Below are 144,179 nucleotides of genomic sequence, written 5' to 3'. Positions count from 1 at the left end.
GTATGCATCACAAACATAAAAAGCAACTTGCAATTACTATATTTAAGTAGTATTTCTAAATTTCTAGTTTCTGTAGAGTCTTGCAAACCCACACAGCAAAGCTGGTTACAACATTTCTCATATGCTATGGGTGATAGATATAATCCTATAATTTCCAATGCAATAATAAGAGGTTTAATTTTCCATTTCTTCCCTCTGTGAAATGGTGTCTGGCTTTGAATTCTCATTTATGTCTGCATGAGTACACAAACCTAATCTGCATCACTGTGAAGTCAATACTTGCTCCGACTTCTTTTTCATTGTTAAAAAGCAAAGCCTGACCTGTAATGCAGAAACATAAGTAAAAGTTTATTCCATCAGCAGTTTCTCTCTTCCCTACTTTAAATCTCCTCTCTTATGAGGACTCATCGTAGGAGGTGTTACGAGCTCTATCATTTTGTAAAACGTTGCCTTCCTTTCTTCTTTGGGACTTCCCATGAAAGGTTAACAGTAATTTTAAACTCTGTAAGCCAGCACATTTGCAAACTCACTCCAATTGCATGCATTTTTTTCTGAGAAACAGAGAATCCCTATTAAATCTGAGACTAATTCACAAGGGACTTAACACAGAGAGAAGTCAAAGTAATTCCTTCACACTGCCAGGGACTGCTGGGACATGAGAACTGGATAATTTTCATTACCAAGGGAGAAGAGGGGGTGGCAAGGCAAAGGGCCAGGAAAAGAGCCTTTGCTCTTCTCACGCAGAGAACATAGTATGGAGGGTTGCTATTCTCATGTCTCACAATGGAGCCTTTCCATTTTCCAGTTACTCAAAAAGAGAATTTCCTTCCCCTTTCTTCTTTCTTAGTGAGAATGTGAAGGTAGGGTTGAGAAGAGCAGAAAACAGAGATCAACAACTTGTTTTCAAGTATTTCCTGTCCAGAACAATCTGAAAACCTCAAAAGTTAAATGCAAAACATATTTAACAATAAATAAAACAAATAAGTTTTATTGTGATGAGAAATGGTGCATTAGGATGATGGAAAGACTAGACCAAAACAATTAGGATTTGCAACAAAAATGGTTGTACATGTGGGAAGAAGATTTCTCAAAATATCATTTTCCATCAGAAATGTCTTATTTCCATGTATATTTTGATTTCTTTGGCAGGGAAAGAAAGATCTCAAACATGAAAACAAAGAGGAAGAAAAACTAGTTTAACTAAAAGAGTTTTGCAGGAAAATACGAACAGACATCATTCAACTGAAGCAAAACATATCAGCAGTCTTATAAGCAAATGCTTCACTTCAGTTCAATATTCAATCTGATCCTTGCAAACTGTCATAATGCTCTGAAGAACTGTATTTTAGGATACACATACACACAACACATACATTTTCCCCAGGCAATCTACATCCTGTGAACTGCTTTCCAATGATTCCCATTTTGTACTGTGACAAGTTCCTGAAGCAAATTGTGCTGCAGTATAGGCAGGAAAGGCTGACCCATTGAGTACGGAATGGTATGAGTTATTTGCACTCCAAATGATGAGCAAATCACAATGGTACACCCAGTAAAGTACAGTTACAAAAAATAATTAAAACTACAGTTTTTAACATCAAATTGTCTCAAGATTAAACCTCTTGGTTTGGTTAGATAAACTGAGACATTCTAAATCACACTGGAGCAAATTGAAATAAATATTTTGTTTCTGTTTTCAGTCAAGGATTTTCATATTTTGAAAGGAAAAAACAGGCACATTTTGATAAACCCTACCATTTGTACTATGGGCTTGAATCCGTACACATTTACTCTGATACAAATTGGGACTAATCCCAGAATACAACCGTGAAATCAAATTCTGGGCCATTCAAGTGGCACTTTTTACATAGACCATAAAAAGTCCATCCTCAAATTCAGTAACGTGGCTTAAACTACCACTACTGGATGCCATGTGTCCAGGCATCACATAAGGTTCCAGGGACACTGCCATACAATTAAGGAAAGATCTTTCTCTTCGATTTCTTTACTATGCCCTTGCTCACATAGAATCTCCAGGATTTTCAGTTTACCAAGTGAAGGATTTTCAAGGAAGTCAAGAAAACTTTGATCTGTAGTTGAGAAAAACCAAACATCCCTTTAGGTATGCAAGTATGCCAACTGCAATAACAAAAACAAAGACTTATATTCTACTTCAGAATTTCCCAGGTGTAGATAAGCTTTATCTGAGTAGATTTCAGTGCTCATTACTTCAAAGTAGAAGAGTAAATATAGTTATGCCATTATATATATGGTATTTCTTCTTATTTGTTAAAGCCATAGAAGCCACAAAACAAAGTTTTGACTTCTTGTTTTCCTTTTCATCATAGGTCTAACGGCTCTTCCAATCCCATAGCTCTTTCTAAGGTAGTTTTGATATGCTTGGGTAAAATCAAGCACAAGTAAAGTAAAACACAGGTTTTCCTGATCAGTAATTGATACTTATTTATTCTGGAACAGCCCCATGCATTATCAAAACTATAATACTATCATAATTGGGGGAAGGAGAGGTGTAAAAAAAAAAAAAAAATCCACAGGTCCAGGATTGTAATTATGTTTATATTTATGTAATATCTTGTTATCAGTACAACCTGCTGCTCTGCCATGAACTTGTTCAGTCCCTGAAAATTTACCGACAGGCAACAGCGAGTGATATATGCACTGACAAAGTTACCCATCCACACACCAGCACAGACATCCTCCTTGGAGTTTTTCGTTATGTCTGTAACACTTTGTTTGCTACTAGGATTACACTATTTGTTCAGATTGGAAAGTCTCTTCTTGATGGGTTGCTGTGTTCAGTAAACAGCCCCCAACAACAAATAAGGATTTAAATAATCGCTGTGTAATCAGTAGGCGCCAGCACATCAGATCTCATCTTTTCAAATCCAGGTATCTGTCTGTCAAATTACAATCTGTAGCACACCAAACATTAAGTACATAGCTGCACCAGAATCTTCCCACCCACTTTTTAAAGAATTTCAGTCAATTTACCAGAAAAGTATAACAGACTTGCTGGTTTTGCATAGGTTTCCACTGCAACACTTCAGGTTTGTCTTGGAACTTAGTGTGAAAGTCCCCAGCAGCGCCAGGAGTAACCAGGCCAGAGCACAGAGCAGCATTGACTGGCTATCTCCCAGCCCATTTTGTATCTTGGAGGGAATATTAGACTAATCAAGTAATAACCCAACTATACTCAGCCTCAATTAAACACCTTTCCAACAGCTGCAGCTTGTATCATTTGGGTTTGGCAAGTATGTGCTTACTTGATACAAATACATCTGTGTGTAAAATAGCTAGTCCTAATTAAATTTTAACAGGAGGCAATAACTACTTCAAAATTAGGCAAAATAATCATATTGGGTAGATAATTCAGAAATCCAAAATAATGTCCTTTCATAATATTAAATCAGCTTCCAATTTCATTTTTATAGGCTCACTTATTTTCCACCACCTAATATATTATCTTAAACGCTTACAATTTTTAACCCCTAAAGCACAACCAAGCACTTGAGTTTGGGCAAATACTGATTAAATTTATTAAAATGATGGGAATTTTAACAGGGGTCTGGAGGTTGTATTATAACTTTGTTGCCACTGCGTCATCTGGCTGTAGGTGCTAGAACCTCTGGAGGAGCTCAAACCATAATGAGAGCAGCCTCTGAGCTACAAGGTTTTGTATGCATACATCAGCAAGCAAATCCAAACAATTAGTGGCAATGCAGGATTCTTAGGCACTATTTGCTAAGTTCTTTAATAAGAGAAGATTCAATGAAGAGGAGGTGTAGAGTAGGTAGAAAGAAAATGTTAGCAGAGATAAAGAAGAATTTGAGTATTGATAAAGAAAAAAATGGGCACCTACAAATCTACGAGGGCCTACATCTCTTCTCACGTAGATGTTGCAGGCGTGCATTGTGCCTTACAGATATATGCAAGTAGAACGAGTCAGGGAACTCAGCTTATTAAGATTTCAAGAGTTTACTGCTCAGTTTCTGTTTGTTTTCTCTGACAATCAAATGTTATGCAGGACAATTTTGCCAGCTGCAATCTGATTAGGTATCACTTTTTCCATAACTCTGCTAGACCAGTCAAACTGTGGCATACAGAGAGTTTAACCTTTTGTAGATCTCATAATGAACAATTCCAAGTTTCAGTAGAAAATCCCCAATAGAGAGAGCCTGACTACAGCTTGTAAATCAAAGCACTCAGATAAGATGTGAGAGCCAGACCTCTCAGAGCTGATCATGCTGACAGTTGAGCTTTAAATTCCTGCTTTATAAATCACTTCCTTACCAACTAGCTGCAAAATCAGGTTTTGTAAGCCAAGGTAAGGGAGAGGACACCGACAAAAAGATGAGGTTTTATTTTGGGTTTATTGGTATGAATTGAAAATCTGTTGTAAGGCTTACAGATCTGATTTAAGATTTGTTAATCTCACTTAGAATAAGGAAATCTTTTCTGTGACTTATCACACACTGAAATGCTTTAGTAAAAAAACCAAACTAAAAATCACTGTTTAAAAGGGTGGTGTATAAATCAAGAGCTTGCAGTTAAGATTTGCTGGCACGTTCTATAAATTGCACAGTACGTTTATAACTCAGCGTCTTACAAGGGCAGATTTATAAATCCAACTCACAAATTGTCAGACAACTATTATGGGCTCAATTCTAATCTGAGAAACAACAGATGTGCTGCGCTCTGCTTGAAAACCCTCTCCTTTTTCCTTTATTGCCCACCTCCCCTGCAGCCTTCTCAGTTCTACCAAGAAGGAGCGAGCGAGGCACCATCACCAGGGGAAGAAGAGAGGGAAAAGCCCTCAGGTATAACACTCATTCTGCAAACAAACAGCCAAGCAGGGAGGGAAGGATGTGGGCAAGGGAAAACAGGGGGTGAAGTGTCGGTTACAGTCAGTGCCCCTGTTACACAGCCTTCAGGAGGAGTCTGAGTTAAAGGCTACCTACTGCAATTTTAGCTGGTGCCTGGGGGCCACAAAGAGAGCAGGCAGTCCCAAGTAATTCCCAGGTTGCCAGGCCTCAGGCACAGTGAAAAATTAAACTTCACACACAAGGCAGTGGAAAGCCAGAACTAGCAGGAACAGAAAAAAAGAGCAAGTTGAGGAATTTTTTTCCACACTCAGTGATGCCTGCCTTCCTATCTCAGATTACACCGAGAAACTTGTGGGAGAAACCCTGCCCCTGTGATGGCAAATATCCCATTGATTTCACAAGGATAGGATTTCACCCTATAAAAAGGACATTGGCCAAATTCACAGGAATGCTCTGCCTACTCCACACCACCCTGGTCACAAAAAGCAGCTGTAAACTCACATCTATGCTATGGGCTGTGGCAGCCACATCTCACACAGGGTGGAGAACAAGGAGCGCGGAAGCAGGGGCTGTGGCAGCATCCTGCAGCTCCAAGACACTGCTGGCAGCTGTGGCTGCTCTCCCTCCAGCCCTTCTCATGAAGCAAGTGCAGAAAGCAATATCCCTCGGTAATTATAAGAAAATTTACACATGTACTGGGAGCTAGTGTGCTTCCTTTCAGGCAGTTTAACAGTCACCATCAAGGCTTACCCAGAAGCTGATGATTATAAGAGTGAAATAATAGCAGTATTTAATAGAACTACTTTTCTGCTAGAATTATTGTTTTTTATACAATGTGAAAACCATGTATGATAACTAATGGCTACTTGTAGACCCTGTGCAGGAGATACATAAACACATTAAGCTATTTGATTTTTTTTAAGTGTCAGGCTTCTTAGACTTTATAGCTTTTGAAGGAAAACGAAAAACTGATCTAAAATATTTTATTCTCTACCGTATTTGAAATTTGGATCTAAACCTCCATCATTAGCTTCCTGTTCTCTTTTACTGCAATGTCCTTTTTGTTTGAACTGCTTGTTGCCTTGGATTTCTCACAAAATAAAATAAACACAAGGATGCTAGCAAACATAAATTACGTAATTGCTTATTTTGTTCTTGCTGGCATTTTCAAGTCAACGATCTGATCCTTGCAAAACTCAGCAAATACTTGTTTCATACTATATGTGTGTGGAACTACATTTTCAGGGAGTTTATGTTAAACGTGCAGGATAAACTGCATGTTCAACTCAATCTAAATACTATTACAGGGGTAAGTGAAGCAAGCAGTGCAATTAGAAACAGGAAAATTTGCTTCCTTAGCTTTGCGCCTAACTGAATACTCAATTCTACATGTGAAATATAATCAGAAGTGGAGGATGGGGTCGAAGGAAAATAGTTAATATTCAATAACATGCTAAGTCAGCCCTTTACAGACTATATATTTAAGATGTATGAAAATCAATTGTATTGAAAACAGATGCCTTTTTTTCTTTTTCTTTGCATGTTCCAAATGATATAGCCCCACTGTCCATATTCTTGTGCATATGTCTGGAAGACAGATCTACAAAACTTGTCCTTTTTCCTTGTTTAGTCTAAAGGAAAAGGGGTAAGAAGAATACACTTAAAAGGAGAAAGAACCTGGGCGGGGGGGAGGCTCTGAAAGTCAATCTTCACATCAGTGTTGAGGAATTGTACCTACAGTTGGAGAAACACTATAAATAATTTCTTTAAAAAAGAGACAATTTAGTAGAAATTGAGTCTTTTTGCATCATTATGTTGCAGCTGATGAAGGAAACAGACCTCTCCTACAGTAGCCTGACTGATCTGTTACAATGCTGGTCTTCTTTAGGGAACACAAGAACAGTTCACCTATTACAATAAAACACAAATTTGGATTCAACCTAAAGAGACTGCTTCTGGATCGGAGGCAAAAGGCACTTCACAATGTGCCCTGCAGCCTCAGTCTCCTGATCATCCACATCAGGAGACTCGATAGAGCACAGATCATGTCCACCCTCTTGGGTTTATTTTGAACAGCAAGAGACAGAAGCAACAGGGTTGCCCCTAGAAGCAGGATGAGTACATGAGGCACAGCTGGAAACTATAAAACTCTGGCATCTAGACAATGACAGGACCAGTGAGAACTACCTAGGCAAACAACTGAAACTAAAGGGTTTTGGGGGGATATAAAGGATCAGTTGGAAAGATACCTTGGCAAAATCAGGGTAAATAAAAGAGGGTTTCTGTAGCTGCAGTAGAAAGACAGTATTGCAAAATCATAAAATCTGTATCATGAGAAAAGGAAGCACCTTATTGTGGCTGCAATTGTACAGATATATGAACCAATGAATTTCAGCTCTCCAGAGGACCCAAGACCTAACAGAGAACATCTTTTATTTAATGTTTAAGTTAAAAGATTTAAGTCTATAGTTAAACTGAACATCTTTTAAAATTCTAAGTGTCAAGAGCACCATCTGATCTAGTCCAGCATCGTCAGAGGAGAAGGTCAAGGGAGTAGAAATGACAGAGGAGGAAAGAAAAGGCAAGATATAAAAGCTCCCTGGAATGCCTCTGAACAAAGGACACATGCCTGCCAGACTACCAACAGAGAAGCAGACCACAAGCCTAAAGCCTTCCTTTTCCTGCTCTAACAATACCAGGTTGAACAAGGCAAACAATCTTCAATGAGTTGAACAGTTTCTTCATTTGTCCTGCTTAAGCTTTCACATTTATCAGTCCACTCATTTCTGATTTCAGAAATTCTTGGATCTGACATGGGAGTAAGACAGAAGTACCTCTATAGCATAATGGTGTATCTGAAGTAGCTGCTACCTCTTTCATGCAGGACTTGAATTCCTAGGAGCATCCACCTTATTCACATTCTTGTTTCTGCCTCTTCCTGCAGTTTCACTTGGATCATGTCTGGGCCACCAATTTGGAGGCCAGTCTTCTTTCTCTCCTGTGGCACACCGACCATATGAAGCATGTCTTACATTGTGTTCTTCAGTAAGAGATTGAAGAAGAGAACTGGAGATTAAAAACACAGCCAGTTGTGGCCTAGACTTATGGCTGTTTTAGGACAAGAGTCTTAAATGCAGTGAAGTGCCTGCTGCATCTGTACCCTGGGGATGCATGACATTGCTCAGACAAGGTAGGCATGGGATAGAAAATAATTCATCTTAAGGTGAGAAAACAGTGGGATTTTCTGTGCCTTGGATGTCAGCCTTACTCCAAAAGGGGTGGTTTTTCAGGGTTCATATTATTGGATTAGTTCACTTATTTGTTTTGCTTAAGATCTCCTATTGGACTTCTCTCCATAAAAATTTTACTAGCTAAGGAGGACCACACATGTTTCTTCTGCTTAAGACACTTTGAATGTTCTGTACTGACAATGCCCCATCAACTACATCGGGCCTGTCACAGGACTGCTAGGCAGAACTCACAAGTCAAGTTTATCCTCACCGAAACACAAGCAAACTCTGCTTCGATCACAGACACTAGTGACATGAGGCAGTTCGCCCAAGAAAGTTGTCTGAATTCTGGCATACCTATTAAAGACCGTAGTATCTAGTCTGTGTCATATTTTAAAGGAAATAGCCTGTCTTACACAAAACTGAGAGTGTGTCATCTAACTCAGCTGCTACTCGCATCGTGATAATGCTATTGCTTTCCTATTGCTAGTGCCTAAAAAGACCTTCAAAGCCAGGTGGGGTGAGCAGATGTGTCTCCACATTTAAATCATCATGCCTGGGACAAGGAGTTAAATGAAATTTTCCCCTGTTCTTCCCAGGACAACAGAGAAGAATGATGAACCTCTGGCACTTGATGAAGCATGAGCGACTTTCAGTGGTCTGATAAGCCAATATAGTCCATAATGTAATACTTTTAGTGCATTCCAGTTCAAACTGCTAACTTACTTCTCAGTGAAAAATATTGAACTTTGACAAGCTTAAGGGTTAGCCTTAAACTTTTAGCATTTTACAGTACACTGAGGTGGGCTACAAGCACAAAGGTAGTTGCAGAATTACTTCTCAAGTAATCTTGATTTAATTGTGACTGCTTACGCCCCAAAAAGTGAAGTGGCTTTTTCCTTAAACTTAAAAGCTTAAAAATATTTCAAAAGTTTAATTTTATTAAAAACGGGGGGGAAAGGCTTTAACCATCCCCAAGAGTGAAATGATAAATGGACCATTCTTTACTAGCAAACAGTAGTAATTGGGTCATACCTCATTTCTTTATTAGAGACAGGCTTTGGTGTTTAATCATCATTATATAATCACTTAGTCTTTTCCAATCTCTGTCTTTATAGATAATGCAGACTTGGGTCCTGTGCCTTCAAATGGTTCTGCACAGGAGGAACTCCATGATCAGCTTTGTGAATCAAATACAGGATCTCGGCTTTATACCATATTTTCTTTGTACAGTCTGTGCTTGTGTGATAACAAAGATAAAAATTCCTGAAGGATGATAAGGGGAAAGTAAAAAAAAAATAAACATCTCTATATTAAGACAATGCTACAGAGAGAGAGCCTTAAATCTCTAGTAAGACACAAGACAAAGCATAGCCTATGGGATAATACCATCTTGGAGACCATCCAATTGCCTGCTGTTGTCTGAGGACAGATGCACAATCCACGAGATAGACCATGTGTTTGGTTTAGCTTGGATCAGTGTTCAACTATTCATTTTTTGAAATAAGCCTCTGAAATCCAAAAAGAATGGAAAACATAATGAATGAGTACTAAGAGAAATAAACAACATCAAATCATCTGAACCTATGGTTTCACTCCATGATAGATATTTTCTTATGCCCACTTTCTCTTAAATGAATTAGGAATGTTCCTGTTGGCTGCTAAAATATCATTCATGAGATTAGCAATGATAAAATCAGTAAGACTTACCCTAATGGGAATTTTCCTTTCCCAAGACTTCAAAAATCATTTTGTCTTACAACAATCACTACAGAGAGGAAAATGAGATGTTGATTCTGTCAGTTTCCTTAGTGAGAGGAGACGAGTTCACACTTCACCACCCAAAAGCAAATAGGTGTCTATTAAATGCAGGTTCACCTTCTCTTCTGGGATGCTGGACCTTGCTACTTTTCATAAGGAAAAACAAGTTAAAAGCATTAAATGTTTCTGAAAACTCAAAGACATTTTAATTGGAATGAAAGCAGCTTCATGGTGAGGAAGTGGAGGAAGAATAATAACTTCTCCTCAGGCACTTTAGTGTATGTAAAAGAAGTTTTCTTAGTAATCACAGACATTAAGACCTAAGGTCAACTCCAGGAGCTAGTGCCAGCACAAAACTATACTTCAGAAGTGGAAATGCTTTACCTGCACTTCTGAGGGTCCCCACTGAGAAATCAGAAAATTAGCCAAAGGAAACACAGGGGGACTTGTTTCATAAAAACGTGAACATAACCTCTGAAACACCTCCATCTCCTCTTTCTTTTACACATTTAGCTTTTATGATAAACCAAAGGTAAAACATTAAGTTCAGCCTCTAAGCCTTCTCCTGCTCACTAAGGTAAAACTGCAAACCCACCCAAGGAGCCCTTCAAGCCCTGTAAGCCTCCAGAGTCCCCCGCGTCAGCACAGTGGGGCAAGCCCTACCTCAGGACTGTACACCATGAAATCCACCAGCCTGGGAGAGCTTCTGGGTAAATGTCAACATTCATAGGTTATTGTAGCTTCTCTTTTGTTTCTTCAGATATCTGGCTATAGTGATCACATTTATCTTGAGGTAAGACAGGGAGCAACATGCTGCTGCCAAAAGAAGTTGCCTTCCTCCTTTCTGCAGGCACAAACGATTCTGCCTCCTCAATTTCAGCACCTCTGATGCTCTATGACTTCTTCCCCTATCTTTTTTTTTTTTTTTATTCACTCTTTTGGTGAGCTGGCTTTCACCATTCAATGTCCTGAACCAAGTGAAAACTGAGAATTCGGTTGGAACAGGGAATGCAAAAGTTAAACTGCCCCATTTGGCAGCTGCAAGTTGCTGTAGCAACACAGTTATCTTGTCAAATAACACACTCTTTCAACTTCATTAGTTCTCAAGTCCCATTTCACAAGGTGTCTGACTGTTTGGTGGATAAAAAAATAAAAAGAAAGATGGTCTCACAAGCTTCTTAGAAAAGAAACACTAGAAAAAGATTGGCAATACTAAATAGGAAGTTGTCACCAGCCACTGAAAAGAATAACATAATATAATGGAATAAAACTCAAAAAATCCTCCTTCCGCAGGATGATTTTTCACAAAGTTCCTGGTTTTCTGTTCCCTTCACCACTGACTGCATAAACACAAACCTTTTGAACTTATTGTGATAGCTGAGCAGCCAAGAGAAAGAGAGAAGACAAACAAAGCCTTCACAACAGAGCACTGACAGCACTTATCACACATGACTGTATCATTATCCACGTAAGGATGGCTCTGTGCCTACACCAGTTGGACACAGAGGATATTTCTTGCAACACCACATCTGACAGAAAATGTCCATAACAGCACAATCTATTTCTCACGCACAAAATTAAAATAAAAACTAAACCAAAAACGGACTCAGAAAAGGACTCAACGGAGAGAATCAAGTACTTCTATGGCCCAATACATCACATCCTAAATATCTGTTTGGAACAGGTCTTGTCCTAAAACTGCCTATTTCTTTTCATTAGGATGAAGTGAGATTAGGCTGGCTATCTCAGGTATGGTGGTTTACATCACAAACACTTGAAGTAATTTAAACCTCACTTCCTGTGTCAGGTAAGGTGCAATATTTGTCTAGGTCTGTGACATTACCCTGTGGCAAACATCATATGCCTGTGGAGGTTAAACTTCCATGAGCATCCCCAAAAAACTGCCTTCTCCATCTCTTAGCTCTAGTTTTCACACACTTTCTCATTTGCACCTCTCATTCCTCTTCTCACCATTTCTCTTCTAGGGTTGCCTCCTCCTCCTTTCCTAGCAGCTTTCCCTGTATTAAAGAGTATTGGGAAGACTTTTGTGTGCCTGAATGCAAGGAGGTTTGTGAGGCGCAGAGACCTCTGAACTGAAAGTCAATAATCTGTTATAGCAGGGCACTGGGCTCAAAGACTCAGGCAGTGCCTTCTGTACAAAATGTTGTGTTCTGTGCGAAGAGTTGAGTTTTTTTGCATGCTGGTTTCCACCTTCTTTAACAGAGGTCCAATACATACTCTTAAAACCTTACAGCATTACCAGAAGCATTAAAAAAAAAAGAAGTATTTATATCTAATGTCTCCTGATTCCTTCATAAACTCTAAAAGTTAAAAAATGGCATTTAGCTGAATACCATGAATGAGTTTTGAACACCCACAAATGAGATGTAAATACAGTTTTCTTCTGAAAGGCTTTTCGTTGTTTGCTGTCCTTGTCTCAGCACTATTTCACCAGTAATAATATTCCGTATCATAAACTAAGTGGCCACTACAATCTACTCAATACAGGCATTAGTCTGTTCTCTCTAAATGCAGTATATAGAAAACCAGTGAAAGAAATATGGAGCAAATTACGTTTTTTTTTTTTTTTTTTTTTTATTTAATAGAGTGATGTTCTTTATAATCACTCTCTGGAGCCCATGCATTTTATCATGGCTTTAATTTATGTCAGGAGATAGTTGGAAGCCGTGCTGTTACCAAAGGAGATCTATGCTGGAGTCTTCCACCTTCACAATGCAGTGACATCCAATCCATTTTATAGGGCACCATGGGAGTGGAGACATGCTTCTCTACTCTGAGAGAGCCGGTTCTAATGACCAAACTTCAGGAATATTTGACATACAGCTCCGTGCCTAAGAGCAGGTGAATATATTAAATGCTGTTTATAAAAAGCAAAGCTGCGCTAAAATGCCTATTTGCCCCCTGCTGCTTAGCAATATTAAAGATTAGAAACAATTGGTTTGTATACCTAAGAAGCTATAATGGCTTCTAGAGATGAACATGTCAGCAAACTAGATAAGACTCCTATTAAATTTTTGTAGTGTGGACTGCTGACTTGGGGTCATTATACACTTAAATTGAGTTATTGTCATCATTACATAATGAAATCGAGCTTTTTGTCTCCAGTAATGTGGCATATCATTTAAAGAATAGGTTCTCCCGACTGATTTAATAAATAGTTCTGTTTGCATTACAGTACCAGGCTGTTGTGTGTTCCAAAGTGATTTAGATGAACTGTCCTAAGAGTTCATAGATATTTCAAAAGACCAAGAACAGAGTCTTATGTGAACCTGCTTTCAATAATCTTTGAAATTTACTGAGTGACAGTGAAAGACACAGCAAAATTACAACCCTCTTCTCTCCCATAATCTAAGAACATTTCATTCCAAAGAAAGTGTATTTAAGAACTTGTGGGGTTTTTCTCATTCCTGTTAATCAGGAATTCATTCAGGTTAAAAAAAAAGTAGGACCTGTCCTAGTTGTCTCATTAATCTTTTATAACCTCAGCTTTTTATTCTTTAAAAAACAGTTATGCTAACACTTTAAATTTGAACAAAAAATGTGAACAACAAAGAGATCAGATTACAGTAAAAATGAACTACTTCTCCTCAAGCTACTTTTTGTTCAAGCAAGATTTACTGTAGGGGGAAACCATAACCATTCAGTTTCACCATTGTCTTCACTGGAGCCAGGATTTCACTCCACACATTTTCCACAGTTTTTTCCCCTTAAATGCCTCTAATGGCAGTTTAAGACAGAATGAAAATGTCTAGGCATATGCTATTTTACTTAAATTCTTTTAATTCCCCATGCCTACTCTCTATATAGCTGTTGCATTTTAAGAGAAATTCCACAGTGAGTAGTAAGGAAACTGAAATCAGCAGATGTACAAATATCTGACTGGAAAAGCCTCATTTCCAGAAGCCTCAGACAACTACATGTTCAATAGACACAGGCCTACGCTAAATGCTTTCTCAGCCTTCAATTTGCTCAGCTAAAAAAAAGATAAGTTCTTGTTTTCCCTCTGCTCTCCCAGACATCTTCCTAGCCTTTCCCTGCAGCTTTTCTAGTTTCAGTTCTCTTTCTCAAACATGTTTCTGTGTCATCCAGTCTTGCCAACATCATATTATGATCCTCTTCTGCATCAATGAGACTTCCCCAGTTTATACCATCAACAAAATTCATTTGTGTTCTAAACACTGAGCAATTACACCAACATTCACAAAAAGATTGCGGGAGATTCTGACAGTTTCTCCACAGGAAGTCCAACAGCAAGCTCCCTCTACTCTGTATCGCAAATATGTCTGTGCCCCTTTTTAATCTCCTGAAATGTTGGATTGTGGGTTTTTACCATCTTCATTATCAAGTTTAACTAATAGGAATTTCATATACTATTTTATGGCAGTTGCGATTATTTAGGTTTACTGTATCTCATTTGTCTAGAAAATAATTCATCATATCAAAGAAGAATGTGAGAGGATAGGTTTGCAGGTTTCTATTTTGATAACATTTTGTGACATTTTATCTAGTTTCTCATTTATTTTGATGTTCTTAATTATTCTATCCTTAAAAATGCATTCAGTTAATAGATGAAGGTTTCTCGGGTTACTTTTCCTCATAAACAGATACTATAGCCAGTACAGAACCACTTCAAAATTAAGAAAATAATTTAAAATTTTGATAGTGGATCTGTGATTCTGTGGGTTGTTTTTTTCACAGCTCTGCAATAAAAATTATATGTATGTTGTTTTGCAATTATCAATTTCTTTCACTTTCAAAATTGAAAATTCACTTACATATCCAGTTCTTCTTAGTTACCTAGCTCTATAGTTATTCCAGGTTATCTAAACTGACTTTGGGGGCATAATGTTAAATTTTTGTTATTTTAATGTCCTCATTGTGCCTGGTGAGCTTTGATTATGAGCTTCTTTCTCATCTCCATACACAGTTAAATTAATAACCTCCAATTATTTTTTCCTAGTACACTTTGCAAGGTTTACTTCAGCCTGATGTTTTCAAATCTGTGGCTTATCCCTATGCTTTCTGAGCTCCAAGATCTCCTTCTTTGCAGACAATTTTTTTTTTAGTCATCTGTGTCAGATGATGTCAGAAAAGTGAAAGAGAACTGGGTCTGTTTAACCTTAAGAAGAGAAGGCTAAGGGACAGAATCTTATTGCTGAGAGGGTTTCCTGGGCTGGTTGTGGGATCTCTGTTCTTGAAGACATTCAGAGCTTAACTGCACCTGGTCCTGCATAACCTGTTCTAGCTGATCATGCTCTAAGAGGACTGGACTAGCTCGCCTCTAGAAGTCAAAGCACTATAAGTCCATGGTTCCTTACAGAACATTTGATATTCCTAAGGTATCCTTTACAGTGAATATTAACACAGGTGCGTTTCCAATGTATTTACTTCCTTTTCTCAGAACTGAAATTCTACACTCATTTTCCATGTTCAAATTATTTGCCAGTTTCCTCCAAAGACATGTCTATGAATATCTCACTCTACTGCTTTCCGTGACCAAATCCCTTTCATTGAAAAAGCATTTCCCACAGTCAGACTAAGAACTCTCCAGACTTTCCTTTGGCTATTCTTTCTTTCAGATTGAAAGGCAGGAGGACCCTCCAAATCAAAATAATTATCTATTAAACTCATTTCTCAATCATCTTTCCTTCATAAAAAATCAAGCTTAAAACAGCATCAGTATTTGCTGTTTCAGTGAATATTTGGTAAAAAATTATAAAGACTGTTCTTAGAATTAGGATGGTGATGCACTTTTTCACAGCTTTTATTCTCTAATTTATCTTGTAGAAGTTAAGGTCTAGTTAAATAAATACGTCTCCTGTGTTATTTATCTTTCTAAAATCAATACCAAATCCACAGCTATTGCCACATACAGCCTCAATAGCCCATTTTCATTATCATGACTTTTATCATCTTTCTCCAAAATAATTTTGACTCCAAGATTGCTTTACACGTTGTCTTTGTTGTTTGGGTCTAGGGTCTTTTTTTCTTTATTTACAGTTTATTAGTTATTATATTAATTATTTATTTATTTAAGTGAAAGTAATTTCTGTGATTCTGACTTTTCTGATTGTTTAGACCGTCCGTCTCTTTCACTGTTCCAGCCATGGGCACCACTCTTCTCTCTGTTCTGTGTTATGAAAGTTCATTCAATACATTAGTAGCTCTAATGGCTCTTTTGGCCCACACTCCTTGTATAGCTATTTCACATATTCCCTTGTGGCCAGCCTCAATCCCGTGCCTACTTACTAGTTCCTTTTCCTTTTCTTTATTTTCCCACCTCCTGATATCTATTAGTATAATGAACTTGAAATAAATTACTGTAGGTACAATAATCTTGTATAAAGACTATACAAGTTTTCCAGTCATCTTCCCCTGTCATTTTACAGTCTCAAAAACCTTTCTGTCTTTTTTGCAAATCAGAAGATAAGTACTCCAGTTGTGTACGTGAAATCCAGGTACAAAGAAAAGTATTTTCTGTGAATGTCTTTCTGGGACTGAACTTAACAAACCTTCTTAAAACACCTATATTTGATCCATTATTTGATCTTTGTTACTTTGCTGTTCTTTGAGCTCCTTTCAGGGAAATGAAACCTTTCACTGAAGGTCATCTGTGTCTCCTCCTTTTTTATAGTTTTTATCCATTCCAGCTTGAATCTGGACATATCATTTGTTCTGTTGTGGCAAACAGGTAGTTGATTCTGCCTTACTTCTGTTTGGAGGCTGTTCAGCATAGTATGGAGAGCTTATGATAGATTTTGTAAAGAGCTTGAAATCTTAGTACTTGAAAACCACCCAGAAGAAACACTTGAGGGTACTGAATATAGTTTCAAAATTTGTCTCTTCCTTTTTTAAGGCTCAGACAGGAGCTGGTTTATTTCGAAAATCTGCCTTTTTTTTTTTTTTTTTTTTTTATGGTGGCTGCTGAACACTGTGGAATTCTAAAATCCTGACATAATCACTAGCATTTGTCTATAGTGACAAAAATAAACCCCTCCAATATGCTCACTTCTCTGTGGCTTTAGATTTTTCCAGCAAGCATTCTCCTACATTATTTAGCATTGCAGATTCAGAGGTATTCCCATCCTGTTCATGTGACAAACAGATATAGTAAGTGGATACATCTGTAGTTCTAACAAAAACTTCTGGAGTTCTGTGAATGTTTTTGAAGTGCAAATGGCAAAATCGTTTGGAAGAGTCAACAAATTATAGCCAGTTTTACATTTATAAAAATACATATAAGAACTAAAAGGTTATGCACTGACTTAATAATTAGCTCAAATCCATCAGTATTCATTACCATTGACAGCTCCAACAAGGGACCCACTTAAATCAAACGACCTTTCTTCTGACAAATACTTCTGCAGAACCACCAGCCTTAGCAGCCAATGTATTCAGGTTTCACCAGACCAGAGGCAGAGTGAATATCACACAGGAGTTCTTCACTGAGAATGAGTTTTCGTAAGAGTGCTGAGCTGGTCTAACAGCTTCCTACCACTAAAAATATGGCTCAGCTTTCCCCTTTTTCTCCCTCCCAGCTGTGTGTACTTACCCCTTCCTTTGTGCTAGCTCCAACCGTTTGATGAGCCAATTCAGCTCACTCAGCAAGCTAAAAAGGGAGATAATTTTCTGCCTGTTGAATGAGCCAAAATGTCTCAGGAAGGGGTTAGACAAGCTTCAGAGGCAGCAAAATAAGATAGACAGGATCACACAGCCAGACTGCAGTCGGAAAAGGAGGCACAGGATCTCCTATGCTGACCAATTAGGACAACTATCTTCTGAAACACATTTCTTGTCATACATGCCCTGACATCAAAAATGGGCATTTTCAGATATGTTCCAGGTACTCCATTCTCCAGACACTACCTGGCTAAGCCTAGGTAAACACCTCAAGAGACTGACAACCTGAATGTAAACAAAACTCTATTGTCCAAGCAGTAACTCAGATACTTGTAACTCCTTTATCTCTCTTTCAGACATGACAGTCAGATATGAGTGTTCACTTAATGTTCATTTAGCTGAAAGCTACATTCTCTGATGGTCTTTGAAGAATCTGGCCAATCCCATCACAAAAGATTGTCTTTTTCAACTGTAAAGGTCATTACAAATATTTAAAAAGTCTGCCTAATATTGTCTTACCTGTGTAACTAGTAGTTTCATTCACCACAATGACTGTACGTGGTCACACATAGCAGCGTAGATTCTCCTAAATAATATCCTCTTTGAAATGTGTCCCACACAAAAAACCATTAGAGAATCTTACTTTAGTAAGTTAGTATGAAGACATACTGTTGTCAAAACATACCCTTCGGTCCTTACTGCAGCATCTGGTGCACAAAATAGGAAAACTGGTCCCTAAACCCGAGGCTGCACCTTGAATACTGTGATCGGTTTTGGGCTACTCACTACAAGAACAACACTGAGGTGCTGGAGCATGTCCAAAGAAGAGCAACAAAGCTGATGAAGGGTCTGGACCAGAAGTCTGGAGTGGCTGATGGAACTGGACTGTTTATTCTGGAGAAAAGGAGGTTCAGGGGAGACCTTATCAGTTTTTGCAACTACCTAAAATGAGGTTGTAGTGGGTGGCTGTTGGTCTCTTCTCTCAAGTAACCAGTGATAAGACAAGTGGAAATGTCTTCAATTTGCCCCAGAGGAGGTTTGCATTGGATATTAGGAAGGATTTCTTCACTGAAATGTTTGTCAAGCATTGGAACAAGCTACCCAGGGAAGTGGCTGAGTCACCATCCCTGCATGTCTTTAAAAGATGTGTAGATATGGCACTTAGGAATATGATTTAGTGGGACTTGGCAGTGTTAGGTGTACGGTTGGACTCAATGATCCCAACGGTCCTTTCCAACCTAAATGATTCTATGATTCTTGTATATCTGTTGGTCCACAGCTCACTGACTGTTGTATTTCATGCTTTGTTTACTAAGCAGCTAAAGGGGCAGGCTGTCCATTTGATTTGTGTGAGGAGGTGTTCATTTAGTAAAACAAAAGTCTTTGGAGGAAGTGGAGATCCATCTATGTGGAGATCCCCAGGCTAAATCCTGACTTCCCATACTTCCATCTGCAGAGCAGCTTCTGCCCTGTCTTACCATGACTGCAAATATTCAGCTTCCTCCAACAAACGGCTTGTCCATCAGGAACAATTTTGCTCCCTTTCCATGGAAGCAGTTCCAGTCTTGCCTTGCATTCTGCAGGCAAAACCTCAGCCTCTCTGCATCAAATAGATAATCTGGCATTTCACTCCTCTCCAGCAGCTAGCCATAGCATTTATCTCTTCATTAAATGCAATGGCTTTAATTTTTTAAATAAAATTCTAAAATAATGATTCACTTCAAACAAGACTGCAACAGGCATGTTCTAAAACTAATTAAAAATATTATTAGAAGAATAAAAACTTTTTCATGAATAAGCTTTCTGTACACTTGAGAGCAAAATATGACATATTGAAGGGGAAAGTAGCATTAATCTTTGAGAAAGACAAATTTCCTAGTCTGCAAAAAACTGCTGAAGTCGTATACTTTTTACAAAGAAATTAATTCATTGAGCTACATTGGAATCCTTTATAGCTAATAATTAAAAATCTAAAATCTTATTTTGATTCTGTAATAAATACAGTGAACAATGAAGATAGGTGAGACAAATCTAGAAAGACTTGTTGGATGATTTAAGTTGAAGAAGTTGCTGCATCAATATATTGTACTCTAAAAAGGGCATGCATCATTAAAAAAGAAGGCTCTATAATTAATGTTTTCATACAACCTACCTTATTTCCCCTGAGATCACTAACCAAACTCTTTTAAAAATCGATTAGTTCAAGCACTTAGCCTAGTACCACTTTAGATAGCAGCAATACAGATATTAGCTGAATTTAAAATTACAGCAACTTTATTTTTAATTACTTCCCAAAATGCCAGATTTACATATTAAATACATTTCAGTGGCAGAACTGACCACTAAGCATTTTTGGACAGGGCCAGAAAAATTAATTATATTCTTTATAAAAAAATCTCTTAGCATTCAGAACATCTGCATTGTTGTCAAGGATAATAAATGTGATTAAGCTTGTATAAATTTCACTATATTAACCAGTACAATAACTCAATAGCTTTGCTTAGCAGAGCTGATGCTATACATTGAAATACTGAAATACCTAAGTGTAATGTAGAAGAGTCCTAGAAAAATGTATGAAGTCTGGAGGGAAGAAATGTGTCCTCTCAAGGACAAATTCACTTTCTTAAACTGTCTCTACAAGGCCAATTTCTGGAACCGAGAAATTTTAACAGAAAAGGTTTAACCATAGCTCATGCACTGTTAAGGCTTAGTCATGCAATTGTCCCACTAGTGTTTATATGTAGTTCTCAGGGTTTCGCTATATTTATTAAGAAAAAAAGAACTTGTAGCAGAATATGGCTTATGTTTTGAGGCATTATAGCTGGCTGAACCTGAGGGAATTGTGTAGCATCCCTGTATTGTTCTGCTGGAGGCTGACAAAACAGGAATGGTACTTGGCCCATACAATGAAGACATACTGCTAATACTCGACACCTTCATCCTGAACAAAGATCAAACCAAAACCAGCAATATTTCCAGGTAAAAGACATTTTTCTTTAAATGAGGTGAAGCTCCAGGCTCCAGAGCCATAAAGTACCCTAAACATCTCTAAGTAGCCTGATACCTCGTGCATGCCACCAATGAGACAGAAGGAGCAAGACCTGGAGCGGAGAACCAGGTCTTGGTGCTCCGTTACATTCAGTGAGAATTCATTTGGTGTAGGAAAAAGGGATACTGAAGGCATATGCCTGACGTGTCTTTAAAGTTAGGCTGTGCAAACTGGACATCACTGTTCCCCTAGAAGCAAGGGAAGGACTGTAAGTACCTGCAGAGGACAATTTTTCCTGCTTATATTATACTCCTCTTTTAGGACAAAATCTGTGGTAGGTTTTTTTGTGTGTGTATTAACTAAAGAAGAAGCTTAGATGACAAGAGAAGATTGCTTGACACTAGTTAGGCAACATTAAAGAAGTCCCTATTGTGCTATTAGTTTTGTATCATTCGAAAACACTATGCAAAAGAACAGCAAGAGTCCCATAGGATGGCACCCAAACTCTCCAGCTTAACGATATAGTCCTTAATAATTAGAAAAAGCTACTTGAGAACCTCATTGCTCGAGTGCAATGTAGATAATATGTAAACAATAAGTAAGAATAGGAATATCTGGTATTTGTGTTTGTCCCAGTCAGCAAGGATGGATGATATACAACCAACACCATTCAGTGGAGTCAAAACTGAGGGAAGAAACTCAAGTAACAGGCATGCTTATTAGAATGAGAAAATGTCTTGTTAGACTTGGCATCTCCCATTAGTCACTACTAGATAATATTTTCTCTTCAAAATTTACCACCAGGAAGAGAGAAAAGCACCCAAGAGACTCAAGTCAGCTGATACAAAAAGGATAAATTACTGAAGAAGGGTTGCAAGTAGAAGAAGATATACAAAGATATTATGAAATTCAGAGGATGAGGCAGAGGCTAAAGTAAAAGCAAACATTTATAGCCATCTAAAAGAATATTTGAAAGTTTCTTATTCTTTTAAAAAAACCCATCACAATAAGTACAAAACCCCTTTGGAGTGTCACAGCAAAGAACATTTTGTGGTGAGGCAGCTCTCTGCTCTTGTGCGTGGGGAGTGTTAGATGATTTCTTCAGTTATGTCACAACCATGAGGAGGAAAGTAAAAAATATTTCCATCCACAGGCAGCCGCTCTTATGTTAAGTTGTAATACAGCCATTTCTGAGGCAAAACTTTCAAAGTTCCTGCAAGACATGGTGATGCTCTGGGTTAATTCACTAATTGGAATTCCAGGAATAACTGGAATAACTTATTCTGTATATTAGTTAAGCTAGAACAAATTGGTAAGAAAAGCAGAGAATAACTCTTGTATTAGTGTACTCAAGCAGAGGTTCCTCCATTCTGCCTGATATACGAGGTCCAACACACAAAAACAGGACTGTGCCTGTCACACTTTTTATTTAACAAAATGAAAAAATCAACTATGACCACCTTCAAAATAGTTCCCTTCTCAGCTGACACACAGCTGCATACAATGCTGCCAACGTTCAAAGCAATTTCGTAGATCATTCTCTGAAACGCTCTTGAGGATCTCCATAATTTTTGTTTCCACATTTTCTACTGACAAAAAATGGGTTCCTTTGAGCATTGACTTGAACTTTGGGAAGAGGTAGAAGTCACAAGGAGACGAGTCTGGCAAATAGGGTAGGTGCTCAAGCTCAGTGATGTTGTTGTTATTAGCTAGAAACTGCTTCACAGACAAAGCATTATGGGCTAGCGCACACAGACATTTTCCAACCAGGGGTAGAAAACCAGCTATATTTGAACAAATGTCGACTTGTATTGAGAGAAACAATTGAGCTGAGCCTTGTCTCACTGTGACAGATTAGAACATGTTCTACAATCATGCCTTTGTTTTTCTCCTCCCATTCTTGGTTCCTGAGCTATAGGGTTAGTCTCCGGGGGTTTTGTGTTGAACTTGGTATATTATACCAGTGAGTGCTGCAGCTGAGCACTCTTTGTATGTACAGAACTTGAATACAATGTTGACAGAAGCAAAACACTGCATACTAATTCCTGTTTCCTGCAGCACATGGGCTCAAACCATTATCACCACCTCTTAGCTTTGCCCTGGCAAGGAAGGTCCTGGCTTACTATCTATCTAAATCCAGAGACTGTGGTCTCATTTCACAACTTGTTGCATTCACCATGCACTTCCCCACCTCTGGGCAAAAGGAAAGCCAGGGAGTTAAACTTCTTATCTAAGTAGCAAAGAGAGGAAAAAGTGAAAAGAGATAGTAAGCTCAAGATAACCATCCTTTCCCCCGTGTGGAACGGCTCCTTCTGTTCCTTTTTCCCAACTCTTTTCCTCTCAAGTCTGGGAAGAAGAACACAAGACACTGTAATTTGTCCCTTTCTCAAGGAGTCAATAACATAAGGAAATACAGGAGGATCCATGGAGTAACAAACCTTGCAGGACTTTAAGGGAATGGGGTAGAAAGGAATGGGAGTAGGGACTAGCACTGTTTTATCCTAAACATCAGATGAAGAGGTACATAATTGGTAGAATTACAGCAGTGTACACATATGCACGTACACCTACCTGCACACACACAAACTGTGGCAAGAGACAGAAGGAGTTCAAAAATTAAAAAAGAGCCCAAAACTTAATATACTCTTTTTAAAAGCTAATATTCACATTTGAGGCTCAGTCTCAAATTATAGGACCTGACTCATGATTTTTTAACCTCTAGTATTAGCAACACAGCTCTTTATGCTGTAATTATAGCACTTGTAATTAGATTGGAAGAATGCCCCAAGATTCCTGAAACACCTTCTATAGCAAATATAGGCAGCCTCAGGGCAGTCATACACATTTATGGAAACAGCAATTTAAATAACCACTCTAAACAGATCAAGTGGGTCTGGTGACATCAGCATAATGAAAAATTATTTTGAAAGGGAGTCGTCTTTTTTTACATCAAAATCCACTGAAATGATTAAAAATCATTAAAAAACAAATACTTTCCTTTTCACTCATCAGCTATAGCACACTTCCTGAGTAGAAGTTTATAAGAAATTGTGTTACACCAGAAATCGTTCTGCATACCCTCATTGCACCAGTAGGAAGCTGTGTAATGCAAACCTGACACCGTAGTTTTTGCTTCAGTTGCTGCATGTATGAGGTTATCAGTTCTCTCAGTGAGATTTTAAGGACATTCCTGTTTGTTCTTCTTGTTTTCCACTTCTTTACAAGTGTGTTTTCTTTGCTAGCCAAAGCTGGTTTGGTTTTACACATATGAGACAAAGACTGTGTTGCCTTGCCAAATTCCCTCCTAACAAATTACTGAATTACAGAAGGCAATCCCTGTTTCAGTAGAGCTTGGTTGTTTTTCTTGACCTCCAGCAGGTGTCCAATTAAGTCTGAACAATTTATATGATATTCCCTTTCCATCGATAGTTCTAGAATTAAACTGATGAGATCTCTAGAGAAGGATCATCAGTGTTATACCTTTCGTCTTTAATTACACCAGGTGAAGATGAATGAATGTACCAGAAGGATCCCAGCTGGGAAGTAGCACACTTATTAGATAGTTGATAATTTAATATACACTCTGAATTCTGATTATTTCCTTTAAACATCTGAAGATCTTTCAACATATCTTATGACAAAATCTTAGTAATTATTCAGTTGGACACTGACTGCATTGTTTTTAAAGAAAACACTGCACAGATGCAGGCAAAGTACTGTGACTGGCATTAGAGAACAATGACTTTCAGACAAGGTTAGTGAAAAGGTCTTGCTTCATGCCTTCAATCTGTTGTTTCTAACAAATGCATATACATCATCTTCTTGGAAACTGTGCTGAGGCACATGGTAAATAAGGAGGTGATTGGTGACAGTCAATACGGCTTCACTAAGGGTAAATCGTGCCTGACAAATCCGGTAGCCTTTTACAATGGGGCTACAGCATCAGTGGATAAGGGAATAGTAACTGACACCATCTACCTGGACCTGTGCAAAGCATTTGACACTGTCCTGCACAACATTCTGGTCAATAAATTGGAGAGATATGGATTTGACGAAAGGATCACTCAGTGGATAACAAATTGGCTGGATGATCACATGCCAAGTGTTATGATCAACAGCTCAGTGTATAAGTGAAGACTGGTGACAAATGGCGTTCCTCAAAGGTCAGTTTTGAGACTGGCAATATTTAACATCTTTCTCAGAGATATGGACAGTGGGGTTGGGGGCACATGTAGCAAGTTTGCTGATGACACCAAAATGTGGTGCAGCTGGCATGCTGGAGGGAAGAGATGTCATCCAGACCTTGACAGGCTTGAGAGGTGCTTAACTCATGAAGTTCAACAAGGCCCAGTGCAAGGTCCTACACCAGGGTTGGGGCAACCCCAAGAACCATTACAGGCTCAGTGGAGGATGGATTGAGAGCATCCCTGAAGAGAAGGACATGTTGGTGCTGAGAGATGAGAAGCTCAACATGAGCCATCAATGTGCACTTGCAGACCAGAAAGCCAACCATACACTAGGCTGCATCAGGAGTGTAACTAGCAGATTGGGGGAGGTGGTTCTGCCCCTCTATTCTGCTCTCATGAGACCTCACCTGGTGTATTACATTCAGTTCTGGAGTCCTCAACACAGAAAAGACATAGATCTATAGGGGCGAGCCCAGAGGAGGGCCACAAAGATTATCAGAGGGCTGGAGCACCTCCAATACAAGGGCAGGCTGAGACAGTTGGACTTGTTCAGCCCAGAGAAGACAAGACTGAAGTAACAGTACTAGGTTTTCCTCAGATATCTCAAGTTAAATAGGAACACTCTGACCTGTTTCACTCAAGTAACCTCATTGACTTATGAACAGTGGTTTTATTCTGTCCTCCAGCGCTTCCCCTGGGAGAGAAAAATTATATATCATATCCTAGTCCCTAGACGCCAGTGCAGCAAAACTGAACTGCTGAAGAAAGCATATCCTCTGCATCAGAAACTAAAATTCAGATCTTTAACTCACACACTTACTTTATAGGTAGGCATAGCTCAGAAAAGAAATCTTTGGTACAAATGTGTGGGAAGTTTGACTAATCCTTCCACTGAGCATATTTTTATGCTACATTCTCATGTTCTTATTACTGAGCTGTTACTCAGTTGTACAAAAAATGAGCTGAGCTTATGAGCTCACAAAACCAGACAAAACCTGCTCCAAGATCATATACATTGAATTGGCATGGCACGGGAAAAGGACTTGACAATGATAGCCATTGAGAACTGAAAACCAAAATCATGGTCATGGCACTAAAGTCTCACAACTTTTTTGATAAGTTGCACAATCCTGTAAACAGCAAACACACCCACAAATTCTTTTACTTCTGTTGCACAGACATGATCATCTTTCATATCAAGTGGTAGAACTGGCTAGTAGCATTATAAAAAAATTTACCAAGGGATCAGAAAACAGAATTCTTTCTGCTTCTGAAAATCAGAGAGTATTATAACACTTCAGAGAATTATTGTGATGCCTGCTTCATTTAAGCTGTAAAGAACTTGAAGAGCCTTCACTTCAAACTAGGTATTTTCCACTGTCATGTCCAAAGTAGTCAGTGATAATACTCATAGATATTTTGAGGGGCATGACAAAAGACCCCACACAGGTGAACAGGATGTCCGACAGAAACATGCACATATGTGTCTTACACTCTTGTTTTGATTCTTTTACACTGAAAAGGATTCATTCCATTATTTTAGCTTCACTTTGTTATCAATTATAAATGTTTTACAGCTCAAGCACAAGATCAGTCAACCAAGGGGATTAGCAAATGTGTTATTTATACAGTTATTTGTTTAAATGAGCTTCATAGCATTACAGAATGTTAAGACAAATTGTTGTGCCCTTTAGATTCATTATAGATGACAAAATACTAAATAAATCTTAAACAGGTATTCACCTTTCATCACACAGGAACATAAATGGTTAGATCTTATCAACAGGGGAGTCTTTTTAATCTTCTTCCTTTATTAACCACAGAAAAAAAATACTTGTTGTTTTTCCTGCCTTTTTCTTTACAAAGCCTTATCATCCTTGTTCAGGGGGGTTACAGTACATCTTCTTTCAAGTATGGAACATATAAATCTACAGTGAAGGAAAGCCTAACTAGCTTTACCAACTCTGGCCTGCCAGATACTATCTCATGGTTAAACATTAGTTAAGCGTCAAAGGCAACCCAGCTTTTTATAAGGGTACATTATTGCACACATTATCTTATCATCTGGTATATAACTTCTTGCTTCACTGTGCCGCTATAGAGAAAAAAAAAAAGACTTAGGACATAAATGTCATCTTCTGTGTCATTAACCCAAAAATCTATTAGAATTTTATTAGAAAATAAGTACTAAGAAAGTAGATCTACATTTCCTCCCTTATGCTGTGCTAAATTGCTTGTGAAAGTGATATATATTCTTACAGTGCATCCCTTGCAAAATATGGAAGACAAGCCCACATACTGTGTACATTAAATGCTAAAGTTAAATTGGCAATGAAGCAATGAACACCTCTTTAAACCTCCGAGTAGGTTCTACAAATATCCCTTTTGTAGGATACTGATAAATAAAGAAATTGTTTCCATCTAGAACTAAGCAAATGGTACTAATAAGCTTCCTTGTTGATATACCCAGGTCACAAGCTATTAACCTTTTTTTAGAGACAAATTTTTAATGAGTAACCACTAAAAAAGAAAGTGCCGCTGTATTTCTCTGCTTGGGGCAGGCAGTTCTTTCATTATTAACAGTCAGAAAATTCTTCAGAAATAAAATACATTTCTGAGCCAAGAATTCAGAGGCTATGAAATGTTATTAAGGTTTCTGAAAAAAAAAAGGAACGGTCTCAGTTCATTTGGGTTTTTAAAAAACACATATTGGAAAGCAGAAGTCAGGAGGGATTCAATTTATTCCTGTGTAACTGGTCAGCACAAGGTTAAATAAAGAGGTAAGTTATGCATTTGGGGCTACCTCCTATGGGGTCAGTTTTACCCATAATGCAGCACACAAAGAAGCTGCCAAGGGTAAGCCCAAAAAGCCACTGTTTGTGCATCAGCAAGCAGAAGGCTTAAGCCTCTCTAGGGAGCTCTCTGCTCACAGATAAACTTGGCAGTGATGAATATTCTGAATTAGTGAAGAGAACACCTCTAATTCTTGTAAGATGAAATCAAACTAAAATGCTGGCCCTCAGAACGATTACTACAAGACCCAGGCTTCGCCTCCACTGCAACCTGCAAACATCCGGAGCACTCCTCAGACACAGCTAGCAAGTATCTCTCCTCCACCTTTAAATTATCCTGTTCTCCCAGCAGGACCCAGGTAGCCTGCGTAAAGAGCACATTTCTAATTCTCTTGCTCCCACAGCTGCGGATGGTGATGATAGCCCATGAAGCTTTCAATCTGCACAAAAGAGCACCAGGAGAAATTCATGCTCTTCAGGCTGGCTGCAGAATATAATCGACCCATCCAACACTGGCAGCTGCTTTCCAGCCTTTGGAGATTTTAGCACATGTAGCGGGACACAGATTTCAGAAATGAAAACAGCCTGCTGGTGGGAGCTGAACCAGCATGTTTTCAGTCCAGTCTCAGTTCAATTTAAACTGGGACTAAGGTTCTTCCCACTTCAGGCCCAAAACAGATCATGATCAGGTCCAGCAAACCCTCAAAGCACGTAACACTGAAAAATACTGCATTTAAAAATGGGAATGGGTGTGTGACAAAGGGCACGTTCAGTCAGAGGGACAGTCGCTGCTCCTCTTGCAGCACTGGTACCCTTCATACTTACAGCACAGCACCGCAGGGTCCTCGTACTCTTCACATCTGCCATGAGAAGATTGAGAGAAACTGTGGGACTGTGTGGTTGCTGCTGTGCTGTGGAATTCGAGTGGAAGAGAGAGGAAACAATAACCCCTCTGCTATATGTTTACATCCCAGATGTACAGAAACTCATATATATTTATACAGTGATGTACCCCACAGGACTTCAAAGGTCTGAAAGATATATAAAGGGCTGTGCTGTAAAAAAAAAAGTTAAAAATGCATTGCTTTCTGGTGTAAGAGAAGGGAGACCAAAAAAAAATCAAGCTAGGTGAGCACTAAAAGTACCTTCATTAACAACGACCCACTAGCATCTGCCAGGCAGCATGGCATTGCATCACAGTGCAGAAACAAGGTTTTCTCCTACATACAGTGAGAAAACCCGGGGCTGGGGAGAGTCAGAGGTGAGGTAGGAACAGGAGGGGCTTTACGTGATGTGTCCTTGTATATCCTGCAAGGTACAAACAGCCCCTGCACTCAATAGCTCCCAAGGAGACATGTCCCTTTATGGACAACTCCGTATTCTGAAGCAATAAATATTTGCTGGTCTAGTCCCAAACTGGTTATAATGATTTCAAAGTGATGGTTCAGTATTAGTTCCTGCCCCAGTGAAAATCAAGGCTTTGAATCAGTTATCTTCTCAGAGTTAGTGCTGGATTTAGTTACCTGATTTTGAAGAAAGGAGGGGATAAAATACAGTTGTGTATGGAAGATGAAATTCATTTTGCTTTTAATAAATCACACCTGATTCTCTTTGTCCAGAGACAGAAAAAATAACCGGAGCTTCAAAGGTACTGGAATTGCTGTCATTGTCAGAAAGGCTGTTTCTGAGCGTGCTTCATCAAAGGACATTTCATCTTTGCTTACACACTCTTCACATTCTGCTGCCAAAGCAATGTCAGGCAGGGTCACATGCCTTCAAGGCAACTTTAACTTAGGCACCTTTCTTCAAAAGACATTAAAAATTATGTACATTTTTTCCTTACTAAATCAGCAGTTTTTGTATCATTTGTGTCACTGCCAAGTTCTTCTCATCCTTCACCTCTAATCTGGCCCACCTTTCCCCTCCTCTGTGTGCTTCTGAATACCACTTGTGCAACAAGAAACCCATAATGATGGATGCAAAGTTTGTTCAGTTTAGGAGAGGAAACTATTGTACAGCCTTCTATGTAAGCTTCACCAAAAAAATCTATCTAGCATTGGCTTAAAACTTTCATGAATACGAGTAATTTTTTTGAATAGGATACTTTCTTTAAAAATGACACATACCCCAAACTTGGACTTCAGCCATTTTTTGCTCATTACACCTCTTAAATCATATTATGCAGTTTATGCCAAGATGACAGAAAGTGACACTCTGTAATCACTATCCTGCCAGGAGGAGGCTGGGACTTGATGCAGACTTTTGGATTTTGAACAAGCACTCAGGTACCGAGGTGATTATTTCACATTGATTACTTTTCTTTACTGCTGATACTATTTTCCCTAATGAGTTAACTTTTTTCCATCCATATGCCTCTTCCATCAAGGTAAATTATTAAAGAACCCATTTGGCCTGTTTTGGGGTTGTTTTTCCTTTCTCAGAAATACATTTAATTTACCATGCATTAAAGTGTGCAGCAGAAATCACAGTACAATTTCAGGAGAAATTATGCAGGGAACAGGCAAGCACTGCACATTATTCATATTGCACAGAATTTGATAATAAGTTATTATTCTTCACTCTCAGAGGGGCAAAGTGAGCCATGAGAAGCTATTGCTGAGGTATTCTAACGCTTCTGCAGGCACAACGGCATGATTGTTTCCAGTATGGCTCAGTATACTATCTTCACTTACATTTAGTGATCATGGCAAGAACAGGATAGGAGGGCACTAAAGTCCTTTCAGATGTTGATGACTCACACTCTTTAAATATGTCACATGCCCGGGCAAATCCGTCTTCCCATAGAAGGCACCAAATGCCATTAGATAAAGCAGATGTCCCTAGCCAACCTTACTATGACCACAAAGTGACCCTCATCTATTTTGGATTTATCATATCCTCAATGGCTCCTGCCTCTGTCAATGACTCCTAGGGCAGGTGGTTCAAAGAGGTCATTATAAAATGACCAGCTGCCTGAGCCAGCTGAGGAAGGAAATACTCTTAGGGGAGGGGAAGCAGGGGGTTGTTTCATTCCATTCTGTTCTGTTTGGTTCCGTTCTCTTCAGCTCCAGAGGGAAGAGGAGCCCATAGGATTCAAGAGGATTACAGCCTGGGCAGTGTCCTCTCCTAGTACGGTGCTGAACCACCACATCTGAGAAGAGAGAGTCCAGTGGTTGAGACAGCCATCAACCAGCTGGTGACCATCAGACAAGGTGAAGGAGTCATACCAGGGGTCCATCCACTAAGACGTTTTGGGAACAGTGGGAGGCAGGAATGGGGACCTGTCTGGAGTATAGGTCTGGGGGACTCCAGAATGCCTCATCAGGAAGTCAGGACAGATGGAGACAGGACTGGGGATCTATGCTGAAATGGGGCTCCTTGCCCATAGGTAGGGAGTGCACAGGTGGTAATAGCAACAGAGGCTTTGGGGTCTCCTTGTGGCCCTGACAGTGTCCTTACGCTGTCAAAGGACGGAAAACACCAAAGTTAACCAGCCAGCTTCCAGGAAGCTATCTCAGTGCCCATACACCAGAACACAGGTAGTCAGAAACAGCTGGAGGATTGGACCTAATCACATATCAGATATCAACCACAGCTTCAAGAACAAAAAGAGATTCAAGCAAATAATAGGTAAACACTCAGTGTTTACAATTTTGTTCCAGCAAAATCCTAAGACCCCAACACTTAGCATTACAGCATTTTATCATAAATGATCTATAGCTCACTTACTAAGAAAAGATACAAGAGCTTAAATCAAATAAGTACTAATAATGTCAAAACATGGAATACAGAGGAGGTTTTATTCCCAGATATTTACTCAGTAATCTTTCAGAAGATTTACATGTGAATTATGTTGTGAAACAAGAAGTTAGTAATGAATAAAACTAGTGGATAAAGAAGCGTTTTAGCTCTTTACTAGAAATTCGGGCTGTGTCAAGCCCCTTACTGTAAACATGAATGGAACAACTTCTGTAGCTATGTGAGAGCAATCTGAGCTGATCACTGCACATAAAAGACCCTCTTCATGGAGTGCTCAGGCACTGAGAACTGTTCAGTCAAAAGCCCTTTTCTACTTGAGTGCCATATCCAAGTGCTTTGTGTTTTGCTGTCAGAGCCTTACAAAATCAAAACCTAAAATTAAGATTACGGTGTCTGTTCTACATCAGATAAGTGCCTAAATGTAGCTTTCAATCTCTATACTTAGCCACATTCTTTTTCAAAATTTATTTCTCATCTAGTTTACCAAATATTCACCACAATCACCTCCAGGTCATCAGTAGGGTAGAAAAATGCTTTGTTATATCACGTCTCCTGTTGCCTTTGAGAGATTTATAGTACAATGGTACCTCATCAATTCTGGTGTGAGCAGGGACAGCTTCTGACAAAGGTGAAATCGGCAGTTACCTTAGACAACAGACCTCTGAAATGTACAGATTTCCTATGAAACCAGGGGCTGATGCTGTTGCTGCAGAGGAAGGAGGGAGCTGCCTGGCGTGGGCAACTCCATAGCATCAATTGGTCCCCAGTGTCAGGTCTGTGTCTCCTCATGCTTCCTCACCCTGCTCTCCCTATGCCCTCTGCAGAACCAGGGGTAAATCCTGCTATTGCCAGTGCTGCCTAAAAGACCAGAGCAGGTTCTTGGAGTGACAGGCAAGAACTGCTATACTGAGTTTGGTGGAAATGTGCTGATGTGAAAGCAGTCTTCAGTGATGCTACACTGCATGCTGCTGTAACCCCAGTAATAACTAACTTGGCAAATTTCTTTTCCAGACAATCTAGCTCAAAAATGGCAAACAGACTCTCTTTCTGTATTGTTTACCTGTTAGGGAGCGGGAAATAAATGAAGCATACACATGCGTGTGCACAACTTTTGTATATTGGGAAAGTTACCTGTCCCTCACTTTCTCATTTATTAAACTCTTATTTTGACAGGTTCTTGCACAATGCTTGGACAATTTTTAGAAGTATCATCAATCTAACTGCAGTTGAGTTGCTCTCTCACTCCCCCTGTTCAGACTGTGACTGAACAGTTTCTTTTAATAAATGAGTGATATGGCTAGGTGTTATCAACCTACTGTAACATTTAATAGATATTCATAACATAAATTAATCATGAGCAAGTTTACAAAGGATTCAATCCTGTAAGGTGTAGAGAACACTAGACTCTCCTTGAAGTCAGCGAAAGCAGAAAGGTTGAGATTTTTGTCCTTGCAAGTACTGCATTACAAATGCCAAGTGTTCCTTATGGACATTAGAAAACTGAGCACAGTTTTCTGAAGCAATGTACGTGCTATATGGTCAGTTTGGTTTACCACTACCCTGTTCCTTCTGGACTGAAAGATTTATTTTTGTTTTAGAAGCTGAACTACAAAAGAAGGCTTCCACCAAATTTATCCCAGGTATGGAAGCCTGCTTTTAAACAGAACTTTCTGCTTTTCCCTGGCTGTTTTGAATCAAGAGAAATGCTGCCTGGCATATAAGCACCCATACAGAAAATAAAAATGTTGGCATTCTTTTCCAGATGCAAAAGTCAGAAAAACTTTGTGAATTAAAAATTAACCAAGTATATAAGAACAGCAACACAGCTTCCTAAAATTTAGCAACCTATTAAACTGAAATACAGAATTGCAATTAAGATTAATGGGAACCAACTACAATGAATTTCGATCAGTTTTATTTTGTAAGTATGTGGGTTCCTTTTCATCATTTATGTGAAAATATCAAATCTAACCTCATTATTGTTGTTTCTTCCCTATCACATCAAATATAAAACATGCACACAGAAAGGAACACTGTGTTCCCACAAGAACAATGCACCCTTTTGGACATCTTCCCACAAAAGTAAACACTAAAAAACATACTCTACTGTGGAAATGTTTAAATACAAAGTACCAGAGAACATAACAAATAAATTAGGCTCTACCATGCTAATAGAATTATTAGGCCAATTCTTCAATATAGGATTTCAATAATAAAGTTCAAACTAAGAATTTTTAATACTAAGAAAGTATTGTATTGATTTCTTTTTACAAAACAGGAAATACACAAAATTGTGTTCTCTAAATATACGCCAATGTATCTGGTCGGTTTATAGATATATTCGTGCTCTGCCTGGTGTTCGGCCACTTCTTGACATCAGCTAGTAATGTTAGATATTTCAAAAGGTGCCATCCAAATTCTATACACCACAAGACATGATGAACCTTTCACTCCATCAGCATCTCACATCTGTAGTTCTTCACCTTAAGAGAGTGATTTTCAGTACCACCTGCAGGCAAGCAGCTGGGGTCTAGTAATCTGCTGTTTCACTTTTGACTGAAGAGGTTACAGGTAAGGTCTTATATCTCCATAGATTACATTGAACAACGAACATTTTGTTTACTTTTTTTCCTGAGAGGGAAGTCTTGACTAGTGAGAAGCTTCTTCACAAGCAGTACTGACATTCATGGGGTAAATGTCACAAAGTCAAAGAGTCACTCAATTCTCCTGAACATTTATGCAATAATTTAAAAGTTATAAAAAGTGTATACTTTCTATTAATCACCAGAACTGGTGAAAAATCACCTGAAACCAGTACAATTTTCTTTTCCCAGAAAGCCAAAAATTTAAAGTAAAACTAGGTACAGGTTTAGAAATGGGATTTTTGGGCAGCTGAAGGAGGTTACACTATAGCCCCCGACCAGTGTGAATAATAATATTCAAAACCATCTTCCTTTTTGCTTCTGTATTTATACTTTGGGCTTATTTGTTTGTAATGTCCTATGTTATAATTGTTTTGCCTCTGTAGCCCATAATGAAATGTCATATCAGATGATACTGTAAACGTGCAGAATATTTAAGAGCCGTGAAAAAGCTATTCTTCAACTTCTCCTGGCTTCTATATGTTAATGTCTCCTTGTCTCATTCAACATAATCTAGATTATTTTAGGGGTTCTTTAGCTCTGGACATGCTTTCAAATCTCATTATGCAAATCCAGGATACGACATATAGGCAAAATAATATATTCCAGTTATTAAATGAGAAACCTGAATTCTTTTCAAGAAGGAGTTAGATACATAGTAATAGAAATTAGAACTGTTAACTGAGAATCAATTTTCCAGCTGTCAGTTTAACAAACAATAATAAAAGTTTTTTAATCAATTCAGCAGGCTACCTGATGTTTCTTTCAACAAGAGGCACTCTTTATATGACAGGTTCTTGGGAGAAGAGATGACAAAACCCCTATACGTGGGCAGAATGCCTGTAACAGGAGTCACCGTGCTAACAACAGTCCCCTGTAAGATCCCAGTTCTGATGCCCTGTAAGGAGGTCAAGCCACAAGTGGAAGGTGTCTAGCGCTGAGTGAGAAGAGGAAATGGGGGAAGTATAGTTGCAGTGAGCAGAAAAAAACAGATGGTGCCAGTAGGCTGTAGGATTGTTGATTTTGGTTTGTAATTACAACTGGCAATCATTTTGAACCACTGCTGCTTTTTTTAATTATTCAGCTTTGATTGCAGCTACAAGCCAAAATCAACAATACTAATAACAGAGCTCAGTGTCTTCTAATGAAACAGAAAAACTCCCAAGCATTTGGAACCTGCCTCTACAACCCTGACATTCAACAGGAAAACTTATTAAGAAGAAAACTTTCTCGGCATAGGTTGCATGCCAATGTATTTATAGGCTACAATTGTAAGAGTAAGAAGGCTACGGTGAGGGCAATTGATGTTTGCTTTTAGAAGCTGAACTACAGTGAGCAAAGTCAGCACTTACCAAAGTGGTAACCAATTTCATGCACCATTTTGATGCAGAGCTGAGTTTAAGGCAACTGAGTGTCTCAAGATGAACAAAAGCCTATGGAGTTATAAAATTGTGAAAATTTTTGAGAAGAGTAGGTCTGACTTCTGACTCATTGAGAACTAGCTCATGTGCAAAATGAAACTCATCAGTCTTGTTAAGCATTTATAAATAGGTCAGGAGTATTTTGAAATCTACCTGCCAGCTTCATCTAGCAACACAGGCTCACATGAGTGCAAAAAGCCTATTTTGAGCTTGTGAGAAGTGTTCACAAGCATACTTTTGAGCACTTAAGAGGATATCATGTCCATTTAATCTTTTTCTACTAAATATCGTGTGTTTCACTTCATAATCACTCTTGAGGATGAACCTCCTCTAGAAAGGAAAACAAAAATAGACTCAGCAAAAGTTATAGAATTGTGGACTGGAAGTGACATAAAGACTACATCTAATCCTCCCCCTCACTGAATTACACCCAAGTCATGCCTGACAGGAGTTCCTCAGGCAGATATCTCCCAGCTTTTCACAGCTTGTGCTACAGTTTTCCTGTCTTTGTTTTCACTGCATTATTCCCAACTTCCAACGCAGATTCTCACTGCTTCTATTGAAGCCTGTTATTTCTTGTTCTATCAACAGAATGTGAAAGGAACCGTTTCCTCCCTCTTAAGTTGTTCAAAGACTTTTATATTTCCCTCTAATATTCTCCTTTCTTTACTTAACCATCCCAAGTTTTAAGCCTTTCTTCATAAACCATAGTTTCTACTCCTACAAGTAATATTTTCAGCAACTTCTCCAATTCAGCCATGTCTTTCTCAAAAGTTAGTACCCAAAACCACGCATAGTATTCCAAACAAGACTTACAACACAAGGCACAATGAACCATACTTGAAGTTTTATATGAATACATGCAGCATAAGTAATAAGCAGGAGGAGCTAGAAGCCTTGGCCCAGTCCCAAATATATGACATTATTTGCATTAGTGAAACTTGTTAAGGTGAGTCCTGTGACTGGTGTGCCAGGCGGGATCGTTACAGGCTCTTCAGGAGGGATAGACAGGGCAGACAAGGCAAGGAGGTGTCCAGAGGAGGGCCACAAAGTTGGTCAAGGGTCTAGAGGAGAAGTTGTATGAGGAACGGCTGAAGTAACTTGGTCTGCTCAGCCTGGAGAAGAGGAGATGGAAGGGGGACCCCACAGTGGTTTACTGCTTCCTCACAAGGGAAGGAGGAGGAGCCTAGCTCTTCTCTCTGGTGACCAATGATAGGACCCAAGGGAATGGCAGGAAGGTGTGCCAGGGGAGGTTTGGGTTGGATATTAGGAAAAAGTTCTTCACTCAGAGGGTGGTAGAGCACTGGAACAGCTCCCCAGGGAAGTAGTCATGGCACCAAGCCTAACAATATTCAAGAAGCATTTGGACAATGCACTCAAACACATGGTGTAAATTTTGAGGCTGTAAAATTTAGGGATAGGAGTTGGACTCAATGATCCTTGTGGGTCCCTTCCAACTCAGGTCTTTCTGTGATACCAAAACTTAACAGAGCAGGAGATGATTTCACATACCCTACACATAATTCCCCTGTGCAACTATCCTATTCGCTCACAAAAAAATTGTATTTTTTAATCTTGTTCAGTATGCGATTCACTGTGGCAGGAGATCAAGCTTAACCTCTTATTCTCCAGTAAGGAGAATACTCAATTCTACAACTTCTTACTTTCTCTCTGTGTTGATGTAAGAAGATTGCTCCTGTCTAAACCTAATATCTTGAAATTCTTCTTGTTGAACTGCATTGTGCTGCCTTACATGGGCTAACTTGTCAAACTCTTTCTATGCTCCAGTATGTTCCTGATATGTTGGTATCATTTGCAAGTTCATGAAAATACTGAAAAGTGATAGTGACCTTTTGATAAATTACTTTCTAAATACAGTTTTCCAACTAGTGTCAAACTAGTCTTATGATAATTAAGTCTATAGAGTGCTTTCTTATCTGGTTTATAAAATGTCATGAGAGATAATATCAGAATTTATTAGGATAACGCAGTGTTTCATTGCCTATTTCTTCACTATCCATAAGGGTAGGTATTATTTAGTTTCAGAAAGAAATTAAATGACTGACATAATATGTTCTTGGCAAACCTGTGATGACAGTTAACATATTTCCTTATTATCTTCCAGGTGTTTAATATACTTCGAATTTTTTTTCCAATATCATTCCAGAAATCAAAGCTAAGCAGACCACTCCATGATTTTCAGAGGCAGATACCATGGTTTCTCTTTACCAGTCTTCTGGATTGCATCTTCAAGAATTATCAAAGATAACCACTAATAGCTCTAAGCCTTCTGCCAGGCTTCACATCACAGTGGATTTCCTGAGACATGAAACCTATTTTCTTCCTGAAAATATCTGAAAGCTAAGTATTCTCTAAGTGGCCTATCTATTTTCTTATTATTTTCTTCTGAGGTTAGCTTTGTTATATATATGAGCACAGCTGGCCGCTTCAGTGAAGACTGACACAGAAAAAGCAACTAAACATGTCAGCCATCTCAACCTCATCTTCTGACAGCTTATTTTATTATTCCTTAATAGTGAATCCAGTTTTCCCCTTGTCTTTCTTTTTCTTCTCACTAGACTTTCTGTCCCCTGCTACTTTAACACAGTGATTATTGAGAATGTGATAACTTAAATATTAATTCAAACAGCCTGTGTAAGGTACATTGTGGTATTTTCAAGTGCAGTTCTGGTCAGACGGAGCAAGGAAGTGCACAGAACTCTGCCTTGCAGCAGCCACTGGTATGTAGTGGTGTGTAGCAGAGGCATCAGCCATATATGTTCACAAGTGGAATAAGAGCTGGCATTGTGTCACATGCCAAGAACAGGCACCATCAAAAAGAACAGAAGAGCAGACAGCACTCTAATGTATACTACAGCATCATCTCCTTCCTTCTTCTCTTGTAGGGCACACTGGAGGTCAAACGTAAGACTGAAAAGTGGGATGATTATGCATTCAGTGGGCTTACTCCACCTTGTGAGACATCCCACCATGTCGTACCTACTTGCAGATGCCTTTGCTGAGCCTGGCGACAAGCGGAGGCACTGCTAGCGTGCTTCTGACCTTAAGCCCCAGGCAGACCAAGAGGTGGACCAACTGGCTCCATCTCTCTCCATTTTCTTGTCAGATCTTCTGTCCATAAATAACGGAAAAATCTCTTTCCACCACACCTCCCCCTTTCTCTTGAAATGCAATTGGAGCTCTGTCAGGGCAGCTAGTTCTTTCTTTGCTCTGATTGCACAATAATGAAAGGATGGGAAACAAAGACTAGCAAGTTTTGAGATTAATCCCCCTTCTGTTCTCAGCTGTCAGACTTAGTTATTTTTTCCTTTTTTCAGCTAAATCAAGTCATTATACTACAAATCTTTACTCTGAATGAAAGATTAAACTCAGATATTTTATTTTCATCAGGGTATAATATTCAGCACAGAATAATCGGCTATAGTTTCATCTGGATATTTGTATGGGGCCTCCTATCAAATTCCACTAAACCCTTACTGACCCCTTCCATTTTGTTGAATTCCTTAGGATCTTACCATAGTAGATTCCTGGCAAACAGAATTTTGCAGTCAATTATACCTATCTTCACATCTCGGATGTCATGTTTTCATGGAGCCTCTTTAAACAATCAAGAAAATTAAAAGGTCTTCAGGGGTGCTTTATAATAAAAATAGTAATAGAAAATAAAATCCATAACCTAAGTGTTTGTCCTTGACATAGTCAGTATTTTTTCTGCCATGAGAAGAAAAAAAGAGGAAGAAAAAAAAAGAAGCAGGAAATATGAAAAGGCTTTCAGACTACATTTGACTGCTTCAAAGCCAACAATATAAGTACCACAGCTAAACCAGAAGACCAAAAAGACAAAAGGTCATCAAAACCAAGGCTCTTTGAGCCAGCGTACTTGGATAGATGTCATTTCCACCTCGTCTTTACAAAGAGTGCTGTATTGTATATAGAGAGCAGACCCCACGCTGACCCGAAATTGAAAACAAAAAACATCCACTGTCTATTATGGTGGTGTTACAAGAAGCAGGCATATTTCTTATACATGAATAGACTCTCTGGTGCGACTATTGGGTCTACCTTGATGTTTCTTACTTTACTCGTCACTTTATTGATAGTGTCTTTTTTTTAAAAAAGACACTTTTTTTTTAAAAGACACTATCACAGAGAAATGAATTTTCTCAACCAAGAAAAAAATGGCTTTATGTCACTTCTGCTCTACCAGAAATTGACCCAACAGGAGCTTTCGGATTTAATTTAAACAGAGAGAGACAAAGCATGACAAAAGCATGGGGCATAACAGCCCAACACTGGCCTCTGCTAATGCATAGAAGGTCTTTGCTGTTGCAACAAATCAGAACATTTCTAGGTCTAGTGTAACTGTTCATGTTTTGCTTTGGTTTCTCTTAAAAAAAATATCACCAGCTTAGAAGTAAAAGCCTACTATAAAATTTTCCTTCAGATGTAATAAAAGGCAATGGGACTGGCTGATGTTTGGAGCCCTTTAAAAGTTATGCCTCTTACATTAATGCCTAAAAATGTTTATGAAATGTTTTGGGTTATTTCTCTCAGAAGTATCAGGTTTTCATGACATAAAGTCATGGCAGGGGTTCATATAAGACTAGGTCATGCACAGGCTACTTTGTTGATTCCTTTGCTCTCTTCTGAATGGGTAGCATTTCAGTCACATTTTTAGAGCATGCAGTGCAAAGGTGGGTTTAGTCCTTGTGCTGTATGAAATAGGCAGTCCATTGACTTTGGGCAGGAGACCCCTAATGAGAACTGCCAGAAAGACTGCTTGGATCAGCAGCTGCAATAACAAGTTTGAAAGGTACAAGGCAATCAGTGTTCTATGAATGTGGAAATCTACAACTCATCTCTTCTTTAGGTTACTCATGTCTTCTCTGATTGATATCATAGCATGTTTTTTTCAGTCTTCTCCTTTGGTTAAGCTTTATTTTCTCTTGTATGTGCCACAGCTGGGAAATAAAATATTTCATTGTGAGGAACATTCAAACAAAGAGGAAACAGAACAAGTACCATATCGCAGTGACAGGAACAGCAAAACATTGCTCAAAGTGTGCTGCTGCGCAGGGTATGGGAATTCAACCATGGCACCTCAAAGTCACTGCTTATGTAGGACCAGGGAAAGCCTTTCACTTAAATGAGCAGCATGCATGACCCTAAACAGCCAAACCAAAATCTGTGTGAGAAGGGGCTTCATCACTAATGACTGAATGAACCACATGAATAAGTAAGGAAACCAGGACAGGTAAAAAATATTTTCAAATATGACTCGGAAATTACTTGATCTTCTAGAATTTTTTAATTTCACTCTGTATTTACCTGCTAAAGGGGTATGAAAGGCAGACTTCTTTTCCTTTATAGCATCAGAAATAAGGGAGACACTGTTTTCTTGGGCAAAGAGATGGGAAAAGGAAAAAGGGTGGACAGTTCTTGCTGATCGGCTGCAGCTCAGCTGGAGCACGGAGAAGGATAAGAGAGGGTGGTCATCAGGAAGAACCATGCCAGTACCTACATGTGACAAAAAACCCCTATGCTGTTACATAACCTGCATAAGAGAACTTCCACTGAAGGAAGCAGAAGTTCCCATGGATGCAGAGAGGACTTGTTATGCAGGTTGGTTTACTGGGTGTTACTCTGTCATACCAGATGTGCTCAAAATGAAATGTACATTTGGCCCAAATTAATCTGCCTTGATCACATTATGTGCAGCTCCCTGTTGCACATAAACTGATGATCTCAAAATGTCAGCACTGCTCATTATCTCATGCCGAGCTAATCTTTCCAAATGGATCAACTTCAGTTTGAACCTTATCCTGCTAGTATGAGTCTCTGCACTGTGCACCCTGAACTTCCATTCTGAGAGAATGGAGGAGGCACTGCCTTACACTCTTAAATGTCAAATTTAAATGTTTCAAAAAAGAAATACCTGACTCAAGCCTTTTCAGAAGGATTGATCTGTAAAGTAACTGGAAGCCAGTTTAAGAGCCAGTGGTGCTATTCCCAGAGTTACATTATAACCCTACGGCCATCGCCAGGATTGACACTAAAAAGCTCCTGTGGCTTGTCAAAGCAAGTAACTACCTCTAGCTCATTTAAATATGCAGGTCTGAAAAATAAGACTGTTCAGAGCTAACATGCAATTCACTAATCACTGCCACAGAAGTGGCAAACTCTGAAAGACACCTTAGGCAGGAAAGTCTCACCCATTTCAGTTGACTCTCATAATCCAAATCCCATTTTCAAAGTGATTTAGGCACCTTGAGGGACTCCATGTGACTTGAACCCAGAGATCTTGGTTCACTGCTGAAAACTGTACTCACATCACCCCCTGCCCTGAAGCCAAAAGGTTCTCACAGAAGATGATCCATCCTCAGCTCTTTCACTGGCAAGTACAAGAAGGCATCTGCAGACCAAGGAAAAGAGTAAGTTAAGATGAATAATAATGGATTTATAATTAATGTTTTGTTGGTTTTTTTTTTCCTGAACAATTTTGTCTCCTTTTCTTCCAACTGATTTAAACTGAAGGCATGAAAGGGATAATAAAGTTGATCTCAGACATCTAGTAAGGAGGGGTCATTCTTTGACTTTGTCTTGACGGGTTTCTTCAAGCAAAATTAAGTACATTTCTTAGCATAAGAGTCTCACGAGCATTCAGAGACACCCATTCTATGGATACCAAAAAGATATGAAAGAATCTTTAACAATCTTGCCCCCGGGCCTGTTTCTTACCTGTAAAATTATGATTACAGTCTTTTTTTTACCTCATGGGGACATTGTAATGAGAAACAGTTTAACATTTAGAGCTGTATGCATTATTCATTGATGAGGGCTCTATACTTATCTGGAGACATTGGGTGTCTAAATACGTAAGGGTAAGCCACACACAAATTTATGCTGCCTAATACTCTGAGCTGGCTAAAAGCAATTCAAGCTGCCCTGAACGAGTAATCTTTAGTTAGAGCAAGAGCCTTTTATCATCTCACAGGCATGTCTAGGGACACGTCTGGCACAGGATTCAATACAAGTAGTTTCAAATTTACCCTGGAGAGTGGTCGATTGCAGTGAAGTTACCAGACAGCCCTGCAAACTTCTGAAGTCCTTCAGAGGCTTGTGGGACTTGCGAACCTAACTAACTCATTTGCCTTTGAACATCTCTGGTAGGCAAGCAAGCAAATCCTAAACCACTCTCAGAAATGCTGAATCAAATCAAAACACTACTAAAAACTTCATAAAAGTCCATGAGGAAGTCCTTCTGCTATTGCTTGTTATTGATGGCTGCAAGATAACCTTTATTTATAGTGCCCTAGGGACTTATTCAATAGGATGTAGAGACACTGATGAGGAGGATAATTTATTGTTTATACAGTTGCTTAAAGATGCTTAAAGATGTCTTTCCAGAGTATTTATGCAGTGCATAAATACTCTGGAAAGTATCATTCCATGAAGAAGCACTCAGTTATACATTAAAAATCTTCCTGCATCAGTTATTCTGGACTTACTCTTGGCATTACAAGCTACATTTGCAATGCTCAGAATGTCTGAGTGTACCCATTATTTCACAGTATCTGATATGCAGTCAATGTAAGAACATCATAGTTTCTACCTGGTAGCCATAGAGTACCAATAATCTCCGAGGCATATTGATAATGGCCTTCACACACCCAGAAGATAAAAGCACCAAGGAAGCTGCAGGCTTATTTGACAGAAGTTCAAAAGAAAATTTTCAAAACTTAAGTTAATGGACCATGGAACTTGCTTTCTGAAGAGATAAAATGGCATAAGGCCTGCATGAGCAACAATAGCTTGGTCATCTTGTGTAAACCCATTAAAATATGGCATGTAATTACTAGGCTATATATGGGCTCAGAAATTTTTAAAGTAGTAAAAGACACTGTTGTGTCCATAATCTCAGAAACAAACATAAAGGAAACTCTATGTACCCTAGAGGCAGGTCAGATAGCACAGAACAGTGTGCCAAACCTCTGGTGATCATCTTCAGCTCTTTTGCTCTTTCATTACTGTTGCTTGTACAACAAGTACACATATTGACTGCAGGATAGTTTCCACCACTTCCCTGTCTCAGTGAGTAGCTCCTCATTTTATACTAAGATCAGTGAGAATACTTATTTAGTGATCAGTTAGACATTTAAGTCTTAGAGTAATTCACAGCAGTAACCATTCCCACTGGAAGGATCTGCTGTTTGCCACACAATGCCTTTGGCTTGTGTTCTGTGCATTACACTTCAATGAAAACTTGGTTTTTTTCTGTTTTTTTTATATCTATTGAACATGAATTTTTATGTACTTGAAGCCTGTTATACCAAATACAATTGAAATAATTCTCCATCAGGATCCTTTATTCTCTGAACATTAGGTTCCAGGTCTATCCTTGCCCAGAGGAAATGTATAGTCTAAGCTACTTTGCAAGGAATCAATAACCTCTAATCAATAGAGCAGGAAGACATCTCTAGAGGTTGATTTTTAACACCTGCCGTGGGGTAAAATAAATCTTTCTCAGGAGGCGCTCATCCTCCTGTGTCAACTGCAGAAATATCCACTGAGACCAGGCACCTGGCTTCTGGTGACTAACACCAGGGACACCGGGTGCAGCAGAATTGCTCTTAGCCTATAACCTATGAACAGGACATTGTTTGGGAAACTAAAATTTTAGGAAGCCAAAATGCTGTCTTTTCAGTAGCCAGTAATCTTATTTATAACTTTTTTAAAGGGAGAGGGAGAGAAATAATATCTTTATCTTGTGGGAGACATGGGAACAGAACAAAGGGCCTTTTTGTTGTTTACTGCAGTTGCAGAAAGCAATCCTCAGTGATATAACTCCTCAAAAAGATTTTGTACGCCCAAAAAGATTTTCCATAAAACTCCTCTGGGCAAATTCATCTGGGGTGTATTAAGACAAATCCAGTTATACTGATCTATTACTTCTGTCTGAGCACTAAGTTTTCTTCAATTCAATAACAACATAAGGGAGTAGGAAAATGTTTAAGCAATGAGACATGACATACTATACCAGGCTGTACCATTGATTAATGTGCATCCTGGGTGTATGGGGAGTAAGACAAGTGCCTACACCATATGTGGTGAGTGCATTAATCAATATTAATGTGTATTAACAGGTACAGAGAGAGAGTACTGAAGGAGACGTGGTTTTGGAGTCTGATCCTGCTGTGACGGCAGTAGGGGACTGAATCCTGTTGACACAAGGAATCAGCCTGGCCTTTGAGGCTGTGACCTTAGAAAAGCACATGCATTTGATGAACTTTATGCCACAGGATGTTGCAGACGCTAAAAGCTTACATGGATTCAAGGAAAGGCAGGGCAAGTTCACAGATCAGAAATACTTTCAGGATATCAAGTGAAAGAAACATTTTCAGGTCAGGAAGTCTCTGAGCTGCAAACAGCTGGAAGCACAGAGAGCACCCAGAGAAGTATCATGTATCACGCACCCTGATTTTATAATTTTTCCTAAATGTCTGCTTTTGAAAGCCATCAGGGACAGGACAGAGAGTTGGAAAGCTATATGGTGTGACCCCATTCAGTGCTCTTATTATCTGCTTCTTATGTCCTAACTTTACAAGTCCCCATTAAGTCTATGCAAATAGTTGAAAAATAGTTGAAAGGTCAGAGCGGAACAGTATATGCAGCTAGGTGCATCCCTCCACTGGTGAATTGAACAGCATCAAAAATTTTCAATGCAACCACCAGCAGGAATTCGGCATCTCCCACCACACAGAGCAGGTACCACCAAGCGCCTGCTGCTGGTGATGCAGCAGCTCTCCTTTCAAAGCTCTGGTGAGCAAGGTGCCTTCAGAGCTACTGTCTGCCTGGAGGCAAGAAGCCATCCAGAAAACATAACTCAATGCAGTACAAGGCACTTCAATAACCCCGCAGCACCACTGCTTCAGACGCAGGAGTTGAGTGGGTTCCCTCTCTTGGTCTGAGGCAGCACCTCTTGCTCTCCTCTGAGTTCAGAAGCAGCTGCATTTTCTACTCGGCAGGGCAGAGACTTTATAAATCAACTGCCATGTTAGGGAAGCCAAAGAAACAAAAATAACACATTGCCTGTTGGAGCATATTAACATGCCCTACAGCAGTCTCACCATGACTGTTAAACATTTACCCAAGATACTGAAATAAATATCTTTTTTATTCTTGGCCTCGCCTCCAGCCCTTCTGTTACTTTAAGCCCCTCCTACCAGCACAGGAACCAGAGTGGTTCAACAGTCCAAAATCCAAACAATTCTGTCAACTGTTTATTTTCAAATCAAATTAGGCTTCTTTAATGCTTCTAATTTAATGTATTGATGCACATAACAAAAGCTAAGCTTTTGGTTTGAATTTCCTCTGCTTCATTTGGTCCTATGCTCCAAAATGGTTTTTCAGAGGCTGAGATGGCTTTTAAATTATACTTTCAACTGGTAAATAAATAATCAGATTGGAATAGTGATCATTTTCCAGCGTTTTTTTTTTTTTTAAATTTAAAGGAATGATTGTTTAAAGATGACTGGCTAAAGTTGAAGAGCTCTTAAAAACTGGACATGTCTGTAAAACATAGCTATGACTCATCTTTTGTCTCCATTTTAGGCAACATGAGGGAGCATCTGCAACCTATATCACACTATTAGGATCTGGCTCTCTGCAGATCAATAAAGACTGTATGACTTTACTACACACTCCAGTCCAAAGCCTTAAATACGTGCTAGACAACCTATAATTTCAGCAAAGAAAGTGAGCGCCTGCAGGTGTTGAATTAATGCACCATGAAAGCAGAACTCTTCTGTGCTGCGATGGAGCTAAAATCAGGCTTCCCTGGTACTGTTGACAATATTCACCTCCCAGTGTATTTCTGACTTTGGATACACAGGTTACCTAGTAATTTTGTCACATCCTGAAATAAAGCAAGGGAAAAAATCCATTTAGACTCCTATAGCCATCAGTCATATTTACCATTTGCTAACAGACTGTTGTGTTGTGAATGGAGCCTGCTTCTTCAGTCCCACAACACAGAAAGTTTCTTTTGCATCCCTAAAACTATCAGAAAGGAACTCAACAACAAAAAAGTTGACTAATTTCTAAGAGAAATAATCTCGGTTGTGATGTTAACCATAAATACCACCAATAAAACTCAAATTTTGGAAAAAAAATGTATTTTGAAAGAAAAAGTTTTAATCATTAAAGTTTTAATTTTAAAAACAGAGCTGAAACAATGCATTCAGTGATTTCAACTACACTGATCCCATTGCCTTTGGATGAAAAAAGTGACATAGGCAGTCAAGAAAAGCCATCACCCAGGCAGCTGCTTTCTAAGCAGACACCTGCTCAGCTGTGCCTCTGTGGGTAACATCTAGTTCCTGTTCCATATGTGTGACATTTCTGAGGCCAGCTTGTGGCTTTATCTCCCAGTATCTCAGTAAAGCTGCGAAAATGCAGATTTCTGACTAAAGCCATGTTGACACCTGTCTCTGCTCCTAACCTGTGCCACTGAGTCACCCCACAGGGAGAAACAGGCAAGCCTTCAGTATTGAGGTGGAGGTGAAGACGTCTGCTCAATATTTTGAGTACAGCTGCTCTTTTCCCTGGAGCAAGTTTGCAAGTCCTGATCAGAGCTAGTCATCAAGGTGAGGTGATGTAGGCAGCTGGCCCAGGCAGCAGGCTGCTAGGATGGAAATCAGCCATTGCTGTCATTACAGCTGGAAATGTGCAGGGCAGCAGCTACTTCTGGGTCAGAGAATGAGTGGTCTCATTCAGGAAGCAACTACTATTCTTCCCCTTCCTCTCAGCAATGGTAAGACATGTTCCCCAAGGGTCTCCAATGTTCACCCTCTATTTTCTCTGCCTTCATTTTAGTCCTCTATTTGTAGAGAAATCTTAGATAAAGAGACTCACTCTGTCCAGGTAACTGCTAGAGATTTCTGGTGTCCCGGAAACTGATATAGCTTAAGCCACCTATGACCTTCTGTGAGGTTAGACCATGCCAAATATTCTAGTTAACAATCTACTTGTCATGTCACTTCTCTAATATGCACTTAGGTTCACTTCATAGACTTTTGCAATCATAACACTGTTAGGTGGAAGGGACCTCTTACGGTCACCTTGTCCAACATTCACTTGCAGCAGGGCCACCACAAGCACTAGATCAGCTTTGCCTAGCCATGACTTTAAAATTAACATTAGAGATTACAACACTAGAGATTACATAATCTTTCTAAGTAACCTACATCAGTGCTGAGCTTACAGCAAAAACATTTTGCTAATGACCAGCCTGAACACAGTCTCTGGCTATTACCCCTTGTCATATGACTGCCACCCCTGTGAAGTGCTGCAGTGTTTTCTTTGTGACTGACCTTCAAGTTGTTCAACCTTACCTATATGGACTAGGAAAGAGTAACTGCCCTCAGTCCACAGGCAGTGCTCCTCCTAATGTACCCTGTGTGAATATGCCTCCCTTGTGATGACAGTGCACTGGCAGCTCCTATTCAATTTCACATCTACCTGGTCGTTTTCAGCGGTATTGCCACTCAGGTAGTCATTTCCCAAGATTATTGGTGTGAGAGTTTATTTTAGGCAGAGAGACAGAGAAAGGATTGAAAAAACTGAAGCACTGCACATCCATAAGAGCTCGAAAATAATATGTTCAGTTTTTACTGTTCCTTTAGTTCCCCCTTCTGTACTCAGTGTGAGTGCTAGGATCTGACCACGTTATTTAATTCAGCTGTTGGAATGGCCAGTACAAGAGCATCCACAGATGCTTTTAAAACCAGTCTTAGAATCATCACTTTCTCAAACATAACTAGGACAATTGTGATTGGCTTGGTCAGTATTTATGCATGTTGGGTGAATGGGTGACAACACACATATGGGGCAGGGGAAGGACTCCCCAGCGTACTTCATCTGCCACATCCACACAAGCAGGCAGTGCAGCCCCAAAAAGGTGGATTTGCTGTGTGAAATAGTTATTGCTGAAGACCCACTGTACACTTTATAAGAATTTCAGGGCATTTTATTTCTGACTAGTTCCAGTCTGTTCCTACAGACTTGACCAGCCACAAACAGAGTGAATTAGGCGCAAGCTGAGATCATACCTTTCAGTTTACTATGTACCCCAAGACCTCTCAACAATGTGAACCAAAGTATCGTAAATTGAAAAGATAAAGATTTCTGCTTCAGAAGTAATCTCCTGATTTGAACTAAAGTGCTACTGCAGGGATACCTATAGAATTTCTTCTTTGCGGCCTTCATGACTCTACTTCTTGTCTCCTGCATATAATGTGGCCTCTTCTGAGACTATGAGAAATAACTTACTCCTGTGATTACAAGGGGTTTTTGGGTGCTCAGTAACATTTGTCTTTATCACATACCTATAGTTCAAGAATAATTATTGCTTCTTTCTATGCCTCACATCTCTCATTGCCTCTTTTTTTATGGCATGTACTAGTGTAAGCCTACATCCTTCCTGAAGCATTTGAAGGTTGTTCAGTTTATTTACTTCCAGTAGAACATTAATACTTTCCAGTACAGCACATTAATACTTCCCACTATGCAAAATAAGCTCTTAGCTATTCCTTGGACATTAATTTGGTTGAATATGATAGTCAGAACTCTCTGACATTGTTAAAGTTAATGATCTGATACTTTACAAGACAAGAGACATTTCAAATCAAACTGATTGTATTAATAGTTTTATTGAGCAAACTTAACACAAGTGTGTTGTTCCACAATGTCCTCAAGCAAAGCCTTTATTGGCACATTAATGGTGACAGAATGTTCAAATCCAAAGTAATAGATGCATTTTATTTCTATAACATGCAACTACAGACAGCCTAAAATTCTAGATTAGAAACTGATAATCATGCATCTCTGCTTGAAAGTCCTATTTTCTGTTAAAATGCTGCACACAAAATCACCCACTGTATTGACAGATTGATTGTCTGTGTTTCCAGCAGCCTGTGCCAGGGAAGAGGCATATCAGGTGGAAAGGGAATGAATTAATTTGATGTATGGAAGTATATGGTAGTCCATTTGATGTTAGGAAGAGGGGAAGGTAGCATCTTGAAAAAATAAGTTTTTTTCTAAGCAGTAAGATATTACAGTATTTAAGGCTTATGTGATGGATGCTAAACAGAACCTGGTGAGGAACACAAGAGGGAAGAGAGCTGTGAAGAACAGGTATATTATACCGGAGTTAAGAAAATAGGCCAGTTTGACAGGTTTGATTTAAAGCTCCTGAGAAACCTTATACACTGTACTTGCTGCCACAGCCTACTGGAACTAAAAGGACTTATTCAAGCCAAATGGTGGTAAATGGAATTAAATCCAGCTGGAGGCCAGTCACAAGTGCTGTTCCCCAGGGCTCAGTGCTGGGTCCAGTCCTGTTCAATATCTTTATCAATGACCTCGATGAGGGAATGTGAATGCACCTTTACCAAGTTTGCGGATGACACTAAGCTGGGAGGAAGTGTCAATCTGCTGGAGGGTAGGGAGGCTCTACAGAGGGATCTGAACAGGCTGGACTGATGGGCTAAGACCAGTAGGATGAGGTTTAACAAGGCCAAGTGCAGAGTCCTGCATCTGTAACACAAAACTCCTGTGCAGCACTACAGCTTAGGAAAGAGTGGCTGGAAAGCTGCCTGCAGAGAAAGACCTGGGGGTGTTGATTGACTAATGACCAAACATGAGAGAGCAGTGTGCCCAGGTGGCCAAGAAGGCCAACGACATCTTGGTTTGTATCAGAAATGGCGTGGCCAGAAGGTCCAGGGAGGTGATTCTCTCCCTGTACTCTGTGCTGGTGAAGCTGCACCTCGAATCCTGTGTTCAGTTTTGGGCCTTTCATGATAAGAAAGACATTGACATCCTGGACCGTGTCCAGAAAAGAGCAATGAAACTGGTGAAGGGGCTGGAAAACAAGTCTTAAGAAGAGCAACTGAGGGAACTGGGGTTGTTTAGCCTGGAAAAGAGGAGGCTGAGGGGAGACCTTATTGCTTTCTACAACTACCTGAGAGGAGGTTGCAGAGATGTAAGTGTTGGTCTCTTCTTCCAAGTGACAGGTGATGGGACAAGAGGGAATGGCATCAAGCTATGTTGGGGGAAGTTTAGATTGGACATTAGGAAAAATTTCTTCACAGAAAGGGTTCTCAAGCACTGGCAGAGGCTGCCCAGAGCGGTGGTTGAGTCACCATCCCTGCAGGTGTTTAAAAGACGAGTAGATGAGGTGCTTGGGGAAGTGATTTAGTAGTAGAGAGGTAGTTGGAGCTGATGATCTCTAAGGTCTTTTCCAACATGATGATTCTATGATCCTATGATTCAAAGGTTTTCTCAAGGACAGGAATGCTGCACTGGTCCTGATGATCAAACAAGCAGTTTCTCACATAGATCACAGGTCTGATTCAACAGACTTCTCTTCTCTGTTTCTGTCATTTAGGTCAAGCTGAATGCCAAGTATCATTAAAACATTGCAGAACATTCCACTTGTAAAACTTTCTCCATGTCAGATTGCCAAGTGATCTTTCCAACACAGGTATACAGACAACCTCTCTAAGGCAGCATATCTATAAAAACAACTATGACCATTTGACTACATACCTTGGGGCAGGGGTGATAGGATTATCTGGCACAGTTTAAGGTGTTTTGTTGAAGAGAGGATATCTTCTGTAACATTCCTTTGAGTATCCAAAGAACTGAAAGCTGGAGAAAGCACAGTTCAATAAAATCTTCTCTCTCCATCCTTCCTTCCTTCCCATTAGGTATATTTGCCTAACTTCATACATCCAGAGAAGAAAACTATGTTACCTTAAATAACATGGGTCATACATAATAAAATATATTAACGAGTCGGGTCTGAAGAGTGCTGTGTTCAGTTCACCACTGAGAACTTTCAGTTCTCTTGCTGTTTCTCTCTATATCAGGTCGTAAAGAACCTGAATTGCACATCACTCCCTCAATGTTAGACATAGTAGCCACAAGGCTTACATTAGGCTAAGCAAGCTAACTACCATACCAAAGAGATACTTCAGATAAGCTTTGAACCTTCTAGCAGTGGTCAAATCTGTGGCTTGCAAGGGCTTGTAGCTTTCAGCCTGTCTTCTTTTAAAGTGTTTTAAATTAAAAGTGCAAAGCTGCCTGTGAGAAGTGGCAAGCATGCCCATAATCCATTGAAGCAAAAGGCTTGGGAGCCAGTGCCTTAGAAGAGTTAGATCCTATCAAATCGACTAAGCAGTCTTTAGACACATACAGATTTGGCACCCTGCTAGATGAACAAATAGAAAAGGCAATAAAAACCATCCCAACTAATAGGGTAAAGAAGTCTACATGGCAAACCCTTCTGCCATTTCTTCTATGCTTTGCTGCTTTCTCCCCAGGTGCAAATTATTTTCTGTGCTTACAATTTTTACGAGATAGCCTCTGAAACTTTCTATGTGCAGCAAAGTTTAACAACAGTCCAGCAAAGTCTGCAGCCGAAAAAGAAAGAAGCAGCAATCAGCAGAGAACTGCAGACAATTGTTCCACAGCCGCTGTTGCTGAATTGTAAGCCTGTGCTGGTGAACTAAAAAATCTATCTCAGATAATTGACATTTATTTGATTGAAACAGCAGGGTGCCCTCCATCAGAATGGGAGGAGACCATATGGAATAACAGTATGAGTGGAGATAATGTTTGTCTGCTGAGTGTGTCAATGTGTTTAGAGATTATTCATAGGGCTCTAGGGATTCCAGTATGATAATGTTTCAGCTAAATTAGAATCAGATTAATTGCTCTAATCTAATGGAAAGACAATGTTTATCAAATTATTGCTCCTTCACCACATGATATTGCAGTGTCATTACTCTTTGAGTTTTAAAAAAAAAACAAAATCAAAAGGCTCTCTTGTATCACATCTGCTCAAGAGCTCCATAACAGTGCTGATTTCTGCACAAGAGAGTTAATGCAGTTTATAACTCTATGAAGGAACTAATGAATTAGAGTGAAAGCTTTGTAGAAGATAAATCCTCTATACTGTGGGTAGGCCTCAAACTGTACTGCTTAGAACGGCTTTGCTGTGTTTGGTCTTGGGCTTCTTCTGGAGGGAGCACTTTATTTTTCCTGAAATTTTGACACTTTTTTTTCCTTGTTATAAATTTTATTTCAGCGAGGGTTTTCTTCATAGTAAGTAGGACTAAGACTGAACAATACAGTAAAAAATTCATGGTTTCCTCATTTGCACCTGGGAACTCTAATGAAATTATCAAAAGCTGAATGCTCAAATAAGATACCAAAAACCCTTCAGTTACACTTTAAATTATTTAATGCTTTGGATCATTTTAGATCACCTATCAAATACCAATGCTGAGGAGACACAGAGCTCTTCAGTTCCTTTAAAATACAGTGGAAATCTGCAGCGCTAGCAGCACTGCACTGCAAGTGTTGAGTACCTCAGAATCAAATGCTCTTTTAATGGTTCGGTGGCTTGGATGGTGGAAGAATGGGCCCCAAAGTTGTCTTTTAAAGCTGACTAAGGGGGTTTTACCCTTGGTGTTTTAGAATATTTGCAGTATACACTATACATAGTAAAGCACAATGTTAAAATTTTAGCCCTTTTAAAATTGTATCTAGTAAGCACCTTCCTCAAAAGTGGTAAAAACGTGACCTCTTCTCAGAAGTGCTAATAAACCAACCAGGAATACCCCTCCAATCTGATTTTCCACTGTATTACGTTGACAGGATGCTACTGAAAAGCCCTGGAGTTCAAAGGACTTGACATGTCAAACAGGAAAGATAGAAGACAGTCAGGTACTTTCTCTCTGCTTAGTTTATAACAGTGACATTGTGTTTGAGAGGCCTCCGGGCTGCATACTTAAGAGAAAATATTTTAAGGCTTCTATAGTAACTAATAGTTGCTCCTGCCTTACAAGGGCCATATATTCTCTCAAAACATATTTCACTGAAATTCTGTTTTAAAAAAGTGAATACCTTTGTTAGTGGAATGTCCATAATGCCTATTAAAACACATGGTTTACAAAAGTGGGCAAAACTTAACCATGAGAGTGAGTCAATGCTGAGCAGAAAGCAGTCCTTACACATTCTGTCCCTGGTAGCTTTCCCTCTCAGGTACATCCAGGCACAAAGATGCCAAGTTTTTAAGGCACAGCCCTGTGGTGGGAGAGTATTTGTTGTGCCAGTACTTTAAGATTCACTGTTTCCACAATAAATTCCCCCATGCATCTTTCTCAAATAGATACAACTGGGTTTTCTGGCACTTCTGGAGAGACAAACCTTCCCTCGAGCTTTTGTAATGTGAGACATTAAAAGTTCATGGCAACTCTCCCACCTAAGGCTTTGAGTTTTAAGCCTTACTTTATAAAACACAGATGACAGTTAAAGTGGCATACTCAATTCAAATTGGGCTGCACAAACCACGTGCACTCCAAAGCCACGATAACCAAGCCATAGCCACTTGCTTTTCTCTTAGTTTCATTACAAAGCTGTTGTGAAAACCTTTTTGGCCAGCCAGCTTTCTATATATGTGTTTGAAACTAAGAGGAACACTTTCCTTCTTTCCCGGAGTTTTCCCCCTACTTCTGAAGTGAGTAAGGTTCTGTAAAGAGCACAGTCTATGGCTCCTGGACTCTGACATCACTCAGTGCTTGGATCTAACTTTGCATCTTTTGTCTTTGAAGCTTCAGCAATAGCTTCCCCGTTCTTTTCACTGTTGTATGAGCTATGAACAACCAGCCCAGCCACTCGTTGCTGAGCTTCTGAGGTCTACACAGCACAGAGATCCACATCCATGTTGTGCCAGGGATGGGAAGACACTATGCACTGATATATATAACCTAAGGATAATATGACTTTCTGAGGAATACTGTGATTTACTGAATAACCTACATCATGAAAACATTCTTCAGGAAAAATATGCTGGTTTAGTATGGAACAGTAACCTTTGAAATACAGATAGTTAATCTAAATGTTTAATTTAAATAAATGACTTATTCACGATCTTTAAACTATCCACTACTATTATTTGGATATTCTTTGACGTAGCTGTAGTCCCACATGGAAGAAATGGCAACATGCTGTCAGAGAAACTTTTTTGGTAAAATATACAGCTTTATCTGTTTTGAAGTAAAAAAATGTTGTGCACATAGGACGCTCCATGTGGCAATGAATTAGAAGATTTGCAAACTAGCAGCAGGGGTAGTGTTTCTGAAGGAACGTCCTTTACAAGAATCTGCAGGGTACTTCAAAATTGCTATTATTACTATCTATTAAAAATCACCATGTTAAAAATGCATAGAATGTTCTACAGAAACATTAATGTCATAGTTTATTCCTTGCTCCAAAGAATTTAAAACACAGTTCTGCCTCCAGAGATGCTATTGCCATGCTCATGTAAGCCTGAAGGACCCAACAAAGTCAACAGAAGTTGCAGCATATGATAAAAAGCACAGCTGGGCACTGGTTTTATATAGGCAAAACAAGCAAAGAAACGCAAGAAAAGCAAGATCCTCAGGTCTGAGTATTTTGACCCTGACTCCTCTTACAGTCTGGCTTAATTGCACTGCATGAAATCCCATTCTTATTGGGAGTCAACTGAAGTTTTATCATCTATTTAAATGCAAATTCAATTGACTTCAAGGAAGTTTCTCCAGTTTAGTTGTACATGAATCATTCAATCATCATAATTCAGGCCTGTACACATTTAGCACTGCAAATTATACCATCTCAGCTGTTTTTTCAGGTTATTTAACAAGCCAGGATAGCTCTAAATGGTGCTTTCACTACTTTTGTAATTGCGTGGCATACATGTGTATATAAGTGTGTGTGTATATACACGTATTTGAAAGAAATTACTTTAAAAATTTCCAAAGAATAGAATTGTTTGCTTTTCAATTTTGGCAGCACAGTTTTCTGGCACCCAATCATTGTCAAACGTGGTATATGCTAAGAAAAGAAACAAAAGGACTTACACCTCTTTGTTTTATACACCCAAGTAATGAGATGAGAGGATATTCCAAAATACTTAATTTTGATTACAGTTTCATTCCAAGTTCTTATTCAAATACGTATACAAAGTTCATAAAGATATGTGGTCTTCTCTACCGAAAGTCAGTGGCAGCTTTAGATCAGTAACGTCTGCAGCGAGAAGAGAATAAGGAGGGTCACCCTACTTATTTTACTGTAGTGTTTCTTCACTATTTTGGAGCCATACCAGCAGAGCAGAAGCCTGTGCTCATATGACTTGGTAAATATCTTACTACTTCAGTACTCAATCATGACATCTGCAGAGCCATCACAAACTGTTGCATCAATAGGTATGTACATATTTAGTTACATTTTTAGCTATATAGAACCTTTCTAAACTCTGATGTAAATATGCAATGTACTAAGGGCACAGGCTATATACATGATATACAGGCAGCAGAGTTGTGCTGCAGCATAATGGCAGCTTTTCACTGTTCAATAACTCAATTTTTATCTAATTATCACAAATTATAACATAATTTCTGAGCCAACAACATTGTTGTAACTGATTTTCTGCTTGAGCTGTACAAACACTAAAAAAAACACCTGAAACTGGCAAGCTCATGTGTGTAATTGGAAAAAAAACAGTTTGTGGTAAACAAAATGCACCAAGGTTTTTCACCTGAAGCAAATTATTACAGCTGTTAATAAAGCTTATTTAAACAGCTTTCATAATATGTGAGGAACTGTTCGAATAGCTCTGGATGCAGCTCTTTATCGTTATCTCTGGGGAGTAGCCTAGTAATTGCAGCAGAAATAAAGTGACCACAAAATTCAGTATTGCAGGACTGGTGGCTCCTGTAAAGGGATAAACATATCGCTGTTTTTCAGAGTTGCAGGCTTTGAAAGGCACACATGTACTTTGCATCTATGTCTCAAAAAAAAAAAAAAAAAAAAAAGGAAAAAAGAGCCCTCAACACTTCTTCAATTGATTTGTCCTTTGTCACTGTCACAGATATGTTTTCCCTGTTTTGACAGGTAGTTGTAATTCTATTAGCAGCCCATCGACTTCCCTGTGAAATCGATCCGTGTTGGGCTAGCTGGGTCTTCTTAAACTACCTGATTTATTGCTTCTGCCTGCTAAAAAAAAAATAAAAAGAAGAATAAAAAGAAGGTCTGTCTCCATGGTGAACAAAGTACCTAAACCATGTCTGAAAATGAATAATTTTTAACCCGGCTGCTGGTCATCTCAGTGACAGGTAAGCTGTGACCTTTCACCAGCAGTTTTGCCAAGATGCCTCCTGATGCTGGCATGTATAAATGATTCTCAATTTGCCTTATTAATTTATCTGGCTGTCTCATGTATAAACTAGGAGATTTCATTTACTCTGAATGTCTTCAGCATCAATCTGTCATGTTAATTTTGTGATTTCATAGTGGGCTGCCCAACCGCCTGAAACTAGATAAATGCCTATTCACTCATGCAGACAGAAAATGGATGTAGATAGGTGAATATACAGTTGTTGGCATCCTAGTTTAGATCAGAGAAACAGCTTATCATCATAGTCTTCTTATTCAGTGGCATCTGAAGAAGTTCAATGATTCACCAAGGTCTAACATGAGGTCCTGGAATTTCAAACGACTGGTATCTGTCTTCGTTACACTAATTTTTTCTTCTTTCTTCTGGGTCAGAAAAACAAATTATGTTTCTATTGGCCAAAAAAGTAAGTTTATGTTGTTGCAGGTTGTTGTGTGGAACTTTTTATTATCTGTAAATACGAACTTCCAACTGTGGGCACAAAGAAATAGAGAATATTTTTGTGTACTGGGTTATCTAAACCAAAGGTCAGTTTCTGGCAGCTTTTTCTAATAGGCTGAGGAATCAAAGTAAAGATTTAAAGAGGAATAACTACCATTTACAAAACTGAGTACCTCTCTTTTTTTATATAACGGTGAGATCATTCATTTTGTCCTTAAGCATATGTAATTGGTTAACCAATCCCAATCTATTCTTATATGTACTAGAAAGGATAGCAAGAGTAAGTACAGCGATGCTGTATTGTAGGTGGTCATCAAGGAAGCTAACTACCCAAAATGTTGCATCAGTGAGTTATTTTCCTTCCAGTCTCCTTTCCTGACAACACAATTCAAGATCTATTATGGATCTTAAAGAGCACCTTAAGGCTGACTCAAAAGGTTCAAGAGGGAAAAATCCAGCAGTTCTATGACTTTAAAAAAGAAAAAGAAGGAAGATGAGCAGAAGAAAGTACATAAGCGTACACTGTAGAGAAAGGAAAAAAAGTCAATAATGTCCACTGAAAAATAGAGTTAAATAGTGGAGGCAGATATTAAGGTTGAAACACTATACTTAGTGAAGAGAAAACCACCAAATTAAAGTGAGGCTGAGACTAGCAGGGAAAAGAGGAGTTATCTTGCAATATCTACAACAGAAGAATGCATCCAGATCTGAGGGTCTACTTAGTCCTTTCAAATATTAAAGTATATCAGACTATAGCTCAAGCCAACGGTTATTAGGAAGAGACTGGTGGTGAAAATTAAAACAAACTGGAAGAATTTTCTCAGGCAGAATTCCAGTGAAACACCTCAGATCAGAGTGCTACACATACATGCAAATAAAAGAAACATTATCAGTGAAAAACGCACAGCCTGAAAAAAAGAGGCAAGAAAGAAAAGGGGTGATTCCAGTGCATCCTGTGAACAGGACTGTGCCATGAGCCTCTATTCCACAAACAGAGCTCCCTGGTGGCTATGCACCCCCAAAGACCACAAACTGGTCAGTAAAATACTCCCTGCAGAGATGACAAAAGGATCTAGACATGATGACCTCTGACTTCTTTGGTTTACCTATCTCCATCACAGTTTTTTCTCTGTGGGTGTGACACAAGCTAAGACTTTCTCAAAAGACTGGAAGATACAAGGACTTGGGGCAGGGATGGGGGGAAAAGGGAGAGTCTTCAAACTCCTGCTTATTTTAAAACAAAGCATTCGTCTCCTTGATTTTTTGGTTTTGTTGTGCAACATGATGACTGCCAGAGAACAGCTAGTGAGAGCTGGATAAAACTGAACTGGGTTACTCACTACTACAGGAGGAAATGTCCTTTTGAGAATCTAAGAAATCTAGCATTACTTGCAAAGAAGTAATTCTTCTGACAAATGATGACCATACATGGGACTCTCCATAGAAAATAAGGACTTGCCAGCACTGGCAATTGCCCAACTACCAACTACCAACTGCCAACTGAATTCAGTTGTAGCAAAAAAGGTTCAAGAGGAGATTGATTTTCTCCTAAAAGGTCACAAAAACTATTCTCTCTTCCCTCTCTTTTCTCAAAGGATGGGACCATGAAACAAACCTTGGTATTTCTCATCCTGGAGATATATGTAAGAAAGTAAGACTGGAGAAACACAGTGAAGAAAACATAAACATCAAGATAGCAGCAGGGCTTGTCAGTCCTAGGGATGGAAGGAAACCATAACACATCAATGTTACAGAATTTTAAAAGGCAACAGGTTCAAAATTAGTAAAAGGGCATGTGACAACATCAGTGAATTCCACCAATAACTGAGACATATTTGCCACATGAGGCATTCATCATATATCCCTGAACCACCTCCTATAATAGTGAAGTTTAAATCAAGTCTACCTAACTTGGGTATCTGACTTTCACCTACATTTTAGGCACTGAAAGCAGGGCTCATCTCATATTTCGGTCTATACAGTATAGATGCGTACTTTTGAGTTTAACGGTGAAGTCCAGGAAGCAACTTGTTTGGCCTGTGTTTGGTCAATTGAATAAACTCTATTGACAGTCTTAGTTAGACTGCCAGTGACCAGAACAGGAAATTAGACATCTACTCAGGTGTGGACATCCTCAGTTAAAATCAGGCAAAGTTAGTGAAGCAGTCCTCTTAAAGAAAGTGCCCAGGCCATCTGAGTAGTTGAATGTCCTCTTGAGGCATTTTAGGCTTAATATAAAAGTTCTAGAGAAAAAAACTTGTTAGGGCTGGTGAGGAAACAATGAGAAAGTGATTAATGGGGAGCTATAATCACAGTGTGCTCAATTTGGTTTGCAACACATAACAAATACTCAAGTTAGGACTGCAGTAAATCTCATCCAGCTTTTGAAGGGAACATAGCCTGTTTGTCTTCACTGAACTGAATCCTCAACATGGAACAGCTAATTAAAGACTTCAGAAGTCTGTAAATACTTTGATGAATACTGATATGTCAGCCTGAGATTCTCACTTGGCTAGTTGGCTAAGTCTCATCTCATTTACTTCAGTGATGCTGAGCATGACTGGGGTAATTTCATCATCTTCATCTCGTAATAAAAGAGCTAGCCCAAGCAAAAAGATTTATAAAGAGGATCTTTCTAATATATAAACCAAAGAGATTACTTCCTAGAAAAAATTGAAAATAGACTTTCTCACTGTACATGCCTACAGTTGTAGAATATTTCCCAAAGCCCTTATCATTAAAATAAACAATAAAACAAAGGATCAAATTCAGACCTGATTTATAGCAGAGAAACATTATGAAGAATTTGACTGTCAGAATCAAACTGTTTACACCATTTAGACCATTCTGTCCTAAAATACTTAAAACATGGTCGGCTGCATGCTTAGGTTCTAACTCCTCACACTATTATGTAAGATTCACATGCTGAGAAATATTTTTTCTATCCATTTTCCTAATTCACAGTGCCACTGGCAGCAAAGATCTAGATACCACTCATTTTTCAAATTATAACTAAAGTCTAACTATGGTATCAGTTTTTATTATTTCCCTGTCTGCCTGATGCTAAACCTACCCAAAGGTTATAAACATAATATAAGCTGGCAAGCAAAGGTACATAATTAAGGCGCATACAAAATATCCCGTGCAGCAAGTAAATATTTTCTTTTTAATTATATTATTACCTGGTTTTATGTTACTAAATTGCTACACAATTTCACATATAATTGATTTTCCAAGAAAAATATTACCAAAGTGATTCTGTAGTTCAAAACAGCATGAACTTAATAATACACAAACAATTTTTATCTCACAACCTATAGTGCTGCATGGGATTTAGTATGCTGGAAAAAAAACATTCCTTTTTATTAGCAGTAATTCTGAATGTAACATAAAAATTCAATGACTTTCTTTCTCCATATTTGTTAAGAAGAATACTAACAGTGCCTCCCATGGGGATATATTTTGTAGGTGCTTTTGCAGATTATGAAAATAGTTGTGAGGAAATATTTGGATAAAGGAAGACAAAGCTCCAGGTAGCAATAGGTTTCATACTGTGTTGATAAATGCAATTAGGGATCAGAAGTATGAACAATTACTTCAGGGGAGTTTTGATACCAGAATGCAATATCAGATTATTAGAAAACTGGAAAAATATCATCTTTTTCCTATTGCAGAAGCACCTAGCAGCCTCAGCACAAGTGAGAAAACTGTTGTGCAAGGGCAATGGATATTGCATGCCCTGAAGTGTTCACAGGCTCAGTAATCAAATATGAGAAAAGAATACATGCCTGATCTTGAGAAAGTATAAAGCTACATTACCCCACCACAATGCAAGGAGTATTGTGAAGAATTAAAACGAAGGAGACCTGAGGGGGATTATTCTTGGCCCAGAGTGTTCGAGATGTGTAACATCCTTTCCTCCTGATGCAGAAAAGCAGAGCAACCCAGAACCCATGACTACAGTTCTGATGAAGAGGTAGAAGCATTTCATAGCCACTTTTAATTCATTAACTATGAATTTACCAAAGTTAATATCTTGCCAAACCAATTATAGCAATATCACAGGGTTTGTGCTATTAATTGCCAGAGTTTCTTGTGTAACATTCTCAGAGAACAATATTGCAGGCAGCTTTCCACCGCTGCTGCCAAATGCTGAGTACCTCAGCATGCTACCAACTGCATTGAGCTCCCATTGACTACAGAGGACGCGCAACCTTCCCCAGACATTGAGTCACGGGTTGGGTCTTTGCAGTCCTTCAGAGGTGAAGCTTTTGATGAAGAAAAATTACACTGAACTTAGTAACTCAACCTCTGATTTAGTCTCTTAGAACTTGGAGGAAAAAGCAACAGGAAAATAAAATGTGCTGATTAGCTGAGCAATTCTAACTCGGTTATTGTTTCCATTATGTGGCTAATAGCTTCTTCTGAACAGGCTTGATTTTTGTATCTGTTTACATTAAAGTCAATTTGTGGTATGAGATTGGTATTATTTATTGAATGCTACACCCAGCTGCAAACTTAAAAGTATGACAAGCTTCTATGAATTTAATTACACAACTGTGAGAGACAGGCTTGTATAGATGCTATAAACTATGTTTAGCAAACATGACTGGTGTGGCAAATGGTCAAATGGAGGTGACCAGCTCCACAAAGTTGCTCTAGTCATTTCAAAAGCTGTTTTTTTTACCTCAGTTGACCAGACTTTTTGGACTTCTTTATTTTGTGAAGTAAACATTCAAAACCAAGTCAACTTTACCTAAATACATAAGGTAACCTGAGCCTGAATATGTTCAAACTTAGAGGCAAGTTAGAATTCAGTATCGCTGAGTAATGTGACTGTGCACTGGTGATTCTCTAATACATTGGAAGCTGCAGAATTTTTTTCATTACTAAAAATACTTAGTATTCTGAAAGGCAGAATAAATTTGATAGTAATAAACGCTAGCACTTTTTTCTATTTTGCCTAAACCCTTCTACCCTAAGTGCAACAGACAGTTTCTCTCTTTTCTTGTTCCAATATGTAATTGACAGGTCTGCCCAATGTCCTTTTCTACCTTTTGATTTTTCCCCTAGCAGCTAATAGCATACACCATTTTATACAGCTTCAGTCTATTAACCGAGTGCCTGACCTTGTGGGATGCTGAACACCTGCTGGAATACACTCAGTGCCCATAATTCTCATTGATTTCATTAGGAGGAGAGAGAACTTGCTCTCTCCCAGGTCATTTAGGCTGATGAACAAAACCTCAATAGTAAAGACAGAGCTCTTGATGGACCCTTGCGGTTGCAGAAAGTCAGACCAATATCAGAGGTAGCTGCTTCCAGAGCACCCAGCTTGGGACTAATGCCAGATGATATTAATTGTCAAGAAGTAGAAACTAAGGGCATAGCTACTCTTCATTTCTTACACAGTCAGTGGAGAGAGATGTTAAAAGATGTACCCCACTGTGTCTCGCCAATAATCCATCTAGTCCAGCATCTTGCCTCTGGCTTAGACAAGAAGAGAGACATTGGAAAGTCCACAAGCCAGGTTGCTTTCTACAGCGTCTTTTTTGTGTACCCCCAGCACCCACAGCTATTGCTGTAGGTATGCTGGAAGGTACATTCCTGCCTTTGATTCTGTCATCTAGATCCAACAGTATATGGTTTGTGAGTAGCAACAGTTCTGCCATTACCTTATGTAGCTCCTTTGTGACTTTGGAAATCTCAGTCACACTGCTCCTCAGCCTTCTCCTGTTCAGCTGAAATCTCCCATATCTGTTAACCCCTCCTCATCAGGCAGCTGTCCCACTCTATTAATTACCTTTCTCTGCATCTCCTCTAGCTCCCCTGTATCATTCTTGAAACAGAATGTCATAACTGCTCACAGTGGTCAAAAATGGGGCATACCAAGGTATAAAAGCAAAATGGTGCCTTCTGTTTGTTCTGCATTATGTATGATCTGAGCCGCCAAGCTTTGTGTTTATACGCCAGTGACAATAGGAACTGCCACACCTACAGCAGCCATGCGCATCCAAGCCAGTCATCCCAACCTCATTTTAGGGAGAGACCCCGTGCGTCATCTGACTTGTTTTTTCATCTATTTTATGACGAAATAAACAGCAGCTTGTAGGTGCTTGCTCCTTCCTGCTGTCTGTAAACATAGACTACACAGCTAAGGCAGGTATAGATGCCTGGGCTGCAGCTGCAGAAGAATCTCTCCCAGGATGTCTCTGATTTTCATACTCACTCCCTGCCTGCTTGAATTGGGATTTGGGGAGAAGTAATCTAAGCGGGGCAGTTCTGAAGCATCATGCAGTGAATTAAAACTTGCTTTGACCCAGGCAGAGGACAGAGAAGAAAGGGAGGCATTCTCAGCGTAGGTTCAACCAGGCTCCAGGTTTTCTGGGTGGGTGTGGTTTGGGCTATTCTTGGTTAAAAGGGAGCTTCTTTGGCAAAAAGGAACATTTAAAGCATAAAGTTTGCACAGTGAGGTGAATGAGAATATAACTAGTGATAAAAGAATATTGAAATATCCTCTAGTGAAGACTAGGACTAAGAAAGAATAATGAAGGGGTGATAGACAGATAAATAACACTTTCTTTTGCTTTGCCTTTTCCTATAGAGTATGTTTTTCATTTCAGGAGTATGACTAGTTTATAATGTGTGGGAAGTGACAGAGAGAAGAAAAGATTGAGTGCTAACTGCTGTCCCACCAATTATTTTGTGCCCCAGTCAGTACTGCAAGAGTGACTCATTTTGCTTTAGTTTACATGCATAATTCTTCTGCAAAAAAAAACCCAAGAAGGGTGAGTATATGAAGAGATAAAATACTGCCACTGCACTGCATCCTAGCCTTTGAGTATCCTCAATGTTCGCAAAGTGATTTAACCTCCAGCAAGATATTTCATGTGTGTTTTATTCAGCATCTTGCTTTGGTTTTAGTGAACTTTCCTGTGAAGAAGCACATAATCATCTTTGAAGCCCAGAGCCAGTCACAACCTCTAACTATGGAGAAACAACAACCTCTCCATAATATTTACTTTCTAGCTTATTTATTTGCAATTTTCAGGGTAGTAAACTAATAACAAGCTCCCATTAAGTCACTGAAGTGATAATATCCTTTCACTGACATCACTAAAACATATAATCATGAACTATAAAAGTTTAAAACCCTAGAAACTGCAAAGATCAAAGGTGAAACCTAATATGTATATATTAGAAATAATAACAGATGTCCCCAGAAGGAAAACAAATGAACTTATTCCTAGACCTCTCCTACCATTTTTAAGTCAGTTACACTAGGAGCTTGTAGTTTATGACTTAACTGGACCCTTCTAGAAAAGTAAAATCTCACATTCATATTCTTGTAGTCATCATTTGTATCAAATTTTTTACATAATTTTTATTAAAATAGTAAATGTAATAAATATTTTCAAATCTATTTTTTTTACTTTTTAGATGTATTTACCATTTGCTCTCATATTGTTTGTTAGGTACAAACCTGCAGAAGAGCATTCACCTCATAATATGATAGCACATGTACTGATATTCAGTAACAAATGCAGTGCTGACATTTCTCATAGGGTCCTTTGCTGAATGGTGTTCCTTCTTATCAGGTCCAGCCAAGCCTGCCGCATCCTTCCCAGGAGATGAGAAGTAAGCAATGAAGAATGAAGAAGTGTATGCCCTATGCAAACTGCTAGCCTTTATAATCTTTTCTCTTCCCATTTGTAACAGAATAAGTAAAACCAAAGGTCAACATTAGCAGTACAGCTGTCCACACACACTTTGATGTTCCTTTGGTTTTACATACTTTTTGCTCTAGCTCTGGAGAGAGTTAATCGGGAACATTATCCCACTTGAGAGTTGAAATATAACAACCGTACCAAAATGTATATTACTATAAAAGCCTCTAATATTCTATTTCTTTTCTCTTCCTTATATTCTCTTTCAGACTAGCTAAAGCTGTGGACCTCTTAACCTCTTCTATCTTCTCACCGGGAGGACTTTAGTCTACAAGGAAACAGGAACCAACAGCACAAACAATCATCAGTGCAATTCTCAGACCTGAAATATTTAGACTGCTGGAGCATATTAGCTCGGCCCTACCAGTCCTGGGCCTTTGTTAAGAAGGATGTTTTCTAACTTCCACTCCTGCCACTATAGCATCTGCAAAGTGCTTGTGGCCACATACAGTGCCTCGCAGGAACAGTGAAACTCGCATTTATGAAACCTTCTAAAAAGTCATTCTAACTGAAGCATCACACATCGTGGTTCCTTAGGTCAGGCCCATGGTATGCATGGGAGATTCCTTGCCTGCTCTTTTCCCTACCTCTGTCAGAAGGTCCTTTATGCTCTCCTCCCAACCACCTTTATTCGAATACACTTCTGAAACTCCCTGCCATGTCACCATCACTGCATTTTCCTGTCTTTTTGACTGAAGAATAAATGTTTTGTGGAGTCAGCTCTTCAAACTAATTTGGGACAACAAGCAAAGCTGACATGGACAGTACAATTATTTTGAAAGTGAGTGATTGCTATCAACCTGTCCTTCGGTCTATAAACAATTGGAGGAGTGAGTTAAGCTGCTGAATCTGCTAATGATACTCCAGGTATTCACATTTTCTCTTCTCTTCTCTTCTCTTCTCTTCTCTTCTCTTCTCTCCTCTTCTTTTCTGTTTTAATTTTTTTCCTCCAATTGTTACCTGGAATCAATAGGAATTTTCTGCCTACAATTGATAATATTCCCTGAAATGTCGTGAGCTGCTGCAACAAAGTTTTTTGTTATAGTTCTTGTTATAGAGAAAGGAGAGAGAGGGGAGAAAAATAACAAGGTGAGTAAAGAAGCTTATTTTGTTCAGAGAAGAAACAAAGTATACTTTTTCCTCCCCTAAACAAAGCATTTTTAAGAGCAGGATGAAAGATGCTTAAATCAATAACAATTAAGAAGCACAAAGCTGCTAAAAGAATACATGTTTGGAGAAATAAATTATCAGGTTTGATGTAGAAATTACTAGGTGAAATTCTATTTATGCAGGAGGGGTGCAGATTGGATGATCCTACTAGGCATTTTTGGCATTGCAGTCTGAGAAACTAAGAAGCATGAGAGCAAATAAAATGTTATTCATCCCTGTCATATCTTTTACAGAACACTTCCCCAGTGACACAAAACTTCACTCATTCACCTACCACGCTGAATTTATTTTTGTTCTACATACAGATAATTAGATGAAGATTTTCATCTTGACAAAATCATGGTTTTGATGACTTAAATTCCAAGTCCTTCTGTGCTTTCAAATGGGAAATATGGAGAGAGTAAATACAACAGCCATGCTAGCTGACAGCATTGTCAAAAAGGACATAGGGGAAGGAAGGGTAGGTACCTCTCCAAGGGTGCAGGGTGCAACAGCCATTAGAATAGCCATCAGAGCCTTGAAGCTACCTTACAGGAAATAAAAGCCATATTTGACAGAGAGCACCCAACAAATAGGAGGCAAAAACTTGATCCTACGGACACCCATGGGAGTTTTGCCATTTATTGAGATGAGCCTTATATTATACAACCAAGTACTGAATAATTACTTCAGTTGCCACCAAAATAAAGCATTACAAATATGGGACTGGATCCTGCTTAGGTCAAAACTAAAGGATACTTAGTCAAGGAAGTATACATTCTCAAATAACTGGAAATCTCACTCTCCATCCACTAGCAACTAGATCTTGGAGAAAATCCTACTGCTCTGCAAAAGATGGAGGAACCATTCTCTGCTGTCCTTCCATGGTCAGGCAGCACTCCCCTTCCTACTTGCTGAGTGTACTCTAGAGCTGCTTCAAGAAAAATGGCTGTAACATCCTACAGCTTGGCTTGCAGATGGTAATACATAAATGACCAGCATGGTGACACCCACTACTGCCCTGGGAACCTGGGCCAGTGCCTCAGCACTCTCATGGTGAAGAAACTCTTCCTAGTCTAAATCTGCCCGTCTCCAGTTTATACCCATTGCCCCTAGTTCTATCTCTAGAAACCTTTGTGAACACTTCCTGCAAACAATCCCCAGATGGTGTACAAACACATTGTGCTGCTACTGGAACACTTAAAGAGATTTACATTTTTCAGGAAACTCACTTTCTGCTATGCTTTTACATAGCTGACCAAGCATATATCATGTATATATAAATGACTTATATAAATGTACACAGCTATCAGTTTGGCTTCTCTAGGTGCCTCTACATCTTAGCGTCAAGAGCAGTATGACATATATGACAGATTTCTTCTTAAATTCCATGAAGGATATCTAAATACATGTAATCCCTCTGCAACATGACCATACAGGAGATATTACTGTGCTCAGGGTGTAACAATACACTGCTTCTCTTCTTTGGTGATTTTTCAAAGCCTTTAGAATTAGAAATGCCCTCATGTTTTTTCATTTTTTCTTCTTATTATTTTAGGCAATGGATTACTTGCAAGCCAAAAATCATGTATTAGCCATTTGGAAAGTAGGACTGCACAGTTCTGGACTGTAGGATTTTCATGACCTAAATTGGATTCCACAGTAAAATGAAGCGGAGATTTCCTCACAAATAAGAGCACCATGATATGAACACATTTATAACAGATGGGGGCTGGTTCAAGATTTTGCAAGCATAATTTTTAGCGTAAAATCAACTATTGGAATTTCATTAAGCTTAAAATTAACACAATTTATTTCCAAACAGTATTAATCATAATTACTAGATTTCAGCTTATGATTACTCTGGGAGTATACATTCATCACACATTGCAGCCTAAATAGAAACTTATCATACTCACCACAGTTTGTTGCCAATTGACAAAGATATTACCGAAACAAAATAAAAATTAAGTTGCAGCTTGAAGTGATAAAAACAATATTACAGTCAATATTTCACCCAGCCTTGAAAAACAGGACTGATTACATAAAGGTATCTTATCAGAGTGGAAACAGGAAGCATGAAGAGACAAACAGTATTTAATCCCTCTGTGAGGTAACTTCAATAAACTTTGCTGTAGTTATACCATTGCCAGGATTAGCCCACAAACTTTGAATTAAAGTATGAGCCATGCTCTGACAATATGGTTGTGATTTTTTGATTATTTTAATCCTTGATGAGAGAAGGAAATTGTGTAGGCTCCAGGAGCAGAAGAATAATCATTAGACTTATGATTCTCCAATTATGGATTAGGGGAACTGCTTCTCAGCCATCTCTTTGTTCCCAAGAAGGTTTTATAACAAGGATTTGAATAAAACAAGTGTTTCAATAGCACCAGCAACATAACGACATAATTTTGAAAATGAGATATTTTCATTTTGCTTTGGATCGGCATTCTATTTGTTCAGATAGTTTAATCCTCACTTATGTTCTTGGTATAAGAGGATACAAATTAAAAAAACCTCCTAAGATTGGTCATTTCTATTTCCACACTTCCCTTATAGTATTGTTTGGAAGAGGACATACTTTAAAAGGAATAAAGAGAAGAAAAGAAAATTCTCTCATATATTCTGTTCTGCCTGAACTACTATCACAGGGGTCTAGGTTGAGCGAAAATGTCTTCTTTGCTTTCCATCTCTCTAGGCTGAGGTAGCAGACTCTGAACCTAGCCACAAAGAATTATATGCCATCTGACTACTTGGTCATTGCCGTGATGGAGGGACGGGACGTGGCTTGATGCAAGCAAATGTCGTCTTTATTTCGCAGCTAACATATATTTATACTACTAGTTACAGATAATTAAGGCTCATGCATATTGCAAAAAGCAAGCTCATTATTTGCTACATCGTTAAAGGCCAACTCCTCCTCTCCTCCTTAAGATACATTTTTGTGATTTCTTGTACTTCTTTATCTATACCCTGTTGTTCTATAACAGCTGTGCTCAAGGGTACTGTGGCCTTGCTTATAAGGATTCTAGAGGCTGTTTAAGCGTCAAAGTTCTTATCTCACTACTTCCCAGGGCCTGTGGCCGACAAGGTCCAGCACATCCCCCTTAAACAATCCTTCTGTACTTTGGGTTTTTCCACTGCCTGTCAGGCCCTGTGCTACAGGTCATGTCAGCAGGAAGGGATGGGTAAGGGTTTCAAGGTCCATATGCTTTACAGATTATGGAAAAGCAGAAAAATTTGCAAAAATTAGTTCACAAATTTTCCCAGGAAAGATTGCTGACCCTCTCCCTGATTTTAAACTATTATAGATGAAGTTTCTATAAGCAAACTTAGGTCAGATAAAAACAGGAATCAATATGTAGAGTAGGCCAAGATGACATAATTCATTCATAAATCTGAGGTTAAGTGATAGATGATCGTATAACAGATCATATCATAAGGTAGCCTGACCTTTCCTTTTCCCATAGAACTTTAGCAACAGACTCCTGCATCAAGTTTACAAGGTCTCAGTGAACTGTAGCTCATCTCTGAGAAAAGTATCCATTATTAAATCAAAGATATCAGGCAACTGAAAAGTCATCATATTCTGAGATAAATTGTTTTGTGGACTACTCACTTTCAATAATGAAAATACACATCTTATTTGTCCATCTTATTTTCTGTCCATTGTATCCCATTATGATTTTTCCACTGCATTAGAGACTCATCTCCTCAAATATCTTCCTTACATAAGTGTGAATCATAACCAGTTCACCTCTTAATCTCCTCTTGGAGAATCAAAATACATCAAGCTTCTTACATCTCTAAATTATGATATATTTATAGATTTGAAACTGTCTTTGTTACATCTTTGTGAAAGATTCGTGATGGGGGCAGAAACATTTCCTTAGTTTTCAGTATCCTTCTTGAAGATTCTCTGGCCTGAATTATTATTATTAAGGTAAATATCTCCCCAGTATTGAATAACATGGAACACCAGTTTCCCATTCATACCTGATACTCCTTCCTTACAGACAAATATTGCATTATTGCAATATTACACACAAATATTGCATTTGTTCTCTGTCCTTAGCACTTCCTAGTGAGTTCCCCATTCAGGGCTAGGCATATTATGAACTCTAAACTTTTCCACTGTGTTTCAAGACATAAGACTTTTCTTACCATAATTGTCCCAGTTTTGCTAACTTTACTCATATAAAGCTGTGCAAGGCTACATAAACTGTTCTGATTAAGACAATGAGACCCTACTATCTGTTGACTTGAAGGCTCGGCCAAGTGCTAGGTAAGCAGGATAGTGTACAGTGTTTACTCCACTTCAGTGGAGTAAAACTTAACAGCTTCTGGCTAACACTTCATCCAGTCATAGCAGAAAAAATACTAAGAAAAAAATCGGGTAACTTATGGCATATTTATCTTTACCTTTATGCAGCCCAGTGCAACACCACGTGTTTCATAGAATCTCAGAATCACAGAATCAGAGAATAGGGTTGGAAGGCACCTTAAAGATCATCCAGTTCCAATCCCTCTGCCATGGACAGGGACATCCCACCAGACCAGGCTGTTCAAGGCCATTCAACCTGGCCTTGAACACCTCCAGGAACAGGGCAGCCACAGCTTCCCTGGGAAACCTGTGCCAGTGTCTCACCACTCTCACAGTGAGGAAATTCCTCCTCATGTCAAGCTTAAATCTGCCCCTCTCCAGTTTATACCCATTCCCCCTTGTCCTATCACTACAAGCCTTTGTAAACTGTCCCTCCCCAGCTTTCCTGTAGCCCCTTCAGGTACTGGAAGGTTGTTATAAGGTCTCCTTGAAGACTTCTCTTCTTCAGGCTGAACAAGCCCAACTCTCTCAGCCTGTCCTCGTATGGGAGGTAGTCATCCTTGCAGTCCTCCTCTGGAGCCGTTCCAACAGCTCCATATCCTTCTTACATTGAGGATTCCAGAACTGGACACAATATTCCAGATGAGGTCTCACAAGAGAGGAACAGAGGGGCAGAATCACCTCCCTCACCCTGCTGGCCATGCTTCTTTTGATATAGCCCAGGATGCATTTGTCTGGGCTGCAAGCGGACATTGCTGGCTCATGTTGAGTTTCATTCTCTTCATCCTGATAATTACTTTAAGTTATATCAAAAACTCGGTTTTTTAACGGGCCCTTTTCTAACCCAGTAAGCTATTCAGCTCTAGAAATCTTTCTGGTTAATAAGGGTCATCAGCAGGGATTAAGGAGGAACAAAGAGGGATTGTAATGTGAAATTAGAGACAACAGCAAGAAGCAAGACACTCGAGAAGTCTGCTAATGTTTGTGCCATAGAAAATAAAGGACCCACGTTTAAAAATTATAGCCCTATTAAAGCACGGAGATATTACACTAAAGGTGTTAAAATAACCAATTAAACACGAAGTTTTACTCTTGCAAAAATACAGAGCACTTCTGTGGAAAAAATACCACTGAAAAGAATTCACCGTGACTGCTAGGAATCAAAATAAATAAATAGCTTTAATTGGAAAAGGAATACTTCAGACCACAGTGCAGAGTTTCGTGGCCAAAGTGAATCTGTTATCCAGTCTTTTAATAAGCTCACATTGTACTCAATTCAATTTAGCTTTTCTGTGAATATGGGCACAACCTGTTAATAATTTAACACACCTCTAGTAAAGCAGGAATGCTGTAAATAAAATGTAAACAAGCAAAACAAATGCAGTGCTTGGTTTTTGCAACTAGATGACAAGTTAATGGAAAAGACTGCTATCACCACAAAAAGTCTGAAAATGTTAAACACATAGAAATCATGAGATCCAGAACTCAAGGTTCCAAGAGAGGCATTAGTTTTTCATATTGCATAATACATATGACATGCTTTTCTCCTGAAACAGTTTTTATGTTAAGTGTGTGCTTTCATTCCTGCTCAGCACTGTTGCTGTGGGAATTTCACTTCATTAAATTTTTCACTGCATTTCAACACAATTCTTTCTCTACATTTTTTTTTTTCTATAGACAACGGCAATGCATATGTGATATATGTTCTGAACACACGATCAACGAACAGGAATGCATGATCAAACCAGAGGTTTCATACAAGCAGCTGTAAGTATTACATGTTAGTGGGGGGAAAAATTATGTATTTATTTAAATTAAGAACTCGCAATAGCTCATAATTGCATCAGGGGTGGAAAATCACTTTGCATTAGTTAATCTACTTCAGGTTGTTGCAGATTTTGCTTGCTGATTATTCCAAGCTTTGCCCTGAGTGAAGGTGATGGAGTCCACTGAGCGTCAGCTCATGCAGGCGTGAACAGCCAGCTGCTGGAGTCACTCACTGGTCTCCTAAATTTCACTGTCTGAGAGCACTCCCAAGGATAACCCAGGCCACAATGCTGGCAATCTGCTCTGAATAAATTTGCTACGTTAGCAAGAGCAGCGTAGCCGTGTTAGGCTAATAGCAGCTAGAGAGGGATAAACAGTGTACGCAGGGTGCTGCTGTGGAAGACTCTTCTTCCCACACGTCCACTGAGGCTGGCTGGGCTGCCGGCAGTTCAGTGCACCTTCCCTTCCAAAAGGCTCCTGCAGCTGTCCCTACAGGCAGTGGCTCAGCTTCACCAGTAGATCTGACCGTCTCCCTCCAGATTGCCCACAGGGATCCAGCCCTGCCTGAGTCAGTCAAGCAAGCCCAGCCACTGGTGACACCTTTCTTTGTTTGGGACAGTCTCCCCAGGCTTCTTCTGTATACAGCACCAGCATACAGCATTCAGCCAGCCCAGGCATCTTCTTCACCCGAAGTTCACTCCAAATTATTTCCTTTGTCCTTCCATTGCACTCTTCTCCATCTAGAAGTGGCTTACATCCCTGGGGAGATCTCAGCTGCCAGCACATCTGGCTGCATTTGCCACACTCCTGCAGCACTGTGGGTTTGCAGACCCCTTCTGAACAACGATGGAGGCCAGCGTTTCTCTGGCTCCAAGGAAGGAAATCCGTGGAGCACAGTGATCTTCTACAGGATAATTCCCCGATTTGTCAAGCCCTTGTTGCCTTCCTTCCATAAATCTTTCCAGTTCTCTTTCCACACAAATGTGTCTCCCTGCCTCAACTGTTAAAATTCCACAGAAGATAAAACTTCAAGTTTACTTATATTCTGCCACTTGGAGAAAAGCAAAGATTTGATTAGTAAATAGAGCTCCATAATCCACAACCATGTAATTGTATGTTACGCCAGTGAATTCTCTTAACAACTGACCTCGGGCAGAGGCGCCAGGCTGACAAGAAGACAAGGTCTACTGCTGCTGGGAAAATAAGGGGGGGAAAGGGACTTCGAGGAGGGGAGGGGATGCAGGAGAAAGGAATAGTGCTGAGAAATAGGCGAGTCTTGGAAAAGCAGTGATGGAGAGCTGCTGAGGAAGAGGTGGGTGATGCCAGGTTGGTGAAGAAGGTTTTGCGGCAGTGCTGTGATGAGACATTTTGTCAGAGTATGCCGGCACAGGTGGTTAATATCAAGGCACCCAGAGAAACCACAGTAGGGAAACAGAAGGACTGGAGCATTGATTTCATAGTTTGTTGCCCTGAAAGTCTCACCTGCACTAGAAGGGCATCTGAGAAGTCAAAAAAGGTCACTCAAATACATCATGTCCTTTTAGTGTCTAGCAGATATGAAGAGTGTTAGACAAGCAGCAGTGCAGGAGCACACAATAGAAGCAAGACAGATAAACCCTTTGTTCAGAAACTAGAACAGATTCCGAAATAAGCTCCAGCACTGCCGGTTGCTGCCCCTGGCCTCTCTAGTCCCGGAGAGCCCATACATGGTTGATTGTGATAGGCTCATCTATACCAGGATCAAGTTGCTGTGGGAAGATGGAGGAGCTAGATGTGAGGATCAAGGAGGAAAGCAAGGTTTTCCTGCAGCGTTATGAGCCTTGCCAGACACTTGGGCTGAGCCATTTTACAGAGTTGAAGATTTTATGTCCCCCACACAGTGATAAGCTTACATGAGCAGCAGTGAAGGCATTGGAATATGTCTGCTCTTATTTCCTTTATACTGTATGTCCCTTCCCATTAGCCATGAGAGGGTCTCATTTCCAGCTTAGGATGCACAAGTGAGAACAAGGACAGAAAGATAAGAGAACAGTGCAAAGCCTCATCCCTCTGCTTTTTATTACCCTTGTCATCTATCAAGAGACTGACTGTTTCTCTTGCTTCTGCATTTTTTTCCCCTGCAGCATATTTGTAAATGTTATTTACTTATTGTCACTAGCTCCTTTGGGCTGTCTACTTTAATTTTATATCACAAATTGTGACCAGCAGCATTTTGTTGCTGCTGCTTTCTTTATTAATTTGTATCTTACTGCTCCAGCAACAATAAAGAGTCTTCAGCTCTCCCATAAATTGTGCTCCATTTTGAACCAAAATCACACAGGAATATTTATAGTATTCCAACTCCAACACATTTAGGAAGGAATGGTGGACAACTTTATGGCATACCCACACTTCCAGTTCACATCATGGTCCCTTTTACACAGTAGAAAAAATTATGCAAGAATATCATTATCAGCACTTCCACACTTCTCTTTGCATCACTAAGCATCACCATCGGCCCGTTACTAAAAGATACTTGCATTTGCTAGCATTTAAAGTCTCCATAGTTCAGTATGTTATATAAGCATAAAAACAACATTGCACCCTTCAAGCGTTTAGACCAAACATTTTTTTCTGAATCTCAAGCAGTTCAGAAAAAAAATTTTGAGGCAATTTTACATAAAGAATTTTTGCCATCAGAATTAATATTCTACTCATGTGAATGGCCTCGTCAAGTTTCTCTAGAGTCAACATGTCAGTGTTTTATGTGCCACTGGATTTGTTATTTTTACCTGTAAATATTTTAACGGAATTAGAGGCTTGACTCTTTCTCTGTCTTTTTAATACTACCTTTCTGACAATCATCAATTCTCTTAATTTGTACCATCACACTGTCTCTAACCAGACTGCAAACCTGAATGTAATGGTCTGATTACTAGAAATTATTGAAATCATCATTTTTTTCCACACTTGGTCTTCTTTAAATACTCACATCTCACCATAAATAAAATTTTTAGAAACAATTCTTAATCCAGTTTTTCTGCAATCATGCTAATAAAAGCAATATTTTTTTTTTATGTTATGACAAGTCTGGTTTTGTGTGCAGAGGTATTTAACTATATTATGGGATATTTAATCATGTTTCTTACTAAGGATCATGTAGAAGCTATATCCTATTAAGGGAAGCTCTCCAGATGCATTTGGCTATATGGGGATCCCCAGAAAGCACATGGTATTGCATTAGTTCAGGGTTTCTATTCCTTCTCACTAGCATGAATTGAAACTACTACCTCCACAGAACAATATATGACATTAAAATGTAAACAAGATATAACTGAGGGAAATAAGAGGAAGGAAGAAATGCTAGAAATCTCTGATACTAACCAGGAGGAATTAACTTTTTTTCTGATGTGTTTAATTTCTACAGGCTTGAGTTACCAAGCACCACTCAAGCACCATTCTTCAAGGTATTAGTCAGAGTACAGAAGCTATGAGATAAAAATAAGGTTGGATAAATCTGTGTCTGTGTCTCAGATTAACATCCGTTAAGCAAGAAGCTGCCTGTCATTTTGTTTGCTTTGTATGCCATCACTGCTGATCCCTAAATGCAAGGATTCATGGGATTATCACAGCTTCCTTCTCTAGACCTAAACGCTGGCTTACCCATCATTTGTTTTTTTATTATTGTATAGTAGGAAAACTGAGTAACTCACACTGCCCATACACGCTGGCTCATGCATTTTTACATAGCAGTCAGGGCCAATGATTGTCTAAGCAATACACAGAGAAATGCTTTGAAAATTCACAATCAAATGGATCTTCCTCTCATTCCTAAGTTACTGCTTTTCCTATGTACAAATGCATACAAAGCATCCAGACTGGGAAATAAGCTATTTTTTGCTATATTATGTCTGATTGTTCAAGTGAGGACATTTTTTTCCCCATCAATTAATCAATTCAAAGAGAAGTATATCCCTCTACAGGATTTGTTACTCTAGAAACATATAGTGAAAATGTCTTTAAAAGGCTATTAATGACTGTTGTTTAATTTTTTGGGGGTGTTAGAGTAATTTCTGTAAAATGCTATTACATTTTTATTGAACTTGTTCAGGAATTTTAATAGATTTTAAGGCTAGAAGGGACTACTGAGTCATTTAATCTGACTTCCTGTATCGCTTATAAACAGCATCCCATTAGTTCTGTCTTTAGTCCATTCTATGTTTGAATAACACACATCTTTCAGTTTCAGCTCATTTATTCTAAGGGATCCCTGGGTAGAATTGTCTTTCAAATAATACAGATGGAAGTCACATTTGAATTGGAAAGAAAGGAAAAAAAGGAATCCTGGCTCTCTTCTCCCAAAGAGAAAAAAAAAAAAAAAAGAAAAAAAAAAAGGCAAAATTCCTGTAAAGTACTGCAAAACAGGGGAATATTGATTACCAAGATTCCTCTTAATCAAAATAAATAAATCTATAAATAGTCACCTGTTGCCCCCTAAGCCTAAACAGCCTGTCCCCTGTCTTGAACTAATTTTAGTGACCTAATTAAGTTACTAATTTTGAAACTTCCATGTCCAAATACTTCTTGTATGTTTGGGGCATTTGCTCTGGTATAAAACAAATTGCATCCCAGAAGTGCCTACTTTTCTTCATTAATTAATGAAAGAAGTTGATTAGCTCATCTACAGACAGCTGCATTTGGGTAGATTAGTTTCATTCACAATGACTTGGTATTTAGCTGTCAAAAGAAACAAAAATTAGAAGACCATTAGGTAGCAATTCTCCGCTTCACAGAAAGCTCATAGGATCTGCGATATAGCAAGTATGAGATCCCAGGGTAAGATACAAACATAGCCTGTTAAAGGGTCTAACTGGTATTTCTGTCCTGTCTGAAGGAGAAATTCAACATAGTGAATAGGCTAAAGCAGTTGCTTATTGCACAGTTAGAAGCACCAAAAAAGTACTAATGTGAAAAACACTTGTCTATCAAGAGGCTTCTTAAAAACAGAGCTCTGCAAAAAACAATTCTTCCTCAAGGCCTTGTCAGCATCTATGTGCAGCCATGAAATGGTGGGGTCAGATGATATGGACTAAAATGCCAACAATCCAGTGATGACACCCGGCGCTGCCCAGCCTTTATTATCCACCACCTTTGCTCAAATCACAGCTACACATGAATGACAGCTGAGCCCACTGATTGAATACCCAAACAGGTAATGAGCCACACAGCACCATGAAGTGAAAAAGATGCCATAAGCAGCGACACTTCTGCTATTGTTAAGGAAAAAGCACGGGAGAAACGGAGGGTGAACATACTGGCATCACTACATGAGCCAAAAATAGCTCATATTTGAAAAATGACTGGACAACCTGGAACTTGAGAGACACCAAAGTTGCGTTGGAGGCTCTGCAGCACACTTCAGAAAGTTTGCAGTCACTGTGTAATATCCTTTCTTTGACACTGCATGCCCACAGTATTTAATTTAGATTTGGATTTCTCATTCACACCAAGCTCCCAGGGAGCTGTATCCATCAATAATGCTTTATTTTATCTCTGATTGGTTAAAAGACTCTATTCTAAGCAAGACCATCTTATTTATATATGCCATCATTAACTCCCATCTGAATTGTAACAGTGCATTTTATTTGAACATGAAGCAATCAGACCTTCAGAGACACCTACTAGCTGATTACAGTGAACAAATCATATTACTTTCTCCACTGACTCCACAAAATATTGAATTAGGCTCAAGATTGCAGTGTTTATATCTAAAGTACTCCGAGGACCTTGGAAAGTTCTGCCACAATGAAGCCTTACAGTGTAAAAAGAAAAGTTATTTGCGTGAGAAAGAACTGTCTGTGGTCTAGCCTGTGGCTCCTGAATCCCACCGAGCATCCCACCACCTCCTCTGAGGTGCGTTTTGTACCTATATAAAAAATTAAAGATTCTACGAAAACCAAAGCTCATGAGCACTTACCCCACCTCCCCAGAGGGGAACTGGGAAAACAAACATTACTTGTGGAATAGATACAGAGCATCCGCACATCACGTTTTTGATGTCAGTATAAGGAATAAAACTGCTACTACAGTGACACATTCTAGATGATGCTACCTCCAATAAAAATCATGATTTTCAGAGGGATTAATAGTCATAGAAATTACAATAATTCTTCTGTCTTTGCTACATATTATTCAGCTATTCTTTCTGACTTTCATTGCAGTTATAGATATAGAATCATGGAATAGTTAGGGTTGGAAGGCACCTTAAAGATCATCTTGTTCCAACCCCCCTGCCATAGGCAGGGATATCCCACTAAATCAGGCTGCCCAAGGCCCCATCCAACCTGGCCTTGAACACCTCCAGGCATAGGGCATCCACAGGTTCCCTGGGAAACCTGTTCCAGTGCCTCACCACTCTCATAGTGAAGAAATTCCTCCTAATGTCTAGTCTAAATCTGCCCCTCTCCAGTTTATACCTGTTCCCCCTGGTCCTATCCCCACAATCCTTTACGAATAGCCCCTCTCCACCTTTCCTGTAGGCCCCCTTAAAGTACTGGAAGGTCGCTATAAGATCTCAGAGCCCTCTCTTCTCCAGGCTGAACAAGCCTAACTCTCTGAGCCTGTCCTCGTATGGAAGGTGCTCCAGCCCTCCAATCATCTTTGTACCTCTCCTCTGGAGCCATTCCAACAGCTACATATCCTTCTTACGTTGAGGATTTCAGAACTGGACACAATACTCCAGATGAGGTCTCACAAGAGAAGAATAGAGGGGTAGAATCACCTCCCTCACCCTGCTGGCCACACTTCTTTTGATGCAGCCCAGGACGGTTGGCCTCCTGGGCTGCAAGCTCATATTGCCGGCTCATGTCGAGCTTCTCATCAACCAGCACTCCCAAGTCCTTCTCTGCAGGGTTGCTCTCAAGCACGTCATCTCCATTGTGTGCTGAAAATGGGGATTGCCCCAACCCAGATGCAGGACCTTACACTTGGCCTTGTTGAACCTCATGAGGATCTCACAGGCCCACTTCTCCAGCGTCCAGGTCCCTCTGGATGACATCCTGTCCTTCTGGTGTGGCAACTACACCACTCAGCTTGGTGTCATCCACAAACTTGCCGAGGGTGCACTCAATCTCACTGTCAATATCATTGATAAAGATATTGAACAGCACCGGTCCCAGTACCGACCCCTGGGGGATACCACTTGTCCTGGATTTCCATCTGGACTTGGAGCCATTGACCACTACTCTTTGAATATGATCATCACACCAGTTTCTTATCCACCTTACTGTCCACCCATCAAATCCATAATTTAGAGAGAAGGATGTTGTGGGGGACCATGTCAAAGGCTTTACAGAAGTCTAGATAGATCACATCTGTCAGCTTACCCATGTCCACTGCTGCGGCTACCCCATCATAGAAAGAATGGAAAATATGGAATGGACCAGATAAAGTACACGTAAAATAATCTCTTCCTCCCATAATGAAATAAAAAAGCAATATATACTGTGATTAACATCCTTCGATCAGAAGTCAAAATTCTTCAGGCAGATACATGGAGGATAGGTCTTGTCCAGTTTACCTTTGCTCAGGAAGGACTTGCCTCTCCCCTTTCTCCACCAGACCACTCCTGAGGTTTATTACTAACTGAAAGATTAAATCTCTAACCATATTATTTTTCTACATGGTAGTGCCCACCAGGAATAACAGAATGAATACTATTCTAGCTTAGACAATTGTTAACAATTGTTAACACTAAACCAAATGATTCTGCCTGAGCGTTTATAGAGCGTTTCATAAAATAGCTTAACTTCCTTTGCAAGCCTTTTTCATATAGGAAACAGGACAGGGAGAAAAATTAATTTGCCGCACACAAAAGGATGAATAAAGATGTAAAAATTTTACTGTCTGTAAGAACTGGTACTAGTTGTGAATACTGACCCTTGGGAGATAACAGGGATTTTCAGGATCCTCTCCCCTAAAACAGATTCTGTATTTTGACCACCTTTAGGAGAGTGTTAGCTCTGCAGGTTGGATTTCACACTGGCGAGTGATGCGAGTCAAGGCAGAGCTCTCTGAGCGACAGTCCAATGGCAAGAGCTGTGAGAGGGGGACCTGCCGCCCCTAAGAGCACAGAAGCCAATAACAGCACCTCCCTAGGAGCCACTGCAAACACTGACCCTGAAACCAAATACATCAATGTCAGTGCCGTCCTTGCTAGCTCAGTTGCATAGCTTCCAGCTGGCATATTTATTATTAATTATTATTAAATTTATTTATTTAAGTGTGCTTTGCATAGATAGACACATTGTCAGTCACCAAGGACTTAATATCTAAATTAGTTAGGACAAACAAACACAAGATGAAACAACACTCTAGCAAGGAGCACATGAGAGGATTACTAATGAAGAGAGAGAGAGAAGTAATTTTCTGAAGTGGTGGGTTATTTAAGCGAGCCTTTAAAGAAGAACCCAGGGATTTTTAAACCAGCCTATGTGTTCATTATGATAGTCTAGCCTAACCATTTTATACGATGCATAAAGCAGGCTGTAATTTCAAAATGAACACTCGCTGAAATATTTCAACCTAGGTCTTGAACCCACCATACAGGTGGGATTCAATTCTAAGTCTTATTGCCTGTTTCCCTCATTTTTTTGTTTGCTGATGAATGGGGGAAAAACCAAACCAAAACAAAACAAAACAAAATTTCATAAAATGAGGACAAAGAGGTTTTCCTGACAGAGAAGAAGAAAGGATGCAGATAGTGAACCATAGCAAGGAGAAGGCAAGTGAACAAACAGGGCAAGAAGGGGATGGCGCATATGGGTCATTGGGAGGGAATTGGAGTATGCACATTAGGGTGAGAAACATGTAGAGTGTTCCTAGGGTATATAGCCCTACAGGATTTTAGAGAGCTTACTATTAAAAGGGCTGGAGGCAAAAAGCCAGTTGCAAAATTAATAATATATGTTTAGAGTAGCTGAAAAGGATAATAACTGTATCAGCAAAACACCCCTAGATAAAGAGAGGAGGAATGAGTAGGGCATGAAGGCCAAATGAGATCTAAAATGTCTTTGGCTCCTTAATAAAGAAAGGCTTTTATCTGAGGTCTTTTTCATTTCTTTTGTCCAGATAGAACAGCCCAGCAATTTATATCATTTATTAGATAAACTAGAATCCATTCTTCAGTGGTGACTACAATATATGTTTGAATTCTTCCAAAAAACGATAATGTAGTAGAAGAGGAAAGTACACAGACTCCCAGCTGTGATGTCCAGCTACTTCACCCTGGAGCATCATGTAGACCTACCTGGCAAAAACAACTGACAAAGAAATTACAAGAGAATAACAGACCTTCCAAAGGTCATTTTCCCAGCGTTGTTACCTCTTAAGTGCACTCTTAAAGGATTTCTTGTAATCTTCATCCTGCAGCCCCCTTTGGTGGCCACTTTAAATTGGTGACCCTTCACTTTCTTTCAGTAACAGCAAAGCTGTGCTTTAGCTGAGGTTCCCTAATGCCCAAAATTTCTCATAAAACACTGGGGTTTCTGGTTGCCTTATGTCAGAGTTTGCAGCTGTTTCAGAGTGTAGGTGAGCTAAGTCTGGCCTGTGACAGGGTGAGTCCAGCTTAACAGTTTTCTTAGGGTCTAAGAAGAAGCATTTAGCAACAGAAAACAAAGCTGGAAACCACAGAGGAAATATTTTCAGTGTCTGTCACTCTTCTTTGTGTGCTATCCCTCTGCTTTCAGAAGTATGATTCTTAAAATTGTGTTGTATGGCTTCAATTTAATCTCTGAAGTGCATTTTATAACAAAGAAATACTGTTACCAGATCCAGTGTCATTGGAAACAAGATTCCCAGTATATAGGGCATATGCACACCTTCCTTTCCTGTTTGTAGCTACGTAGCTTGCTTTTTTCCCCCTACAAAGATGACTTGTGGCACCAACAGCAAATTCCGACATGGAAAAATGATGTCAGAGAAACATTTAATCTTTCTTCACCTGTTTTTTATGAACTCGAAGTCCTAGAAACAAGAACCATACCCGTGTTACTAAATATCCCTACCAGCAATTCTATCTATTTACTACTGGCGAACGACTTCAGTGTGATTCCTTCAAGCATATTTCTCCCATCCTCAGTCTCAAGAGCCTTTCTAAGACACATGCTTATTTTTCTGTCTTAGATCTCATTCAGACACATTCAAGACATTACTCCCCAGTCAAGAACATCTTTCCCAGGGAATTACATATATTTTTCTCTCATGTAGAATTAATACTTTTAATTATCTCCATCAAGAAAAAAAAATGAGATCTAAAGGAACCCACAGAAAGTCTTATTTTAAGTACATTTGTAGGAAAGTCCCAGGATTCAAAGGACTTCCTTGTAATGGCAAAAAATAACAGGAAGAAAGAAGCCTTTATCAACAATAATAGATGAAGACTGTCCAAAACAGACCTAAAACCTGAAGGATGGTATTAGGTCATTTTCCAGGTAGGGTATACAGGCATTTAATAGACCATAGGTTTATGTTTTGAGAAGATACAATCATAGAGATATTCTCTGCTTGGGATTTGATGCCCAAAGGAAGGGTTTCCACTTGCAAGGTGTACAGAACATATGAATAGAAGTGTCTCATGTAGCTCTTCGCACCACACTTTCATGTTACCTTCAGCATAATAATATGATGATAATATTGACAACAGATCCCAGTGATCTGCTTTGCAAGCATTACTTGACAGACAACTAGTGGCCCTTCAGGTCTTCTTCCAGCCCCTATCTATAGTTCCCATTCCTCCCACTTCCTCGATGTCATGCAGTCGCATATTCCTAAAAAGACAAGTATTTTCTGTCATGTTTTGACCTCAGCAGAATCAGCTCTATCCTCTCACATAGAGGCTGTGAAGGGTAGGCTGTGGACCTTAGCAAACAAGGCTTGCTAGACTGCTTGTGGACTCAAGGCATTCACCCTCCATCAGTAAAGGATTGTATGGTGCCACATGGCCATACCTCAATTTGGGACCTGCCTGGGTCCTCTATAACTTGCCTGAAGTATGTTGTGGTTCCTGATCCTCCATGAAGCACAAGAAACTGGAGTGGGATGCTATTTGAAAGGAAAGTTTGAAAGATAATAGCCACACTCAGCTCTCAATTGTATTTCTTCCACTCATGAAGAATATACAGAAAACCTATTGAACTAAATCATTTATTTTTTAAAAAGCAATTAGATATCATGAAATAATGCATAGATTGCTGTTGTCTATTATTTTTTTTCAATATTAGTCAAATGTGAGCCTTCAAATGCATTAAAAAGCTTCATCTTATATAACTAAAGCCCATTTTGATATGACCCCTGGCTTTTAAGTACAGATTGTGCATGACACTTCATATCTTGTACTACCAGCATCTGCAGAGTAAGTGCTTTTTCAAGATATCTAAGGTGTGTCCATGTACATGAAGTAAATAGAAACAGACCACACACAGAAAGATAATGGATGTAAAAGCTCCCATAAAAATAGGAGCTCATATTTCTAAAACTGAGATGCCCCAAACCTACCCGAGTGCATGCTTAGGTCAGAGCACAAGCGTGACTCAGAGAGTCCTAGTGGCTACTTAGATACTGTTGAATAAAGTGGACCAGAGCCTGTTCTCTGATATTGAGACCAATAATTACTGCACGGTACACCTCAATCAATATAGCTTAACTCTCTTCCCCACAAAGCACAGGCCAGGGTCAAATCCTGATTATGATTGTCTAGGGGAGTACTCGGTGTCCTGAGCCAAAGACCTGCCAATGACTATGCTGACCATTTAACAGCACGCAGACCATCAGACTAGTGTTCAGGCTTCTAGCCTAGCTTTATTCCATTTTCTAAAACAAGCTACTAAGTACTGTAGTGCAGTAACACAGATGCGATCACAGAAATTATGCAAGTTCTCATATGTGATGGTGTCTGTGCAAACAGAGAGAGTTGTTCACAATAGATCTTACAGACCTCTGCAAGCAACTGGAAGAACCTCATGTACTGCCACAGAGGTTAATTTAAACAATGAATTATGTTTTGTTTCTGTGCTAACAGTGGTTAAAGCTGGTTTTAGGGCAAAAACTGCATTCTCCTGAATATTTAATAGTTTTCATTTATTTCCATTTCACTAATTAATTGTAGGTGCCTCTTTACCTACATGTAACTAAAAGAAAAAAAATTAATTTCTGAATAAACTTACAAAAGATATTGTCATAGTTCGAAAAACAAGGCAGTCTTACATAGACCGAACAGGTTTAAAAAATGCAATAAAAGGTGAAAAAGTTCAAACAGCAATAACGAAGCTTTTCTGACACTCACATCTTGCAATAAAATCTACTTTAAATGAGACAAAATGTTAGGAAAAAAAGCACACCAAAAGCACGAAAAAAAAAAAATTTCTTAAGGCCATTCCACTAAGAAATTTGATTCTAACACCAAAACTGTCTTCTTTGCAGACAAAAATATGTCTTTAAAACATCTGCAGAAGGGTTACAGAAACAAATCAACTACAGCCAAGAGTTCTATAGTCAGTACCACAGTACCACCTCGTGGAGGAAAAAAGCAGCCTCGGTATTAACTTCCACTGCACAGTTTCAGGAAATACCCATCATATAATCACAAATTCTAACTAAGACAAATGAAACAGAATCAGGCACTATCAACATATGCACTGTATAATTTCTACCAACATAAAATTACTTCTTTTAAGAATTCATGTTTTAATCCAAATCTTCCAGAAGTTTTTCCTGGAAGAAAAGGTCTCCTTTTACATTTGGGTTCATTCCTTTCTTTACCTCCATTTGCTGTAAATTTATTTCTCTAGTAACACTGAATGAAGAGCACAACTGCAGCAGGCATGTCAAATTCCACCGCCCTAAAATGCTACAAAAAGTTAAAGGCTATGATCTAAACAAACTAATGCTAACATCTTTGAGACAAGTTTTTTTATTACTTTTCTGTAACTGATGAAGAGATTAGACAGAGTAATATTCCCGAGTACATTTGAAGAAATAAGGTTATCAAATCCTCAGGTGCCCAAAGGGAACTATCACTTGGTTTTCTCCGTTTCTTTTTCCGTTTCATGAAAGAAATTTGTATGATTAAGTAATTGCTGGCTGTGAGAAGAAACAGTTGCCCAGTCATCATATGTTAAGAGCTCTATTAAATGTAATTTTCACACCTTCAAATATAACTTCTTAGAGCCATCTCCGAATTTAATGCCTCTAATAAAGCAGAGCAACTAGTTCTTTCTCTCCTAAGTGGTCCGAGGGTTGGTGAAGCCAAGAGGCAGGCTTCCCTCTGCATTTTACCAGCAGGCAGCACTCTTAATATCAGCTCTCCCCGACATTTCATTTTGGGGTATTCTTTGCCAGAGACCAACAGCTGCGACAAACCACGCCATCAAAGTATGTATAATAGTCTTTAATATAACATTGTCGGGGAGGGGGAAGGAAGTATTTATTTGGGGGATATTTGTTTCGTTGTGTTTTAGTTTTTTCCAATATAAAAATTAAATTTAAATCTGGCTGCATTCATGCTTTGGAAACCTTCCATTAGTGGAAACATTGCAGGATCAAGCCCACAAGAAACAAAACAAAGTTGAATTCAGGTTTATGCTTCACATAACACTAGGTTGGGGAGGGGTTTAGGGGCTGATCCACCTGCAGCTATATTCTACTGAGAGACTGACACTGGGTTTAGCTGTGTTGGTGTCCATGCTGAAGCAGGTTTGCTGGCAGGACTTGTGACCTCCATAAGGGGACCCACACTGCAGCAGCGTGGTCCTGAAGGGCTGCACTCCATCGAAGGGAGCCATGCTCGAGCAGTTCATGAAGAACTGCAGCCCATGAGAAAGACTCACATATGAGAAGTGCAAGGAGGACTGTCTCCCGCTGGAGAGACCCGGTGCTGGAGCAGGGGGAGAATGGGAGGAGTCCTCCCCCTGGGGAGGAAGCAGGAGCAGAGACTGTGTGATGAGGTGCTGAGGGGTATGGTTTAGGGGGTGTTAGGAATGGTTGGACTCAATGACCCAGTGGGTCCCTTCCAACCTAGTCATTGTATGATTCTATGATTCTATGACCTGACTACAATCCCCATTCCTTGCCCCCCTGCACCACTCAGCGGAGAAGGCAGAGAAAATCAGGAGTAAAGTTAAGACTGGGATGAAGGAAGGTGTGGGGGGAAGGTGTTTTTAAGATTTCATTTCTCTTATCCGACTCTGATTTGATTGGTAATAAATAAAACTAATTTGCCTGAGTTAAGTCTGTTTTTTCCATGACAGTAATTGATGAGCAATCTCTTTGTCCTTATCTCAATTGACAAGCCTTTCATTATACTTTCTCACCCTGTCCAGCTGAGGAGGGGATTGACACAGCAGCTTTGGTGGGCACCTGGCATCCAACCAGGGTCAATGTAACACAAGGTGGGAAGATGAATCAAGACCTAGGTGACTAATTGAAGGTTGTCATATAGGCTCCACCTATGGTCAGCAGACAGAGACATCTCCAAACAGTAATTCATCATGTCCTAACATATGTCTACGACAGATGGGAAAAAATACCCTCTGAAGATGCCTACCTCTTCTTACTGACCAAAGAAGGCACTTGGAAACCAGATGTCTAACTTTCAGGTGATCCCATTCTGCTAAGATGAATCTGAAATCTAACGTACAACAGATTACAGACTTTCTCCCTACCTTTGCATCCTGATAATACACTCCAGGTTGCACATTGTACCTATGATTCAGATAATGCAATCTGAACTATAATGTACACGTACTGCCACATGCCTTAGAGAAAGGATATTAAACAGTCAGCTCAGGTCCCATCAGTAGTGGTGACAAGGGTGCCCTTAAACAGCAGCAGTAGCATCAACTGCAGTCTGATTGCCAAGTCATGTTCACATGTAGTAGCAATACCTCTGCACTCACCTGAATTTTTAGGATCCCATGCTCTGTGGACACATTTTCCCTGCTCTCTTCCCAACACAGGCAGCTCCTTTCTTCTCCAAACATGCATTTCAGCTGCCAGAAAGACTTGAAACCCAAAGCCTGCTGTGTGCCTACTTCTGCCCATGCTCTCCACTTCCACAAACCAACACCTCAAAGTCACAGTCTCTCCCAAATCCACTCCATTGTCTGTAAGGGTGGATCTGTCACACATCCCAGGAGCAGATACTGTTCTACAAAAATGCAGAGCACTGTTGCAGGGAGTAAATTTATGAACTAGCAGGGATAAAGGAGAATAATGATTTCACATTCAGAATCTTGATCTATGTTGATAAGAAATTGTCTTAATTGTCATTAACATCTAACCTACTGGTCTAATACCAAAAGGCAGATATATTTAGGTTCACTGAATTATATGCCTAGACACTAGAACTTGTTGAGGTTATTCCAAAAATGAGGCCTTAGCAAGTTTAATTGGCTCAGCACTTCTATTACATCGATCTGGCTGTTGAAGTAATGGCTACAGTAATGGCCTGAAGAATCCCTGCCTTTATGAAACCCTCAGTTATTGCCAGTAACTGACAGTTCCACCTGACTGGAAGTTTCTAGTGAGGACAGGAAAAATTCTCGTGATTTGTCACTTCCAGTGCTACTGTGACTTTTGCTCCTAGCTGATCTCATTTAATTGGGAGCATGATGTGTCTTGTGCTCCCCATAAATCAGAAGACTATGTCCACATTTCATTACCAAACAAGTGATACAATGATACAAAGTGCTTACTTCCTTCTTCCGTGATTGTATTTACTTTATTCTTCCACTGTTGAGAACATGTTATCTTGATTACAGATGATTACGACTGACCATTTTTTAAGATACCTTCTAGAAAGATATACTATCCTAGTGACCTATGGCAAAGCACATTAACAAATACATCTTTAAAAAGAACCAGATCTTTGTGATTTTTATTGTAAGTTTCAAAACACTGATTTTCAGCCTATTGGTTATATAACATATGAATCAGATACCAATTAGAAATATAACTATTTGGTGTCAACTTTGAGTTCTCCGTATGTATAACACAGGCTGTTAGCCAAAAACACATCCACAAGTGACCAGAAGGCAGACTCAGACAAGGCATTTTTGCACACAGAATCAGGCTGAAGCTGCAAGTCTGTGTTTGGCACTCATGCCATTGTCCACTGCAAACCACTCACCTATTGCAGAGATGTTTCTAGCCTGCTAGCGTATTTCCTAAAAATATAGAACAGGCCAGGTTGGGAGGGACCTTGAAAGACCATCTAGTCCAACTGTGTGTGGGAAAAGGAGGCTAGATGAGATCAGGTACCACCCTGTCCAGTTGCATCTTGAACACCTCCAGTGACAGGAACACTACCATGCCCCTGGCAAGGTTGTTTCAGTCCACGATTGTTCTCACTGCAAAAGTTTTCTTTCTTGTATCAAGATGAAACGTCTCACAGTGTGACTTTTATCCATTGCACCTTGTCTTCTCCATGTGGCTCTTTATGAGAGCCTCTATCCTTTTTGCAGTAACATTTTAAGTACTGGAATACTGTGATGAGATCCTCTCTTGACCCTTCTCTTCTTCAGGAGGAAAAGACATAATTCCTTCACTTTCCTCATAGGGCAGGTTCTGCATTTGATATACAGTTCTACATGCTCCTTGTCTCTCTCAGTTCTAGCTAGCATGAAACCAGAAACTAAGCACATAGAGACTATCCCTAGCAGTCTAGATCTTCTAGAATGGAAAGATTTTGAAGAAAAGTTCCTCATCCACATAAAACATAAAATATACAAGGTTGTAATCTCCCTTTTCTAATATTGCATAAAAATACAAGAATTCAATTTTCTCACTCCCCTACCAATATAATTTTTACTTCATCTTAAGAACATAATAGTTCATTTCAATGTATACTCAACTGAAGAAAGACCATGATAGGAATTCATTATATTATTTGCACTTTTAATAGCACTTGTTTGGCCAACACATGATTGGAAGAGACCTCTGTAGGCAATGAGCACAGTACTCTGCTCTCACAGACAGTTATGATAAATAAATTATTTCACTGATCAGGTGCCATCCAGTGAAGCAACTTTTGCTCTGATGGCAAGAAACCTTTTTCAGGTTTCTAATCTGCATGCATTAATAGGATTCTTGGGCCCAAAGAAGTTTCCTTTTGCTTGAACTTCATTTTTCCATCAGTATTGTTTATTTCCCCAATATCTTTATCCCTCCAATCTCTTTAAAAGGAGGCAACACATATCCTCTCTGTCTTTGTTTTGCAGGATTAAACGTGTCAAGTTGTTTCCCCTTCTGCAGTAAGCCCTCTCTTATCTTGGCCAACTTTGTAGCTTTTCTCTGCAACTAGTTAGATCTCAGTTCATTTTTCTTGGAAAGCAGATAATCAACACTGTAAAGTCTTTCAGATGAGGTCTGCATAACCTTATACAGCTTCACTGGATATATGATAGAAGATATATAAGCTTGCACTTCTTTCTAGACACATTATCGACAAGGCTCATAGTCTTCCTAAAACCAGTCAAAGCATGCAAGTTGTATTCCTCATCTCTTCCCAATATGTCTGTTACAGGATAATAAGATGTTATGAGTTCTTAAATTAATTCACAAATGTGCACTCTGGTATTTTAAATATTACCCACTTTATTTCTCGTGTCCTTGGAGTCATCTAATTTTTCCCATTTATTATTCTTATTCCTCTTTCATTCTTCCAGGTTTAGTATGCTGTCTAAACTTGTGTCACCAGAATTACTGTCACTCTCCTAATTCTCTCATCAACATCATTAAAGAAACTATTAAGATTAACAAGGTTGCTCTCAAAATCGTATCTTAAAAAAAAAAACTATTACTAACTTCATTCCAATACTTCCCTTTTGATAGTTCCTATTGTCTTCTCACTACTTTACTCTCCTTATCCATTTTGAGTTCTTTTAATGACGCTTATCATGCCCAACAATTAATTAATAATTTCCCACAAGACAATATATCAAATATAATCAAGATACAATAGGTCTATCCATTCTCTTTGCCTAAAAATATCACAGAATTTATCAAAAATTGTCTTTTGTTAATCTGAGATAATCTATCTTTGATTAAAAAGATGTGACATTCCATTTCATTTACCTCCATGCTCATTTTCTCTCTTACATATTTTATTTTAAAGCCTAAGGAGCGCAGCCCAACACACACTTAGATGTCTGGATCAATTTTTGCACCTTTCTAAAATACTTTTGCTGCTTTCCCTTTACCTGGTAACATTTCTGCCTTCCTCTACAAACATTCTAAAAGAATTTTCAAGTACCTTGTCTTTCAGATCTCTCAGTTGGAGACCAGCCAGCCTATTGCCATCTGTTTCTCCTCCTTTCTGTGTGCTAAATTTTTCAGTATCTTTTTCCCACTAGCCACTTAGTCAGCCAACCCCAGCTGCTGACAGCTGCAACAAAAGGAAATGGTTAGTTTGGTTTCAGTACTGCATCTAGATCATCTCTCCTCTTTACTTTGCCCTTACTGCATAGTGGTTGTGTTTTCCATCCCTTTCCTAGCTGTCTTGGTGGTGTAGGCTCCTAGAAAACTTAGAGAGATCTCATACACTTCAAATTACAAGACAAAATAAGGTTCAGAAACAATTGTGACTATTTTAGTTCCTGTAATATTCATACAAGTGAACTTCTTCCTTTTACTGAAGTTTTACTTTGTCTGTACTCATGAAAATGTGTCCAAATTGTATGCTGTAAACACCTGTGTATGCTGGATAAATTTTAACTGAGACATGCAGGGGTTAGGGTTAAGTCTCAGGTCTGTTAAGCTGGCCATGTAGACTTATTTTATATTTTGCCTAAGACCTATTGCCTCATCTTCTGAAAAAACATAACTCTTACATCTGCTCTATAGCAGAAGCTACAAACAGCTGTGCAGCAGTTATTTCAGGTTTGAACATTTGTGTTCACTCTTACCATGATAAATTGAGACTTCCAGCAATCTTTAAGTGGTCGCCTTCTCAGCAGTGTAACCTCTTTCAAATGTTAGAAACAGACAATTGAGACCCAGAACACGGGCTTGCCAGGTTCTAGGTTTTTCTTCTAAACAGAAGACCAGCTTTTCTCAGAGATACAGACAGCCAGTGACAGGTGCAGCTTTTCTTTTCCTTCACCCTTCAAATATGTATGTAGGATAAACATTCAAAATTCTCTATTTTGCAGGTATACAAGTTATACCCAGTCTCCCCAAAACAGCTAATTAAGACTGTGTCAATCAGAAAACAAAAAGAAGTAACATCAAAATTACCACATCCTTGAAAACCCACCTGATCTTCAAGACAGTGACATTTTGATAATGATGATGACCCTGCCTTCACAAAGAGAGAGCTCATTAGTTTTGAGATACAGATTTCTACATCAATTTCTGAAAGGAAATGAACATTACAAGCAACTATAATTGGAATGCTCTCCTCTGTGCTTTTAATTCTCATCAACAATAAAAAAAATAAAGGTAACATAAAAATCTCACCACTAAAATATAAAAGACTGCAACTGCCACTTACCTGATATATATCCTCAAGAGGGGTCTGTGAAACATAACAAAAAGCCAAATATTCAGTTCCTTTTAAGAGAGATCACAAACTGTCATCTACAGTACCACCACCCATCTGGCCCTCTTTCCAAGAACCACTGATGTAATTTGCCTTCACAATGCATAACATACGTGTCCAAAAAAAGAAAAAGGCAAGTTCTAGGCTTAGAATTCTGCCTGATACTATGCTCAAGATTGCAACTAGGTATTCAGGAGTGACAGATTTTCACACTTTTTTTTTTTATTGATTCTCTCCTGTTACTTGGTTTCAGCTGACTTTATGTTTTGGCTGCCTTGAATCCCAGTATAAGAAGTGTTTAGAAAACTAAAGCAATTTATCCAGCACTATGAATTTATCTGAGAGGAGGCTGGTTTTGATCTGATCTGCAGCTTCTCAGTACCTCAGAAATCCGTATTCTTTATCTTCTAAAACCCAATGTATTGCACAGTTGGCAGCTAAGACAGTAGCAGCTGCTTACACAAAAGCAATACACTTTCCTTTAAGAAGTTGTCAGATCCAGGTACAAACATGGTATTTTGTGACTCAATGTCACCATGTCATAGTATCATCAAGATGTGTAGTAACAGTGGCTTTCATGAAAACGAAACTCAAATGCATTTCCAGGTATAGGCAGGTACTAGATCTGAATCATCCAGAGACTACATATCTGGAGAGCACCAGAGTCAATGAGAACATCCAAACCTAGGTACAACCTCTGAGAAACGAGGGGAGCTGAATAATCTTATTGCTGGGTGAAGCAGAAGATTATATAGTGCCTAGAACTATTACATGTTTGACAAAAGTCTCCGTAGATCTTTCTAGACCAACTCATATCAAAAAGAAACAGGAACTCAGTGCATTCAGGATATGAGTTTGCTACACACACACACACACACACAGATTGCTTGAGTTATGTAATTACAGCAATCCAACCTGTTCTGGAAACTAGTTTCATTTCACATGCAACACAAACAACTGGTACATGTTCTGTGACTGCTTGTCTAGGATTTCTGGGTTGCTAGACATCTGGAAATCCAGGACAAATTACTAAAGCTGACAGGAAAAGGCAAGAGGGGAGGAAACAACCCAAAATGACAGCCTGTCACAAAGCACAGTAGCTCTGACAGAGGTACTTGCACTTTAGTTTTTCCAACAACAGCTAAGACATCATGACAGCGGGTAACTGCCCATATTCATCCGTGATCTTCTCCCTCCTCATTAATTACATAAGCAGCTTTCTCAGGCTAGCTCTGTAAACCAGCTCTATCTCCCATTTACAAGACTTCATTGTGAGGCACAGACATTCACTAGCATTCTAGCAGAGGAAGATCTAGGAAAGCGTACTAGATCTACTAAAATTACATACTATTAATAGTATTGTATAATAACATAACTTTTTATATATAGCGCCACAGCTAAACACATCGAAATGAAGCACAGCAGTTTCCGTGATAGCCACTCATCCGAGCACTGATTTCACACCATGGCTCACCCTGAAGCCTCAGCCTGTGAGATTTACCACCAAAACACTGACGTGTTGCTCCAGCCAGAAGTCAAAGCCAGTGCTGGCTGTTGGAAGAGTGAGATGAGATTACCATTGGCCAGGGACTGGAAAGGGAGCAGTTAAGGTGTATGTTCATTGCAGAGTCCTCTCCCTTTATTGGTATGCATCCACATCAATTACTTTTGCCCCCTAGCTACCCTCCTACACACATGCTGCTTCCCTCCGAGAAAGAGCTGCTCAAGAGCACAAACCACCCAATGCCGTGCTAGGGTTTTTCAGCCTGGAGAAGGCTCCAAGGAGACTTTATAGCAGCCTTCCAGTACCTGAAGGGGCTACAGGAAAGCTGAGGAGGAACTTTTTACAAAGGTGTCTAGTGATAGGACGAGGGGGGATGGCTTTAAATTGGAGAGGAGAAGATTTAGACTAGATATTAGAATCATAGAATCATAGAATCATAGAATCATAGAATCATAGAATCATACTGGGTTGGAAGGGACCTTAAAGATCATCTAGTTCCAACTCCTCTGCCATGGGCAGGGACATCTCACTAAATCAGGCTGCCCAAGGCCCCATCCAACCTGCCCTTGAACACCTCCAGGGAACGGGCATTCAACATCCTTCTTACGCTGAGGATTCCAGAACTGGACACAATACTCCAGATGAGGTTTCACAAGAGAGCAATAGAGGGGCAGAATCCCCTCCCTTGACTTGCTGGCCATGCTTCTTTTGATGCAGCCCAGGATACAGTTGGTCTTCTGGGCTGCGAGCAATATTAGGAAGAAATTCTTCACAATGAGGGCATTGAGGCATAGGTTATCCAGGAAGGCTCTGGATGCCTCATCCCTAGAGGTGTTCAAGGCCAGGTTAGATGAGGCTTTGAGCAGCCTGATCTGCTGGGATGTGTCCCTGCCCATGGCAGGGGGTCGGAGCCGGATGGACTTTAAGGTCCCTTCCAACCTAAATCAGTCTATGATTCTGTGATTCTGCCATTACACAACAAATGTCCCAGTGCCCCTCTGTGCCTCGGCAGAATCACAGAATTATAGAATCACCAGGTTGGAAAAGACCTCTTGGATCATTGAGTCCAACCATTCCTAGCTGCCACTAAACCATGTTCCTGAGTACCTCATCCACCTGTCTTTTAAATACTTCCAGGGATGGGGACTCAACCCCCTCCCTGGGCAGCCTCTGCCAGTGCCCAATGACCCTTTCTGTGAAACTTTTTTTCCTGATGTCCAGCCTGAACCTCCCCTGGCGGAGCTTGAGGCCATTCCCCCTTGTCCTGTCCCCTGTCACTTGGGAGAAGAGGCTAGCACCCTCCTCCCTACAACCTCCTTTCAGGTAGTTGCAGAGAGCAATAAGGTCTCCCCTCAGCCTCCTCTCTTCAGGTTAAACAACCCCAGTTCCCTCAGCTGCTTCTCATAATACTTGCTTTCCAGCCCCCTCATCAGCTTCATTGCTCTTCTCTGGACACGCTCCAGAGCCTCAACATCTTTCTTGCGGTGAGGGGCCCAGAACTGAACACAGTATTCGGGTGCGGCCTCACCAGTGCCGAGTACAGGGGCAGAATCACCCCCCCGGCCCTGCTGGCCACGCCGCTCCTGACACAAGCCAAAACGCCTCTTCCCCTCTCGGCCGCCTGGCACAGCGCTAGCTCTGAGGCACACCGGGCGCCTCCCAGAGGGCAGAGCTCGGCCCTGCCCGGCCCCGCGGAGGCAGCGGCGCCCCCTGGTGCCCCATCTCGGTGCCGTTGGCACCGCCCACTCCGCGGCCGGGGCGGCAGGAAGCGGCTCTGATGTCAGCGGCCGCGGCGCGGCTCTGAGCGCCTCCCCCTCTCCCCCCCCACCCCTCGCCGGCTCCGACCCCCGGGCACGCGCGACCCAGGCGGCTCCGCGGAGGCCGCGGGATGCGGAGCGGCGGCGCCTCCGCCTCCGCCTGCGGGGCCCGCGCGCGCCGGCCCTGAGCGCCGCGGCCCGGCCCGAGCGGAGCCGCCCCCGGGGCAGAGGGGAGGCATGTCTGCTGCCGCCTCCGCGGAAATGATCGAAACCCCCCCGGTCCTCAACTTCGAGGAGATAGACTACAAAGAGATCGAGGTGGAAGAGGTGAGTGAAGGCCGCGCCCCCGGCACGGCGGTGTGTGGGGGGGTGTGTGTGTTTGTGTGCGAGAGAGAGAGAAAGAGTGAGTGAGTGCGTGCGTGTGTGTGTGTGTCCCACCGCCTCCCCGGCGCCTTCCCGGTTTGCTGCGTGCGTGGGGCTGCCGGGACACACAGACAGAGAGACCCACAGACAGCGAGAGAGGCGGACACACAGACACAGAGACGCACAGACACAGGCAGACAGACACACAGGCAGAGACACACAGACACAAGCAGACAGACACACAGGCAGAAACACACAGATAGGCAGAGACACACAGAAACAGACACAGACAGTGAGTCACAAACAGACACAGAAAGAGAGACAGAAACACACACACAGAGACACAGACAGGCAGATAGTCACAAACAGAAACAGACAGACACACACAGACAGACACAGAGACACACATAGACAGACACAGGCAGAGAGAGACAGACAGAGACAGACACGCAGATGGGCAGATGAACAGACACACACAGACAGACACACTCCCATCCACTCCCCATCCTCACAGTGTATCTGCCCAAGATTCCCTTCTCTCCTCCTTGGCAGCAGAGAACAAAGGCAGTCCTGCTGGGAGCAGAGATGCCAGCTTACTTATAGCAACCCTGGTGCTGTATTGTGGGGTTTCAGCGAGATTGATTTTGTTGGGACTTCGCTTTTAAAGTTTCACTGGCCATTTTGCCACCCACTTTAGTGTGGTGGCAAACACAGTTGTCCCAAGTTGTCCCAAACGCTGTCCCAAGAGGAGAATGTTAATTCTGATGTTTCTTTTGGATCTTGATTTCTGTATGCCTTCTGCCCTCTAACTGAACCCTTGAATAAATAATTATCATACTAATATTAATTATTTGCTAAATTTACAGCTCTCTTAGATGGAAGGATGTACAGATTATCTTGTATTATTTTTTCTTAACATAATCTAGTGATGTTGCACTCGTGGATCTGTAAGATTTCAGTTCTGGCCTGTGTGTGTTACCCAGGAAGTGACGTTCAGCCATCCTATCACATGGTTGGAAGGAAGTATTTCTTCTTCTTCTTCTTCTTCTGTAGAAAGTTTCATGCTAAAATTATCAAATTCTTTGAGACGCGAATTAGATGGATGAAGTACAGAATTTCATGTATACTTTTCATCTGTCTGGATTTCCTGTGAAAGCTGGATAGATGTGATCTGGGATAGCTTACATGCTTTGCTAAAGGACTCAGTGGTATGTATATACCACAATGTTGTTTAACCTTCAGAATCTCTGCTGTTTGGTTTTTTTCATCCTGCCTTGCTAATGTCTCCACAGGAATTAAATTGCTTTACGCAAATCCTTACTGAATTTGTAGAGTCTGGACCTAACAGACACCTGAGATGGATGAAAAGTTTTTGTACTTTCATTCATAGATGCTTATCTTTCTATTTCAGTAATAATTACCGTCTTTTTCTTAACAAGTTTATGTGGAAATTAATTGAGTTTCTGGAGTTCTATTTAGTAGCTTCTATAGGTAAAACAACTGGTGTCTTACATTTTTTAAGTGGTTTGCTGGATACTGGTTTTTTATAATTATTATGCTGGGCTCATGTGGCCTGGGAGAGTTCACTGAACATTAAATCTGCTGTATTTTCACAGAACATTAAGGCACTTTCTACTCTGTTCAAGTGACATTGCGGTAACTTCAGCTTTCACCCTAGCAGACACTAGAAATTCGCAGAGGATAGTGTCTTCCAAAGGATTGCCTTTTCCGCTTTCAATGAATATGCCAATCTTGAAGATTTTTTATTCTAAGTCTCTTCTAATTGTTTCTTTTTTTTTCCTATATGTGTTTAACTGTTCTGAAGCGCAAAATTTTTACGGTGTTTGGGAACTGAAAGTATTTTTGCATTTGATGCTGATGTTTTTGCAGCTTACTTATGGTCAGGGATTAAATTAAATATCTTGGGAGAAATGATTTTTTTCCACCCAGAGAAGAAAATAAAGCTGATAGGGATTTATGCATCGTAAAAAAGATTTCCTGTGATGGCTTATAGAAGTGAGTAGCACATCTACCATGTTAGACAGTATTTTAAACAAATCTTTAATCCTCATGACACTTTTGGGAAGGCTCTTAACAAGGATTATATCACTATTTTACAAATAGAAAATGTGGAGCTGCATAGTGTATGGTTGGTGTGACTAGAGTTTATCATTCTAAGGTTTAATCTTTGGAGCTTGTCTGTGTCCAACATACCTGCCTAACACTTGCAGAGACTGGACTAACTACCTAAGTTTATGCTTTAATGTGATTGTTGCATTATCCTCAAAGTAGTTATCTGTGTTGGAGGTGACAAAACTTGTGTGATATAAGCAGGGGAGCTCTGAAAATGTTCTCTCTATGAGAAAATCTGATGATAGCTAGTGTAGTATTTTGACTTATGCTCAGTGTACCTGTCCTACCAGAAATTCTGATAGGCAGTGAGGATACCATGGTGCTGAACACAGTCTAAATGTCATTGCATGGGGAAAGAAGCAAGATCTACTTTACAATAAGACAGGTGAATTAGAGACCATATTCAGGCTGCTTTTCTCAACTGTGTGTGTTAACCTGTTAGTAATGATGCAGTGTCAGAGCAAATGATCAACTTTACAGTCGTTTGCGTTGTAATTGAGGATTTTCTGTGCTCTCAGTGCATGCTCTGAAGTTTTCAGAATTTTTAATGGCTGTAAGGATTCATAACAGTCAGATTTTAATATGCTAGGTAAACTTCCTAAGTTTCAAAATGGACTGTCAACAGATCTACAGTGGGAACTTGAATGCTTGTATAATCATAGCTTTGCTGTTGTATTATCAAGGCTGTCTTGTCAGCAGATAGCAGTCCTGTTCTGCCACTAGTTTATTAATAGATATTGAAGTTCTGGAATACTTGCAGGCCCCGAGTCCTTGCTAATAAATCTGAGATCTGTTAAGTGTGCTCTCATTTAGGTTTGGCTGAACTTTACTGGATAATATCAAGAATATACCATATTTTGTTATAGCTACCATGCACGTGACTAATTGTACTGTAGTGCTAAATTCCCACCAGTCAAACATGTCTCCAACCTCAACCTGCCTTTTCATTGTTTAAAGTGCTTAGGTGGAAGTAAAATAGAATTACTATGTATGAGTTGGAGTTAAATCAAAATTGATGGGGCAGTGGGAGTATCTTGAAAACTAGAAGGGAAAAACAATGTAAAACTAGAAGGGGAAACACGATGTGAAAATTCAGTTCTGCCGAAATGTTTCTGGCTTTGCCATGCAAATTTTTGAATGTGAGAATGTCTTCTCTTAAGTTTTCAGGTATCAGATAGACAAATAATTAGAAATTGTATAAATAATACTACAGGACTTATCTGAAAATTTGATATAACTGAAATCAAGTTAATATTAAAAAGCCTAATAGCCCTGTTTTGAAATATCATATTTAAATCTGTCCTAAGTACTGCTGTCTCCTCTTCCCAGAGAAGCTTTCACGTCTAAGCAACAAACAGGCTTTGGTTTTGAATTGTTTTGGCAACCTGCTCCCTGCCGGTCTTTCCTGAAAATCCCATAGCCCTTCCTCCATCATGTAACTCGATAACAGTCCCATACATGACCAAAATCCAGACCTCTTCATCACATGATGAGTGTATGACTTGGATTGCACAGCCAAAAGGTGCATGTCTGGTCATGTATGCTCTGGCCCTGCCTACTCACCGTCTGATGTAGCCAGGTTGAAAACCACTACCATATTTGTGTAGTTGCAAGTTACTTTTGAACAGGCGGAAAGTGTAAATTATTTTGAAACTGTTGTTTAACCATCTGCTGTAGTACCCAGTGTAGTACATGCTGAAGTTTACTTTCAGCAGTCTATTTGGGAAACAGTAGTAAATTTTAAGGGAATTTAGGGCAATGTTTTTATTAAGATGAACAGGTAAGCTTTCCAAATATTTATTGTAGAAAACCTACTTAAGGTACCAGCAACTAGGAGCTGCAATTTATGGCATGTTCACCCAACACAGACATTTTTTTAACAGTTGGATGATTTCATTAACTGAGAAGTGTGCCGAGAACTGCATGTGTTCCTTGCAGTTACAGAGCCAGGCAGTTGGAAGGCAGAAGAATGAGGAATACAGGACAGCTGGGTTTTGCTCTCCTTTATAGCAGTAAATTTTAAAAAAGTTAATGAGATGTAGTAACCAATTATGTTTATTAACACTCTAAGTTAAAGTGTATTTGTGTAAACCGCCAAATGTGGAACTGTCACTACCTCCGTATATAAAACTTCATTGGTTTTATGTCCTGAGGGATTGTGTCCAGTAGTAGAATATGCATTCCAAAAATCTGCAAAATTGGAAGGCATTTGGGTGAGAACCACAGGTGGGACTTGAGATCTGCAATATCTGATTTTGAAAGGCTTAGTTCTGAAAAGCTGAGGGTGGGATTTAGGAGGTCAGTTGCCTCTACAGTTTCTCAGCCTTTTTCAGAAAGTAAGCCTTCAAGGTGTCAAGTCAAGCGCATCAAGAACTATAGGCAAAAAATTAGTACATGATGAAAATATAACCCAGAATTTACTCTGAATGTGTTTCTGGTAGAATTCAAATCACTATTTGTTTAGTTATACTATTGAAAGATTCTCTTAATTCATCTATGTAATAAGTGTAGATGAAGTGTCAGCTGGAGTGTGAATTTATGGTGGAAGTTACATAACATTGATTCATGTGGATGAAATTTACTCTGCAGTAAGCATTAGAAAATGGCTAATAAGCTAGTTAAACTGTCAGCGTGAGACTTCACACTTATTTGTACACATGCAGGTTTATTCAATGAATCAGTTTGCATCATGTAAAATAAACCTAACATTTTACTCATAAAGAATGTGTGATAAAGAAACATCACAGGCTCTTCAGTTCCAGTGATGAAAGCAAGATGCGTATTTGAGATAATAATAAATTTCCAGCACAGCAGCTAAGGTCACAACTGAGCAACAGTGTTGACTACTATCAGAAATTAGGAGGGGCACTCTCCCTAGGGGGGAAAAACCAAAACAACAGAACAAGCTTCACGTGTCTCTTATTTATCCCATCCAGTGGGTTCTAGCAGTACTTTACTGACTGCAAAATGATTATTTGGTTTTCAGAGACTGGTAATTTTAGACTATTCCAGCCCAGCAAGCCTAACTCATGTTGGAGTCCTTCACCCCCAAGTGCCTCATTACCCAGCGTTTTGTGTCTCAAATTAGAATCTCCTGTCTGGGCTGCTGTAACAGAACAAATAAATTCATACTAGAACATCAGTTTTGTTATGTTTTTTAATTGCTGGTTATTAAAATGAGTTCAGTTCTTGAGACAGATCTGCAGAAGGCTGTTGGTATGTAAGAAGCTGTAATGAGAGTACAACCTGATAAACTCTTATCTTTGCTTGAGGTGCATGTGTTTCTTAGAATGACCGAGCTATGGAAATGTGAAGAGGGTTGGTTCTGTGTTCAGAGCAAAGGAAGAATTTCTGAAAAACATAAAATTTTAGGCATTTATATAATAGTACTTTGATTCTCCATAAACATGTTCTAAAGAAGTTGAAAAGAGAATAATTACTTAAAAGAGAACTAAATTCAGATAGTCTAGTCATTAAATAGTAGTGATGTTTTGCAGCTCTAACAAATGATGCTATAAATATGGACCTACTGTATTAGTTTCTCGCAAGCTGAAGTTATATGTATTCTTGATAAGAATATCATTTGATTTTTTTAATAATTTTGGTTTTCTATTAAGAGATCTTTTTTTCTAATGTTGTTTGCGTAACTTCAAGTTGAAGTTGAAACTTGGAAACTAAATCTAAACTAAATTACTTAGTTTACTTAAAATTAGTGGGATTGCTTGTGAGGTTCATGGGAGACGGAGAAGGTTGAAGTTTGGTTTTTTCTCATTGCTATATGAATCACAGAAAGGGAAAGCAAAATTTAGATTAGATTGAGCACTAATACAAATAAATTTACCCAGTCAAAGAATGCAGCTATAAGAATTGGCAGATCTGAATGCCTTCCTAAAAGTGCTGTCAGTGTATTGGCCACAGTCATTTGTGGCATGGGCCCGATTTGCTCCAGCTTCCTTAATAAAGCATAGCACACACACGGAGGAACCAAAGTTGGAATTTGAGACTGGTTGAATGAATAATAGAAAATATGGGCATATATTTTTAGGGACTGTAAACTGTTGTTCATGGCATCTTTTGGCACTTCATTTTTTTTATCTGTGTGCTTTCCACATGTCGTAGGGGCATGGAGAAAAACTGAAAATATTAGCATGCTTTATTGGTATTGCTGGAACTCTGGTAGATAGAAAGAATAGAAACAATTACATTTAAAAATGTGTTTCTGATTTTACAAACCATTAAAGGACATTTTTCCCTCCTCCATCTTGCATCGTGTCTGTAGCTTGAGAGAATCAAAAGTTCAATTTTAATACTAGTTATCAAAGGGACACAAATATTAAAGATAATTTAGAGACTGCTGTGTGTTTGGAAGTACAGGCTTTTTTTGTTTGTTTTTTTTATGGGTTTTGAGTTTTTTTTAGCTGCTTGTCTTGTTTCCCAAAATTGTGTCATGCAGATACTGCAATTTATGAAAAAAAAAAAAAAAATTCTCCAAAGAGGACTACATCTGCTAACCAGGGAGCTATTCTATTTTATTGCTGTCTTGTGTATCCAGCAAGGGTTTCTTATAAAGAAGAGCACTACGTATCCAGCATACAGAGCTAAATAACATGGAAACTTCATGGATAGACAAGAAGACTTTATATCTTTATGGTTTTGAGTGAATAGAAAACCTCTGCAATTAATGCAAAATCAAAATTAATTCTTCCAAAGTTTTGACATTTGATAGGGGAATAGCGTGCATCTGACTAAACAGAGGTGCATTTTTCTTGCTTTACTTGCGGGAGAGGAAATTATTGGTCACATCCCTTAGAACAAAATACATCATTGCGGGCTTAACATATTTGCAATGTCTATTTCCTGCATGATTTCTAGTCTACATACTTAGCAATCAGTATAGTCTACATACTTACATGTCAGTATCATGTATCTTTGTTTTTTGTATGGCATTTGATACTATTTGTACACAGAGGCAGAGGTAGTGTTTGTTGCAGGGCTCTTGTATGGTTCATATTCTTTAAATAAGACTCTAAATACATTATGTGGAAAACATGCAGATGGCACTGTCTTTTGCCACGTTGCTTGGTCACACAGTAAAATGTAACTTTTTACTGGTTTGAATTTTATAGGGAGAGGGATAAATTTGTGTATACTTTTCAGTCTTGAAAGCTCTTTAAGCATTTCTGCCAGTTTAAAATTTTTCTCTGTCATATACTAAATGAATATTACTTGATTACTTCTATTTGGTGGAAAAGTAGAAACCCTGGTGTTCTGTTTCTAAACATATTGTCTGTCCTATGTTTTCCTTTTTTTCTCCTAGAAGATATTTAGAGGGCCAAAATCTTCTACAAAGAGAATGTGTTTATTTTTAGATCATTTTCCAAACATACAGAGTACTACAGATCAACTGCTGTTTATTGATTTGTTGTGTCAATAATTCCATTAACTGTGCTTCAGATAATTCAGAATATGCACTACTGCCCAAACATATGGTGTGGCACCAACAGCAGGGGATAAGAAGGAACGAGCAGGAAGAAACTGAAGTTCATACAGTGCCTCTCTCCTGTGCTATTAAGTTACTTAGTTCTAGCACATGGTGTTGAAGGAAACTACGTAGTGTTTAAATAACTCTGACAAATTCTAAAAACTACTCCTTAAAGGATTTGTTTAGCGAAAACTTAAAGTAAGAGAATGAAATATAAGTGGAATTCACCACAAGCTTCATTCCGTCATTTAAAAAGGATGTTTTTATGGTAAGATACTTTTTCCAGATAAAGGAGGAAAGACATACTGGGCTTTCACACATTGTAAACTTCAAGTTTTTATCAGATCAGTCTTTGCTTCTAACGGTTGCTCCTTTTGTATGCTGTCCAAGAGGTTGAGCTGCTTTAATGGACGATCGGCTCTTCTGTTTTCCCTGTATCCTAGGTAAATATTCAGTGCATTTGTGTCCTCTTCTCAAGTTCAACCCTGTGCCTAAGCAGACACCAAGGCACTGATAAATTGTTATGAAACCTTGACTGCACAGTCATTTATCAAACACTTTACCAGCCATAAAATTTATGTCTGACTGTCTCTCACTGCTATCTGTTATATAATTAAAATTTAGATTGCCTGTGAACTCTTCGTGTTGGTGCCTGATGCTTATTTCCCCATCCCCAGTCATCAACAGAACTTCATAACAGGATCTGATTTTTTGGGAATTTATTTCACTTTTTAATTAGAGCCTAAGTATTGTGACATTCATGGCCCAATGTAAAACATCACATCAGGCAGTATACTCATTTATCTTAATTTCTTCATTGAATAGAATTGTTATTTAAAAATATGGCAAAACTGAGAAAGAATGGTTTTTCTAGGGTGTGAACTAAAAATACAGATACCAGTTCTTGGTATTAAACTTGCAAATAGTGATGAATTTATCTTCAGGGGAACAGAATGTGATTATACTGTCTTATCCGCTAAATTTGGCCATGTGGAATCAAATGCAAGAGATCAGTGGGTTTGGGGGGTTTTCATATACACCTGAAAAGTAATATATATAAAAATATATGTATATATTACATAGTCCTAATATTAAAATTATATCAGTAAAAAATATATTTGCACATATGGATGTATGCCAGTCTCAGCAGGGAAAGATACTAGCCAAAAAAAACTAAGCCTGACCAATCACACATTGTTGCAAATGATTCAGGCTGAGTAAAAAGAAGTCATTAAATTTTATTGGCTGTGTCTCAGACCAGTTTTTATACTGACATATGAGCACTGTTTGCAGGTTTATTTCCATTTCATTGGATTAAATGTAGGAGAGTGGTAGTCAAAAACTGAGAGAGTAAGAGAAAAGGTACATTAGAAAAAGGAGCCTTCTAAAAGAAGTCTTACTCAGCCTTGCACCACAAGGCCAGTTGTATCCAGCTACGAGAAATCATTTTATGTGGGGAGAGTTCTTCCCAGTTACTTCATCAGTTTGGGTTCCTTTCTATCATAGGGAAACATCAGACCTGGAACTGAATTGCTGCTGCCAGTGTGCTTCATCCTGCAGTTGTTCTGTGGCATCCTTCTCTCCTTAACTGGCTGTCCCTAGTACTTCCCAGGTGTGAGCAGGCTGCTCCCTGAGTTACATGTATTTGTCTGGCAGATGATTCAGTGGGCTCAGTAGATGAGCACTTCTGTGAAATGCAGGCATATGGCACACACAGACTGATGAGATTTTTCTGAGACTGTTGGTCTGGTCACGTGCTGTGTGAGGTGAGTAGAGGGGTTGTAATGGACAGCTCTCTTGCACCAGTAGAAGATGGTGGGGGGCCTGCCAACTCCAAGAAATTGGGCGGTTTTATTCAAAACACGGTGTGAGAGAGTTGAGGAAATACCAAGGGAAACTATTTAGGACTTTTAGGTCTTCCAGTGACTAAGTGTTTCCAGCTTGTTTATATATGCTGTTTCCATAGGCTTCTTGACTACTGTTTGTGTGTGGCTTGGTGTTTACAGCCTCAGTTGTGGACTGAATGAAAATAGTTGGTATGTGTTATATCAAGAGAGGAGTCAAGGCCCTATGTTACCGTAGGTGAGGGGAGGTGACAATCAACAGGTTCCTTTTGACACGGGAAAGAATGGGGCATGTTCTGTGGCTATCTTGTGGTAGGCTTAGGCAGTGAACCACGTGAGAAGCCAGGAACACCTGGAAGGCCAAGTCTGTACTGTGATGTAAAAGAGAGAAATAATTTTGTGTGTATTAAGGAAACCAGAAGAGAAAAATGTCATTGATCATTCCTGGGCAGCCGCCTCTCATATTTGTATGTACTCTTTCAACAATGCTAAGCATACTTCCTCTTTTCTCATCTTTCTTAATGCAAAATCTTGATTTTTTTTTTATTATTTACATTTTTTCCCCCTCTTCAAATTGTATCATTGATTGCAGACTTCCGTATATTCATCGTGAAAGTTTAGCAGGTCTTGATTTGTATACCTTCAGCCTTTTTCACCCCATTCTCAAGGGAAATCGGCTTCACTATTTATTTATTTTTTTAGTTATTAGGAAGGCACTGGGGACAACCTAACCTAAGCATTGTTTACATAAATTATAGTCAGTTTGCTTTGACATGGAGTCTTGACAAGTACAGTCTGGTGCTTGTACATTCTTGACTACCGAGTAGTGTTCTCTGGATCAGCATTCTTAATTTACATTGTGGATTATTACTATATTGGGGAGCATCTCAAAAATGAGGTGAAATTACTAAATGTGATTTCCTCAGAGGATGGGTATTCAGGCAGCAGGCAGTTTGCATTGTTTCAGCATTGGGAATGTGTAGTTATTCACTCATCTCTTGCCAATCACACTTTTCTTTTAAGAAGACATCCAGTTAAGGAGTGAATACACTAGTGAACCTATTAGAATCAGTGTGCTATTTATGATGTGGATGCAATATTATTTTTAAATATTTTGCGGGTGCTTTAATTATGTTGCATCTCTATTTTAATTTTGAATATTCCTTCCCACCTCTTCTCCCTCCACGAGAATCTTCTCTGGTTTTTATTGGATAAAGTTGTAAATTACTATGACTTTCTAGTGAAGAGTTTTGTCATTTTGGGAAGTGTGTTTTTCCATCCAAAATAATGTTCTTATGTGTGCATTACCTGTTTGACGAAGACAGTCAAATTAAATTCTGCCATGATAAACTGCTATGGTAATCACATTTATAAGTGCTTTTACTCCACCTTTTCCCTACACCTCATCCTTTACCTTCTCATTCATCTCCCAAAATGTTTATTGCATTAAGTATCTGCTTTGTTCCTCAAGATATATATGATATTACTTGAGATTAAGGACTAGGAACACCAGAACATAATGCTGTTAAAACCAAAGTTGAAGAATGGCTGCTGTATAGCATCAGAGACCAGCCTGCCTAGCCGCTTGTCCTTTTCTCCATCCTCTGTCCTTCTCATCTGTCCTGTCTTGCATTTTTACTTGAGTTGGAGGAGCTCCTATCCCTTAGCTGCTTCTGTGCATTTTGTGCATTCTGTTTCCTCCTCCTCTCCACCTCTCTTTCAGATGTGTGTGTAACAACTTGCTTATCTGTACTTTCTGTAGCCGTTGTAGTCTCTGTTTTGGTCACCCTCCAGTTTCAACTTCACATTCCATATGCCTGTTTTGCTGCCATTTCTGTTGCCATTTTCCTCCTGGAGAATGCAATTAAAAGAAGTGAGAATTTTATATACTGTAGTTTATAACTCACCTGTAGCTGAAAGTGACCTCATAGAAAAGGACACTTCTCTCTATCCTGCTTTCATTTTTGTGCTTGGTTTCAAAGAATTACTCGAAGTAACCATGGTCTTAGACCTTCTTCACAGCGAATGTTAAAAGATTCTTGAATAATGTAGTATGCAGGAGCTGCTACTATTGCTTCTGTGAATTTACAGTAAAGAGTTAGGACTCTTGTCTGGTTTTGTATATTTTTAAACAATGTTAATTCCAAATAAACTAGAAAACAGATTTCATGAAAATAGAGAAAGCGTATTTTATACAGACACTGCTTATTTGGAGGACTTTCAGGAGAGGTTACTGTTCTCACACTTTTGAGGCATCTGTGAGAAAATGAAAGGATAACTTTGTGCACATTGAACACCTCATCCAGTCTTCAACATAGTCCTGTGCAATTGTTTGCATATGCATTTAAATTTCAGAAGTTTGAATTCTTATTGCTGGTAAGCATAAGTTAATATGGGAGAGAGATATAATATCACTGGTCAGATCTATCAAAATAAATTTGCCATCATTCCCCTGATTTTCTTCTGAGCAAATTTTGTTTTAAAGTTAAGACCATACTTTTCTGAAATACTGTTACTGCATTTTTAATAGTAAAATGTTTTGTATGTGTTGTTTCCGATTATTCTGTATATTATCTCTGGAGGAAGCTCAGCTAAGCACCAGTTATGCTTTCATTGCATAATATTAAATTGCTTCCGCAAAACTTGATTTTGTGTCTTCAGTTTCCTAAGGTAAATTTCTTCTCTGTTTATGAAGTCCTCTGCAGTAAATTAAACTATTTCAAGTTTTAACTTGGTTGTTTCATATTATCTTATTCTAGGTTGTTGGAAGAGGAGCCTTTGGTGTGGTCTGCAAGGCAAAATGGCGAGCTAAAGATGTAGCCATTAAACAAATAGAAAGTGAATCCGAAAGAAAAGCCTTCATTGTAGAGGTACAGTAATTTTGCTGGAAAACATGAGATTTGGTAGAGCTTGTTTTCTTAAATTCATGCCTGCATTTGGTGCACTAAGATCTGTGTCCGTATCTCTTGTGAGATCTCATCTGGAATACTGTGTCCAGTTCTGGAATCCTCAACATTAGAAGGATATGGACCTTTTGGAACAGGTCTAGAGAAGGGCTACAAAGATGATCACAGGGCTGGAGCACCTTCCCTACGAGGACAGGCTGAGAGAGTTGAGCTTGTTCAGCCTGAAGAAGAGAAGGCTCAGAGGAGATCTTGTAGCGATCTTCCAGTACCTGGAGGGGCCACAGGAAAGCTGCAGAGCGGCTGTTCATAAAGGCTTGTGCGAATAGGACCAGGGGGAATGGGTATAGACTGGAGAGGGACAGATTTAGACTGGACATTAGGAAGAATTTCTTCACTATGAGAGGGTGAGGCACTGGAACAGGTTTTCCAGGGAAGCTGTGGGTGCCCCGTCCCTGGAGGTGTTCAGGGCCCGGTTGGATGAGGCCTTGGGCAGCCTGAGTTAGTGAGATGTCCCCGCCCATGGCAGGGGAATTGGAACTAGATGATCTTTAAGGTCTCTTCCAACCCTAACTATTCTATGATTACGAGGTAAATGCTGCTTGTACCCAGCAGAGAGGCCTGGACTCCCTATCACGCAGAACAGAACGGCTGTCAGAGAGCACTGCAGCTCCTTCAGTTCACTTCCCATAAAAACTGGGAGGCAAGGCGAGAAATAAGAGGACACACAGGCTGGGGAAGTACCAGTTCATGAGTTCTTCCTGATGAAGAGTCAAGGTGCAGCCGAAATATCCACCAGAATCCTGGATCTTATTAACACTTCCAGGGGCTGGTATGGTTCTTCATACTTTCAGGTTCATGCTTGAAAGTGTTTCTTACTTTTTTCAACAGTTCTAATAATTTGCGGGTTTTTTTTCTTACATTTAAGTTTATTAATTTGTGTAACTCATTTAAGGGCAATCACTCTTGCCATTCAATGCTTACTTCTTCAGAAAGATTTGGAGTAGTTCAGCTATGCTGATAAACCTCCCAAGATATGTAGCATTTTCTAGAATCAAAAGTTAACTTTCTAATTTAAATGAGATACTTGTGACATGGAAAGTTTTTTAATGTTATTAACCTGGTCTAATTTAATACTAAGTAGGTCTGATCAGTCTCTTAGTGGTTTTGTGTTTGACAGAGATATGCGATGGCAATCCCAGGAATAGTTAGTTCAGTAATCACTGGGATTCATGAAACCTTACACAGTGCAAACATCAGTTGTAATACTCCGTTCTGGTTTTATAGAACTTCTGAAGCATAAAGAAATAACTTTAGCCTCCTAGTTGATGAACAGCATAAGTCTGTGTAAAGTGAAAAAAATCCTTTTTCCTTCTCTTCTCATGTCTACTGGTAAAGAAAAATCAGTGTAAAATAGACTGATCATCAGTTAGTACAAGGAGCATTAGGTTCTTGGAACTGTCACATTAATATTAAACTGGCTGGCTTACTTTATAGTGTTGTAGATGAGGTTTTGGGAGCAGCAGTAATTGTCTATATTGTGAATAAAGCTGATATGATTCAGATGATTTAGTCAGACAATGGGGATTCCCAAACTGGAGATTCCAGGAAGAGCACCAAACCTGTAGAGGTCATTGTTGCACAGTGCTTATGACATGAATGTCATGAAATACACCATGAAAAAAATGCTTAGTTTAAATTTAATTTCTTTTCTATTTCTTTTAAATATGGTTCCAGCTAGACATAAACCTAATTATATAAATTAGATTGCAAACAGGGACATCAGTCTTGTAATTCCTAAAATCACCATCTAGGGTTATGCAGGCATATAAAACTGTAATTGCTGTTGTGGTGTACGAATTATAGATGTGAAAATAAAGCATTAGCCTTGTTTTCCCCATGATTTAAAATAAAATGAGATTTGTTTTGCAGCTTCGACAACTGTCACGAGTAAACCATCCCAATATTGTCAAGTTATATGGAGCCTGTCTAAACCCAGTAAGTTATAGCTATTACCTTTTAACCTCAGTTCCTATTCTCATACGTGCAATTTTCAGGATTTTCTTTCTGCTACAGCTGCAAACAGTCCCAACAAATTCTCAAAGCAGAAAAGCAAGTACTGTGACAGGACAGATGTATCCTTAGCTAACTCTAATACGTCTGTTTAATTGGTTAAAATAATGCTGCATCGCTTTTTTGTTAATACTGGTGAAATTCTTCAGTATTTAAAATTTTTTGTAAGCCATTGAAAAAAAAGGTAAAGGCAAATGAGTTGCACTTTGAAGACAGCATTTGCATTTCAGGACTGGGGGGGGAAGGAAGTCGTTCTCTTCTTACCTAGCTTACAGTGGGTGCTAAGTAGAAAACTCATTTCTGTTTCTTGTTCTTAAATACATACCATTCAAACTGACTCTTTACCTCATAGATAAATTTTCCATTAGCTTAGGTATGGAGACTTTGCAGTTCCTCTCAAAGAACTTTCCTTTCAGTTTACAAAAGCTGTTTTCCGCCCCTACATTTAAAACATCCCTATTTTTTGTCCCCTCCCCCCCCAAAGGTGTGTCTTGTTATGGAGTATGCTGAAGGAGGTTCTCTATACAATGGTGAGTATTATTTCAACATAGTGTCTTCCTGGAGCTGAAGTGCTAGTGCTAGGGAAAACATGATCTAAAATATAGAGTCGTTTCATACATGTGTCTCCATGCTTGGAGATACTCAGAAGCTGCCTGGGCACAGTCCTGCGCAACTGACTAGGTGGCTTGCTTGACCTTGCTTGGTGGACCTCCAGAGGTCCCTTCCAACCCCTATCATTTTGTGGTTTTTTTTAAATTCTTAAAATAATTTTAAGGAGTGTGCTTTTGAAAACACTTTTCAATCCACTAGTTTGTTTCTTGAGGCCGGTTTCTTATATTTTATGTAAGTCATTTACAGTTTTCCAGTGCAACATCGGTAAAGAATCTTTCTTAAATTGTGAATCCCTGAGCTTTTGTTTAACATAAACTTTACCAGGGATACCTGAGAACAAGCAACACCTTTCATACTGAGTTTTAACATAAAAAAATATGGAAAATGTATTAAAAATGGAAATTATTTTGACCATTCCATTTTTTTAACAGTCTGCAGAAGGATTTTTTTCTGTTGCAGTGATGGGGCATTGATAATTACTTAGATTCCATAGAGCTTTCTGACTGGTATGTTGTTAACTCCGTTGTATCTGTTGTAATATGCAATAAAGTTCTTTTTAGTTTGTGCCTTTGTTTTGCAGTGCTGCATGGTGCTGAACCCTTGCCTCATTATACTGCTGCACATGCCATGAGTTGGTGTTTACAGTGTTCCCAAGGAGTGGCGTATCTCCACAGTATGAAACCTAAGGCTCTTATTCACAGAGACCTGAAACCACCAAAGTAGGTTTATGGTTCATATTTCATGTTTTCTTATAATTGAAGTTGAAGATAATTTATAACAATTTCATTGTATATGAAAGAAATATCTTCAATTTAAATTAACTTTATGGGATGTACTATACTCCAAATGAAAGCTGTGCTTTTGACACTTCAGTTACAGAATGAGGGTGCACAGGAAATGAACTGTACTCAGATACTTTCTGCTGTACTGGAAATACATCCTGCTCCTGCCCTCCATCGTGGAAGAGGACTTTGATAGGGAAAGGTCTTCTAATCAGAGGCATTTAAAATGCCCCAATTTAACAATGGGTTGTGGTGTTCAGTAAGAGAACATCAGGTGGGGGATTGTTCGATTGCTTGGTTTCAACATGATCTTTAATCTGGTATATTGGAACTCTTTCCCGACATGGCCATCCTCTTCTATCCCATCCTTCTGCCTGTGCCACCACCCCTGCTAGAATGTTCCATCACTTTCCACTGAACCAAAAATGAGCAAGTTTCTGCCCAGTCAGTTTGTTGATGTGACTCATTTTACAGCTTCAAAGCTGCCTCTAGAGATTAGGTGGAAACATGTTTGGGGATCAGCAGGGGGATTTTGGTGGTAGCCTGCAGTTGTTACTAGATAAATTATAACATGAAGCCCTACTATAAATCTTTAATTCTTTCTTCTATCTCTAGTTTTGATTTGGAGTGCTGTTAAAATGTAACTTCAGGTGCTTTCATTTAAATAAAAAATTTGACTGACATGAATGGGAGTCAATCATTCTTTTGTTAAAATTATTACAGCACTTGTTTTTCAGCTTCTGGCATCTGAAAGACTAATTTTATCTATATGTGCTTAGTGATTTATTCTGGCTAATGATATTTATTTAATATCTAGCATGTATAAAGATTACTAAAATGCATGTATATATTGAAAATATTTCATATGTTCAGGTTAGGCACAAATAACCTTACTTCTTTCTCAAATCATAAAACTAAAGCAATGAGAAGCAAAGCCCTAGATATTCAACTATATTAAAATGATAGTTGGAGGAATAGAAATATCAGTAGTTGATTATGAGGCTGCAATTTCAATTTGATTTTTTTTTTTTCTTTGACAGTTTGCTCTTGGTGGCCGGGGGGACTGTTCTAAAAATCTGTGATTTTGGTACAGCTTGTGATATTCAAACACACATGACCAACAATAAGGGAAGTGCTGCTTGGATGGCACCTGAAGTTTTTGAAGGTAACAATAATTAACAGTGACAGTATAATGTGTTCTTTCTAGGGATGCAATGTGAATGAATTTGGTATAGGAAGTATGAGAGTCATACAATCTAATTTTATTTCAATCAGTGTACTAAAGTTTGAGCTAACAACTGCAAGAGTCTTCACAAAAGTCTAGCATTTATTTAAAAATCTGTATGACTTTATATCACCAAATAATATTGTGGAGTTGCGAAGAGCAGCACTGAATTGACTATCATGTTAGTATCAGTTAATTGCATGAAAATGTGGAACCTTTGTTTGTGTCATTGTTGAGATTTACATAAGGAGAACCTTTAGACAGCTGGTGTTTCTTATTTTATAAGCAGGTGAAACACAGCCAGAGGGCTATTTCCTCAGAATTGTGCTGTTTCTGAGATTTTTAAATAATTTCTAACTCCTTTGACATTTGATTACATTGTCATTACTTCTACTCCCTGTTCTAATCAGCTTTTATCTGTAGAATTTCCCTGTTAGTGTCTCTAAATTGAACATAATTGCCTTCATTTTCAATCTCCCACTTTCTTGTAATTCCCTCTTTGTCTGCTTTTTGTGTAATCTAGAGATTTGATATGCTTCCTCTTTCCTACATACTGAGGAACTTGTTATTAACAGTTAATTTAGTTAAGTAGGAAAACAAGGTATTTCTTGGAATGTAGCCGGGGAAGACTGATGATAATTAGCTAGGTATAATTGCTGCATGATTGTCAGAGAAGTAATCCAGTCAATATTGGAGTGAAAATTAAACAACTTTTAGCCAGTCCGTACCTTAAAGTATGATTGCTGTTAGCAGAGTGCTCTGGAGAAGCCATCATCCTGCTGCAGGAAGCAGGTGTCCTGGTTTTGATGTATTTGGCAAGTGCCTGTGTGCAGCAGTCATATCCCAGATTCTGGATCCAAGTGGCCTCTTTTCTTTTACTGTCTCTATTCCAGAAAGGAGCAGCAAATTATGTATGTCCATATACATTTTTAGGAGGTATTTCCTCCTGAACACTGCTTTTGGAGCTTTTATTTTGAAGTTACCTTTTTCTCTTGCATGTTGCTTAGATGACCCATCCAAGAGTGATTTTCTAGTGCCTAAAAATTTTCCATTGTGTCACTTTATATAGAAGCACCTATTCTGTTTCTTTAACTCTACTTAGGAATATTTATTTACTTAGTATTTGTTTACTATTAAGTGAAATTATGTAAATAAGAGATTTTTTTCTTTTAGAAATGATCAATTGCATAATTAGTATGAAAGTTATCAATAGGGGTTTTTTTTGTGAAAAATCTTAATCTAAAGCAGATTTTGAAATAAATGTACTGTAGTAGGGATTTATACTACATCTCCCTTATTCTCTGGCATATGAATTCTGCGAAGCTAAACAAGGAAATCTTGTGTTGCAAATTTGTTATTGGACAGCAGCAAAAGTCTTCCACTTACGGTTGGACTTCTATCTGAAAGAATTTACTGATAAAATAAATGTTTATACAAGAACAAGTATCAAGGAAGGAAAGGAATCTAGTAGCTCCTATGATACAGCACATCAATTTACTCTTGAAAAAGTCATTCAACTACTAAAATTATGCTGCATGTCCAAGTTGTTAAAAAATTGTTCACTTGTGCTACTACATCAGAATTCAACAATGGAATAAATGCTTATATTATTTTAGTACTTTTCTAGTACTAACAATTTCAGATGAGAACAATAGGGGCACAAGATGTATCTGTTTTAGATGGCAGAGAGCTTACTGAAGTGATTTCCCTAGTATTAAGATTTTCCACCCATTTTAAAGGTTAGGGCACTGAAAGCCTTGAGAGATCAAACCATCTAAATTAAAATGATATCATTCAGATCAGGATAAAGCGAAAGAGAGTAAGTGTTCTAATCTCAGAACTTCCTTTTGAACAAACTATTTTAAACTTGCTTTGGGATAATGGGGTAATTCAAGGAACGATTGTGTCTCTGTTATTCTTACGTTGGTCTGTTACCTAATGAGACAATACAGAATACTTTAACTTGGCATCAAAGAACTTTAAGTAATGACATGACAAAAAGAGTAAGAATAGTAAACAAGAACTAAAAAAGATGGTGAGGAGTAGGGGAATCTGCTGATTTGTTCATATGTTACCTTACTAGTTCTGCTGAAGACCTGTAATTAATGAAGAGCAATGGATATGACAGGAATGTTATTGGCTGGCATATTGTGACTAACATGGAAGAAGTGAGTCGAAAAAGAATACTTGCAGGAAGCAAGCAATAGTCAGTGTAATCCTGAATGCAAGAGTCTTTGCAACTTAATAAATTGTGGTTTATATTTTCTAAGAAAACTGATGTATTTTATCATTTCAGGATAACTCCAAGTGAAAAGGATTGATTTCCAGAGAGAGCCATTCTGAACGATCCTACTGTCAAAAGAATTCAGACTTACATTAGTGTGAATAAGACAGCTTTAGAGAACTGTTTTTTCTCATTAAAACAAATGTGAAGTGAAAGGAAGCACATAGACCTATATATCAGCTCAAACTGTACTTTTTTTAATGTGTTTTATGGAAAAGAGACAAATTATATTGATGGCTTTCTTCCAGGTAGCAATTACAGTGAAAAATGTGACGTTTTCAGTTGGGGTATTATTCTCTGGGAGGTAATCACCCGTAGGAAACCTTTTGATGAGATTGGTGGTCCAGCTTTCCGCATAATGTGGGCAGTTCACAATGGTGAGTTGAAAATATTTCGTGGTATTTGAAGTCGTGTATTTTGCCTATAAATTTGCTAAACACCCACAACTGTGTGGCTTTAAATTACTAGTTTTTCTGTTTTATACTTCACTAAATATGCATTTTTGTCATAAAGACTTACGAGATGCTGCCACTTCTGTGTCAGTGTGGGTTTTACGTTATTTCACTGCTACAATGCTTGCATTTCCTGCTATGTGTAACTACCATATGACCAAACAAGGGAAAATACACTCCATTTTAAAAGTGATCCCATGCTGTGAACCTACAACTTGTCTGTCTGCATGAATGATTATTTTTTCTTTTAATTGGATGTCTACAGTAAGTGTGTGAGTTGTAGTCTCCTGACCCATCTTTAGAAATGCTAGGAACTGTCAAACTCTGCAGGACTATTAGGCATTAAAAATATTACTTTATTCTCCATCTGTTGGGTTTTTTTTTTTTTGTGTTCTGCTGTGGCATTGTTTTACTTTTGTGTCTAGGTACCAGCAGTCCTGGAGCAGAACTCTGCTGTGCTAATTACTATACGGAACAGATTCTCAGGAACTTAGAATATAAACAGGAGACAATGATAGGATTCAAATGGAAAAAGAAAGCAGTGACACAACATTGGTCGGAATAGTATCTTTGTGCTAGTGTTGTAACTTTTTTTAACTGTGTTTAAAGTACCATGGCAAAGCAGAATTTTAAGAATAATAAAGTAATGATAGTGCAGTAGTTCAGTGAATATCTGCAGAGTTTCTGCCATTTGTGAAAGGCAGCATCAAAGAAAGGAGAAACTTGTTCAGAAGATGTAGTTGATAAACAAGCAGTGAAGGCTAATACTCTGCCCGAGTTTCATTGCTTCACTATGAAGTGATAGAAGCTTAAGGTGAGCACGGGCATCCTGCTCGATGAAGGGGAGAAAGGGGCAGTCAGTGGAAGGATGGATGAGCTTTGCAGTCATAAAAATGCACAAAGATAGATATTTGCAAGTGGGGTTTTTGAAATATGAAAGAGATTCTCCGTTTCAGTTTTTCAAGGACATGAGTCATTGAGATTGGGAGCAACGAGTGCCTAGCATAAAAGCATTAACTGTAAAAGTAAGAGTAAATGTAATAGTCATAAATCAGAAAACATCAATAATGTGTGGGAGTATCCTTTAAGGGAAGACAGATTCCCTATCTGTCTCTACTTTTGCTTTAAAAACTTCCTTTTTTTTTTTTACTGTTTTTTGTCTTCTCCCTCTTTCCTTTCCTTAGGAAGGAAGTGTTAGTGTGCTTCACCTCACTTGAAATCTTTGTGGCACTCTTATTTCATGTATTAATCATTATGGTTAATAGAATTTTTAAATACTTGCTTGTTTTTATGGAAGATGTCCCTACTTCTCATGTTTGAACACAACTGGATGTCCATTAATTGTACTTATTACTGAAATATTAAAAAGAGTAGAAACTTGAATGAAAAAGCATAATTATACAAAAAAATATATACAACAGTTGAAGTAAAATATGTAACAAAAATGTGTATTGGCTATGAAAAGATCAAAATTGGCCCTCAAAAATACTTTTCCCCTTTTTTTTCCCCTTTCTTCTTGCACATACCAGCATTAGAAGCTGGTACTGCCTGCTTCCTAGTTTGGTTTAAAGCTTTACTCTTCAGAAAGTGGTACCATATTCGTTAGCTATGGTAATATGTTGTATTTGGTCAGACAGTGAAGTTATTCAAGTCACTACTGAAGGAAAAGTTTAATTTTCTTTCTACTTGCTTGTATGTGACTACAAGTTGTATGTAGTGCAAAGGAACCCTTTTTTGTCAGGTTTTTGTTTGTAAGAGAGACAATTAAGTACAGGCTAGTTTTTTCAGACTACAATTAATTATATGATTTCTTGTATTTATTTAGCAAAATACCAGAGAGAGATCAGTTGCTGTGAGTCATCTTACAGTCTATTTAACAAATCAAGTTTTATTTTTCTAATTTCAATTATAGGTACTCGACCACCACTGATCAAAAACTTACCTAAACCAATTGAGAGTTTAATGACCCGTTGTTGGTCCAAGGATCCCTCACAACGACCATCCATGGAGGAAATTGTTAAAATAATGACACATTTGATGCGGGTATAAAAATTTATTTTAGTGTCTAAATGATTTATTAATATAAAGTTGAGAAATAGTATTTTAAAAAGTATGCCTTTAATCACACTCTAAAGGTGGGCATGCATGTTCTCTCCTCTTTTCTCTCTTTTTGATAAAAGTTATCAAATTCTTACAGTAGAAAAGGGAAATGATTCGTCTGCTTGTGGGAGAGAGATACCAACTCATAATGCATGTAGGGAAATGATTAAAAATAGCCATAGATGTATTTTAATGTATTAATAAAAATAATTGTTTATTTCTTTTCTAAATAAATTGTAAGAATTATTATAAATACCATTTGTATTTATAAATTATGTTATGAGGTATTATTTACATAATTTTAAAACTATTGTTAATTGCTTTCTATCAAATTATTGTGGTTTTTTTCACAGTACTTTCCAGGAGCTGATGAACCTCTGCAGTATCCTTGCCAGTATTCAGATGAAGGCCAAAGCAACTCTGCCACTAGTACAGGTACACTTGTATAAATAAGAGAAAAGAACAGCAAAGTGAAATTAAGCAGGTGGATTATCAGTCACATATTCTCATATTGATTTTGAACTCAAATTGAGGAAGGTAACCTTTCCAAAATCTTAAGCTTTGGCAGGAATGTTATTTTTTTGTGAAGATCTTGTACCATATCATATTTAGTATTCTCGGCCACATGATCTTACTTAAGCATACCTTTAATGGAGAACAAGCATATAATCAGAGCTGTCTCTGAGTGTCCAGGCTTAAGGTCTCTTTCTAGTACCCCGCCCTACCTGCCACCTCCCCATGAACGTTGCTAGCAACTAGCACACTTATATGTAATGTTTAGGGGTTGACATATTTAAATTTTTACATATTCTTGAAAATTGCACCTACTTTCAGTTATGGTATCCACAATTTAAATTTCCAGTTGATTTATATTAAGATGCAGTAAATACAATAATTTAAATTAAGTGGTAGGAAGTCACTAGAAAACTGAATGGAACAGCATGTGGGCTTGGCTTCCAGGTAGTCTTGTCCTTAGAATAATCCTTTTAATAACAGAAAATAAAGATTATTAGGTCATATGATTTTTTAGAGTACAGCTTTCCCACTTCAGTTGTTTTTAATCTTACATGTCTTCACCTTCCACTGCTTGGTTGGTTTGTTTTCTATCTAAACAAATTGCTGTTACTTCGGATGAAGTTTACTTGGCTACTTTGCAGCTTAGTGACCTGTATAGGAAAAAATCTTTTCAGCTGTAGCATTGTACTGGCTTTATTGGCTGTTCTCCACCCCTCTGCGCATCATTTTAAGAGATGATTTATCACTTTAAACTGTGAATATGTATTGCATTATTTTTCAGGTATTTGTGCTCCTCTATGGTTAATGATGGACTTTATCATTAGTTGTGAATGAGGTTGCTGGTTGTGTTGTTAGTATAACATCTACCCCAACAATCACAGAGCAAGCTAAGATTGACTTCAGAATGTCATTGTGGTACTTAGTCTTGTATTCCATCTTTTACTTTTTATATTAGTGGATCTGTTGCAATCTTGTAGCTTGCCGAGGTGAAGAGGTGTTCTTCAGTGTTTTTAAAAGAAATCCTCAAATATTTTTCCTTGTTATTGATTTGTAGGTTCATTCATGGACATCACTTCTACGAACACAAGTAACAAGAGTGATGCTAACATGGAACCAAGTGACTTCCAAGGAGCTTCTACCAATGACACTATTAAACGTTTAGAGTCAAAATTGGCACAGCAAATGAAAAATACAGCCAAGCAGCCGGTAAGCTGACGTGTAGTTTTGAACCATAGTAATGAAATGGACAAAGATGAACAAAAGTGTTAAAAGTGCTACGAAATGTCAGTGTCTTCTTTCAAAGATAGTACCAAGTTGGAACCAGTTAGTTGTAGGAAAAGAGCATGAAAGGGCATGAAAAATATTAAATGATAACAAAAAGGTAAACTAAAAGGCTCCAAAAGATCTTCAAGTAAGTGAAAAAAAAAGAAAGTACATTTTACTTCAAGGAAATCATTAGGTTAAATAAATTACATTTAAAAAACACTGCATTAAATTTATAACAGTATGACGTGAAAGGATTAAATATTTATGTGAATTTTGTAAAGTAGGATGAAAAGATTCTTTTGTGACAATATTCACCTAATTCTGCTCAATTTTATCTTTGTAGTTAGATTAATTTGAAATTTGTGATATTTCGTTCTTGTATGTTCATAATAGTTATACTATTACCGGGTTTTGAATTATAAATTTTTAATATTGTCACTTTTAAAATGCACACTATAGAAAAATATTTTGGCGTACATACAGTTCATATCATGAAGGGGCTTCTGCAGAATTTTTTTTCCTTTCTAAAAGTGTGACTGTTGAAACAGGGTGATCCTGGCCGTTTGAGTTTACCCCCATCTCGTGGGAGCAGTGTGGAGAGTTTGTCAGATGTTCGTGCACGACCGCAGTCAGCCCTTGTTTCGGGAGAAGCCAAAAGGATGAGTGCTGACATGTCTGAAATAGAAGCAAGGATAGCTTCCATCACAGGTAAAATTAAAGGATCTTTAGGGGATGGACTAAAGAATATGAAGGAAGGAAAGGAGGAAGAAGATGTAAAACATGCATAGTCGTACAGAAGGTTAATACCATTAAGCGTATGAAAATACTTCAACTTTTCACGTAGTCTTCATTGTCCTCTATTAACTGTGGGGGAGAATGACTTCAGTCATGGTTGTACCCTCAACAAGGTTGAGTATTTTAATTGGGTACTTTTAAGATTGCAGAAGTGAAGAGTTAGACTTTTTTGCCTTTTAAAAGAATCACTATGAGACTTTTAAATATCAATCCTATTCCAAATGCACAACTTTCTTCATTGCATCTGAAATAATGTTATTGCATCTCTGCTAGCACAATAATTTCAAAATACTATAGGAATAACTTTGAAGAAAATGTTATTTTGGAAATGAAATGGGCTTTAAGTTCCTACTAGGTTTTAAAATCCATTTTGACAGATTTCAGAAAGAGAAATAGTGTTACATTTTATTAATCAGATTGAGATCAACAAAGCATTGATATCTTTTGTTTAAAAAAGTAAATCTACAGGTGTTTTGCCAGGTTTGCTTCAGGTAGCTCAAAACTGTTCTTTCTTAAAATTGAATCTGACTGAATTGTAATTTATGTCTAAGTATAAATACGTAATTTTATGGTAAAAGCAATCTTTATACTTTCCAGAAGAGTGGATTAATAAAAAAGCGTGTACTTGGCAAACACTTCCTTGTCTCTTCTCTACATCAGAGATATTGTTTACGCAAACTTTAGATTTTTTGTTTCCTATGTGAAACTTTTCTTTGCTATGGTATGTAATCACATATCTAATCAATCAAACAAAATTACTTCAGTTAGTCCAGGGTTATTTAGCTGTTCTAGTATTTTTCTACCAATCTGAAAATCGGGGTAATTGAGCAGCTGTAATTAATAAGGAAATATGCATCATATTGTGGCTTTCTGTGCATCATGACTTCCATTTTCGTACTTCATCGTATTATGATTTCTCCAGGGTCTTGTTTTACTGAAGTTACTCATGAAATAATATTTATCTTGACCTAAACACTTTTTACTTTTATGTTGTTATTTTGAAGCCTTTTTCCAAGATTTGTCTTCTGTATGTCAGTCTTTGACTGGATGGTTGTGTAGCACATCTTACCTGAATATCCTTAAAGGTTTCCTAACACAGAAGGCAGCTGTGTACTTACTGATAATAACAACATGCTGGGTTTATGTTAAAATATGTCAGGACTCACTTTGGTCACTTATATTCTAAAGTCAATGTAAGTTTTTTACATTAGTGGAGATAACCTGGCCTTCCTTTGTGCGAGTTTTTAATTTTCCCGGTTTGTCTTCCTTAAGTACATTGCTCTGAATAGTAGTTATTATTTCAGATAGTATTTGTTGTTATGACTAGAGTTTCTTTTTCTTGAAACGAAGGTATGTATTGAACATACTAGTTATTTCTTCAAAGAAATCACTTCAGGCAGTAGTGAACTACTAGAAATTAGGTCAGATCGATCTAACCACAACTCTTTCTGTCAAAGAAAGCTGAAACAACACTATTGGTTTTGCTTTGTTTCTTAATATTATTATCTGTGTGACAGAAATAAGATGCTATGAACCTGAAAAGGATTTTCTGGCTGGGTGAGAATTGGGCTGTTGTTAAGGGTAAATCAGGTCAAGAATTATTTAATCTTCTTGTTCTATCTGTTGCTAGATTAAGCATAAGGATAAATCACATAATGCAGTTTACAATTACTTAAGTTTATTGAGTTTTGCTGTAGTGTTCTGTCCTTGGGAGATGTAGTCAGTCTTTTCTCTAAATGGGAACTATTTATCTTAAAGTACACCAGTAGTAAGATAAAAATTTTAAAAAGACCTATTAGATTTTATTTCAGAGCATATAATGTTTCTGGGACATCATTCAAAAATGAAAAGGTTCATAATATCCAGTTGGTGAAACAAAAAATGTGCACTAATAAGACAAAAAAATGGAAGGCAGGAATGCTTATCAAATGTGATAAGAGTAAGCAGTTTTTCAGAGATTCCCTTTAAAAGGAGGTGATTTAAAGAAACAGAAGTACCTAACTATTAATCTTGTTTACAAAATAGTTTGTACATAACACTAGAAAGAAAATGTTTTTTAAGTTCAGGCAGTCAAGAATTTATTCTGCATATACAGGTGATCTGAAATAATTAAATTTGTTCTCTGTTTGGGTACTTATATTTGGGTTTTCCCTTCCTCATGGCCATGCTGCTTTCTGTGTTTGACTTTTGTGTTGCTAACTATAACTAATTACACAGTGTTGTAATGACAGCTAGTTCTGCATTTTTTGCTTTTTAACAGTTGCTTTAATATGTGTAAGCATGAGTGGAAGGCAGTGCAGTTTATTCTGCATGACACATTTTTGCATGAACTGTAGTTTAACCAAGTCTATGAAAAAAATGCAGTATTAGGAATTTAATAATTTTGCTATTGCAATTTTAGTGTTTTGCATGTGTATTGTATATGTGTATTTTTTCAGCCTATTCCAAGCCTAAACGAGGCCATCGTAAAACTGCTTCATTTGGCAACATTCTGGATGTCCCTGAGATCATCATACCAGGTATCGCAGACCAGGTGAACGGGTCAGTTGGTTAAGATGCCGGAATAATGATCAGACTGCTAAAATACTTCTTGCTCCAGTTGCTCTAGGACAGAAATAGAAATTATCACCATAACGTTTGCATAATGTCTCTGTAAAGAGGAGCATGATATTTTAGTACAAAATTACTTTTATTGGGAAAGGATTTGATCTTCTAGTTCAAATTTACTTTAGTTGATAAAGGACTTTTTCTTGTATGCTCTTATTGTTAAGAGGCTTAGAGCAAAATGATATATGCAGTCTTTTATGACAATATCTCGTTTGGTAATAAATGGTCTTGAGTTGAAAAATTTCTGTCTAGGCAATTATCTTGCCCTGTTCTTTGTTTTGAGGGCACATTTGTAATCTAATTAAATATTAGTAGGACAAAAACTTCAATACATTATGTACAGAACTTCAAATCCTCATGATACTTGTGATTAAAAAAAATTAACACTTAATCTATGTAATTCTTACATTTGTCTATACTTTCATAGAGCTAAGATAGGTCTGCATGAGGTATTTCTGTTGTATTTAAGTCAGTGCAAACTAAAATTATTAGGAGAGGCTTCTGACAGGAAGAAAGTCAGTATAATCAGGCACCATAGCTGGTAATTTCAATTGGGACTTTAATGAATTCTCATCTATCCCAAGTCTGTCATTAGCAGCCTGTCATTTTCCTTTCCCATTCTTATTTTTGCAGCCAAAGTGGGTTTCTCTCTTTTCAAGTTGAATGTGAAAGATAATTCCATGCAAAAGCTTCTTTCAAATAACTTTATTGAAAGTTTACATATAAAAATATAGAACATCAAAAAGTAGATTATAAAGAAGAGTAGTGAAATAAAATGTCATGTGTTTTTCCCAGAATATATTTTACCAGTTCATTGGTTTTACTTACTTAGGTGAGGGAGTAAATTAGATATTCTTCACCTGGACTATTGTAACTGGACTTTACAGGAATTTCAAATTGAATTTCCAATAGGTACAAGAGAAATAGCAACCTGTAGAAATGAGAGAAGATAGGGGATAGGAGCAGGCATATTAATTTTTTCAAAATATACTCTTAAGTTATTTAACTCTTAAATAGGTGATAATAAAATTCACTGTAAATGCTCTATTAGACGTGACTGTTTATAAGGAGATCAGAGGATTACACAGGCTGATTTTTTTTTTTGTGATATGGCGAAAAAAGGAAAAGGTAAAAATCAGGATTATGCAGTATGGATCATACACTAGCAACAATTTGTTTTAATGACATGACTGCATAGGGCCATAGCAGATGCATGCAGAACAATCTCAGGTACTAAAAACCACTGATGTAATGTACTTATGAAATACTATGTGAAATCTTAAGGTTCATTTCCAAGAAAAATAAGGAAGCACTAACACTTTTTTACAGGCCCTTGGTGAGGTTTAATTAGAAATTCAATGTACTATTCTGGGCAGCCATATAAAAAAGACATACATGCACTCTGAAATAATAGCAAGAAGAGCTACAAGGACAATATGGAGAGTGTAAAGAAGAATCTGTAAGCATGGCATTTTTTGTCCAACAAAATGAAAACTGAGAAATTAATAATGATTTTCTCTAGACAAGTTTGCAGCTAGATACTGGGAAGAGAGAACTACTTAAGCTAAAAGACTATACTGGCACTAGGGATAAATGCTGTAGATTGTCTGCAAGATAACCCTGGACTGTGTATTAAAAGTCTTCTGGGTGTCAGAACAGTTTTCCCGTAAGAATCCCAGGGCCTGAAAAAGAGATTAATCATTATGTGACAGAGATGCCCATCTGTAAACTTAAAATAGTTATTCAAAAGTACCTTGCCTTGTTATTTTTTAAAAACAATTTAAAATGGCCTAGAGAGGTGATTCTGCCCCTCTATTCCTCTCTTGTGATACCTCATCTGGGGTATTGTGTCCAGTTCTGGAATCCTCAATATAAGAAGGATATGGAGCTGTTGGAACAGGTCCAGAGGAGGCTACAAGGATGATCAAAGGGCTGGAGCGCCTCCCTTACGAGGACAAGCTGAGAGAGTTGGGGTTGTTCAGCCTGGAGAAGAGAAGGCTCCGAGGAAATCTTATAGCGACCTTTCCAGTACCTGAACAGGGCTACAGGAAAGCTGGAGAGGGACTGTTCACAAAGGCTTGTAGTGACGGGACTAGGGGCAAGGGTGTAAACTGGAGAGGGGCAGAGTTAGGATAGACATAAGGAGGAATTTCTACACTGTTGGGAGTGGTGAGGCACTGGAACCGGTTGCCCAGGGAAGCTGTGGATGCCACATCCCTAGAGCTGTTCAAGGCCAGGCTGGGTGGGACCATGGGCAGCCTGGTCTACTGGGAGGTGTCCCTGCCCATGGCAGGGGTGTTGGAACAAGATGATCTTTAAGGTCCCTTCCAACCCAAACTATTCTATGATTCTGTTTCTCACCTGTTTCCTTTCCTACTCACTCAGTACAAGGCTTTCAGTCCTGGCCTGGTCAAGATGCTTTTTTCCACTTCTAGTTATAATTGCAAGACCCATGCACTGTCAGTCCCACATTATTGCATAGTTTAGCGCTTCTGCCACATACCCAGCTCCTCTGAACTTCTCTGGGGTTGTCTGTCAGTGGGGTGAGCAGCCCCTCTCTGTCCTTGGGGCAGTGCAAGCGCTGACCCACTGTGTGCTGAAGCCTGAAGTTCTGCTGAGCACATGGTAAGGCAGCTGCTTCCCAGCAAAGGAGGCACCAGGCAGGCATGTTACCATGAGTCAGCTGCTTTGGGCAGGGCTATTTTCAAAGTATTAGTACTACATCTGCTATCACTGGGCTTTTTTGTAATATGTTACCTCAGCTGCTTTTCAGCCATGAACTCATTATGCTACTGAAGCTGCAAAATACATATTTTTTATCAGTTGAAGGTAAAATGCTGGTGGAGGTGGGATTTTATAAAATATATTTGCTTTTCCTTCTAAATAGGTTTAAATAAGGATGGATAGAACTTTCTTTAAGATGCTGTTTGTGTTACTAGTATACAAAATTTAAAAACTGAAAAATGGATCACCCAATTCCTTTTTGAGTAACAACTTGGCAAATTAGTTTTCAGTGATGTTTTCCTTCAACCAGATATGCAAGTGAAGTATTGATTTATTTTTTTCAATTGAGAGTGTAATTAATATATAGCATAGATAATAAGTACCAAAATATTATTCTAATATATTTTTAATATATGAAAAATTAAGACCCCAGTAAGTACAAAAGACTTAAGTAGCTATATATTTAAAGAAACAAAAGCCATCTACATATAGTTAGTAGTATGATCAAGAAAAATAGTGAGAACACCTTTCCAATACAAACCAGTCAAGCAGCATCTAACAAATATACCTTCAAGTAAAGCCTTTTATTCGCTGGCAGCGTTAGACCTAGCTACCACATTTAACGTGAATCCATTTGGCTTTGTAGTTTTTGTCATCTGAAACTGCTGCAGCGTTAAAGATTTTTATAGAATTGACACTGCATAAATGATTTCTCAGGATAGGCACATTTTATTGAGTGTCTTTAGAAAGTGGATAGGAATTATATATGCTTTAGGTTTGTGATTTTTCCATCTACTTTTAAAACTAATATAAGCCAGAAATCTCACCCTTGTGTCCCCCGATGGCTTCATTCTTCTGGAATTCAGATCAATGTTTTACCTACTACTTCTAGCACAATTACTTCAGCTGGTTATCCTGCAGTGTGAGGGAGGTTTGGGTGTGGTAGGTTGTAAGGAAGAGAGTCTACTGTGCACAGATAAGAAAGTGTAAAAGGAGGCACAAGTATCTGATAAAGTGCATGGAGAAGAGTTAATAGGAGGACAATCAAAAGCCTTGATAAGCTGTAGAATTTAGTTTTGCTAGAGTGTATGGGGCAGCACACAATGGAAGTTTGCTGTGCCTTTTGAGTTTCATTTTAGAAGTTAAGCAACAGTATGTGAAAAGGTTTTTTGGGGGCCAGGAAGTATGTTGGTGCTGTTTGATTTCTGTCTTAAAATTCTGTAAACCACCCAAATCCTGACATAGTGCATCATGCTATTGTGTATTAATTTCTGTACAATTATGCATCTCTTAGTTTTTATAATGAAGAAAAACTAGTTTTAAATGGACTAAGAGGTAAGAAGAAAATCAAAACTGTGAGAGGAAAGCATAGAGAAGTACAGTGATCATTTCAAATAAAGATTGTGTGGTGTAATATATTTTTCTATTGAAATTTGTCTTGAATCTGGAGCAATAAGTATTTGTTGATTTGTAGTCTTATTTCTGCTTTGTCTAAGCTATTTGCCAGATGTTTGCAGTAGTTACACTAATTAAAATGGCATTGCCTAGTAGAGCTTGCTCTTCCCTCATGCTACTAACTTCAAGATATTTCATTTATTAGAACACAGTAATTGTGTCCCCCTTTCCTCCCCCAAGGCATTTTCTTTTCTTTCTTGCACCCCACCCTGATTATTTTAATGTTTTGGCAGGCGTGTTCTAATATTTCAGCAACACATGTGCTGGGTTCTTTAAATTCACAAATGTTGCTAATCTGAAATGAGAATTTCAGATATTTTTGCAAGCATATTTCAGCTGAGTTAATTTTAGAACAATGTTGTTGAATGAAACATGCACATAATTTTGTATTAGTTGTGGATGGATCGCTCTTATCTTGAATATTGACATGAGCTGTGGTAGCCGGATGAAGTATCCACAGTACCGAATTCTGTTAAATATATAATCATGTTTTTTAAATGATTAGGTAGTGAAAAAATTCACTGCAAATTAACAAGTTAAAAGATTCTGACATATTTGTCTCATTCACGTACTGGAGCCGTTGTTGCTTGGGTAAGTATATAAGTTCCCTCAATTCCAGAAGCTAAAGATCAAGACCACAGAAGAGGTGCAATTCAGATTCATGTGTAATCAGAGTAAAGAATATATTCCTGTTCTAGAATCCTTCTTGATTTTCTTATAAATTTGTTTCTGGTGGTACTTTTTGTGAATTTTAGGCTACAAAATGTCATGTCAAATTGGTAAAGTGACACTGAGAATTTCATATTGCTGTTTTCTGGTAATGTGTTCCTATGTGTAAAAGTAGCTATATTTAAACATTTAAAGTCTGATATTATTTAATGTATTGATTAATATTAAATAGTCTCATATTTTTATAGTAACTGTTGCAAATCAAATCACCTGTCAAGATAGGCTGTGGAATCATGGAAATGGTGCTGAATAAGAAGTGTCTAAAAGGTTAAAATGCAATAACTGTTACAGGGCTTTGAGAGAACTGGGTTGGCTGTTGCATTCAGGATGATGGGCAGGGGCTGCCGCGGCTGCAGGACATGTTTCAGATGCTCCCCTCTAGCAGAAAAGTTACGTAATGTAGAGCTAAGAGAAAGAATTTTGAGCATTGTCAGCTGTTACTCAGGACATTTTGGTGTTTCCTTTTGAACAGCTGACTTGCTCTCAAGAAACAACATAAACAATCGTCGTAATAAAAATCAAAGTAGCCAGAGAGATTCTGTTGCGTAATCTCCTTTTATTTTTAAGGAATCTGTTTCCTGGAGATGCCTTTGATTGCATGTCAGTGTTAAAATTTAAACTGTTTTATGTAGCTGTCACTAGTGGATAATTGCTAACAGGTGGAAGGAGAAGAGGAAAGATTACAGCATTGTGCTCAGTAGGTTGATGGTGAGATGTGATTTAGCTGAACAGTTCCCTTTTCACACTTATCAGAGCATGAGAATAGGACATAGTTTCATTCATTTGCAGGAGACAAAGGGCAGAAATAAGCACTTTCACTTCTTAATTTTTGTGAGGCGAGCAGCAAGTGGGCAGAAGTCCTTACTGTCTTCCTCGAGCACAGCAAAGAGGAACAGGTTAAAGCTAGCAGCCTGTTATCTTTGCAGTCTAGCTTTTAGAAATCCCCATAACGTAACGCACTTGAAATAGATGTCGTCACCAGCTCCTGCCCTGAGTACTAAGCCTGACCATATACATGTGACAGTAGATGGTGGAGTAGAGGGCAGTAGCTATTCATGTGGTAGGAGTGGTTGTTGTATTAGAGTATACTTTTTGTTGACAGGCCAGCATGTTTTGAGTTAAAATTCTGCAGCTGTCTCTCTCTCCTCCTCTCTCACTTTCTCTCTGTGGATTTGTACAAATTCCAAGCTCCTCTGCAACAGTCGCACCCTTCTTATTTGTTCTGAATAGATTTCACTGGTTTGTTTTTGTTTTTGTTTTTGTTTTTTCCCAGCAGGAAACGGACAGCAGAGGCGCAGATCCATTCAAGATCTTAGTGTCACTGGAACAGAGTCAAGTCAGGTAAACATCTTTGTCATCAATTCTTTATCTTTCAGTAAATTCAGCACCAAATCTGTGCAGGGAAACTGGTCCGGAAATCATCTTTTGATGCTTTTGTAGAAATGATGTGTTGCATTTAAATGAGATTCCATGAGGATAATCTATGAATGAATTCTAGATGAGAAGTGTTTTCTGTATACCTCATGCAGCATTTATCATTTTTATGTACACATAGTTTTTATGTCCCGCTTAATTTGACTGAGGGCAGATTTTATGTAGGAAAGCCTTTTCAGCTCTCTGTATGTAGAAAACAATTGTAATTAGTACTTATGATTGTCTAAAGCAGTTATACATACTGGACTCACTTTTTGCAGAAAAAGCATGTGAATCAGTAATAAAAATAATTTATTATTAGTCTCTGAACCCTCAGTAGTAATTACAGTATTATCTCTCCATTTCTTGTGAAACATTTACAGGAAAGTGCTGTCACAAAGTTTTGGTTTTAAAAACAAAAGGCTATTTCTATAAGGTATTTTATAATAACATCACTTCTTATCTGGTATCCTAAGTGCCATGGTAACAGAACAGTGGTGTGCTACATAAAATTGAAATTAAACTAAGAACAGATTAAATAAGAAAAGTACAACTAATGCTTCATTCAAATGTGTTTATTTTGTGTTCTTAATAGCTTCATTGTCTGTCTCAGTAGTTCGCAAGGGCTATTTGGTCATTAATGTGAACAATTTTGGAATCCTTACTATTATTTGGGTGTGGGAAACTGGAGCTTAGCATATTCATCAGGTTAATCAGGTTTCCATATTAAACGACCTACGGGAATAATCTAAAATAGGTCGTACTTTTGAGGGTGGGTAGTTATCAGGGAGATTAACATTTGATCCTTCTTTAATTCCATGGAGTATAATAGCCACGGAAACTTCATCAGTCCCCCAGGTATTTTTAATAGAATTTACTACGTACATCTATCAGAAAATAACAAATAAGTCTGAAATACGTTTTTATCTTCAGAGAAGACAGGTTTGTTAGAAAGAAATGAATCTGCAAAATTTAGTAAAGAATTTGTCTATTCAGTTAATTGTAGAACTAAAATTATGCAAGGCTTGGGGAAAACAAAATAAATGACAGTATCTCAGTTATACCAAATTGCCCTGATTGATGTACGATTATATTTAATTATAGCTTTTTTCATTTAATTTTTTTTCATTCTTTTCATTTTAATGAATGGATAATATTTAAAAATACAGAATTTCAGCATTTCCTTCGTATCTTAATAAGTATTATAACATTTCTTTGAAAGCTATTCTACTGCTTGTATGGATATTCTAGCTAAATTGTCCTTGTGACCAGAAGGATACAGAAGATGGGGTTTTGGTTCCTTGCCAGTTTCTGATAAGGGGCTATAGAAATACCAGAATCACGTTTTACTCTCTTGCTTCTAATAGTGTACATATTTGAAACATAAGTGATAGAATGAAGAAAAAACAATGAAGAAAGCAAACACAATGTAATTATGGCAAAAGAGTTTACTCTTCATGGGTTTCTATTGCTCTTGACCTTACTGACTTGAATTTTTATTAAAAATCTTAACTGCTATCCATATAAACAATTTAATATCCAAAGCAGAAAAAAACATCTTTGACTACCATAGTTCTCGTCAGTTTATCCTGTCCCATATGCACCATAACATATATAAGTTATCCTTTCTAATGTGAAAAACCCCTTTCCGCTGCCTTCATTGCAAACATCCTTCTTCTCCGCATTCCATTCTCCTTTACACCCACCCTGCAGCCCAGCCTTCTTCACTGAGATGCCATGCCAGTGTGTATCTCCACTCCCAGCCCTTGTAAGCCCCTATCCTACTCAAAACCAAAGGATTGGCACAGTGCCACTTTTTTTTTTAATTGTTTGACACACTAAAGCTGATCAGAAGTCTTTTTATTAAACTTATTTTTCCTGTAAATTGCCACTGTGTCAGTAGAGAATGATTCTGTTATAAATTCTTTTTTAATCAGGAAGATTTTTCCAATTAAGAATTTTTTTTTTTGTTAAGGAAAGCACTGGATTTGGTAATAATAAGTATACCAAAGTTTCACTTACATGAAAGGATGGGCCAAGACTCTTGTTTCCTTGCTAAGCAACTGCTCATCTCTTTTAATCTGACCTTCTTGTGTGTTTTATGATTACATGTATTTTTTTTTTTATGCTGAAAAGAAGACTTTTTTTTTTTTTTGCATGGCTGATGATTACTATTTTTATGTTACTGAGATGCTTTAGGCATTTTCCAGTATTGCTCTTTCTGATGTTATTGAACAGCATATGGTAATAGTGCTTTTCAAGTGATTTTACTACTGAACTGACACTATTATATCGACAGTTTAGATAGGAAAATATGCTAGGCCAAAATTGGATCCAGCTGTTGGAGTGGTTCGGTGTTGAGAAAATGTGTTAAAACCTGAGGTTTTTTCCATAGGTTTCTTTAGTGCTTGGTGACTTTAGACTGGACATGACTCCAGGTGACGTGACCAGCACTGATGTAACCCTCTCTGTACAATCAAATGCAACATTTCCGTTTGTCTCCATTCATATACTGTGGTGCTTTATTCATTTTTCCACTTTTTTTTTTAACTGAATTGTTTCTTCTGCCTTCACAATTCCCTGTACATACAATTTAAAACATTGTATTGTGCTGTCTGTCCAGCACTACTGCTCTTGCCTAAACACCTTTGTAAGAGAAGATGTGCAGACTCTCAGCTGCAGCCATAAAAACTTTTGAAGGCTTGAAGGAACACTGAACCTACTTTTTATACTGGATAGAGCCATTACGGAATTGGGTATTTTATACAGATACTGAGAAACATATTTGGCATAATCACTCAGGAACTGCAGGTTGTGATGAGATGCTTAGTAAAGTATCCATTTCCTTGCACGTGTATCTTTTATTGGATTAGTTGGTTTGATACATCATCCTTCACCGTGCTATTATAATATCAAAACTACCTCTTCTAAGCCTTTTGGTTTTGTGGGGTTTTTTTCCTGGATCTTGATAACTCTTATAGTTCACTTTGAAGTGGGAAAAAAAAGATGTGTATTGTATTGAACAGTTGAGAAGCAAGGTCAGAATGTACATGCCCATTTGCATGCAAGCCAAGTGTGATAATCTGGGGGAATCTGGTATTAGACAGATCAGCCATTCTGCCCATGAGGCTGTGAAATTGGTCACAGATAAACATCTTCTTTTCCTGTTCCCTTTCACAGTAAAATAAAATCCACAGATGAGGTGAGATGACAGGGCCAGTAACAATGATTTCTTTAATTTAGTTGCCCATTTAGTTTAAACTTGCATCAGAGTTTATTCTTCAGAGCATGCAAGTTTGTCAAGACTGCAAGTTTTTGAGAAATGGAGGCTGAGAAGCTAACAGTGTCATGTGGGTTAGGCCACCTAACAAAGATGATTTGAGAGTAACCTGATAACAATTCTGTTGAGCATACTGAGGTACCTGGAGGCAGCAAGAGTGAAAGGATGCCTGTGGAAATGTAGCAGAAAGTTATTGCTAAAGAACAGTCACTGGCTTACCTGTAAGAAGGACTGGCATCCAAGAGGCTTAAAGCATCTCACTCATCACGCCCTCAAACGCTGTAAGCTAACAGGTGTCCATTCGGGGGAACTTGCGCTTTGCAGTGCTTTTTAGATATACTTCGGATATGAATCCTTCATTTCTGTCTCTAGTAAATTTGACTTAATAGTCTTATCAAGGAAATCGGGGGGGGGGGAGTTAATTGATTGATCGAAAGAATCTGGGAGAGCAGGTAATCTAGTACAGCATTGAGAAGTTACTGTAACTAGCGTATTTCTTAGGTGCGTGCCCTGCTTGCTCTGTTTTTTGACCTTTCGCATCAGCAGAGCATGTTTATTATTCATATCTGAGGACACTGACCGTAAGCAGTTATCTCAGCAACTTTAACCTTGCTTAATGTCAACAAAGACTCCAACACAAAAGCTCTTTCAAAATGTCTGATGCTGTTATCCTGATACTATCCTCCATCAGAGTATTTCTACAATAGTTTAGTGCTCTGTTTCTGCCTACTAACATAAAAACCTAAATGGTTAATAAAAATTACAGGACAGATGTAATGCGACTGAAATAATGGGTATTTTGGTGTGTAGGATCTTGTTACTCTTTGGATTGTTACTTGACTGAAATCCCTGGCTTTTAAAAATTAATTTAAGATGGAATATTTGGAAATTAGTCATAAATAAGTACATTTTCCAGGTAATGTATATTTGAGTGCTTCTTTAAAAAAAATAGACACATTTAATTAATCATTTCATTTTAAATACAGCATATTGAAAATACCTGTATTTTAATAGCATCTTTTCTTTTTACTTAATTTTTTTTCCTGCGAAACTTGCTGGGGTTTATAAAATTAACATGGTAAAGGACTTAAGACTATGTCAGTGAGGGGGTTCATGAAATACAAGAATATATATTGTGATTAATTCTGAAAAAAGAAGCTTAGTAGAATAATAAACTCTGTATTGTGTTTTTGAGATTTGGTGAACAAAAGGATCAGAGGAGTCGAGCTGTATATACAAGGCCTTCCAACAGAATTTTTTTAGTTCTTAATTTGCTTTGTGAGAGAAAATGTACTCATTTTCTAATTGCTTTGTTAGAATTGCTTCATCCTTTTTGATTAAATACCTTTTTCATGCTTTCTGAAGATGAATCACATAACCTCTGAATTGATATAAGGACCATAAGAAAACTGTAGATTAATACACCACAGTCTAGTGCAGTTACTAAGCTGCATTCTGTTAGCTGCGTGGAATTCCATTTATTGATCAAACACTGGAACAGACTTTTCTTCATGTTATAGAGCTGCTAGAGTTCACTGAATGGTGGTGTGAAAATCACTAGACATAGTGTTGCACTTTATATAAAAGGTCTTGAACACACTGTTCAGCACTGCTTTTTATTATGCTGAATAAGCAAATGGTATATGTTTATTTTTATGTGGTAAAGATGGAGTGGAAATGGGGATGAAGTTATGTCTGCAGTGCATGTAAATTTTATCAAACTATCTGGAGAGGTTTCAGGTTAAAAGCTTGGGGAGAAGAGTATTTGGGAGGATCGTAGGTTCACGTTTCTTCACTTTGATTTTTCTTTTTAATATTTTCCTTTAAAAATTATCCCTCTGAAAAAATCTTTAGTTAACTTTTCTTGTAATTTTATTTCGTTTTCTTCTATTATATCATTTCAGGAGAGTAGAAACAGCAGTAGATCATCTAGTCCTAGTGTGAGAATGATCACTACCTCGGGACCAACCTCTGAAAAGCCAACCCGTAATCCATGGACACCTGATGATGCAGGTAATCCTTTGTTCATTAGTTAGGTTTTTGCCTGTAAAAAGTGTAAAATATTTGATTATGATGGGGGGCTGTGCCTAGACGTTAACAAAACTAAGCAGCAAAATTTACAGTCCATTTTAGTTTTGCTTAAATGAAATCATTACATTACTGTTTTGTTTTGCTTTAAGAACTTTTAGTAGATATTAGATTAAGCTACATAAACTAGTCAACATTTTGCTTGTAAGAAAGTACTGTACCTGTGCAGTGATACCAGTATTTAATGTAGATCTTTTAGCACCAGTTCCTGACTGTAGTGCGGTTTTGCAGAATTAGGGGAATAGACATCTTAGAGCATTTTAGTCTCGTGCATTTGTATTATGTATGCACAGTTAAAGCTTTCATTGCTCTGACTTCTGGAATTAAATGCTTTAGGTGAGTATCAGCTGGAGTGTGTTAATTGTTTTATCTGTGTTGTGATTTTGCTTATGCAAAATATACATGTGCACACAATCTTACTGTTTTTAAATAAACTAACATAAGTGTATGCAAAAGTGATTTAAATACTTCTGCTGTAGCATCGCTGTTCTTTTGGATTAAGAGCGAACATAATTTAATAGTTTAATTCAATTTTTGAAGTTATCATGCACTCCATTATGAAAAGAACCAGTAGCGGACTGCATGAAAATAATGGATCTCCACAGATTCCTTCTTAGACTATAAATAAGAATTATATTTTTGTTAACAAAATGTATATGTTTAACAAGCTGGTATCTCATAATGCGTCAAATTCTGAAATATTTTTCTTGTGATCTATTTCATCTTTGGCTGATCAGACTCTTCCGTTCTTTTCCTGTAACCAGCTGCAAAATGGAAACACATGTGGACTGATTCGTGCACATACATATATATATACATATATATATGTATATATGCACACTTGTATTTTACCAAATATAAGGTGATTCTGTATGTAAGATGTGTACTTCTCTTTTTCCCCCCTGTTTTAGTGGGAGGAGGGCAGCTTACTCTTGTAATTTGCTTCTGTGCTTTCTTCTTTCCATTGTCACTTCCCTGATCATACTCTATGCCTTGTCACTCAATTTCCCAATGCCCTCACCCGCTGCCACAGCCCACCCTGTGCTCTCTTTTGTGTAGCACAGGTCCTGAGTTGCTTTAGGCAGTGAACACTTGTGGGAATTGCTGCCTCAATACAGAGGCAAGCTCCTATCCAATCCGTGGTTCATTGGAGACTGAAAGTTGCCATTCATGCCTCAGTGCAAAGGGGGTTTGTTGCAAGTCTTTGGCCCTAAATGCAGCACAGCGGTAAAGCTAAAGTCAGGTCCATTTCTGCCCCACAGATATCCCTCACCTTATACTCAGGTAAATACAGAATGTACCGCATGTATATTTGTTTCTTGTTAGGTTTATGCAGTCCACGAACAAAGAATTGTTTGAATTTCTAAAGAGGGAAATAGTTTTGGTTTTCTGCAAAAGAGGATACATTTTTACATTGATGAGGTAAAATGAGATAGTGAGGATGCAGCTGAATCTGTTCAATCACAGGAAAAGCTGCACTTCTTGTGACACAGTGCTGAAATGCGCAAGAATGTAATCTGAAGTATTTTGCCTGTATTGATGTATTTGAAACATTATGATAATTCCTTTACCGAAGCAGTATGCCGTATATGGCAATAGTCTAATGTAGGGAAGCACTTCTTCTGTTGTTCTCATTTAAGATACTGTGATGATTAAGTCTCTGGTTTTAGAGTTGTTTTCTTTTTCTCTTTTTTTTTTTTTTACCACCTTCCAGTTTCCTTATAAGTATACACTTAACCAGTTTTTCTCCATTCCCACCCTCTTATTTCTGTTTCCTTTTGAAGCTGCTCTTGGAGATAGCATAGTCTTTGAGGGCAACACCTTAGTTTCTCTACCACGACTACTCTGTGGCAGGTGCTTTTGGGGTATGGGTAAGCAGCCCCTTTTTTTTTCCCACCTACCCTCCTCCATATAATCCTCTAGTAGCAGTAATGCAGCTGTAAAATCAGTAGTTTCTCCGTGTGTCTTTACTCCTGTCTCTTAAACCTTAACAGTAACCTTGTGTTCCCTAGATTGGGGGCTACTAAAAGGTAGGATCTGTAGGAATTCAGAATCGTGTTAAATATGGAATGAAAGCACTAGAGAAATCCCGAGTGACTGCAGTGTAAGAATAGAGCTGCCAGGCCCAAGAGATAGGTTGGTTATTGGGTTTCTTGCTACCCACAAAGTGTCTCTACAAAGCAGGGAAGATGCCGTATAGCAGGTTGTGAGGAAGATACAGACCTCACTGGGAGCAGGTTTCAGAACTGCACAAGAGGTTGTGCTTATTTTATTTTGGCAGAGCTGGTTTGCACAGCTTCTAATTTTAAAATCATTAGATGCATGGGCTGGCTGGCTGATCCTTCATAAACAAGAATGAAATCACAATTTTTTTATAAATAGAGAACATGATTGCAAACTGAATAAAAATAGTATTTTTAAAATCTGTATGCTGTTATGTGGCTTCTAGAAGTGTAGGATGATAACCTTAATCTTTTATTTCTTCTTGGTGTGATAGACCATAATTTTGAAGTCCTTAACTTTATCAGAAAAACAAAATGATTCATCTGCCTTGGGATTGGAACGCTGCTATTTCCATTTGCCTTTCCACATTCAGATTGTGTGTTGTGAAATGATTTAGGATCGTTGGGTTTGTCCTATAAAAATAGAAGGAACTTAGAAAATACATTAAAATTTTTTTGGTTTTGTTGTAGAGACCAATGGGTCAGATAACTCCATCCCAATGGCATATCTTACATTAGATCATCAGTTACAGGTAATAAATACGTGCTTTATTGATTCTTTTTCTTGCATTTCATTCTAATGTGTGAATTTGGGGCTGCAAAATATAGTGCCCACATATTTACCTGTGTCTTATATTTTGTCTAACCAAGGCTAAAAAAATATATTATGTAATCTGAGATTGGTTGACTAGGATTTGATCAAGCTATTAAAAACAAGCCCTGGGAAACATGATCCCTAAAACCAAATATAAGACGAGTTTGACTGTCAAAACAACACATTATTTGCATGAATGTTACTGAATTAAATTCCTGTATTCACTTTATTTGTTGTCTGTGGGACTAAACACTAATTTGATTTTTTATGACAGAGTATTGGATTAACAATTGCAGATTTGAGGTTTGAGTGCAGTAACATTTTCCAGAGCATAGTTTAACACTTATTTTTAAAAGCTTATTGGTTTTCAAAAGGCGTTCTAAATACACTGCAGAGACATTCTAACACACTGTATACTAAGATATCAATTCATTATTTTTTAACATCTGACTTATTTTCAGCCTCTAGCACCATGCCCAAACTCCAAAGAATCTATGGCTGTGTTTGAACAGCACTGCAAAATGGCACAAGAATATATGAAAGTTCAGACGGAAATTGCACTGCTGTTGCAGAGGAAGTAAGTAAAATGTGTTTAACCTTTTCTGTTCTCTTGTATGCTCCTTTTACACAAAGTCTATTATCTGTGACAATTAGTTCTAGCTTTATGAAGTAATGTTTCATACGATAGTTATTTTCCAGCCTTAATCTCGGAAATACTGTGCTGCTCAGTACAGGTGAGATATTTAGAGCAGGTGATTGAAAGTTTTAATATCTTTTCTCTGGACAAGTCCTACTTTGGAGTGTGTGGCAGGTGTGTATGTAACATACTAGTAATGTAAGTTTGTGTCATTTCAAATGAAAGACATGGGCTGTTGAGGAACCTTGGAATTTTATTACAACGCTGCCCAATAAAAGATTTTTAGTTGTAATTTTTAGGTAATCGCTGAGATAATGGATTATAGAATTTTTAGTAACATGTTCGTGTTACTCATTTTGCAGTTAATTTTTATGTTGTATCTAACTTTTGTCAATCATCACATTTAAAACAGTATTATTCATGCATCTTATGTTTTTCTGCCTGGGAATTGGAACCTAGTACTTAAATTACTTACACTGTGCACTAGAAATAACTCTTTCCTCTTACATTGTGTACATATATAACTGAAGGAACTGCGTGTATTGTTGGATTAGAGCCAAAGTTATTGCTGATTCAGCACTTCAGCTTGCAATACATGCTGTTGTGTTCTGTTTTTCATCATTTCTGCTTCCTGACACTGAGGAGCAGTTCGAGGTCATAGATATTCGCACGCTAGACCAACTAACCAGCTAGTCACTCACCGGTGTCTGAGCCACTGCATGCAAGCAGTTGCCAATGAGGAGCTTGCCTTGGTGTTGATGGAATAGCTGATGAGAAAAATGTGCATGTAAACCTCTTGAGCATTAGAAATATCATAAAGAACGAGGTAAAGCCACTGTAAGATCAACCTCCTGTAATCTATTTGGGTTTGGCATCCTGAGAACAATTTCTTTTTTCAAGTGCTACTAGACTTTTTAGACTTCATGAGGAGATACTGAAGCTAATGTGAAGATCTTAATTTTGGTTTTATTTCCATTGTCTGTAACGGTCAATAAATTACATAAAAATGTGTTTCTGTTTCACAGCTGTTGATTTTCTACCTGTAGATTCCTCCTTTATCTTTTTTTCTGGAAAGTCTGCGAACATATTTCTCCCAAACTATTTTTTCCTAGTCAGAACATAATAGCCCATAAATGATAAAACAAAAAGTAGTATTCTGATTGATTAATTTAATGTTGGTTAAGGTAGTTATTAGTTCAGCTTTTATAGAATGATTAGGTTTTAATTACCATGGACTTTCTGCTCTACTATTTTGTTGCTAAAATGTTTCTGGCAGCTTGCCTTCTTGTCACCTCATAAACAAATAGTAAAACAAAGTAGTACAATAGTTTTGCAGGATAATTTACAGCAAGATTATCAGTGTGTTTGTCCCTTTGAAATTGTTGCTAAAAATATAGTGAACACTTACAGTATAAATTTAGTGAAATCACAGAAAAGTAATTTGCTTGATTCTGCTTTTCCACTGCTTTAAGAAATTCAAGTCCAAATAGCAAACAGCACTTTACTTAGAAGTTACCAAAATTATTGCAGTTGTGTCTATTAAGTTGCCTTTGGAGTTTTTAAATGTACATATAGTTAAGCAAAATTGGAATTGAATATGAACTTTTGTGTGGAACCTTGTATGTATTATTGTGACCTGTAGAGCTATGTCTGAAAGATGTTATATGAAGGACCATTTCAGAGACTGAGTCTGTGTGCTGCAGCTATTTTAATGTTTAAACGTGGATTTGATTTGGAAGAGAATTTTTCCCCAGACTACGGCAAAGAATAAGGTGGAATTTTGGCAACCTTTTTTTTTCTGCATAAAATCTCACCACCCGTCAGTTCAGGCTGATAACAAAATACTGATTTGAAGCATAGGAAGTCATCTAAACACAAATAGAAGTAGATTATAAGTGACAATTGCTTTTTTTATTATTATTATTTTAGACAAGAACTAATAGCAGAACTGGACCAGGATGAAAAAGACCAGCAAAACACATCCCGTCTGGTACAAGAACATAAAAAGCTGTTAGATGAAAATAAAAGTCTCTCAACTTACTACCAGCAATGCAAAAAACAATTAGAGGTCATCAGAAATCAGCAACAGAAACGGCCAGGCACGTCATGATTTCCTGGGACCTTTCAAATGGAAAACATGCACAGAAAAGACTGATTTTTTTTTTTTATTGTTGTTATTATTATCCCTTATTATGACAACTCATGAGTGTTAGCTTCTTGGTGTGATCTGTATTTGTCTGCTCCACTTAACATCATTTCATTTTCTTTTTCCTATGGTGGACATCCAGTTCAACAGGTTAATTGAATAAGGCGAGAAAGCAGTGACTTGAATTAACCAACAGCCCTCAATTTAAAGGAAGAACAGTGGCTGTGTGCATGCTCCTTGTGTGAAGGCTAGCCTAACAAGTGTTAAAGTGGCCGCTAAATTGTAAGACCTTGTTTTTAGTTTTCAGTGTTACCTCAATAAGAGCAAAACAAAAAATTTCCTGTTTAAGAATGGTTTTGTTCCAGTGTCTCATCTCAAACTAGTAATATTACAATTATTTTCAGTACTTAAACGTGCACTAAGCTGCAGAGGTGATGTTGGCTGACCAGAGTAATTCATGATGCATTAGTAATGCCTTTAGAAATAGTATATTTTTTCCACATGCAAAATGGTAGGCAAACTGATGCCAGCATCCTTGATTCAGTGCTTAATAGCCCTGCATTTTGACTAATATTCTTGTAATCTTGCATTCATAAAATATTTGAAGTAAAAGGTTGTATTTTCTTTACTTTCTTGGGGGGGATGACATGCAGTTTCATTTAGTTACTGGGTAAAAGTTATGAAGGTGATTCACCAGGCAAAGCTAATCCTTCATATGAAAGAGGGAGATGTAAAAATGTGTGAAAGCATGTTTTAAACCTTTAAAGCTTTTGTCCCTGTAGCGCTTTTGGAAGGAAATTCAGAAAGCAAATTAATACAAAACTTTAAATACTTTCTCCCTTCATATCACTTCTTGTATTTTTATTTTCTTACAACTTATTGGCTGAATAGTATTTACCATAAAAGTAAATGTTTGATTTAGACAAGGAGAAAAGGGCTTGGGAAAATGAATTTATTTTTAATAGCAAATTATGAAATTGAGTTAAGTATGCAAATAGAGGAAGCTATGAAGAAAATTAGGGAAATGGCTTACCATCAGGAATCTCAGTTATTCCACTCATTTGAACATAGTTCAAAGGAAGTCCATCACAGAATGCCTGCTGCCTTTGTGAGTGAAGACTTGCATTTAGTGAACTCAAGCAGAATACGTAATGATCAGTGTCATTATGTACTGTTACTACATGAGAGAAAATAACTACTTGTTTACATTGCAGATTGATTGTTTGGATTATGAATTAACTTTTAACTGGTACAAAAGTGAGGCATTTCTAAATATAATGAGAAATTATAAGCTCCTGGTGTACTCAGTTGTGGGCAGGGTTTTAGTAACAGTTTTGCAAAAGGACAGAATTTAAGTTCAGCTGCCCTCAAAATATAAGAGAAGTAATCTGAAATGCTTATTTCAAATGGATAATTATTCATAAGAGCACATGAGCAGAACTTGGAAAAACATTAAGGGTTAAAATCTCACAGTATTTTCTCTTCCCCTTCCTACCTACCTGGTAACAAACATTAACACTATTGTGTTTATCTGTGAAGAACAAGGATGATAAGCAGTTTACTGAAGTGTCATCCTGTCTTGAAAATAAATCTATTGTTGGCAAACCTTTTGGAGTTACAAGCTCTTCCCTCATTTTATTTAAATAAAGGAAGGGCTATCATTCCCAAAACCTTAGCAGATAATTTGATTAGTTAGCTGAAACTGATATTGGGATCAACTTAAGGGCACACGTATTTATAGCAAAATGTAATTGGCAGAGAAAATAACTGTAGTATTATGAATAGCACAAGTTATCCAAAGCATTGCTGTTCTCATACATCTGTCCATCTACCAAAATGGGCACACTGTGTGACCAGCAGCTTGCTTAAGATATGCTGAAGCATGAAGCAGAGCAGCATAAATACTTACGCTCAGCTTCATATGCATAGTTGATAATTATCTACAAAAAAATCATTTCCCAGGGCAGTTTTTGCAGTTTGCCTTCTCTTAAAAGAGATCCGCTTAAGGTAAATCAGTATTGTATATGAAAAGTCACTTGATGGCAAAGTTTGAATAATGAAAATGAGTGCGGAAATAAATTAATGGTACGTAATATAAAAGTCTGTTCTAACAGTCACTTGTGACTTTTCAGGGTGTATATTAAGTGTCTCAAACTGTAAAATAAGTGAAGTGCTTCTTTGCACAGTTGAACTCTTCTCCTTTCAATAGTTGGTTATATTGCCCTTGTAATTTACAATGTAAATTTGGAGTTTGACCTTTGCCTTGAAGTTGTCCTTTTCTTAATTCTACTAAAAACTTCAGAGGTATTTGCCCAGATTTGTCACTGAAGTGTTCTGTGGCAAAATCTGTGTATCATAAAAAACCTGCAAGGATAAAATACAGCTGTTTGGCCTAAGAGTTTAACAGCTTAACTTTCGGTGACCTTTATTATATTCAAAAGGCTCTTGTTTTAAAGTTGTTTACAAATGTACTTTTATTTTTCTGTTAAACTATCTGGAGTGTTCAGGAATTTTTTTCGTGTACTCCATTGTCCAGTTAAAGCTGTTCTTCTAATAATGGAGGTGAAACATCTAGTTTTGTCTGGACACTGCCTTCTCAGAAAAGGTAATAGGCTCTGCTTTTTGTTACAGTATGTCTTCTGTAAGATATTGTGTAATTGAAATCATGCTTCTGTACACTATGCAGTTCTGCCAAAAATGCTTTTTTTATTTTTTGGCCTTTTTGGGGTGTTTTTCCGACAAGAGGTTAAAGATTGTAATTCAGAACTTGTACATAAAATGGTGAATGATTTCATATGATTCAGGAACGAGCAGTGTGGCTTTTGCTACAGGGTTTTATTGTGTTGTCAGGAATCTAACTAATAAAAGCTGTGAGACTTCCACATACATGTAGTAATGCCCCAGCACTTGCCAGGGCATCCTTGATCTCCAATGGAATCCTACACAGGGTGGGGGATAATAATCATACAGTTGTTCCCACTACCCAAAGAAAATTCTTCTGCCTTTAGCTCTTCCTTTCCTGTGTGCAGAAATAGAGTGTAGGATGAATAGTCCTGCTCATAACTGAGTATCAAGACATTTTAAGAATGCCCCAGCTTTCATATGGATGTTCTGTATCCAAAGATAAGTACTTGTCTTTCGTTCCTTGGTTCAGACAAATTCCGTTCCCTGGAATTTATGTATTTTGTTCATAATGGATTTTACTGCTTAAAAGTTTGTTTTGCATAGCGTAGATACTGTATCCTTGCCTTGAAGAGCACAATCTTGATTCAGATCTCTTCTGAATCTCTTGGAACAGGCTGTCCAGGGAGGTGGTCGAGTCACCTTCCCTGGAGGTATTTAAGGAACGGGTTGATGAAGTGCTTAGGGACATGGTTTAAGGGAGTGTTAGGAATGGTTGGACTCGATCCAGTGGGTCCTTTCCAACCTTGTGGTTCTATGATTATATGGTTCTGAGCTGCTTTGAACAACTTGGCCATTTCAGGTACCTTGCTGTAACCTGCAGGAAAGTTTGTAAGAATATGGGCAAAAAAAGGTCCAGCACTCTTGATCCCTCAAAATACATGTTTCCCTGTGTTGAACTGGTTGAAGAGCAGAATCTTATGAAAGTTAGCTGGGGTATGTGTATACACATGCATATAAACACTGTTATGTGTATGGGTGGAGAGAGCTGTATGTATCGAATTAGAGTTGAAAGGTTTATTTTTGTTTCCAAAAGCTGAACTAATGCGGCTATAAGGTTTCTGTAGTTAGCTTTTTTTTACTTTAATAATGCCACTAAGGGAGTGGGGCTCTAAGCCTGTGAGGATCACAGGCTCTATAGAGACAGATAAATACAAATGTGTGTATGTGAGAGTGCATCAGTTATTTTCTGTGCCTCTGTAACCCTTTTCTACCTCTTGGAGGGCCAGTTCAGATCTCCTACCATGCTTGGACAGATTTGCTACAAATGTTTTGATTTTGAACCTGCATCCTGTCTCTGGTCAAGATGGGTGCTTGATGAAAGAGCAAAACTGAATTTAGGCCAAATACTCTAAATTTATAATTATTAATAAAATACTGTCTTAAAATACTTAAAGTGCTGCCAATCCTAGCGCTTTAACCTAAACAAGCATTAATGAAAAAAAAAGGGGTTTATTCGTATCTGTGTGCTTTACTCTAAGTAGCTAAGAATATGAGATACTCTAAAGGATAAAACAGGCTTGTGTTTGCATAATTACACATGCTTTGTCAATACCCCCTTTCTAACTTGCCTAAAAGCAGCCCAGCTACTCTTAATGCTTGGGAGCTGCTGCCTTTTACAGGTGGAAAGAGTGGAGTACATCATTTCATTGTAAAAGTTAAAATTATATCCAGCCATGTGAAGCAAAAGGCACTGGGAGACGGAAACTTGGAAGCAGGTGAAGCGGAGCTCCTGCCTTCTTGGTGTGAGACTCTTTTTTGGTGGGGCAGATGGGGGTGACGTAGCATACCCCAACTGTGGTTCCCTGGCAGCGTGCAGATTGCAGCTGTGAGTTTTGGCGTCCCTCAGGGGCCTCTCCCTCCTCTTAAGCAGTGGATGTTCCCTGTGTAAAAATGAATCTGCTAATGCTGGCATGTGGCCTGGTGGAAATGCAAGGTTCTTCCCATTTCCTGGCAATG

At 38.5% G+C, this 144,179-nt stretch overlaps 1 protein-coding gene across 9 annotated transcripts; it reads left to right on the top strand.

The window, feature by feature from the left end:
- Nucleotides 1-94,836: 94,836 nt before the first annotated feature.
- MAP3K7 (mitogen-activated protein kinase kinase kinase 7) lies at nt 94,837-143,078 on the top strand. 9 transcript variants are annotated; one of them, XM_054062403.1, is made up of 18 exons: nt 94,837-95,139; nt 107,394-107,504; nt 109,470-109,535; nt 110,095-110,140; nt 110,803-110,941; nt 112,045-112,169; nt 114,762-114,890; nt 116,878-117,008; nt 117,419-117,500; nt 118,636-118,787; nt 119,396-119,555; nt 122,081-122,161; nt 128,434-128,498; nt 133,755-133,863; nt 135,723-135,809; nt 136,632-136,693; nt 137,217-137,332; nt 139,322-143,078. In XM_054062403.1, exons 1-18 carry the CDS (start codon nt 95,050-95,052, stop codon nt 139,500-139,502), a joined length of 1,932 nt encoding a protein of 643 aa, XP_053918378.1. In that variant the 5' UTR covers nt 94,837-95,049; the 3' UTR covers nt 139,503-143,078. The 9 variants fall into 9 exon arrangements, with proteins under 9 accessions (XP_053918378.1, XP_009569377.1, XP_053918379.1 ...); XM_009571082.2 differs by having other exon boundaries at nt 128,431-128,498; XM_054062404.1 differs by lacking the exon at nt 122,081-122,161 and having other exon boundaries at nt 128,431-128,498.
- Nucleotides 143,079-144,179: the final 1,101 nt, after the last annotated feature.

This window comes from Cuculus canorus, chromosome 3 (genome assembly GCF_017976375.1).
Source record: "Cuculus canorus isolate bCucCan1 chromosome 3, bCucCan1.pri, whole genome shotgun sequence".
In the NCBI taxonomy this organism is placed as follows: Eukaryota; Metazoa; Chordata; class Aves; order Cuculiformes; family Cuculidae; genus Cuculus; species Cuculus canorus.
Note: the sequence above shows the minus strand (reverse complement) of the source record. Positions and strands in the feature narration are given on the sequence as shown.

Coding starts and splice junctions, on each gene's coding strand:
- MAP3K7 (XM_009571082.2), top strand. CDS start 95,050: ATGTCTGCTGCCGCCTCCGCGGAAATGATCGAAACCCCCCCGGTCCTC. Junction 110,942..112,044: donor AGAGACCTGAAACCACCAAA/GTAGGTTTATGG, acceptor TTTCTTTGACAG/TTTGCTCTTGGTGGCCGGGG. Junction 114,891..116,877: donor AATGTGGGCAGTTCACAATG/GTGAGTTGAAAA, acceptor TTTCAATTATAG/GTACTCGACCACCACTGATC.